At 47.6% G+C, this 113,774-nt stretch overlaps 1 protein-coding gene and 1 pseudogene across 1 annotated transcript; one reads left to right on the top strand and one right to left on the bottom strand.

The window, feature by feature from the left end:
• The first annotated feature begins 8,174 nt into the window (after positions 1-8,174).
• LOC139274648 (putative defense protein 3) lies at positions 8,175-16,445 on the top strand. The gene is made up of 5 exons (XM_070891327.1): positions 8,175-8,373; positions 10,602-10,714; positions 12,052-12,164; positions 13,688-13,746; positions 15,367-16,445. The coding sequence occupies exons 1-5, from the start codon at positions 8,175-8,177 to the stop codon at positions 15,447-15,449; spliced, it is 567 nt and encodes a 188-aa protein (XP_070747428.1). The 3' UTR covers positions 15,450-16,445.
• A 34,879-nt stretch (positions 16,446-51,324) lies between these two features.
• Positions 51,325-112,647, bottom strand: LOC139274647 (V-type proton ATPase catalytic subunit A-like; annotated as a pseudogene).
• Positions 112,648-113,774: the final 1,127 nt, after the last annotated feature.

Below are 113,774 nucleotides of genomic sequence, written 5' to 3'. Positions count from 1 at the left end.
GGAAAATTGCTGCGACGTGCAAAACCTATAGAGCTGTCTCGATATGTACCATGACCTCTCGCTGTTCACCCTCTCCCCCCAGAATGCCCTGCTTCCGCTCTGTGGCATCCTTGACCCTGGCACCAGGGAGGCACCATACCATCCTGGAGTCACGTCAACAGCCGCAGAAATGCCTCTCTATTCCCCTAACTATTGAATCCCCTACCACTATAGATCTGTTATTCTTTGTCCCTCCCCCCTGTGCAGCTGAGCCACTCATGGTGCCTTGGATTGGCTCTGGCTGCACTCCCCAGAGGCACCATCGCCCTCACCGGTGCTCAGAACAGAATATCGGTTGGAAAGCGAGATGGACTCAGGGCGGTGGGGGGGGGGGGGGAACTCCTGTACTCCCTGCCTAGTGTTCTTCCTCCATCTGGTGTTCACCCACTTCTCCCCTACTGCATGTGGGGTGACCACCTCCTGAAACATGCTATCCACGTAGCTCTTAGCCTCGCAGATGCCACCAGCCGCTGCTCAAGCTCCGAAATGCGGAGCTCGAGTAGTTGAAGCTGGAGACACCTCCTGCACACATAGTTGTCTCGGTTGCGCGAAGCATCCAGGACTTTCCACATGCCGCAGGACATGCACTCCACAGGAATGACCTGCCCTGCCATCCCTCTATTTAGATTTATCTGTTATAAAAGAGAGATATATATCAATCAACCAGCCAATCACTTACCTCCCCGGATGAGGGCTGTGGGCTGCTCGCCAGAAGTGAACTCCTTGCCGACCTCCGGGCTTCCTGCTTCTCAGACTCCTGAACTCACTCTCTCGGACTCCGGAACCCACTCTCTCGGAGTCCAGAACTCACTCTCTCGGACTGCAGAACTCTCGGACTCCTGAACTCCCGAATTTACGAGGAGGAGTGTGAAATATTAGATGAGATAAACATCGTAAGAGAGGAAGTATTAAGGGGCATGGCAGCTTTGAATGTGGATAAATCACCAGGCCCGGATGAAATGTATCCCAGGCTGTTAAGAGAAGCAAAAGAGGAAATAGCAGAGAGTCTGACCATCATTTTCCAATCCTCTCTGGTGACAGGTGTGGTGCCAGAGGAACGGAGGACTGCTAATGTTGCACCTTTGTTTAAAAATGGAGAAAGGGGTAGACCGAGTAATTACAGGCCAGTCAGCCTAACCTCAGTAGTGGGAAAATTATTGGAAAATTCCTGAAGTATAGGATGAATCTTCATTTGGAAAGACGTAGATTAATCAAGGACAGTCAGCATGGATTTGTTAAGGGAAGTTCGTGTCTGACTAACTTAATAGAATTTTTCGAGGAGCTAACCAGGAGGGTCGATGAGGGCAGTGTATATGATGTAGTGCATATGGATTTTAGCAAGCCTTTGATAAGGTCCCACATGGCAGATTGGTCATGAAAGTAAAAGCCCATGGGATCCAGGGCAAAGTAGCAAGTTGGATCCAAAATTGGCTCAGAGGCAGGAAGCAAAGGATAATGGTTGATGTGTGTTTTTGTGACATGAAGGCTGTATCCAGTGGGGTTCCGCAGGGCTCAGTGCTGTGTTCCTTGCTTTTTGTGGTATATATCAATGGCTTTAACTTGAATGTTGGGGGTATGATTATGAAGTTTGCAGATGACACTATAATAGGCTGTGTGGTTGATAATGAAGAAGAAAGCTGCGGACTGCAGGAAGAGCTGCAGAACACCAAAGGGCAAAAAACGTTAGTGGGAGTTGTGTGCAGACCTCCAAACAGTAGTAGTGATGTTGGGGAGGGCATCAAACAGGAAATTAGGGGTGCATGCAATAAAGGTGTAGCAGTTATCATGGGTGACTTTAATATGCATATAGATTGGGCTAACCAAACTGGAAGCAATATAGTGTAGGAGGATTTCCTGGAGTGCATAAGGGATGGTTTTCTAGACCAATATGTCGAGGAACCAACTAGGGGGGAGGCCATCTTAGACTGGGTGTTGTGTAATGAGAGAGGATTCATTAGCAATCTCATTTTGCGAGGCCCCTTGGGGAAGAGTGACCATAATATGGTGGAATTCTACATTAGGATGGAGAATTAAACAGTTAATTCAGAGACCATGGTCCAGAACTTAAAGAAGGTTAACTTTGAAGGTATGAGGCGTGAATTGGCTCGGATAGATTGGCGAATGATACTTAAGGGGTTGACAGTGGATGGGCAATGGCAGACATTTAGAGACTGCATGGATGAACTACAACAATTGTACATCCCTGTCTGGTGTAAAAATAAAAAAGGGAAGGTGGCTCAACCGTGGCTATCAAGGGAAATCAGGGATAGTATTAAAGCCAAGGAAGTGGCATACAAATTGGCCAGAAATAGCAACGAACCCGGGGATTGGGAGAAATTTAGAACTCCGCAGAGGAGAACAAAGGGCTTGATTAGGGTAGGGAAAATAGAATATGAGAGGAAGCTTGCAGGGAACATTAAAACGGACTGCAAAAGCTTCTATAGATATGTAAAAAGAAAAAGCTTTGTAAAGACAAACGTAGGTCCCCTGCAGTCAGAATCAGGGGAAGTCATAACGGGGAACAAAGAAATGGCAGACCAATTGAAGAAGTACTTTGGTTCGGTATTCACTAAGGAGGACACAAACAACCTTCCGGATATAAAAGGGGTCAGAGGGTCCAGTAAGAAGGAAGAACTGAGGGAAATCCTTATTAGTCGGGAAATTATGTTAGGGAAATTGATGGGATTGAAGGCCGATAAATCCCTGATGGTCTGCATCCCAGAGTACTTAAGGAGGTGGTCTTGGAAATAGCGGATGCATTGACAGTCATTTTCCAACACCCCATAGACCCTGGATCAGTTCCTATGGAGTGGAGGGTAGCCAATGTAACCCCACTTTTTAAAAAAGGAGGGAAGAGAGAAAACAGGGAATTATAGATCGGTCAGCCTGACATCGGTAGTTGGTAAAATGATGGAATCAATTATTAAGGATGTCATAGTAGCGCATTTGGAAAGAGGTGACATGATAGGTCCAAGTCAGCAAGGATTTGTGAAAGGGAAATCATGCTTGACAAATCTTCTGGAATTTTTTGAGGATGTTTCCAGTAGAGTGGACAAGGGAGAACCAGTTGATGTGGTGTAATTGGACTTTCAGAAGGCTTTCGACAAGGTCCCACACAAGAGATTAATGTGCAAAGTTAAAGCACATGGGATTGGGGGTAGTGTGCTGATGTGGATTGAGAACTGGTTGGCAGACAGGAAGCAAAGAGTAGGATTAATTGGGTACTTTTCAGAATGGCAGGCAGTGACTAGTGGGGTACCGCAAGGTTCTGTGCTGGGGCCCCAGCTTTTACATTGTACATTAATGATTTAACAAGGGGATTAAATGTAGTATCTCCAAATTTGCGGATGACACTAAGTTGGGTGGCAGTGTGAGCTGCGAGGAGGATGCTATGAGGCTGCAGAGTGATTTGGATAGGTTAGGTGAGTGGGCAAATGCATGGCAGATGAAGTATAATGTGGATAAATGTGAGGTTATCCACTTTGGTGGTAAAAACAGAGAGACAGACTACTTTCTGAATGGTGACAGATTAGGAAAAGGGGAGGTGCAACGAGACCTGGGTGTCATGGTACATCAGTCATTGAAGGTTGGCATGCAGGTACAGCAGGCGGTTAAGAAAGCAAATGGCATGTTGGCCTTCATAGCGAGGGGATTTGAGTACAGGGGCAGGGAGGTGTTACTACAGTTGTACAGGGCCTTGGTGAGTCCACACCTGGAGTATTGTGTACAGTTTTGGTCTCCTAACCTGAGGAAGGACATTCTTGCTATTGATGGAGTGTAACAAAGGTTCACCAGACTGATTCCCGGGATGGCGGGACTGATATATCAAGAAAGACTGGATCAACTAGGCTTGTATTCACTGGAGTTCAGAAGAATGAGAGGGGATCTCATAGAAACATTTAAAATTCTGACGAGTTTAGACAGGTTAGATGCAGGAAGAATGTTCCCAATGTTGGGGAAGTCCAGAACCAGGGGTCACAGTCTAAGAATAAGGGGTAAGCCATTTAGGACCGAGATGAGGAGAAACTTCTTCACCCAGAGAGTGGTGAACCTGTGGAATTCTCTACCACAGAAAGTTGTTGAAGCCAATTCACTAAATATATTCAAAAAGGAGTTAGATGTAGTCCTTACTACTAGGGAGATCAAGGGGTATGGCGAGAAAGCAGGAATGGGGTATTGAAGTTGCATGTTCAGCCTTGAAGTCATTGAATGGCAGTGCAGGCTCGAAGGGCCGAATGGCCTACTCCTGCACCTATTTTCTATGTTTCTATGTTTCTACTGGTCAGGTGGGCAGAACAATGGCAAATGGAAATCAATCTGGATAAGTATGAGGTAATGCATTTGGAGAGGTCTAACAAGGCAAGGGAATACACATTAAATGGTACGATACTGAAAACTGTAGAGGAACAAAGGGACCTTGGAGTGCAGGTCCACAGATCCTTGAAGGTAGCAGATCAGGTAGATAAGGTGGTTAAGAAGACATATGGAACACTTGCCTTTATTAGTTGAGGCATGGAATACATGAGCAAGGAGGTTATGCCTGAACTGTATAAAACACTGGTTAGGCCGCAGCTGGAGTATTGTGTGCAGTTCTGGTCACCACATTACAGGAAAGATGTGATTGCACTGGAAAGGGTGCAGAGGAGATTTACAAGAATGTTGCCTGGGCTGGAGAATTTTGGCTTTGAGGAAATATTGTAGATACTGGGTCTGTTTTCATTGGAATAGAGGAGGCTGAGAGGAGACCTGATTGAGGTGTATGCAATTATGAGGGGCCTGGATATAGTGGATAGGAAGGACCAGTTTATCTTGGCAGAGGGGGTCAACAACCAGAGATCATTAGATTTAAAGTAATTTTGGGGGAGGTATAGAGGAGATATGAGGGGAAATTTCGCCACCCAGAGGGTGGTGGGTCTGGAACTCACTACCTGAAAGGGTGGTAGAGGTAAAAAGCCTCACCACATTTAATAAATACTTGGATGTGCACTTAAAGTGCCGTAACCTCCAGGGCTACGGACCAAGAGCTGGAAAGTGGGATTAGGCGCGGACATGATGGGCCAAAATGGCCTCCATCCGTGCTGTAAACTTCTATGATTCTATGATAAATGAAGTAAACCAAGAAGTATAAACCCGGAAGTATAAATTAGATTTAAGTCATGTACAGTAAGTGAAATAAAGATCGAGAAAGAAGGGATTAACAGAGAGATAGATAAGAGACCAACAGGAAAAGTTAAAAAAAAATATTTTAATATTTTTAAAATCTCGAACATTAATTAAATTCTGAAGGAATGCGATTCCACACTTGTAAAATTAAATGTTCAGTGCCAGAGAGGTTATTTGGCAGTATTTAAGACTTATCACACTGTTAAGCTTTACTTACACCTGAATACAACAGCCCTAACTATTCTGCCATATTTAGTCAGTGTCCAGTGAGTAAGTACAGCAACTTCATGGTCGGGTGGAGCGAGGTCTGGTTGAGCAGCGAGGTCGAGCGAGGCCCGGAGGAGTGAGGTCGAGCCCGGCACCGAGATCAGGAGGAGCGGGGACCGGGAGAGGTGAAGCGAGGTCAGGACCCAGCAGTGAGGTCAGGGCCCAGGAGAGAGGACAAGCCCAGCAGCAGGTCGGGACATAGGGACCCAGGAGTGAGATCAGAGCCCAGGAGTGAGGTCGGGATCCAGCTGCGAGGTCGATGCCTAGGAATTGCGCAGCATAGACCAGCAGCAGGGTCGGGGCCCAGGGAAGGTGTAGCGAGGTCAGGAGGCCTACACTGCGTTCTCTGAAACCAAGGGAGAGAGGACCTGTGGGAAGGAGGGAGGGGGACAGTAGGAATATGTGTGTGTGTTTGTGTGCTAGGACTATGCACCAGAGCTTGGTCTCCAATCGTCTTGGATCCCTTTGCCATTGGCCCAAGACCTTGCTCTATCAAGCCCATGTGGTAGCTGGTGGGCAACCGCCACCCCACTTTAAAAGAATTTACGCACAGGCATCTTCCAACCGTTAAAATGAAGTTTGGGACCTGAAATGTCAGGACCCTCATGGAATGCCTAAGAAGAACAGCAACTTCATGCCCTTACATTGATTTCATTGTTGAGTTGATTGGCAAGGTACCGCTATAGCGCAGGCTGCGGTGGAGGAGGGTAACACAGACCGCAACATCCTGATTTCCGTGTGTCCATGTATGTACTCAATGTTTGCTATTGAGGGAGTGCAGCGAAGGTTCACCAGACTGATTCCCGGGATTGCTGGTCTGACATATGAGGAGAGACTGGATCGACTGGGCCTTTATTCACTGGAGTTTCGAAGGATGAGAGGGGATCTCATAGAAACATATAAAATTCTGACTGGACTGGACAGGTTAGATGCAGGAAAAATGTTCCCAATTTTGGGGAAGTCCAGAACCAGGGGACACAGTCTAAGGATAAGGGATAAGCAATTTAGGACTGAGATGAGGAGAAACTTCTTCACTCAGAGAGTTGTTAACCTGTGGAATTCCCTACCACAGAGAGTTGTTGATGCCAGTTCGTTGGATATATTCAAGAGGGAGTTAGATATGGCCCGTATGGCTAAAGGGATCAAGGAGTATGGAGAGAAAGCAGGAAAGGGGTACTGAGGTGAAAGATCAGCCATAATCTTATTGAATGGTGGTGCAGGCTCGAAGGGCCGAATGGCCTACTCCTGCACCTATTTTCTATGTTTCTATATCTACTCCAGAATTTGATGTCCGATTTACTCCATAACCATGAGCGCTGTTAGCCTCACCGTTATTCTCAATGCAAAGTCCGGGCCAATAGAAACATAGAAAAATAGAAAATAGGTGCAGGAGTAGGCCATTCGGCCCTTCGAGCCTGCAGCATCATTCAATAAAATCATGGCTGATCATTGACCTCAGTACCCCTTTCCTGCTTTCTTTCCATCCCCCTTGATCCCTTTAGCCATAAGGGCCATATCTAACTCCCTCTTGAATATGTCCAATGAACTGGCATCAACAACTCTCTGCGGTAGGGATAATGAGGGGGCTCGGGATGCAGAGAGAATATTTCCACTCATCGGGGAACTAAAACTAGGGAGCATAGTCTCAGAATAAGGGGCCGCCCATTTAAAACTGAGATGAGGAGGAATTTCTTCTCTCAGAGGGTTGTAAATCTGTGGAATTGTAGGCTGGGTCATTGAATATATTTAAGGCGGAGATAGACAGATTTTTGAGTGATAAAGGAATAAAGGTTTATGGGAGCGGGCAAGGAAGTGGAGCTGAGTCCATGATCAGATCAACCACGATCTTATTAAATGACGGAGCAGGCTCGAGGAATCAAATGGCCTACTCCTGCTCCTATTTCTTATGTTCTTATTTAATGTGGGAAACGCCACAGCCAAGTTAGGCACAGCAAGCTCCCACAAACAGCAACGTGAGAATGACTAGATAGCCCGTTTTTTTAGTGATGTTGATTGAGGGATAAAGATTGACCAGGACACCAGTAAGAACTTCCCTATTCTGCTTCGAAATAGTGCCATGGGATCTTTTACGGCCACCTGAAGGAGTAGATGGGGCCTCTGTTTAACGTCTCATCCGAAAATGGCACCTCCAATAATGCGGCACTCCCTCAGTACTGCACCTCTGACAGTGCAAGGCTCCCTCAGTATTGCCCCTCCGACAGTGCGAGGCTCCCTCAATACTGTCCCTCCGACAGTGCAGAGCTCCCTCAGTACTGCCACTCCTTCAGTGCAGCGCTCCCTCAGAACTGACCCTTCGACAGTGCAGCACTCCCTAGTACTGACCCTCCAACAGTGCAGCGTTCCCTCAGTACTGCCCCTCTGACAGTGCAGCGCTCCCTCAGTATTGTCCCTCTGACAATGCAGCTCCCTCAGCACTACACTGGAGTGTCAGCGAGATTTTGGTGCGCAGGTCCATGGAGTGGGACTTGAACCGACAACCTCTGATGCCGAGGCGAGTTTTCAAGTGGTCAGTAATGGGAGAAGAAGCACCTTAAGATGTCCTGAGGAGCTGCTCGGTCAGAGCAAGCTGCATCTCAAAGAGCTAAAGCCGCACGTGTGGTTTGGGAGGAGCGGCGGGGGCGGAGCAGGACTGAGCCGCTATAAGAGGGGCGGAGCCCGGGGAGCTCGGCACTCAGTACCAGGACATGGAGAGCTCGCCACCTCAGATCCGCCTCGCCCTGCTCGGGCTGCTGGCGCTCTGCTCGCCCGTTTCACCCCTTCCCACCGGGGCGCCGATCAGTGCCTGCACAACCATGCACCCCAATCACCAGAACATTACCCATCAGGAGAGCATGGCCCCCTACACCATCGGATTCAGCAAGACCAGCAGCCCGGCGCTGGAAGGTCGGACTGGGTAATGGGCACTGGATAATGGGTAATGAGCACTGGATAATGGGCACCGGACAATGGGCACTGGGCACTGGGTAATGGGTGCTGGGTAATGGGTAATGAGCACTGGATAATGGGCACCGGACAATGGGCACTGGGTAATGGGCACTGGGTAATGGACAATGGGTAATGGGCACTGGGTAAATGCTTCTCTGACCTTGCCCCACCCCACCCCACCATACCTTGGTGACCTTTGCTCCTCAGACATTGGCCTAGACCTTGTTCCCCATTCTCTCTTTCACCATTGGCTTCTTTCAGTCATCATACCTCATGCTCTGGATCTTCCTTCCTAAATCCCCAAGCCTGCCTCTCCCTTCTTTCCTTCCCAAGTCTTGATGGTTTTCTTCACCTCTTCTTGCAGTGCTGCTCCCCCAATTTGATGTACCCACCCTTCTCTTTCCTTCTGTCCATTTAAAAAAAAATTAACGTCTTCATATGATGCATCCTGAGATACCTTTCTGATGCGAGAGATACTATATTACATAGAATGAACAGCACAGAAACAGGCCATTTGGCCCAACTGGTCCATGTCGGTGTTTACACTTCCGCACAAGCCCCCTCCCACTCCTTGTCATCTCGCCCTATCAGCATATCGTATTCCTTTCTCCCTCATGTGTTTATCGAGCTTTCCGTTAACTGCATATATGCTATTCGCCTCAACCTTCCCAAGTAGTAGGGAGTTTCACATCCAACCAATCTGGATAAAGAGGTTTCTCTTGAATTCCTTATTGGATTTATTAGTGACTATCTTTTATTTTTGCCCCCTAGTTTTGGTGTTTCCCACAACTGGAAACATCTTTTCTACACCTACCCTATCAAAAACCCTTCATAATTTTTAAAGACCTCTGCCGGGTCACCCCTCAGCCTTCTCTTTTCTAGAGGAAGGATGCCGCAGCCTGTTCAGTCTTTCCCGATACATACATCCTCTCTGTTCTGGTATATAGGGAACGGTAACATCGTGGTTATGGTATTAGACTGATAATCCAGAAGCCTGGGCTAATGATCGAGACACACGAGTTCAAATCCCGCCACGGCAGCTGGGGAATTTTAAATTCAATTAATAAATTAATCTGGAATAAAAAGCTAGTATCAGTAATGGTGATTATATAACTACCAGATTGCCATATAAAAACCCATAGGGGGCGCAAAGTTGCAGGATTTACGGTGCACTCTAATGAGTAACGATGATCCGTTTCAACGGCCCTCCCTTTCTGTTAAAGTGGAGGGCTGCTGCGACCTCTGCAGGCCCTTTGATGACGTCTACAGAGTCACCAGAGCTATGATCGCGGTCCAGACCATGTGACTTTGATGGGGCTGAAGAAAAAAAAAATGCTGGCACGCGGCAACCTCACGGGGCGCTGTGCAACTTCCGCTTTGGGGCGCAAAAGGGTCGCCATGCACGGCGATGACGTCATCGTCGGCTGTTCGGGGCGCTACTAGCTTGGCATGGTGCTACTGTGTTTGTGCCTCTGTTAACCCCCACTCAATTTCGCGGGAGCCGGTAGCATCCCTCCACCACGCGCAAATAGTTTTGTGCCCCATTAGCGCCACTCCGGAGGCGCAAACGGGAGGCTCAGAGCAGGGCAATTTCCGCCCCATAATGCCCTTTTCTAGGGAAGGAAATCTGCCCTTATAAGAAATAGGAGCAGCAGTAGACCATTCGGCCCCTCGAGCCTGCTCTACCATTTAATAAGATCAAATCAAATCTGATCATGGACTTAGCCCTGTCTGCTCCCCATAATCCGGTCTGTCCTCTATGTTTCAATATGGTTGCCTCTTAACTGCCCTTTGAAATGGCAAGCCGCTCAGTTAAGGGCAATTAGGGATGGGCAATAAATGCAGGCCTTGCAGGTGATGCCCACATCCCATGAATAAATAAAAATAAAATCATGCTTGTAAAATCTCTGTGCACCTTTTCCAGTGCCTCTACACCCATTTTGTAATTATGAAGACCAGAACTGTACTCCCAAGTATATGAACGCAGGAAGTTGATCTTTGGGTGTTTGGTCTGTCCAATTCCTCGGTGCCCATTAATCTTTTTCATGTGTAACAACTTCTTGTTAAATTCTGTTTTCTCATGTGAATAGTTTCCAGCAAAACAATTAATTGCTTACAGATTTGATGGGATGCTGTTAGTAAAAAAAAATGCACTTGTACCAAGAAAATCTCCCCTTCCTTTACAGTGAAAATAGCGGGTGGAATATACAAAGGCATCCTATTGCAAGCACGGGAACCCGGTGCTGCTATTGTAATCGGCACGTGGTCAACATCATCACCGGATACGAAAACTTTAGCGGTACGAATAATTTGTGTATCAATACTACAATTGTAATTAATCTTATAATGGTCCTACTGTTTTCATGATTCGGTCAAAAAGGATTTTTTGCTTTTGCTGTAGATTTTGGAATATTGGTGCTTCCATATTTTCCCTCTGAGTAGAGCATGACAGGCCGAGACGTAACAGCCTGACAGGCCAAGACGTGAATGCTCCTTCTATGGCCATGACCATCTTTATACCAGCCGATTTTGTGGTGAGGGTGGGGGGGTGGAGGGATGGTCAGTCCTATGTGGAGGGAAGGGTTTATGGATTCTGACAATTCACACACAGGGAGGGAGGGGTGGACAGACGGAAGATGAAACACCCACTGGATGTTGACCCAGAATTCGGAGCCTGAGCTCTGGAGAGATATTCAAACTCCTCCCTGAGTTTCATGAGGTTACTGCTTTTGGGCATTAACTGCCCATTATACTCGCAGCAGAAGATGAAGTCTAGTAATTAACAGCATGAGTATCCTTTTAACGACATGATAATTGTTAATGATGGCCAATCAACCTCTCTGACCCAGAAAGGGTCCAATTAAAAGTTTGGAGTCCCATTCCTTCAGGTTGTGAATTGTTGGGAGATTTAAAAAAAATGTAATTTTATCTTTTTTTTTCTTTCTTTTCCTCTCTCTTGCCATCTTAATCCAATCTTTCTTTCCCTCTCTATTTCTCTTTCAATACCCGATTTGACTCTAATTCACTCCATTTCTTTCTCCGTCCTTCCTGTTTCTTTCTCAATCCTTTAATCTCATTGGTTAAGGAGATAAACTCTTGGATTTATTGAGGGGGATTTGCGGGTCCTTGTACACAAATCACGGAAAGCTAATATGCAAGTACAGCAAGCAATTAGGAAGCCAAATGGCATGTTAGCCTTTATTGAAAAGAGGTTTAAGTATAAACATAAGGACGTCTTGCTGCAACTATATAAGACTTTGGTGAGACCACACCAGAAGAACTGTGTATGGTTTTGGTCTCTTTACCTAAGGAAGAATATAATTGCCTTCAAGAGGGTGCAGTGAAGGTTCACCAGATTGAGTCCTGGGATGAGAGGGCTGTTTTATGAGCAGAGATTGAATAGAATGGGCATATATTCTGTGGGGTTTAGAAAAATGAGAGGTGACCTCATTGAAACATATACAGTTCTTACAGGACAGATGCAGGGAGGCTGTTTCCCCTGGCTGGTGAGACTGGAACTAGAGGTCAAAAATGTTTTGAGCTGAAGGTTGAAGGCATGCTTCGAGATGCCTCACTCTAGCAAATTCTGACCCATTGTACTTCTAAGCATTAACTTCTTGCATTACCTCACTGCAGTGTTTCAACAGGGAGAATAGTGCGATTACTCATTCGAACATCAATGACAAAAACGGCAACGTCACTTACACCTGGACCCCACCGGCGAACTGCGTCAGTAAAATGACATTTGTGTATGTATTTTGCTGCTGGTTGACCTTGAATTATCAAAACCCAGAAATGACATGAGGTGTTCAAATGACTGGGGACAGGTGGGTAACCATTTGAAAGTGAATCTTTTCCCCCAGAGAAAAGACACAAAAACTGTCAGTTTACACAATAACTCCGGGACTTCTACCCTGTGGAAAATTGAAAGCCCCAAACTCTGCTTTGGATTAGCAGGCAGCTCCAGCTTGCACCCAAACTGGATGCTACCCAACTTGCGCCCACTCCCAGGTTTGAATGAATCCAACACTGTGGACTTGTGCATTACGAAGTGTCACTTGGGTAAGGTTCTGTGCCTGTAGAATGGCACACGGCAAGAGTTTAATGTCTTGAGAGAAGAAACATTCAGGGGGGGGTGGGGAAGAAATATTCAGAGACCATTGATAGAGGTTTTTAAAAAAAATTATGAAGCAGTTTGATAGGGTAGATGGAGAGAAAGTGTTTCCACTTATGGGAGAGTCCAAAACTAGGGGCCATAAATAGAAGAGTCACTAATATATCCAGTAAGGAATTCAGGGCAGATTTCTTTACCCAGACAGTGGTGAGAATACCACAACGGGTGCTAGAAGCGAATAGCATAGATACATTTAATGGGAAGCTAGATAAACTGGTGACGGAGAAGGGAATAGAAGGATATGGTGATCGGGGTGTGGAGCATAAACACCGGCACGGACCTATTGGGCCAATGGTCTGTTTCTGTGTTGTACATTCTATGTAATGAGGGTGAGAATAGAACAGAACAGGAGGGTGCGAGTGACGGGTTCCTACAATTACCATCTTTGGACTGAGGTCAGTACTCCATCCACATCGAAGCCACCGGGCAAAAAAATGGGATGGAGTTAAACTCAATTCTCAAGTCTTAGCTTGAGTAATATTTTAACTGGTTGCTGATTGCTTAATAGTGCCGGGGAGAGAGGGAGTTGTAAGCAGAAATTACTATCTACCAGGAGCATCTCCAGCCTTGCAGTAACTTTGTTACCAAAGATAAATTCAGGCAGTACTAAAACATCTTGCCGAAAACTGCTCCCCATGCAAAGTCTCTGGTAAAAAATCTACCAACTGTTGCATTGTAAACAGTCCAGCCTGGATTTATATACAATAGACTGGATGATGGGCTTTTCTCAGAGAGTAGCGAGCCTCTGGAATGCGTTGCTAGCTGGTGCAGTGGGTACTAACTCTCTGCCTTCAAGAGGGAGCCTCACTGGTCCTGGACTGGGGTATCAGAGATTGCATCAGAGACGGTAAGTGGATTAACAGATAACACTTTGTGATCTCGTGGACTGGTTTCAGTGGTCTGAGGGGGTTGGAGAGGAATGGCCCTTGGTTTTGTGCCTCTATCAGGAGGTTACATGCTGCGGGGACGAAGTATCTAGTCATGATGCTGTGGCCATGATGAGATGTTGGCCGACCAGTTGATCTTTTCCTGCCCCTCAATTTTGTATACTTGGCAAATGTTTGTGATATTTATGCCAGTGATTGCTTTCTATTACAGAGCGACTATTGCCGAGAGCAAAGCTGTTTATTGGGTAAATGTACACTCCAAAGAAATCTGTGAGTAATAATTATTAATTCATATCCTTCGACAGAACTGAGCAAAATTAATTCTGTCAGCTCTGAGTGAAGAGATTTGTATTGGGATTTTGATAGCAGTAAAATCATCTTCCCTAATCTGTACCTACTGGGTGTGGAAGGAAATGGGAAAAGATGAATGGAATAAGGTGACCATCTGAATCTTTCCCACTGCACTGGACCATCTGTTCCCATTGAGTAGTTGAGAGGATTGCACAAGTGTTACTGAAGACTAAAATAATACAGGTGGATCCTGACTTTGGGCAATGGTCTGTGAGCCAATCGTATTCCACAAAACTACCTCCAGCTTTCAGACACCTCTTCAATGCTTGATCCAGTAACACATAAACCTTTCGTGGGTAACTTTAACCCAACTTGCCCAGCGGCGATCTGGCTGGATTGGATTGTCCCCCTTCCCCTCCCACTTTACTCACCGCACAATTTTACTTTCCATTGGAAGTCCGTAGATAGTAAAAATTTGTGCCTTATGTAAATCGGGATGGGGGGGCTTAGGAGAAGGGGAACCCCTCAGTTTCCTGCCGACTTGGGTTGCAATTACAGAAAATGCTGGAAATACTCAGCAGGCCAGGCAGCATCTGTGGTGCGAGAAACAAGAGTTAACGTTCTGATGAAAGGTCATCGATCTGAAACATAAACCCTGTTTCTCTCTCCACAGATGCTTCCTGACCTACTGAGTATTTCCAGCATTTTCTGTTTCTACATCGGACCCACCCCCACCCGGTTCTTTACAGCCGCAAAGAGACTTTTAACCCTGTGTGAACACTCTTTTGCATTTAAAATACATCGTCCCTTTCAAATCCTTGCTGTAGAAAAAATAGTCAAAGAAATCTTGAATTGCCACAGAATGTTCTGGTTGTGCTCAGACCCTCATTTGCACTGTACGGACAGAAATTATAGAATGTGTGAGCACAACTCCCTGATGATGCACGCCCGGCAGATGAGGCATTTCTTCTATTTTTTTGATTGGCGAGATAATTCGTATTTCTTTCCCATTCCTATTGGTAACTTTTTAGTAGATTTTTGGAAAGCAAACTTCCTTTGTTGCTGTACAGTATCGGCCATGGCCCAGTGGGAGCACTCTCCCTGAGTCCGAAAGTCATGGGTTCAAGTCCCACTCGAGTCTTGAGCACAATCCGAGCTGACACTCCCAGTGCAGTGCTGAGAGAGTGCTGCGCTGCTGAGGTGCCCTCTTTCAGATGAAACATAAAACCGAGGCCCCATCTGCTCTCTCAGGTGGAAGTAAAAGATCCCATGGCACCACTGGAAGAGCAGGGAGTTCTCAAAATGTCTACCTCAACCAACATCAGAAACAGATTATCTAGTCATTATCACATTGCTGTTTGTGGGAACTTACTGTGCGCAAATTGGCTGCTGCATTTCCTACATAACAATGACTACACTTCAAAAAGTACTTCATTGGCTGTGAAGCATTTTGGGATGTCCTGAGTTTGTGAAAGGTGCTGTAGAAATGCAAGTTTATTCTTTCTAGTATTGATGGTTATTGCACAGCCTCAAATTTTATAGGGAAAATCGATTGCTATTGTAAGTTTTAAACTAATATCTTTTTGTTTTATTTCATAGCTATAACTTGTGATGCTGTGAAGTGCATGTCTGGATTTGCTGTGCTTGCCGCGTTCATGGTTTGGTCTCTTACTGTATTCTGAGCAGTAACACAATATTCTGGGTTTTTGAAGGTGTTAAAATGGATTCTATTCTGCAAACGAGCACATAATTAAATGCCAAATAATCAAACCAGTCCAAAGGCAGCACCTTTCTGCCCACTTCTGCCGAGAGTTTAAGATGAAGGAACTATCGGCTCAATGATTTTTAAATTGCGGGTATAATGGATGAGGAGCAGGACTTAAAGCCTCAGTAACTTGCAGACAGATGAGGGAATGTAAATGGAATATGCAGGGGAATGTTGTACCGCAAGAATTTAGCAAACAAAATTAAATGTTATCACTTTCGGTAGACTGTTGATTTTTTTCATACCACCTTGTTGCTGTTAATTGTGTGTTTTCTTTAAAAAGGGAAAAGGAGATCTTTATTGAATGTGACTATCCGCTTTAGGTCGGGAAGAAAATATACTCTGGGGCTGCTTAGGAAACATCCACGGTTAAATTCTTGAATTAAATGGAGCTTGAATTATAGATATCCCAGCGCCTGTCTAAATCAGTGAAGGCAGACAACTCTTAACTATCAATAGATCATCTTGTATTCTTCCCCCCTACCTCCCTTTATTACTGACATCCAATATTAGGTCTGTGCAACTTGTATTACTGCTTTTTAGCCTATCGGGCTTACTGTGGTTTGAAACACTTGCACTGATCAGGTGGGATGCATCCCAGGACCAGTGTGTATTTTAAATAAAATTAGTTAGTCTATTCACTGGGAGGTGCAAATTGGGAGGGAAAAATAAATGTGAGCAACTTAATTACAGCAGCTTCCAAGGGAAATAAAATGGGGTTGGTGGGGAGAAGAGAGAGAAAGATGGGAGAACCCAAAGTGAAGAGACCAATAGTAAGAAAATTATTGGTGGAGAAAAAATCCATGCAGTTATCAATGAAGAATGTTGGGTTCTTTTACAGATGGTTCTTGGAACCTTTGACTGTATTTAAGTCTACTTGAATTGGAACGGGATATGTTTTATGTTATTGTTGTTGTCACTACTTTGGAATAAAGATTTTTCACAAGTTTTTACCTGTAGTTTTTTTAAAGCCTTAAAGAAAGCACCCAATCACAATGCAGACTATTGATGAATCCAGGTTTGGGGAATGAGCAATTAAAGTTACTTAACTTTGTGTACGGTTTATGAAGTAACAAACTTATGATAAACTTTAAAAATGCTGTTAAGTACTCATTTTCTTTAAATCTCTGTGGGTACACTGCTGTAGTTAGTGTGTACATTATGATAAAATGGGAAATGACAGCTCTGAAATATCTGGAGTTAAAATGGAAGCTGTCTTTTCTCAACCCAATTTCAAAATGGAGAACCTACCTTCAAACCCTTTACAGGACCAGGCCGATTGATCTGGAATAAATCACAAGTTTTGTTCCAGGTGCTCTCTCTGGGGAGAAGTGAGACCGAGGCCGGGAAGGAGAAAGTCTGTGAGAGATGGGCAAAGTGGAAAGTATAAACAGTAAATTCTACATGTCCAAAGTATTAGTTACATGCGATGGTAGATGATGTGCAAAGCAGATGCTCATTAGCAATAATCTGTCGTGAATAATGAACTGAGCTGACCGCAGCCCTTTGGACAGTTTAACTGTTATGTATTTAACCCTTTGTAACTTGCATGAAACCTGACCACCAGAGGGCCCCCCTTGTTGGAGTCCCTAGGGATCCCAGCATCCCTTGGGAGCACAGTATATAAGCAGGCCACCCACGAGGTACCTGCACTCGGGAATCTTATTAAAGGAGCTAAGGTCACATTTGCCCATTGTACACAGTACTCAGTTTCCACCTTTATTATGAGTGTACCATTAATATTGGGCGATGCTCCCTGTGCTTTTAATTCCGCCTAGAGATCTGTGGAAATCTGAAATAAATACTGGAAATACACAGCAGGTCAGGCAGCATCTGTGGAGAAAGATAGAGAGTTAACATTTCAAACTTGCAAATGTAACTGCTTTTAAGCAAGCAGAAGCAGGGAAGAACAAAAGGGAAGGTCTGTGATGGGGTGGAGGGCAGGAGTGATTAAGTAACAAAAGGGGTTGGTAATGGGACATGTAAAGAAAGATGGGTTTAGAGGAGGTGTAAATGGCAACAGCAGAAACATTACCTGTTATGTATGTGGACTTGTATTTACTCTGTACAGCCACCAGAGAGCTCATTCCCCGGAGTCCCAAGGGATCCCATAATCCTTTGGGAGCACAGGTATTTAAGAAGGCTTCACAGGTTGGAGAGGGACTCTGGAGACCTGCAATAAAAGATTAAAGTCACACTTTGCTTTGAGCTCACTGTGTTCAGTCTTGACTCTTTCTCCATATGCAACAACTGGCGACGAGATACAAATAGTGAACCCAAAGATGCAGAGAACAGTGGGCATCCTGGAGAAATTTTCGGAGGAAGATGATTGGGAAACTTTTGTGGAGCGACTCGACCAATACTTTGTGGCCAACGAGCTAGATGCAGGAGAGAGCGCTGCCAAACATAGAGCGATCCTCCTCACCGTCTGTGGGGCACCAACGTATGGCCTCATGAAGAATCTGCTCACTCCAGCGAAACCCACGGAGAAATCGTACGACGATTTGTGCACACTGGTCCGAGAGCATTTGAAACCGAAGGAAAGTGTTCTGATGTTGAGGTACCGGTTCCATACCTACAAAAGGTCTGAAGGCCAGGAAGTGGTGAGTTATGTCGCCGAGCTGAGACGCCTTGCAGGACATTGCTAATTTGAAGGACATTTGGAGCACATGCTCAGACACTTTTTCGTACTTGGCATTGGCCACGAAACTATACTTCGCAAGCTTTTGACTGTAGAGACCACAACCTTGAGTAAGGCCATAGCAATTGCCCAGGCGTTCATTGCCACCAGTGACACTACCAAACAAATCTCTCAGCACACGAGGGCTGCTACAAGTACTGTGAACAAAGTGATGTTGTTTTTGAATCGTAACGTACAGGGCAGGTCACACATACCTGCAGCTACACGTCCGCAGATGTCTCAGAGTCCACCATCAAGGGTGATGAATGCAAGGCCATTAACACCTTGTTGGCGCTGTGGGGGTGATCACGGTTTCCATTCATGCCGATTCAAAGGATACGTTTGCAAGGGCTGTGGAACAATGGGACATCTCCAACAAGTGTGCAGGCGAGTTGCTAAGCCTGTTAAACCTGCAAACCAGCACATTGCAGAGGAGGACAGATCCACGGAGGATCACTGCGAACCAGAGCCTCAGATAGAGGAGGCAGAGATACATGGGGTGCACACATTCACCACGAATTGTCCCCCGATAATGCTGAATGTTGAACTAAATGGACTTCCGGTATCAATGGAGTTGGAGAAGAGCCCGAGCCAGTCCATCATGGGCAAAAAGACTTTCGAAAGGTTGTGGTGCAACAAGGCCTCAAGGCCAGTCTTAAATCCAGTTCGCACGAGACTAAGAACTTACACTAAAGAACTGATTCCTGTAATCGGCAGTGCTACCGTAAAGGTCTCCTACGATGGAGCGGTGCATAAGCTACCACTCTGGGTGGTACCGGGCGATGGTCCCACACTGCTCGGCAGGAGCTGGCTGGGAAAGATACGCTGGAACTGGGACGATGTCTGAGTGCTATCGCCCGCTGATGACACTTCGTGTGCCCAGGTCTTAAACAAATTTCCTTCGCTGTTTGAACCAGGCATTGGGAAATTCCAAGGAGCAAAAGTACAGATCCACCTAATTCCGGGGGCGCGATCCATCCATCACAAGGCGTGAGCAGTACCGTACATGATGAGACAAAGGGTAGAGATCGACCTAGACCAGCTGCACCGAAAGGGCATCATTTCACCTGTCGAGTTCAGCGATTGGGCCAGTCCTATTGTCCCAGTCCTCAAGGGAGACGGCACCGTCAGAATCTGTGGCAATTACAAAGTAACTATCAACTGTTTCTTCCTGCAGGACCAATACCCACTTCCAAAAGCCGACGACCTCTTTGCTACGCTGGCGGGAGGAAAGACGTTCACGAAGCTGGATCTGACTTCAGCCTACATGATGCAGGAACTGGAGGAATCATTAAAGGCCCTCACCTGCATCAACACGCACAAAGATGTCATGTATCTCACACTACTGTACATATTTGTATCTTACCATGCTATACATGATTGTAACTAGAGATGACCTGTAACCACAAGCTTACCTTATCACCAGGGGTGCACTTGCAGGAGACACTGGATACCTGTCCCAGACAGGTATATAAGGACAGGTCTCAGGCAAGTGTGGCATTCGAGAGCTGTGTAATAAAGGTGTAGGTCCTGAGTGACCTTGACTTCAGTATGTGCCTCGTGTGAGTCTGTACTGCAGGGACAGAACTTTACAAAAGGTCTTTTTGTTTGTAACAGATGTTTGGAATCCGATCAGCGGCGGCGATATTCCAGAGAAAGATGGAAAGTTTACTTAAGTCGGTCCCGCACACCGTGGTCTTTCAGGACGACATCTTGGTCACAGGTCGGAACACAGTCGAGCAGCTGCACAACCTGGAGGAGGTTCTTAGTCGACTCAACCGCGTGGGGCTCAGGTTAAAACGCTCGAAGTGGCGCCTGCAGTGGAGTTCCTGAGAAAGAGAATTGCGGCGGACGGCATCAGGCCCACCAACGTGAAGACGGAGGCCACAGAACGTGACGGAGCAGCGGTCGTTTCTGGGACTCTTGAACTACTTTGGTAACCTCTTACCGGGTCTCAGCACCCTGCTAGAACCACTATATGTCTTACTACGAAAAGGGGGTAAATGGGTTTGGGGCAAAAGCTAAGAAAATGCCTTTGTAAAAGCGAGAAAATTGTTATGGTCAAACAAATTGCTTGTGTTGTATGATCCATGTAAGCGTTTGGTACTAGCATGTGATACGTCGTCATATGGCGTCGGGTGTGTATTGCAACAAGCATCCAGGAGTCTGTCTAAGGCCAAGAGAGTCTACAGCATGATTGAAAAAGAAGCGTTAGCATGTGTTTATGGGGTAAAGAAAATGCATCAATACCTGTTTGGGCTAAAATTTGAATTGGAAACTGACCATAAGCCACTTATATCCCTGTTTTCCGAGAGTAAAGGGATAAATACCAACGCATCGGCCCACATCCAGAGATGGACGCTCATGTTGTCCGCATACAACTACGCCATCCGCCACAGGCCAGGCACAGAAAACTGTGCCGATGCTCTCAGTAGGCTGCCATTGCCCACCACAAGGGTGGAAATGGCGCAGCCCGCAGATCTAGCCATGGTTATGGAAGCATTTGAGAGTGAGCAATTACCCGTCACTGCCCGGCAGATCAAAACCTGGACAATCCAAAACCCCTTATTATCTCTAGTCAAAAGCTGTGTGCTTCACGGGAGCTGGTCCAGTGTCCCAGTGGAAATGCAGGAAGAGATAAAGCCGTTACAGCGGCGCAAAGATGTAATGTCTATACAGGCAGACTGCCTTCTGTGGGGCAATCGAGTAGTGGGCCCCAAGAAGGGCAGAGACACCTTCATCAATGACCTCCACAGTACCCACCCAGGCATCATAATGATGAAAGCGATAGCCAGATCCCACATGTGGTGGCCCGGTATCGATGCGGACTTAAGAGTCCTGCATTCACAGATGTAATACATTGCCGCAGTTAAGCAATGTACCTAGGGAGGCGCCGCTAAGTTTATGGTCTTAGCCCTCCAAACTGTGGTCGAGGGTACACGTCGACTATGCAGGCCCGTTCTTGGGTAAAGTATTCCTTGTGGTTGTAGACACGTACTCCAAGTGGATTGAATGTGAGATAATATCGGCTAGCACGTCCGCTGCCACCACTGAAAGCCTGTGGGCCATTTTTGCCACACGGCTTACCTGATGTCCTGGTGAGCGACAATGGGCCATGTTTTACCAGTGCTGAGTTCAAAGAATTCATGACCCGTAACGGGATCAAACATGTCACATCTGCCCCGTTTAAACCAGCATCCAATGGTCAGGCAGAGAGAGCAGTGCAAACCATCAAGCAAGGCTTGAAGAGGGTAACTGAAGGCTCACTGCAGACTCGCCTATCCCGAGTCCTGCTTAGCTACCGCACGAGACCATACTCACTCACTGGGATTCCACCTGCTGAACTGCTCATGAGAAGAGCACTTAAGACAAGGCTCTCGTTAGTTCCCCCTGATCTACATGAACAGATAAAGAGCAGGCGGCTTCAACAAAGTGCATACCATGATAGTGCAAATGTGTCACACGAGATTGAAGTCAATGATCCTGTATTTGTATTAAATTATGGACAAGATCCCAAGTGGCTTCCTGGCACTGTCGTGGCCAAAGAGGGGAGCAGGGTGTTTCGGGTCAAACTTTCAAATGGACTCATTCACCGGAAACACTTGGACCAAATCAAACACAGACTCACGGACTACCCTGAGTCTACCTTTTTTGATTCCCCAACATACACACCAGTGGCAACCGACACCACGGTTGACCACGAAGCAGAACCCATCATCCACAGCGGCCCTGCAGGGTCCAACACACCAGGCAGCCCAGCAAGGCCAGGTGCACAGCAGCCCAGCGAGGGCCCAACAAATGATTCAACACCAGCTTTTGCACCAAGACGATCAACCAGGGCAAGAAGGGCCCCAGATCGACTCACATTGTAAATAGTTACACTATTGACTTTGGGGGGGAATGTTGTTACATATGTGCACTTGTATTAACTCTGTACAGCCACCAGAGGGCTCATTCCCCAGAGTCCCAAGGGATCCCATAATCCCTTGAAAGCACAGGTAATTTAGAAGGCTTCACAGGTTGGAGAGGCACTCTGGAGATCTGCAATAAAAGACTAAGGTCACACTTTACTGTGAGCTCACAGTGTTCAGTCTGACTCTTTCTCCATACTCAACATTACCAGCACCTGCTGTCTGGAAAAAATGGCAGCAGTAGCTTTGGTTTGAAATTGTAGAATTTGATGTTGCGTTGCGAAGGCTGTAAAGTGCCTGAGCGAAGGATGAGGTGCTGTTTCTTGAGCTTGAGGTCAGTTGTGGCTCAGTGGGTAGTACTCTCGCCTGAGTCAGAAGATTGTGGCTTGAAGTCCCACTCCAGAGTCTTGAGCGCAAAAATCTAGGATGACTTTCCAGTGCAGTACTGAGGGAGCGCTGCAATATTGGAGGTCCCGCCTTTCGGGATGAGACATAAAACTGAGGCCCATCTACTCTCTCAGGTGGACGTGAAGGATCCCATGGCAATATTTTGAAGAAGAGCAGGGGAGTTATCCCCGTATCCTGGCCAATATTTATCCCTCAATCAACATAAACATTATCTGGTCATGATCACATTGCTGTCTGTGGGAGCTTGCTTTGCACAAGTTGGCTGTCGCGTTTCCTACATTACAATGGCGACAAAACTTCAAAAACGACTTCATTGCCTGTAAAGCACTTTGAGACGTTCGATGGTTGTGAAAGGCATTATATAAAATTAGACCGGAGGAGGAGCAGACCTGGGTGAGACCAGAGCAAGAGCGGCGAAAAAAGGAGCGCCGAATACAGGCCCGAGATTGGAGGCAGCGGACCCAGGGGAGACTAGAGTGGGGGCAGAGCGAGAGCGGGAGCAACTCAACAGGCAGAATCTGAAAGCGTGACGTCAGAGTAGAAAAATTTATGTCGGCAAAAGGGAAGGAGCTGATTGTTGAGTAGCTGGTGAGTGCTTTTTGTTAAGTTTTTATTTCTGCTGGGTTAGTTCCTAGTCATTAAATAGAGACATGGCAGGGCAGCTCAGTCCCGTGGAGTGCACATCCTGTGGCATGTGGGAAGTCCTGGACCACATGTGCAGGAAGTGTTACCAGCTGCACCAACTCGAGCTCCGGGTTTCGGAACTTGAGCGGCAGCTGGAGTCACTGCGGTGCATCCGTGAGACTGAGAATTTCGTGGATAGCACGTTTCTAGAGGTGGTAACCTCACAGCTTAAAAGTGTGCAGGAAGAGAGGAAATGTGTGACCACCAGGCAGAAGAGGAGGACTAGGCAGGTAGTGCAGGCGTCCTCTGAGTCCATCTCTTTCTCCAACCAGTATTCTGTTCTGAGTACTGGTGAGGGCGATGGTGCCTCTGGGGAGTGCAGCCAGAGCCAAGATCACGGCACCACGGGTGGCTCAGCTGCACATGGAGGGAGGAAGAAGGGTGGAAGAGCAATATTGGTGGGGGATTCGATTGTCAGGGGAGCAGACAGGGTTTCCGTGGCTGCTGACGTGACTCCAGGATGGTATGTTGCCTCTCTGGTGCCAGGGTAAAAGATGTCACCGAGTGACTGCAAGACATTCTGGGGGAAGAGGGTGAACAGCCAGAGGTCATGGCCCTCATCAGTACCAATGACATAGGTAGAACGAGGGCTGAGGTCCTGCAGGCAGAGTTTAGGGAGCTAGGATAGAGATTAAAAAGCAGGACCACAAAGGTAGTAATCTTTGGTTACTGCTGGTGCCATGTGCTAGTGTGTACAGAAATAGGAGGATAAAAAAGATTGAATGCATGGCTGGCGAGATGGTGCAGGCTGAAGGGCTTTAGATTCCTGAGGCACTGGGACCATTTCTAGGGAAGGTGGGACCTGTACAAGCCGGACTGGTTGCACCTCAACAGAGCCAGGACCAGTATCCTCATGGGAGGGTTTGCTAATGCTGTTGGGGAGGGTTTAAACTAGCTTGGCAAGGGGAGAGAAGCAAAGCTTGAATTGGGCAGCAGGAAAGTAGAAAGTGAATTTGGAAGACAAAGGAAACAAGGGCTGGAAAATAGACAAGAGGGGAGTTTGGCACCACTAAATGGCTTATACTTCAATGCAAGGAGTATAGAGAATAAGGCAGATAAGCTGAGAGCACAGATTGACCCTTGGAACTATGATGTTATAGCTATTACTGAGACAGGGCTGAAAGAAGGGCAGGTATGGCAGCTCAACATTCCTAGTTACAGGGTTTTCAGACGATATAGAGAGGGGGGTAAAAAAAGAGGTAGGCATCGCAGTATCAATTAAAGTAACAATTAGATCTGTGAGAGGGGTGATCAAACGAGGCCATATGGGTTTAATTGAAAAACAAAAAAGGGGCAATCACACAACTGGGAATGTACTATAGATCCCCAAAAAGTCAGAGGGAGATAGAAGAATAAATATGTTGTCAAATTACTGCGAAGTGCAAAGCCTATCGAGTTGTCCTGATATGGACCACAATCTCTCACTGTTCACCCTCTCCCCCCAGAATGCCCTGCGTCCGCTCTGTGACATCCTTGACCCTGGCACCAGGGAGGCATCATACTATCCTGGAGTCATGTGAACAGCCGCAGAAATACCTCTCTATTCCCCTAACTATTGAATCCCCTACCACTACAGCTCTTTTATTTTTGTCCCTCCCCCTTGTGCAGCTGAGCCACCCATGGTGCCTTGCACTTGGCTCTGGCTGCACTCCCCAGAGGCAACATTGCCCTCACTGGTGCTCAGAAGAGAATATCGGTTGGAAAGTGAGATGGACTCGGGGGGAGACTCCTGCCTAATGTTCTTCCTCCATCTGGTTTTCACCCAGTTCCCCTCTACTTGCATGCTTTTAAGCTGCGGTGTGACCACCTCCTGAAACATGCTATCCACATAGCTCTTAGCCTCGTGGATGCACCGTATTGACTCTAGCCACTGCTCTAGCTCAGAAATGCGGAGCTCGAGTAGTTGAAGCTGGAGACACCTTCTGCACACATAGTTGTCTCGTATCGCGAAGCATCCAGGACTTCCCACATGCCGCAGGACATGCACTCCATAGGAATGACCTGCCCTGCCATCCCTCTAATTAGATTTATCTGTTATAAAAGAGAGATATTTATCAATCAACCAGCCAATCACTTAGCTGCCCGGATGAGGGCTGTGAGCTCCTCGCCAGAAGTGAACTCCTCACCGACCTCTGGGCCTCCTGCTCCTCGGACTCCTGAACTCACTCTCTCAGACTCTGGAACTCTTGGACTCCTGTGCTCCCGAAAACTCTGACTCCTGAACTTACTTTGTCGGACTCCAGAACTCTCGGACTCCCGAACACTCAGATTCCCTAACTCCCGAACTCTCGGACTCCTGAACTCCTGAGGAATGTGAAATATTAAACATAGTAAAAGAGGAAATATTAAGAGGCATGGCAGCTTTGAAAGTGGATAAATCTCCAGGCCTGGATGAAATGTATCCCAGGCTGTTAAGAGAAGCAAAAGAGGAAATAGCAGAGGCTCTGACCATCATTTTCCAATCCTCTCTGACTACAGATGTGGTGCCAGAGGACCGGAGGACTGCTAATTTTGTACCTTTGTTTAAAAAGGGAGAAAGGGATAGACCGAGTAATTACACGCCAGTCAGACTAACCTCAGTAGTGGGAAAATTATTGGAAAAATTCCTGAGGGGCAGGATAAATCTTCATTTGGAAAGACATGGATTAATCTAAAAACAGTCAGCATGGATTTGTCAAGGGAAAGTCGTGTCCGACTAACTTAAGAGAATTTTTCGAGGAGCTAACCAGAAGGTTCGATGAGGGCAGTGCATATGATGTAGTGTATATGGATTTTAGCAAAGCTTTTGATAAGGTCCCATATGGCAGATTGGTCATGAAAGTAAAAGCCCATGGGATCCAGGGCAAAGTAGCAAGTTGGATCCAAAATTGGCTCAGAGGCAGGAAGCAAAGGGTAATGGTTGATGGGTGTTTTTGTGACTGGAAGGCTGTATCCAGTGGCGTTCTGCAGGGCTCAGTGCTGGGTCCCTTGCTTTTTGTGGTATATATCAATGACTTAAACTTGAATGTTGGGGCTATGATTAAGAAGTTTGCAGATGACACTAAAATAGGCTGTGTGGTTGATAATGAATAAGAAAGTTGCGGACTGCAGGAAGATATCAATGTGGTCAGGTGAGCAGAACAGTGGTATTGTGTTCCAAACACAGATGAGACTGCACACAGGGAGGTTAAAGTAACAGTGACCTCAGTCTTTATTAAGGCAATCCAGAGTGAGGAACAGGCCTTAGGGGCCGGCTTATATACAGTGCTCCCAAGGGATGCTGGGATCCCTTGGGACTTCAGGGGATGCACTCTCTGGTGGCAGAACTTGGGAGTGCATGCTTTACAGATACACAACATCACTCCCCCACAAAGTCAAAGTGAAAACTATTCACAACGTGAGGCGGTCGGGAGCCTTTCTTTCCCTGGTGGACCGCCTCGGTACAAATGTCTGTTCTGGTGTGTTGGCTGTGCCCTCGCTGGGCTGGCGTGTTGTTGGCCCTGCAGGGCTGCTGGGTGAGCCTGGCCTTGCTGGGCTGTTGGGCGTGATGGGTTTGATTTCCTGGTCCGGCATGGTGTCGTTGATCCTTTGGGTGTATGTTGTGGGCTCGAAAAAGGTGGTGTCTGCTGTGGGTTGTTCAGGGCAGTCTGTGAACCGCAGCCTCATTTGGTCCAGATGCTTTCTGCAAATGTGTCCATTGTCTAGTTTGAGTACAAACACCCTACTCTCTTTTTTAACTATCACCGTGCCCGCGATCCACTTGGGACCATGTCCCTAGTTTAGCACATACACAGGGTCATTCAGATCAATTTCCCGTGACACAGTGGCGCGACCAACGTTTACATTTTGTTGCTGCCGTCTGCTCTCTACCTGATCATGCAGGTTGGGGTGAACCAGCAAGAGTCTGGTTTTAAGTGTCCTTTTCATGAGTAGCTGAGCCGGGGGCACCCCTGTGAGCGAGTGGGGTCTCGTGCAGTATCTGAGCAGTACTTTGGACAGGCGGGTTTGGAGTGAACCTTCTGTGTCTCGTTTAAGGCTCTGCCTGATTGTTTGTACTGCCCGCTCTGCCTGCCCATTGGAGGCTGGTTTAAACGGGGCCGAGGTGACATGTTTGATCCCATTGCAGGTCATGAATTCTTTAAATTCGGCACTGGTGAAACATGGCCCGTTGTCACTGACCAGTATGTCAGACAGGCCGTGGGTGGCAAACATGGCCCTCAGGCTTTCAATGGTGGCGGTGGCGGTGCTTCCCAACATTATTTCACATTCAATCCATTTTGAAAAAGCATCCACCACCACCAGGAACATTTTACCGAGAAACGGGCCCGCATAGTCGACATGGATCCTTGACCATGGTCTGGAGGGCCAGGACCACAAACTTAGTGGTGCCTCTCTGGGTGCGTTGCTCAACTGAGCACACACGCTGCATTGCCGTACACAGGACTCTAAGTCAGAGTCGATACCGGGCCATCACACGTGGGATCTGGTTATCGCTCTCATCATTACTATACCCGGGTGTGTGCTGTGGAGATCCAAGATGAACGTCTCCCTGCCCTTTTTGGGTAGCACTACGCAGTTACGCCACAACAGGCAGTCTGCCTGAATGGACAGCTCGTCCTTTTGCCGCTGGAACGGCTTGATTAGCATTTACATTTCAATGGGGATGCTGGCCCAGCTCCCATGCAGTAAACAGTTTTTTACTAACGACAGCAGAGGATCTTGGCTGGTCCAAGTCCTAATCAGGCGGGCTGTGACAGGTGATTCATCATTTTCAAACGCTTCCATGACCATCAAGAAGTCTGCGGGCTGCGCCACCATCAACAAGTTTGCAGGCTGAGCCATTTCCACCCCCGTGATGGGCAATGGTAGCCGACTGTGAGCATCCGCACAGTTCTCGGTGCCTGGCCTGTGGCGGATGGTATAGTTATATGCTGATAGCGGGAGTGCCCACCTTTGTATGCGGGCTGAGGCATTAGTATTTATCCCCTTGTTTTCAGCAAATAGAGATATGAGGGGCTTGTGATTGGTTTCCAGCTCAAATTTGAGGCCAAACAGGTACTGATGCATTTTCTTTACCCCGAACACACACGCTAATGCCTCTTTCTCAATCATGCTGTAGGCCCTCTCGGCCTTAGACAAACTCCTGGAGGCTTGGCGACAGGTTGCAACTTCCCCGCAATGTTAGCTTGTTGTAATACACACCCGACTCCGTACGACGACGCATCACATGCTAGCACAAGTCTTTTACATGGGTTATACAATACAAGCAGCTTGTGGGAACATAAAATGTTTCTGCCTTTCTCAAAAGCAATGACTTATTTTTTTCCTCATACCCAGTTCTCACCTTTATGCAATAACACATGTAGGGGCTCTAAGAGGGTGCTTAACCCCGGTAGGAAGTTACCAAAATAGTTGAGTCCCAGGAACGACCGCAGCTCGTGATGTTCTGTGGCCTGGGCGCGTTCCTGATAGCCTCTGTCTTGGCGTCTGTGGACCAAATGCCATCCGCCGCAATCTTTCTCCCCAAAAACTCCACTTCTGTTGCCATGAAGATGCTTTTCGACCTCTTCAGCCACAGCCCTACGCTATCCAGTCGCTGGAGGACCTCCTCCAGGTTTTGTAGGTGCTCGACGGAGTCCCGACCCGTGACCAATATGTCGTCCTGAAAAACCACCGTGCGTGGTACCGACTTGAGTAGGCTCTCCATGTTTCCCTGGAAGATCGCTGCAGCTGACCGAATTCCAAACGGACATCTGTTGTAGATGAACAGTCCCTTGTGCGTGTTGATGTAGGTGAGGGCCTTCGAAGACTCCTCCAGCTCCTGCGTCATGTAGGCCGAAGTCAGCTCGGGCCTGGTGAAGTCTTGCCTCCTGCCAGCGTCACAAATAGGTCGTCTCCATTAGGTAGTGGGTATTGGTCCTGTAGCGAGAAACGATTAATAGTTACTTTATAATCGTCGCAAATCCTGACCGTGCCATCACTTTTGAGTACTGGAACAATCGGGCTGGCTCACTCGCTGAATTCCACTGGGGAGATGATGCCCTCACGTTGCAGCCTGTCCAGTTCGATTTCCACTCTCTCCCTCATCATGTGAGGTACCGCTCACGACTTGTGGTGCCTGGCTCAAAAAGGGAAGGTAATTTGTTAAGCATCTGGGTACATGAGGCCTCATCGACATGTGATAGCGCTCGGATGTCATCCCAGTTCCAGTGGATTTTGCCCAGCGAGCTCCTTCCAAGCAGTGTGTGGCCATCGCCTGGGACAATCCAGAGTGGCAGTTCATGCACTGTGCCCTCATAGGTGACCTTGACCATGGCGCTGCCCAGGACAGTGATAAGCTCTTTGGTGTACGTTCTCAGTTTCGTGTGGATAGGGCTCACGGCTGGTCTGAGTGCCTTGTTGCACCACAGTCTCTCAAACATCTTTTTACTCATGATGGATTGGTTAGTGCCACTGTCCAGTTCCATGGCTACGGGGAAGCCATTCAATTTTATGTTTAATATTATAGGTGGACATTTCGTCGAAAATGTGTGCACCCCATGTACTTCAGCATCTGCCTCCTCACTCTGAGGCTCGAAATTGCTTTGATCCACCATGGACCGATCTTTCTCTGCCACGTGGTGGTTAGCAGGTTTTGCAGAGCTAGCAGCTCGTCTGCAAGCTCGTTGGAGGTGCCCCATTATTCCACAGCTCTTGCAAACATACCCTTTGAAGCGGCATGAATAGGCTGAATGGAAGCCTCTACAACGCCAACAAGGTGTGAATTGTCTTGCATTCATCCTTTGTTGCGGACTGAGAGTCATCTGGGTCACTTGATTACTGCTGGCAGTTGCAGACTCGTGATTTCTGCCCTGTACATTTCTGCTCGCAAACACAGTTCCAGTTAATTTATAAACATTGCTAGCACTTGTGTGCTGAGAAATTTGTTTGTGTTTCACTGGTGGACATAAACGCCTGTGCTATCGCAATGGCCTTACTGAGGGTCCGTGTCTCTACAGTCAAAAGTTTTCGTAGGATGGTCTCGTGGCCAATGCCCAGTACAAAAAAGTCTCTGAGCATTTGGTCCAGGTAGCCATCAAACTCACATTGTCGTGTAAGTCGCCTTAGCTCAGCGATGTAGCTTGCTACTTCCTGAACTTCAGATCGCTGGCACGTGTAGAACCGATACCTCGCCATCAGCACAATCTCCCTCGGGTTAAGATGCACCTGAACCAATATACACAGCTCCTCATACGACTTATCTGTGGGTTTCACAGGAGCCAGAAGATTCTTCATGAGGCTGACAGTCGGTGCCCCGCAGACAGAGGAGGACCACTTTCCTTTTTGCAGCGCTTCCTTCTCCGTCCAGCTCGTTGGCTACAAAGTACTGGTCTAGCCGTTCGACATAGGCTTCCCAGTCCTCACCCTCTGAGAACTTCTCCAGGATGCCCACAGTTTATAGAAACATAGAAAAAACATAGAAACATAGAAAATAGGTGCAGGAGTAGGCCATTTGGCCCTTCGAGCCTGCACCGCCATTCAATAAGTTCATGGCTGAACATGTAACTTCAGTACCCCATTCCTGCTTTCTCGCCATACCCCTTGATCTCCCTAGTAGTAAGGACTACATCTAACTCCTTTTTGAATATATTTAGTGAATTGGCCTCAACAACTTTCTGTGGTAGAGAATTCCACAGGTTCACAACCCTCTGGGAGAAGAAATTCCTTCTCAACTCCGGTTTAAATTGGCTCCCCCGTATTTTGAGGCTGTGCCCCCTAGTTCTAGTCTCCCCGACCAGTGGAAACAACCTCTCTGCCTCTATCCTGTCTATCCCCTTCATTATTTTAAATGTTTCTATAAGATCACCCCTCATCCTTCTGAACTCCAATGAGTAAAGACCCAGTCTACTCAATCTATCATCAATCTATCATATATTTCCAGAATCAGCCTAGTGAATCGTCTCTGTACCCCTTCCAAAGCTAGTATATCTTTCCTTAAGTAAGGTGACCAAAACTGCATGCAGTACTCCAGGTGCGGCCTCACCAATATCCTATACAGTTGCAGCAGGACCTCCCTGCTTTTGTGCTCCATCCCTCTCGCAATGAAGGCCAACATTCCATTCGCCTTCCTGATTACCTGCTGCACCTGCAAACTAACTTTTTGGGATTCATGCACAAGGACCCCCAGGTCCCTCTGCACTGCAGCATGTTGTAATTTCTCCCCATTCAAATAATATTCCCTTTTACTGTTTTTTTTCCCAAGGTGGATGACCTCACATTTTCCGACATTGTATTCCATCTGCCAAACCTTAGCCCATTCGCTTAACCTATCTAAATCTCTTTGCAGCCTCTCCGTGTCCTCTACACAACCCGCTTTCCCACCAATCTTTATGTCATCTGCAAATTTTGTTATACTACTCTCTGTCCCCTCTTCCAGGTCATCTATGTATATTGTAAACAGTTGTGGTCCCAGCACCGATCCCTGTAGCATACCACTAACCACCGATTTCCAACCCAAAAAGGACCCATTTATCCCGACTCTCTGCTTTCTGTTAGCCAGCCAATTCTCTATCCATGCTAATACATTTCCTCTGACTCCGCATACCTTTATCTTCTGCAGTAACCTTTTGTGTGGCACCTTATCGAATGTCTTTTGGAAATCTAAATACACCACATCCATTGGTACACCTCTATCCACCATGCTCGTTATATCCTCAAAGAATTCCAGTAAATTAGTTAAACATGATTTCCCCTTCATGAATCCATGTTGAGTCTGCTTGATTGCACTATTCCTATCGAGATGTCACGCTGTTTCTTCTTTAATGATAGCTTCAAGCATTTTCCCCACTACAGATGTTAAACTAACCGGCCTAAAGTTATCTGCCTTTTGTCTGTCCCCTTTTTTTTAAACAGAGGCGTTACATTAGCTGCTTTCCAATCCGATGGCACCTCCGCAGAGTCCAGAGAATTTCGGTAGATTATAACGAATGTATCTGCTACAACTTCCGCCATCTCTTTTAATACCCTGGGATGCATTTCATCAGGACCAGGGGACTTGTCTACCTTGAATCCCATTAGCCTGTCCAGCACTACCCTCCCTCGTGATAGTGATTGTCTCCAGGTCCTCCCTTCCCACATTCCCGTAACCAGCAATTTTTGGCATGGTTTTTATGTCTTCCACTTTGAAGACCGAAGCAAAATAATTGTTTAAGGTCTCAGCCATTTCCACATTTCCCATTATTAAATCCCCCTTCTCATCTTCTAAGGGACCAACATTTACTTTAGTCACTCTTTTCCGTTTTATATATCGGTAAAAGCTTTTACTATCTGTTTTTATGTTTTGCGCAAGTTTACATTCGTAATCTATCTTCCCCTTCTTTATTGCTTTCTTAGTCATTCTTTACTGTCGTTTAAAATTTTCCCAATCTTCTAGTTTCCCACTAACCTTGGCCACCTTATACGCATTGGTTTTTAATTTGATACTCTCCTTTATTTCCTTGGTTATCCACGGCTGGTTATCCCTTCTCTTACCGCCCTTCTTTTTCACTGGAATATATTTTTGTTGAGCACTATGAAAGAGCCCCTTAAAAGTCCTCCACTGATCCTCAATTGTGCCACCGTTTAGTCTGTGTTTCCAGTCTACTTTAGCCAACTCTGCCCTCATCCCACTGTAGTCCCCTTTGTTTAAGCATAGTATGCTCATTTGAGACACTACTTCCTCACCCTCAATCTGTATTACAAATTCAACCATACTGTGATCACTCATTCCGAGAGGATCTTTTACCAGGAGATCGTTTATTATTCCTGACTCATTACACAGAACCAGATCTAAGATAGCTTGCTCCCTTGTAGGTTCTGTAACATACTGTTCCAAGAAACAATCCCGTATGCATTTTATGAATTCCTCCTCAAGGCTACCCCGTGCGATTTGATTTGACCAATCGATATGTAGGTTAAATTCCCCCATGATTACTGCCGTTCCTTTTTCACATGCCTCCATTATTCCCTTGATTATTGTCCGCCCCACCGTGAAGTTATTATTTGGGGGCCTATAAACTACGCCCACCAGTGACTTTTTCCCCTTACTATCTCTAATCTCCATCCACAATGATTCAACATTTTGTTCATTAGAGCCAATATCGTCTCTCACAACTGCCCTGATATCATCCTTTATTAACAGAGCTACCCCACCTCCTTTCCCTTCTTGTCTATCTTTCCAAATTGTCAGATACCCCTGTATGTTTAAGTCCCAGTCTTGGCCACCCTGCAAACACGTTTCTGTAATGGCCACCAAATCATACCCATTTGTAATGATTTGTGCCGTCAACTCATTTACTTTATTTCGAATGCTACGTGCGTTTAGGTAGAGTGTTTTAATACTAGTTTTTAAACCATGATTTTTAGTTTTGAACCCTCCAGCAGCCCCTTTATACTCATACATATTGTCCCTTCCTATCACCTTGTGGTTTACACTTAACCCAGTGCTACTCTGCTCTGTTGCCTCCTGCCTTTTGCCTTCTTTCTTGGGGTTCTGTTCATCTGAGCTCTCACCCACTCTAACTAGCTCAGAGCCCTCTCCTGGGTTTCCACCCCCCTGCCAAGCTAGTTTAAAGCCCTCCCAACTGTACTATCAAAACCACCCGCAAGAACATTAGTCCCGTCTCTGTTGAGGTGTAACCTGTCCGACTTGTACAGGTCCCATCTTCCCTAGAAGCGGTCCCAATTGTTCAGGAAACTAAAGCCTCCCTCCTACACCAACGGGAGAGTGGAGAGCACCAGTTCCAACTGTCACAGGATGGGAGAGTGGAGAGCACCAGTTCCAAGTGTCACAGGACGGGAGAGTGGAGAGCACCAGTTCCAACTGTCGCAGGAGAGAGAGTGGAAAGCACCAGCTCCAACTGTCACAGGAGAGAGAATGGAGAGCACCAGCTCCAACTGTCACAGGAGAGAGAGTGGAGAGCACCAGCTCCAACTGTCACAGGACAGAGAGTGGAGAGCTCCAGTTCAAACTGTCACAGGAGAGAGAGAGTGGAGAGCACCAGCTCCAACTGTCGCAGGACAGAGAGTGGAGAGCACCAGCTCCAACTGTCGCAGGAGAGAGAGTGGAGAGCACCAGTTCCAACTGTCACAGGAGAGAGAGTAGAGACCACCAGCTCCAACTGTCACAGGAGAGAGAGTGGAGAGCACCAGCTCCAACTGTCACAGGAGAGAGAGTGGAGAGCACCAGCTCCAACTGTCACAGGACGAGAGAGTGGAGAGCACCAGCTCCAACTGTCACAGGACGAGAGAGTGGAGAGCACTGAGAAGGAATTTCTTCTCCCAGAGGGTTGTGAATCTGTGGAATTCTCTGCCCAAGTTTGCTGCATCTTTGCGTTGGATTTGAATACTCGTCGCCAGTTATTGTGTTCCTAACACAGATGAGACTGCACACCGGGAGGTTAAAGTAACAGTGACCTCAGTCTTTATTAAGACACTCCAGAGTGAGGAACAGGCCTTAGGGGCTGGCTTATATACAGTGCTCCCTTGGGACTTCAGGGGATGCACTCCCTGGTGGCGGAACATAGAAGTGCATGCTCTACAGATAGACAACAAGTGGCAAATGGAATTCAATCTGGATAAGTGTGAGGTAATGCATTTGGGGAAGTCTAATAAGGGAAGGGAATACACATTAAATGGTACGACACTGAAAAGTGTAGAGGAACAAAGGGACCTTGAAATGCAGGTCCACAGAGCCCTGAGGGTAGCAGATCAGGTAGATAAGGTGGTTATGAAGATATGTGGAATACTTGCCTTTATTAGGCATGGAATAGATAAGCAAGGAGGTTATGCTTGAACTGTATAAAACACTGGTTAGGCTGCAGCTGGAGTACTGTGTGCAGTTCTGGTCACCACATTGCAGGAAAGACGTGATTGCACTGGAAAGGGTGCAGAGGAGATTTACAAGAATGTTGCCTGGGCTGGAGAATTTTGGCTATGAGGAAATATTGTAGATACTGGGTCTGTTTTCATTGGAACAGAGGAGGCTTAGAGGAGACGTGATTGAGGTATATACAATTATGAGGGGCCTGGATATAGTGGATAGGAAGGACCAGTTTCCCTTGGCAGAGGGGGTCAACAACAAGAGAGCAATAGATTTAAAGTAATTGGGGGGAGGTATAGAGGAGATATGAGGAGAAATTTCATCACGCAGTGGGTGATGGGGCTCGCGAACTCACTGTCTGAAACGGTGGTAGAGGTAAAAAGCTTCACCACATTTAATAAATACTTGGATGTGCACTTAAAGTGCCGTAACCTACAGGACTACGGACCAAGAGCTGGAAAGTGGGATTAGGCGTGGACACGAAGGGCCAAAATGGCCTCCATCCGTGCTGTAAACTTCTATGATTCTATTATTCTATGATAAATGAAGTAAACCAAGAAGTATAAACCAGGAAGTATAAATTAAATTTAAGTCATGTACAGTAAGTGAAATAAAGATTGAGAAAGAAGGGATTAACAGAGAGACAGATAAAAGAGACCAATAGGAAAAGTTAAAAAAAAATATTTTAATATTTTTAAAATCTCCAACATTAATTAAATTCTGAAGGAATGAGATTCCACACTTGTAAAATTAAATGTTCAGTGCCAGAGAGGTTGTTTGGCAATAATTAAGATTTATCACTCCGTTAAACTTCACTTACACCTGAATGTATCAGCTCTAACTTTTTCTGCCATATTTAGTCAGTGTCCAGTGAGTAAATATAGCAACTTCATGGTCGGGTGGAGCGAGGTCTGGTTGAGCGGCGAGGTCGAGCGAGGTCCGGAGGAGCGAGATTGAGCCCAGCAGCGAGATCTGGAGGATCGGGGCCCGGGAGAGGTGAAGCGAGGTCAGGACCCAGCAGTGAGGTCAGGGCCCAGGAGAGAGGACAAGCCCAGCAGCAACGTCGGGACCCAGGGACCCAGGAGTGAGATCGGGGCCCAGGAGCGAGGTCGGGACCCAGCAGTGAGGTCAGGGCCCAGGAGAGAGGACAAGCCCAGCAGCAATGTCGGGACCCAGGAACGAGATCGGGGCCCAGGAGCGAGGTTGGGACCCAGTAGTGAGGTCGTTGCGTAGCATGGACCAGCAGCGGGGTCGGGGCCCAGGGAAGGTGTAGCGAGGTCGGGAGGCCTACAATTTGTTCTCTGAAACACAGGGAGAGAGCACCTGTGGGAAGGAGGGAGGAGGACAGTAGGAATATGTGTGTGCGTTTGTGTGCTAGGACCATGCAGCAGAGCCTGGTCTCCAATCGAATTGGATCCCCTTGCCATTGGCCCAAGACCTTGCTCTGTCAAGCCCATGTGGTAGCTGGTGCGCAACCGCCACCCCACGTTAAAAGAATTTACGCACAGGCATCTTCCAACCGTTAAAATGAAGTTTGGGAGCTGGAACGTCAGGACCCTCATGGAATGCCTAAGAAGAACAGCAACTTCATGCCCTTACATTGATTTCATTGTTGAGTTGACAAGCAAGGTACCGCTATAGCGCAGGCTGTGGAGGAGGAGGGTAACACAGACCGCAACATCCCGATTTCCGTGTTTCCATGTGCGTACTCCAGAATTTGCTGTCTGATTTACTCCATAACTGTGAGCGCTGTTAGCCTCACCGTTATTCTCACCGCAAAGTCTGGACCAATAGGTTGCTATTGCTTTTAAAAGTTATGGGTAAAACCAACAAACAAGTGTCATATTTGCCACACTATGAATGGACCTAGGTTTTTCTCAGCATGAAGAGCAGCAGGTCACATTTGTTTTCAGCAATGCTTAGGCAAGAAAAGCATCGATCTCAGTGATAGAGAAGGTGGGAAGTGAAATTCATTAGTTGTGCTCAAAGTATTTAAACTTGCTGTACTGAGGATAGAGGTGTAGCTGAATCAGAGAAGAAAATTGTTTAAAAATAACAGTCTCAGTACTGTGTGAAGGAAATGGAGTTTGTGGCAGGTTCCGAGAACGATGGCTTCAGTCTTAATGTTCAGCTGAAAGAAGTTGTGACTCAATCACGACAATGTCGGACGGGTGCTCAGATTGAAAAAGAGATCTGTTGTGACATCAGGACACAAAAGGCAGGTCTCCATTACAAGAAATTACAGGAATGCCTAACCCTTGGATTAATCACATCAGGACAGTTCATTTCAATGCCTCATACTGTTGAACTTGGTAACTCAAACATATCTGGCACTCACTGTTTAAACAGAAGAATTCAAATGGAAAATTGATCAATTATTTTTACTCACAGGCACCTAATGTCCTTTAACTGCCCATGGTACAGGTTAGGTAAAGATCAATTAACTTGCAGATGACGCAGGAAAACCCTTTCTTATTAGAGTTCCTTCTGTTGTGTATCTGTAAAGCATGCACTCCCATGTTCCGCCACCAGGGAGCTCATTCCCTGAAGTCCCAAGGGATCCCAGCATCCCTTGGGAACACTGTATATAAGCTGGCCTCTAAGGTCTGTTCCTCACTCTGGAGTGTCTTATTAAAGACTGAGGTCACTGTTACTTTATCCTCCCTGTGTGAAGCCTCATCTGTGTTAGGAACACAATAACTGGCGATGAGTATACGAATCCAACGCAAAGATGCAGCAAACTGTGGGCATCCTGGAGAAGTTCTCGGAGGGTGAGGACTGGGAAGCCTATGTCGAATGGCTAGACCAGTACTTTGTAGCCAACGAGCTGGACGGAGAAGGAAGCGCTGCAAAAAGGAGAGCGGTCCTCCTCACAGTCTGCGGGGCACCGACCTACAGCCTGATGAAGAATCTTCTGGCTCCGGTGAAACCCACAGATAAGTCGCATGAGGAGCTGTGTACACTGGTTTGGGAGCATCTTAACCTGAGGGAAAGCGTGCGAGGTATCGGTTCTACACGTGCCAGCGATCTGAAGGCCAGGAAGTGGCGAGCTACATCGCTGAGTTAAGGCGAATTGCAGGACAATGTGAGTTTGATGGCTACCTAGAGCAAATGCTCAGAGACATTTTTGTACTGGGCATTGGCCAAGAGACCATTCTACGAAAACTTTTGACTGTAGAGACACAGACCCTCAGTAAGGCCATTGCGATAGCACAGGTGTTTATGTCCACCAGTGATAATACCAAACAAATCTCTCAGCACACAAGTGCGAGCAATGTTCATAAATTAACTGGAACTGTGTTTGCGAGCAGAAATGTACAAGGCAGAACCCACGAGTCTGCAACTGCCAGCATGCCTCAGGTGACCCAGAGTCACTCAGAGATGACTCAGAGTCCGCAACAAAGGATGAATGCAAGGCAATTCATACATTGTTGGCATTGTAGAGGCTTCCATTCAGCCTATTCATGCCGCTTCAAAGGGTATGATTGCAAGAGCTGTAGAACAATGGGGCACCTCCAACGAGCTTGCAGACGAGCTGCTAGCTCTGCAAAACCTGCTAACCACCACGTGGCAGAGGAAGATCGGTCCATGGTGGATCAAAGCAATTTCGAGCCTGAGAGAGAGGAGGCAGATGCTGAAGTACACGGGGTGCACACATTTTCGATGAAATGTCCACCTATAATGACAAATGTAAAATTGAATGGCTTACCCATAGCCATGGAACTGGACACTGGCACTAGCCAATCCATCATGAGTAAAAAGATGTTTGAGAGACTGTGGTGCAACAAGGCACTCAGACCAGCCCTGAGCCCCATCCACACGAAGCTGAGAACGTACACCAAAGAGCTTATCACTGTCCTGGGCAGCGCCATGGTCAAAGTCACCTACGAGGGCACGGTGCACGAACTGCCACTCTGGATTGTCCCGGGCGATGGCCCCACACTGCTTGGAAGGAGCTGGCTGGGCAAAATCAGCTGGAACTGGGATGACATCCGAGCGCTATCACATGTCGATGAGGCCTCATGTACCCAGGTTCTTAACAAATTTCCTTCCCTTTTTGAGCCAGGCATTGGAAACTTTTCCGGGGCGATGGTGCAGATCCACTTGGTCCCAGAGGCACGACCCATTCACTACAAGGCGCAAGCGATACCTCACATGATGAGGGAGAGAGTGGAAATCGAACTGGACAGGCTGCAACGCGAGGGCATCATCTCCCCAGTGGAATTCAGCGAGTGGGCCAGCCCGATTGTTCCAGTACTCAAAAGTGATGGCACGGTCAGGATTTGCAGCGATTATAAAGTAACTATTAATCATTTCTCGCTACAGGACCAATACCCGCTACCTAAGGCAGATGACCTATTTGCGATGCTGGCAGGAGGCAAGACGTTCACCTAGCTCGACCTGACTTCGGCCTACTGACGCAGGAGCTGGAGGAGTCTTCGAAGGGCCTCACTTGCATCAACACGCACAAGGGACTGTTCATCTACAACAGATGCCCGTTTGGAATTCGGTGGACTGCAGCGATCTTCCAAGTAACATGGAGAGCCTACTCAAGTCGATACCACGCACGGTGGTTTTTCAGGACGATATATTGGTCATGGGTCCGGACACCGTCGAACACCTACAAAACCTGGAGGAGGTCCTCTTGCGACTGGATCGCGTAGGGCTGTGGCTGAAGAGGTCGAAATGCATCTTCATGGCAACAGAAGTGGAGTTTTTGGGGAGAAAGATTGAGGCGGACGGCATTTGGTCCACAGACGCCAAGACAGAGGCTATCAGGAATGTGCCCAGGCCACAGAACGTCACGCAGCTGCGGTCGTTCCTGGGACTCCTCAACTATTTTGGTAACTTCCTACCGGGGTTAAGCACCACTCTTAGAGCCCCCACATGTGTTATTGCATAAAGGTGAGAACTGGGTATGGGGAAAAAAACAAGTCATTGCTTTTGAGAAAGGCAGAAACATTGTTCCAACAAGCTGCTTGTATTGTATATCCCGTGTAAAAGACTTGTGCTAGCATGTGATGCGTCGTCGTACGGAGCCGGGTGTGTATTACAACAAGCTAACGTTGTGGGGAAGTTGCAACCTTGTCTAAGGCCGAGAGGGCCTACAGCATGATTGAGAAGAGGCATTAGTGTGTCTGTTCGAGGTAAAGAAAATGCATCAGTACCTGTTTGGCCTCAAATTTGAGATGGAAACCGATCACAAGCCCCTCATATCCCTGTTCGCTGAAAACAAGGGGATAAATACTAATGCCTCAGCCCGCATACAAAGGTGGGCACTCGTGCTATCAGCGTATAACTATACCATCCGCCACAGGCCAGGCACCGAGAACTGTGCGGATGCTCTCAGTTGGCTATCATTGCCCACCACGGGAGTGGAAATGGCGCAGCCTGCAAACTTGTTGATGGTGGTGCAGCCCGCAGACTTATTGATGGTCATGGAAGCGTTTGAAAATGGCGTCACAGCCCGCCAGATTAGGACTTGGACCAGCCAAGATCCTCAGCTGTCGCTAGTAAAAACTGTGTACTGCATGGGAGCTGGGCCAGCATCCCCGTTGAAATGCAAGAGCCAATCAAGCCGTTCCAGCAGAGAAAGGACGAGCTATCCATTCAGGCAGACTGCCTGTTGTGGCGTAACCATGTAGTGCTACCAAAAAAGGGCAGGGAGACGTTCATCTCAGATCTTGACAGCACACACCCGGGTATAGTAATGATGAAAGTGTTTACCAAATCCCACGTGTGGTGGCCCGGTATCGACTCTGACTTAGAATACTGTGTTCGACAATGCAGTGTATGTGCTCAGTTGAGCAACGCGCCCAGAGAGGCACCACTAAGTTTGTGATCCTGGCCCTCCAGACCATGGTCGAGGATCCATGTCGACTAATCGGGCCCGTTTCTCGGTAAAATGTTCCTGGTGGTGGTGGATGCTTTTTCAAAATGGATTGATTGTGAAATAATGTTGGGAAGCACCGCCATCGCCACCATTGAAAGCCTGAGGGCCATGTTTGCAACCCACGGCCTGCCTGACATACTGGTCAGTGACAACGAGCCAAGTTTCACCAGACCGAATTTAAAGAATTCATGACCTGCAATGGGATCAAACATGTCACCTCGGCCCCATTTAAACCAGCCTCCAATGGGCAGGCAGAGCGGGCAGTATAAACAATCAAATAGAGCCTTAATGAGTCACATAAGGCTCACTCCAAACCCGCCTGACCTGAGTACTGCTCAGCTACCGCACGAGATCCCACTCGCTTACAGTGGTGCCCCCGGCTGAGCTACTCATGAAAAGGACACTTAAAACCAGACTCTCGCTGTTTCACCCCAACCTGCATGATCACGTAGAGAGCAGGCGGCAGCAACAAAATGTAAACGTTGGTCGCGCCACTGTGTCACGGGAAATTGATCTGAATGACCCTGTGTATGTGCTAAACTATGGACATGGTCCCAAGTGGATCGCGGGAACGGTGATAGCTAAAGAAGGGAATAGGGTGTTTGTAGTCAAACGAGACAATGGACAAATTTGCAGAAAGCACCTGGACCAAACGAGGCTGCGGTTCACAGACTGCCCTGAACAACCCACAGCAGACACCACCTTTTTCGAGCCCACAACACACACCCAAAGGATCAACGACACCACGCCGTACCAGAAAATCGAATCCATCATGCCCAACAGCCCAGCAAGGCTAGGCTCACCTAGCAGTGCTGCAGGGTCAACAACATGCCAGCCCAGCGAGGGCACAGCCAACACACCAGAACAGACATTTGTACCAAGGCAGTCCACCAGGGAAAGAAAGGCTTCCGAACGCCTCACCTTGTAAATACATGGTATTTACAGGTTTACATATATAACACTAATGTTCAGCTGAAAGAAGTTGTGACTCATTCACGACAATGTTGGACGGGTGCTCAGATTGAAAAAGAGACCTGTTGTGACATCAGGACACAAAAGACAGGTCTCCATTACAAGAAATTTAAGGAATGCCCAACCCTTGGATTAATCACGTCAGTACAGTTCATTTCACTGCCTTATATTGTTGGACTTGGTAACTCAAACATATCTGGCACTCATTGTTTAAACAGAAGTATTCAAAAGGAACATAAGAACATAAGAATTAGGAACAGGAGTAGGCCATCTAGCCCCTTGAGCCTGCTCCGCCATTCAACAAGATCATGGCTGATCTGGCCGTGGACTCAGCTCCACTTACCCGCCCGCTCCCCATATCCCTTAATTCCCTTATTGGTTAAAAATCTATCTATCTGTGATTTGAATACATTCAATGAACTAGCCTCACCTGCTTCAGGCAGAGAATTCCACAGATTCACAACCCTCTGGGAGAAGAAATACCTTCTCGACTCGGTTTTAAATTGGCTCCCCCGTATTTTGAGGCTGTGCCCCCTAGTTCTAGTCTCCCCGACCAGTGGAAACAACCTCTCTGCCTCTATCTTGTCTATCCCTTTCATTATTTTAAATGTTTCTATAAGATCACCCCTCATCCTTCTAAACTCCAACGAGTAAAGACCCAGTCTACTCAATCTATCATCATAAGGTAACCCCCTCATCTCCGGAATCAGCCAAGTGAATCGTCTCTGTACCCCTTCCAAAGCTAGTATATCCTTCCTTAAGTAAGGTGACCAAAACTGCACGCAGTATTCCAGGTGCGGCCTCACCAATACCCTGTGCAGTTATAGCAGGACCTCCCTGCTTTTGTACTCCATCCCTCTCGCAATGAAGGCCAACATTCCATTCGCCTTCCCGATTACCTGCTGCACCTGCAAACTAACTTTTTGGGATTCATGCACAAGGACCCCCAGGTCCCTCTGCACCGCAGCATGTTGTAATTTCTCTCCATTCAAATAATATTCCCTTTTACTGTTTTATTTTCAAGGTGGATGACCTCACATTTTCCGACATTGTATTCCATCTGCCAAACCTTAGCCCATTCGCTTAACCTATCTAAATCTCTTTGCAGCCTCTCTGTGTCCTCTACACAACCCGCTAATCTTTGTGTCATCTGCAAATTTTGTTACACTACACTCTGTCCCCTCTTCCAGGTCATCTATATATATTGTAAACACCCTTAATGTATATTGCAACGGCCTTAATATTCGTGCAGACTCAAAAATAAATAATTGCATATTAATCATGCTAGTGAACCCTCCAGTAAGCTTTGTGTTGGAATACAGGACTTCAAAAAGATTAACCTATTCTAACGTGCACTGAAACATTAGCACTATATTAGTGCACTAACGCATCCATGCATTTATTAAAGAGCAGTGAATATTTTCCAAACGAAACTATGCTGCACTTTCCTTCCCAACTCCAGGAGCTGTGCTCTAGCCTGGCTTCCCCATCCCCTATTGCTTCACATTTACAAATACAGGTGTGCGTCGAAAATTCGGAGTTCCAGAATCCAGAATGTTCCGGAATCCGGACTCTGGACCGATCGGTGGCAGAGTCATCCGGAATCCGTAAAATGCTCCAGAATCCAGACCCGCCGACCCTGCCGACCTTGGGGCCCCGGCGACGCTCGACCTCGGGCCTTGCCTCTCCACCGCTCGCCTTGCCCGCATGCACAGTCCTTACCTCTGGGCTTCCTCGCTGGCCCGTCCAAACACCCCCTCTGCGACGGGGTTGGCCGGCCCGAACAGTTCGTAGGGGCCTCACCCGAACACCTCCTGCACGGCGGGGCCTGCCAGCCTGAACAGCTCCTGCACAGCGGGGACCTGCTAGAACAGCTCCTCGGCGGGGCCTGCCCAAACAGATCCTCTTTGGCGGGGCCTGCCCAAACAGCTCCTCCCTGGAGGGGCTCCGCCCAAACACCTCCTCCTTGGCGGGGCCCACCCAAACAGCTCCTGCACGGTGGAGCCTGCCCGAACAGCTCCTTGATGGTGGGGCCCCGCCCGAACACATCCTGCATGGTGGGGCGCGCCTGAACACCTCCTCCACGGCGGGGCCCGCCAGCCCAAACAGCTCCTCGATAATGGGGCCCCGCCCAAACATCTCCAGCACAACGGGGCCTACCGGCCCGAACAGCTCCTCGGCGGGGCCCCGCCTGAACATGTCCTCTTCAGCGGGGGCCGCCCGAACACCTCCTCTTCAGTGGGACCCGCCCGAACACCTCCTCCACGGCGGGGCCCGCCAGCCTGAACACCTCCTCCACGGCGGGGCCCGCCAGCCTGAACACCTCCTCCACGGCGGGGCCCGCCAGCCTGAACACCTCCTCCACGGCGGGGCCCGCCAGCCTGAACACCTCCTCCACGGCGGGGCCCGCCAGCCCAAACAGCTTCTCAATAGTGGGGCCCCGTCCAAACATCTCCAGCACAACGGGGCCTACCGGCCCGAACAGCTCCTCGGCGGGGCCCCGCCTGAACATGTCCTCTTCAGCGGGGACTGCCTGAACACCTCCTCTTCAGTGGGACCCACTCGAACACCTCTTGCACAGCGAGGCCCGCCCGAACACCACCTCTTCGGCGGGGCTCTGCCCGAACCCCTCCTCCTTGGCGGGGCCCGCACTAACAGCTCCTCGACGGCGGGACCCACCCAAACCCCTCCTCTTCGGCGGGGCCCTGCCCAACGACCTCATTTATGGGGCCGGCGGTATGAACGGCTCCTCGGCAGGGACCCCCCCCCCCTTTCTGACGGTCCGAAATCCGGAAATATCCAAACCTGGGTTCGGGTATTTCTGGATTTGTGACGTCAGAAAGATGATCGAAAGTCTGGAAAAACCCGGAATCTGGAACGGCCTCGGTCTCGAGGGTTCCAGATTCTCGACGCTGCACCTGTATCACACAATTTCATCCAGTATATTCTCATCACCAATCACAACCAGATTATGGACCTTAACTGTACAAGAATATGGGCAGTATAATGAACAGTTACAAATATCAAATTTAAGGTAGCAGGAATATGAAATAATTTATAACGCCAAAACAATGCATTAGATACGTCCCTATGAGAACTGAACAGTTTGTAATCATTACCTGTGCACATACTTTAACCACACCTAACTGGAATAGTAATGGCATATGATTCTAACTTTCTACACTCACTCTGATAATAGCTATTTAGCAAACACTCAATCCTTCCATTAGAAAAATTAGTAATGCAGATAATCTAATCTCCTGGAAGGCAACTTTTGTACCAGTTATCTCCAAAATAAAATACCCTTTTATGGGGCTGCAAATCCTGTAACAATGCTAACAAACAGACTAGAATACTTCACTCAACTCAAACCATTGATACAACCAGCTTACCCCACAGTGCAGCACTTCAGGCACAGACCCAGTCACACCTTGCAAACCAGAATTGTCTTGTGAAAACAAAACATTAACCACATCTGGAAACATTCTGGGCCAAGGGTCAGGGGCCATGCTCTTGGGAGGTGTAACTGAAAGATTCTGAGGGCAAGAAAAATGCTTGAAAAATAAAATAGTAGAGTTATTAAAAAAATACATTCCACATGATTCGGAGCACTAACACGAACCCAGTGTTTGAATTGGTAACACTGGCAGGTATAATGTACCACGTACCACACAGAGGTTCTGCTCATTTCAAACCCCCCCCCCTAAGCCCACCTTTCTGGTTTACAAACCTTGCTTGAACCTTACAGGTAAACCTTAGTTTCATTGCATTCTTCCTTACCATGCCAATTTTCTCTTAATTTCCTTGATTCTGTTTTCTGTCCCACATCATTAACTTGTACATGACCTTCAAACTCTCGACTATCTTTCAGCAGGAAAGCAACAGAATTGGATGTTGAGCATATTTCTGATCAACTGTACTTTTTATAGACCTGAGTCCACACATTACTATCTTAACCTGGTGCAGTACTCATTCAGGTGGTTTTCTGAACCCTTCTTTGTGCACATAATTTGTTTTGGAATCAGTTTCACAATCCAATAAAAGCAGGTTTATTACAAACTCTTGTGGACTGATCCTTTTAAAATCACAGGTTGACAGGCTCTGTTGTGGACAACCAAGTGCTTGGCTCTTCGGTTTCACAAGGGTGAAGATGTTTTGTTTTCTATTGAAAAACCTCCCAAAGATACAATTTAAGAAAATGCTGAGTTTAACTTAGAAAGCAATTGATCTGAATTTCACACACAAATCAAAGCTGAGACTCTGAAAGCTCAACACATACTGTAAATGAACCTAAGAAATCGGAGCAGGAGTAGGCCATTTGGCCCCTCGAGTCTGCTCCACCATTTAATAAGATCATGGCTGATCTGATCTTGGGCTGAGCTCCACTTCCCTACATGTTCCCCAAATCCCTTCACTCCCTTATCGATTAAAAATCTGTCTATCTCCACCTTAAATATAATCAATGACCCAGCCTCCACAGCTCTCTGGGGCAGAGAATTCCACAGATTTATAAACTTCTGAGAGAAGAAATTCCTCCTCATCTCAGTTCTAAATGGGCAACCCCTTATTCTTAAACTATGCTCTCTAGTTCTAGATTCACCCACGAGTGGAAACATTCTCTCAAACATCCTCTCTGCATCTACCTTGTTGAGCATCCTCAGTATGTTACATGTTTCAATAAGATCACCTCGCATTCTTCTAAACTCCAGTGAGTATACGCCCAACCTGCTCAACCTTTCTTCATAAGTCAACCCCTTCATCTCAGGAATCAACCTAGTGAACCTTCTCTGAACTGCCTCCAATGCAAGTATATCCCTCCTTAAATAAGGACACCAAAACTGTGCACAGTACTGCAGGTGTGGCCTCACCAATACCCTATACATTTGTAGCAGAACTTCCCTGCTTTTATACTCCATCCCCCTTGCAATAAAGGACAACATTCCATTTGCCTTCCTGATCACTTGCTGTATCTGCATACTAACTTTTTGTGTTTCATGCACAGGGACCCCCAGGTCCCTCTGTAGTGCAGCATTTGTAATCTATTTCCATTTAAATAATAATCTACTTTTTTATTTTTCCTGCCAAAGTGGATAACCTCACCTTTTCCTCCATCTGGCAAATGTTTGCCCACTCACTTAGCCTGTCTATATCCCTTTGCAGATTCTTTGGGCCCGAAATTCACCGTCCCCGAAGGGTTGGCTACCGCGGAGTTTGGGCGGTCGATCGAAAAAATCAATGGGTACTTTTCCCTCCTCGAGCCATATTCAGCTCGGAGAGGATTTGAGCGGTGTTCACTTCCGCGGGAAACGGCACTGTGAAGCCGCTGTAAAGGTGTGTTTCCAGTGGAGAGGGAAGCAGTGTGCAGGCCGCTGAAAAGCCACCAGGACCGCAAAATTCACCGAGGAAAAAGTAGGACTTTTCCCGGCAGTGCCCTCACGATGTTTTTGATGCGGTGCTTGAACGCGACACCGCTGGGACCTTTTGGTAGTTAAATAGTTTTAGTACTTATTAGTGTTTTTATTTCATTTTCCAGCATCCGCAGTATTTATCTTTTGATATAGTTTTATTAAGTATTAGTGTTTTTATTTCATTTTCCAGCATCCGCAGTATTTATCTTTTCATATAGTTTTATTCAATATTCGTGTTTTTATTTCATTTTCCATGGTCTGCAGTATTTAGCTTTTAATATAGTTTTATTAATTGTTTTGGCTCCATTAAACTTGCTGAGTGCTGCTCAGAGGTTTGCACACAGCCCTGTACTTTTGTACAACTTTCAGGTCTGCCTCTTTAGTGGAGTCCTGTGGGCTGCAGAGACCTGCTTGGCAGGGTTCACCCTGAGGATGGGAGGAGTGTTGGAAGAGCGACACCTGGTCAGAAGTAGGGCGGCACGCAGGAGAAGGTGTCGACATCAGCACCGTGCAGACAGGCAACGAATAAGAGAGGCAGCAGCCATGATTTGTTCATTCTGCGCCAGACCAGTGTGTCCGCCATCTTCACCAGTCCGAATCAGGATTGCGGTTGGCTGCTTGGGCACAAGGGATATCCCCTGTCCACTTGGCTGCTCACTCCTCTGTGGAACCCCAGGACAGCGCCAGACCATGCATACAATGATGCTCATTGTGCCACCAGATGCATCATCGAGCAGTGCATAGGCATCCTTAAGCAGAGGTTCCGGTATCTGGACCGCTTTGGTGGCACCTTACAGTACTCTCCTCAACGGGTCTCCATCATCATCGTGGTGGTCTGCTGCATGCTGCACAATCTGGCCAGCAGGAGGGGACAGCCGCTGAGGTCGAGCCAGCAGTACCTCCTGAGGAGGAGGAGGAGGTGCAGGAAGAGGAGGAGGATCCCTGTTGCACCAGAGCTAGGAGGCGTTGACCCATCGCCACCCTGGAAGGACCAAGTGCAGACTGGCCAGCACACTACTGGGAGGGTGCGTCCTCATATATATGGAGGTGCCTGACACCTCCCCTGCAATCTCCCTCCATGCATTATGTACTGCCTATCTGCCAGGTCTCCCCACGTCAGGAAACAGTACACTACTTCTGTCCGCCACACCGTCCATCAGTGTCTCCAGCTCCATATCAGTTAACCTGTTGGCTCTCCTTGCACCTCTTACACCAGCCATCCTTCCAAACTCCTTCCAATCTCCTCCCCCCCTCAGGGCCTTGCTGCAAACCCTGGCCTTCATCCCTTCATCCAAGTCATTAATATAGATTGTAAATAGTTGAGACCCCAGCACTAATCCCTGTGGCACCCCACTAGTTACCATTTGCCAACCAGAAAATGACTCATTTTTACCGACTCTCTGATTGAGTCGAGAGCCAAGACGTAAAGCTCTATCAAGAGCTTAGTGCAAAATTCCACTGTAGCTCAAGGTGGAGAAGGATGCAAAGCTTACATAACTACGTCCCAGAACCTAGCCTCCAGCTGTTGTATTTAATTTGCAGGACAAGGTATCTTTGGTTCTGTTGCAAGGGTTGAAATTGGTGTTGCCCCGGTCTGGCTCAGTTTCTTTGAACATGAATGAAAAATCTAAAAGCTAAATTCTGTCAAGCTACATTTTTTATGCATTTCATCAATGTCCATCACCACCAGTTGCTAGTGATGCTGTTAGGATTGCAGCTGGTATTCCTGCTCTCTATTACTCCATTTCTCCTTCTCCGTGGTAGCATTGTTCTGGCAAAAAAAGGTCACACGAAGTATCTTCACATACCAAGAATCGTTGTAAAGTTGATCTTGTACTTCATGCCAAAACAGGATTACTTCTAAATGTTTTGGATTCAACCAATGAGAATCCAAGGTAAGACTAGAGATTTCAATTGCAATAGTGCAGATAATCGTCGTGGTCTGCTGCATGCTGCACAACCTGCCCATCATGAGGGTATAGCCACTGGAGGTCGAGCCAGCAGTACTACCTGAGGAGGAGGAGGTGGTGCAGGAAGAGGAGGAGGATCTCCCTGTTGTCAGCCACTGGGAAAGTCATCGCTAGAATCCTCCTCAACAATCTTTTTCCTGTGGCTGAGAAGCTCCTCCTGGAGTCAGTGAGGATTCCGTCCACTACGGGGTACAACGGACATGATCTTTATGGCGCGACAACTGTAAGAGATATGCAGGGAACAGCACCAACCCTTGTACAGGCCTTCTTTGACCTTACAAAGGCCTTTGACACTGTTAATTGCAAGGGACTATGGAGCATCTTCCTCTGTTTCGGCTGCCCCCAAAAGTTTGTCACCATCCTCCGTCTGCTCCACGACGACATGCAAGCCATGATCCTGACCAATGAATCCACCACAGACTCAATCAATGTCCGGACCGGGGTCAAACAGGGCTGCATCATTGTGCCAATCATCGCCTCGATCTTCCTCGCTGCAATGTTCCACCTCACACTCAACAAGCTCCCCGCTGGAGTGGAACTAAACTATAGAACCAGTGGGAACCTGTTCAACCTTCGTCACCTCCAGGCCAGATCCAAGAGCGTCCCATCCTCTGTCGTCGAACTTCAGTACGCAGACGACGCTTGTGTCTGCGCGCATTCAGAGGCTGAACTCCAAGTCATCGTCAACATCTTCACTGAGGAGTACGAAAGCATGGACCTTATACTAAACATCCGTAAGACAAAGGTTCTCCACCAACCTGACCCCGCCACACAGCACTGCCCCCCCACCCCCCCCCAGTCATCAAGATCCACGGTGCGGCCCTGGACAATGTGGACTACTTCCCATACCTCAGGAGCCTATTATCAGCAAGGGCAGACATCGATGACAAGGTTCAACACCACCTCCAGTGCGCCAGCGCAGCCTTCAGCCACCTGAGGAAGAGAGTGTTCAAAGATCAGGCCCTCAAATCTGGCACCAAACTTACGGTCTACAGGGCTGTAGTGATACCCGTCCTCCTGTATGGCTCAAAGATGTGGACCACAGACAGTAGACACCTCAAATCGCTGGAGAAATACCACCAACGATGTCTCCGCAAGATCCTGCAAATCCCTGGGAGGACAGATGCACCAACGTCAGTGTTTTCGATCAGGCCAACATCTCCAGCATCGAAGCATTGACCACACTCAACCAGCTCTGTTGGGTGGGCCATACTGTTCGTATGCCTGACAAAAGATTCCAAAAGCAAGCGCTCTACTCGGAACTCCTACACGACAAGCGAACCCCAGGTGGGCAGAGGAAACGTTTCAAGGACACCCTCAAAGCCTCCTTGATTAAGTGCAACATCCCCACCGACACCTGGGAGTCCCTGACCAAAAACTGCCCAAAGTGGAGGAAGAGCATCCGGGAGGGCGCTGAGCACCTCGGGTCTCGTTGCCGAGAGCATGCAGAAAACAAGCGCAGGCAGTGGAAGGAGCGTGCAGCAAACCAGACTCCCCATCCACCCTGTCTGTCCCACCTGTGACAGAGACTGTAATTCCCGTATTGGACTATTCAGTCACCTGAGAACTCACTTTTAGAGTGAAAGCAAGTCTTCCTCGCTTTCGAGGGACTGCCTATGATGAGTGCAGATAAACTATTTTGAATATATACAGAGTCCTATGTATACACGGACACTGTCCAGCGCAAAAATGCCATTGACTTGCATTTAAAAAAGAATGCAAGGTGGTCACATTTGGTTCTGCAATAGTTTAAAAGTGAACTTGGCCTGTGAGTTACAGGAAACCAAGAGTGTACAATCATCATCATCATAGGCAGAGACACAATACTAACACTTGTTTTCACTACTGGTAAGCAGGGCCTACACATACAAACACATCCAGAATAAACTAGGTTCATCAAACTCCATTTGAACTGTACATCAAATACATCAAAGCATTTAAAGATGTTCAATGTAGAAAAGGAATGCAAGGAAACAAAAAAAAACAACACAGGTATAAATGCTGGGCAAACCAGGTTTTGTTTCAAGTATTCTCAGAGACAACTAGTTTTAGTCTTCTAGACTATGGAATGCAGTTTGCATGTCTTCAAAAAGTTGCACGAAGTCAGCTTTGAGTTTTGCCTCTCCATCCTTTACTGGGTCCTGGAAGAAAAGCACACACATATCAATATATGCCTTCCAGACCAAAAGACATATTTGCATTGCAAGTGGCATGCCATTGCAACAAGCGAGGTCACGTTTAATATCGCATTCACTGTTCAATCATTTGTGAATAGCTTTAGGAGGCCCCGAGATTGTGAGTGGCGCTACGTAACTGCAAATTCTGTCTTCAAAAGGGACACAGTGTCAGCTGTGGCTCAGTGCGTGGCACTCTCACCTGAGTCAGAAGGTTGTGGGTTCAAATCCCTGGAGTGGGATTTGAGCACAAAAAATCTAGGCTGACACTCCAATGCAAAGCTTAGGGAGCACTGCACTGTCGGAGGTGGCGTCTTTCGGATGAGACGTTACACTGAAGTCCCGCCTGCTCTCTCAATTTGTACTAGGTCTCCCTTCTGCGCACATGTCTCCTGATGCATGCACAAAAGCGAGAGTTAGGACAAATATCACTGACTCTGCCACCCACCGCAATTCCCACTAACCCTTTTCTGCACATGCATCCTTCTCTCCATTCCAAACCCCCACCCCATTCATTCCCAAACCGCTGACCTCCGAGCGGGCCGCAAGCCCCAAGCCACCCACAGCGCCACAAGCCTCGAGTGGGCCACGGGCCCCGAGCCACCCGCAGTGCTGTGAGCCTCGAGTGGGCCCCGAGCCACCCGCAACGCCGCAAACCACTGAGCCGGGAGAGAGAGAAGCAGGTTGGCGGGGAGAGAGAGATGCGGGGCAGCCAGGAGCAGTTCATTTCTCAGGGGAAAGGGAGAGACACGGAGTGGGGGGGGGGGGGGGGAGGGGGGGAGGGGAGAGAGAGAGCCTGGGGCAGAGCGGGGCGGGGGAGTGGTGGAGAAACATAGGTCTGAGTGGGGATTGTAGGGGGGAGGGGATGGATTACATTCTTCCAACCCCCTGGTGCGCGCAAGCTTGGTGCATGTGTTACAAGGGACATCATTGGGGTGGATGAAATCCAGAAGTCACAACCCTGTTACTATTCACTTCATACCCAATAAACCTGTTAACAAGCCACACACATGGCAGGGGAGATAAGCACTTGCTCTTGGGTAAGGGTCTTCAGCTGGGGGGGGAATGTACTTACGCTGGGGTAAGGGACTTCGGCTGTGGGAGGCAGCACATGTACTGGGGTAAGGGTCTTCATCTGGCGGAGGCAGGACTTGCGCTGGTGTAAAAGGACTTCAGTTGGGGGAAGGATGCACTTGTGCTGGGGTAAGGGACTTCGGCTGGAACTTGGTGGCTTTGAGGGAGATCTAGCCTCCGTGGCTTCTGAAGTCAAAATGAATCGAATTGCAAATTGGAAAATCAGTCAGAACTTGGACTGGGTGGTTCCACAGTTACGCATTCCAGAGGAACTTCAGGGTGTGGCTTATCCTCTAAGGGGACCAATCAGCAATAGCTCATATGAAAATGGAGAGCCAGAGAAACGGCTGCATTTTAGTTAGTACAAATAGACGCAGCCATAAAAGATCTATTTTGAAGAAGAGCAGGGGAGTTCTCCCTGGTGTCAAACCAGTTCAAACTGTCACAGGAGCATCCAGTCGTGCCCCGGTAGCTGCCCCCAAGGGAAGTGGTGTGTGGGAAATTGCACTCCGCTTCCATTGAGGAGTGGTAAGGCCAATTCTGCAGCGGGAGCAGGACTTCCATGCTTGGGGCTAAAATTCCCTGCCCTAGAAGGTTACCGCCCCCAAGAGATCTTTTATTTGATCATTAACACACAGATTAAGTAAAAACCAAATTTAACCTGTCCTGGAGCCTTCAAGTGCCTAGTGGCCAAACTGACAATCACTTGAGCAAGAGGAGAATGCGAGAAGAGGCTCAATCGATAGATTCCCTGGGAAATTCTAACCCAAGGCGGAATCATTTTCTTCCACAGTTGTGCACTCTGCTGCTCAATGATTTAAAAAATATTTGTACATGTTAATTGACTGTTTAGCTGTTTAAAAAACATAAAAAGATGATTATTGTTAGTGTGGCATGATTGACTGTTATTTTTCAATCTCACTCGTAACATTGCATTCTCAAAAATTGTATTCCCATGATTTCTTTAGCAAGTACTAATTATATTCAAGATATATTCAAAAGGGAGTTAGATGTGGTCATTACGGCTAAAGGGATCATGGGTTATGGAGAGAAAGTAGGAATGGGGTACTGAAGTGCATGATCAGCCATGATCATATTGAATGGCGGTGCAGGCTCGAAGGGCCGAATGGCCTATTCCTGCACCTATTTTCTATGTTTCTATGTTTCTATGTGTCCTGGCCAATATTTACCTCTCAATCAACATAACAATAACAGATTATCACATTGCTGTTTGTGGGAGCTTGCTTGTGCGCACATTGGCTGCCGCATTTCCTACATTACAACAGTGACTACATTTCAAAAGTAAAGTGCTTTGAGATGTCTGGTAGTCGTGAAAGGCGCTATAGAAATCCACATCTTTCGTTCTTCAAATAATTTTCGTGTGGTTGGCATGCACTAAATGAACAAACATCCCAAAACCCTCTTGTTAAGCCTCGCACAGCATGGCATTCTGGTTGGATCTACTTCTGCTTTGATTACTGTAAGTCTGCCATACTGAGCTGTTCTCCAGAAACATTGCCACAGATAGTTCGCTACACAGAACTGAAACAGCAAAGAGCAGCTCCACTTGCCCATGAATGCAAATACTATTGCTTCATAACATGAAGGCATTCTGACCTTTCACAGACTCTGTCGAGTTTCTAATAACATCTGCCTAATAAACATTACACCCATATTGTTGCACAGTAATATGGGACCTCAGACAGCGCACATCGGTAGACTGATCACGAAGGTTAAAGCCCATGGGATCCAGGGCAAAATGGCAAGTCAGATCCAAAATTGGCTCGGAGGCAGGAAGCAAATGGTAATGGTTGATGGGTGTTTTTGTGACTGGAAGGCTGTTTCCAGTGGGGTTCCGCAGGGCTCAGTGCTGGGTCCCTTGCTTTTTGTGATATACATCAATGATCTAGACTTGAATGTTTGGGGGTATGATTAAGAAGTTTGCAGATGATACCAAAATCGGCTGTTTGGTTGATAATGAAGAAGAAAGCTGCGGACTGCAGGAAAATATCAATCAACTGGTCAGGTGGATAGAACAGTGACAAGTAGAATTTAATCCAGAGAATTGTGAAGTAATGCATTTTGGGAAAGCGAACAAGGAAAGGGAATACACATTAAATGGTAGGATACTGAGAAGTGTAAGGAACAAAGGGATCTCGGAGTGCAAATCCACAGATCCCTGAAAGTAGCAGGCCAGGTAGATAAAGTGGTTAAGAAGGCATACGGAATGCTTGTATTCTATGCCTCGGCTAATAAGGCAAGAGCAGGGGGGTTATGTTTGAACTGTATAAAACACTGGTTAGGCCACAGCTGGAGTACAGTTCTGGTCACTGCATTATAGGAAGGACGTGATTACACTGGAGAGGGTACAGAGGATGTTGCCTCGAGTGGAGAATCTAAGCTATGAGGACAGATTGGATAGGCTGGATTTGTTTTCATTGGAACAGAGGAGGCAGAGGGGAGAGCTCATTGAGCTGTATAAAATTATGAGGGGCCTAGATATATGATACAAAGGATGAAACTGAGTACTGTGAACAATGAGCAAGTGTGACCTTAGCTCCTTTAGTAAGACTCCAGAGTGCAGGTACCTCGTGGGTGGCCTGCTTATATACAGTGCTCCCAAGGGATGCTGGGATCCCTTGGGACTCCAACAGATAGGCCCTCTGGTGGTGGTGTGATACAGGTTGCAAAGGGTTAAATACATAACATCACTCCCTCATAAAGTTAATAGTACTATTATTTACAAGGTGAGACGATCTGGGGCTTTTCGCTCCCTTGTCCATCGTCTCGGTACAAATGCGGGTGTGGGTGAGTTGGTCAGTTCTTCACTGGGCTGCTGGGCAGCCGACCTTGCCGGGCTGCTGGGGATGGTGAGTTCGGCTTCGTGGTCAACTATGATGTCAGTTTCCACTTGTGTGTGTGTTGGAGGGTCAAAGTTGGTGGTGTATTCTTTGAGTTGCTCGTAGCTGTTGGTGAACCGCAATTTGATTTGGTCCAAATGTTTTCTGCACGTTAGTCCACTGGCCAATTTGACCTGATGTACCTTACTCCCCTCTTTGGCTATGACCGTGCCAGCGAGCCATTTGGGACCATGTCCAGAATTGAGTAGAAACACAGGATCATTGACCTCAATATCGCGTGACAAATTTGCGCGGTCATGGTACATACTTTGTTGATGCCGCCTGCTCTCCACGTGAACATGGAGATCAGGGTGGACATGAGAGAGCCTTGTTTTGAGTGCCCTTTTCATGAGCAGCTCAGCTGGGGGAACCCTGGTGAGCGAGTGGTGTCTGGTTCGGTAGCTGAGCAGCACTCGGGACAGTTGAGTCTGCAGGGAGCCTTCCGACACAAGTTTCAAGTTTTGCTTGATGGTCTGAACTGCCCATTCTGCCTGGTCATTGGATGAGGGCTTGAACAGGGCAGATGTGACGTGCTTGATCCCATTGCGGGTCATGAATTTCTTGAATTCAGCATTGGTGATACACAGCCCATTGTCGCTGACTACGACATCAGGCAGGCTGTGCGTGGCAAACATGGCTCATAGGCTTTCGATGGTGGCCGTGGACGTGCTTACAGACATTATTGCACATTCAATCCATTTTGAATAAGCATCCACAACAACCAAGAGCATTTTGCCTAGAAATGGGCCCGCATAGTCCAGGTGGATCCTCGACCAGGGTTTGGAGAGCCACGGCCACAAACTTAGCGGTTCCTCTCTGGGTGCATTGCTCAGCTGAGAGCAAGTGTTGCACTGGCGCACGCATGACTCTAAATCTGAGTCGATGCTGGACCACCAGACATGGGATCTGGCTATGGCTTTCATCATTACAATGCCTGGGTGGGTGCTACGTAGGTCACGAATGAACGTTTCTCTGCCTTTCTTGGGCAAGACCACACGATTACCCCACCACAGACAGTCCGCCTGCAAGGATATTTCATCTTTGCACCTGTGGAACGGCTTAATCGCCTCCTGCGTCTCCGCAGGGACACTGGACCAGCTCCCATGGAGGACACAGTTTTTTTACCAAGAACAGTAAAGGATCCTGGCTGGTCCAGGCCCTGATCTGACAGGCTGTAACGGGTGACTTTTCGTTTTCGAATGCATCCATTACCATGAGCAAGTCCGCAGGTTGTGCCATTTCCACCCCGGTGGTAGCCGACTGAAAGCATCAGCGCAGTTCTCTGTGCCCGGTCTGTGGCGGATTACATAGTTGTATGCCGAATGCGTGAGCGCCCACCTTTGGAGGCGGGCAGAGGCATTGGTGTTAATCCCTTTGCTCTCAGAGAATAGCAATATGAGTGGCTTGTGGTCAGTTTCAAGCACAAACTTGAGGCCAAACAAGTACTGATGCATTTTTTTCACCCAGTAAACGCATGCCAGAGCCTCTTTTTCAATCATGCTGTAGGCCCTTTCGGCCTTGGATAAGCTCCTGGACGCATAAGCGACTGGTTGCAAAATCCCCGATTCATTAGCCTGCAAGACATCCGACCCCGTACGATGACAAGCTAGCACTAATCATTTACAAGGGTTATACAGCACAAGCACTTTGTTTGAACACAACAGATTTCTGGCTTTCTCAAAGGCAGCCTCTTGTGAATTCCCCCATACCCAGTGGTGCTTAACACGGGTAGGAGATTACCAAAATAGTTAAGGAGTCCCAGGAACGACCGCAGCTCCGTTACGTTACGTTCTGTGGTCTCGGCGCATTCTTGATGGCCTCCGTCTTGGCGTCGGCGGGGCTTGTTGTTGCCAGGTTAAGTTTATCTAAGGGTTAAGTCAATGGCAGGACAGCTCGGGCACGTGTTATGCTCCTCCCGTACTATGTGGGAAGTCAGGGACACTTCTGGTGTCCCTGATGACTATATGTGCAGGAAGTGCATCCGCCTGTAGCTCCTGATGGACCACGTTGCGAAACTGGAGCTGCAGGTGGATTTACTCTGGAGTATCCACGATGCTGAGAATGGCGTGAATAGCACGTTTAATGAGTTGGTCTTACCGCAGGAGAAGGGTACACAGCCAGATAGGGGATGGAAGACCAACAGGAAGAGCAGTGCAAGGAAGATAGTGCAGAGGTCCCCTGCGGTCATCCCCCTGCAAAACAGATACATCACTTTAGGTACTGTTAAGGGGGATGACTCATCAGGGGAGAGCAGCAGCAGCTAAGTCCATGGCACCATGGGTGGCTCTGCTGCACAGTAGGGCAGGAAAAAGAGTGGGAGAGCTATAGTGATAGGGGATTCAATTGTAAGGGGAATAGATAGGTGTTTCTGCAGCCGCAACCGAGACTCCAGGATGGTATGTTGCCTCCCTGGTACAAGGGTCTCGGAGCGGGTGCAGGACATTCTGAAAAGGGAGGGTGAACAGCCAGTTGTCGTGGTACATATAGGTACCAACGATATAGGTAAAAAATGGGATGAGCTCCTATGAGACGAATTTAGGGAGCTAGAAGTCAAATTAAAAAGCAGGACCTCAAAGGTAGTAATCTCAGGATTGCTACCAGTGCCACATGCTAGTCAGAGTAAGAATCGCAGGATAGCTCAGATGAATACGTGGCTTGAGCAGTGGTGCAGAAGGGAGGGATTCAAATTCTTGGGACATTGTTCTGGGGGAGGTGGGACCAGTACAAACCGGACGGTCTGCACCTGGGCAGGACCGGAACCAATGCCCCAGTGGAAGTGTTTGAGAGTGCTGTTTGGGAGGAGTTAAACTAATATGGCAGGGGGATGGGAATCTATGCAGGGAGACAGAGGGAAATAAAATGGAGACAGAAGCAAAAGCTAGAAAGGAGAATAGTAAGTGGAGGGCAGAGAAACCCAAGGCAAAAACCAAAAAGGGCCACATTACAGCAAAATTCTAAAGAGTCAAAGTGTGTTAAAAAGACAAGCCTGAAGGCTCTGTGCCTCAATGCGAGGTGTATTCGGAATAAGGTGGATGAATTAACTGCGCAGATAGAAGTTAATGGATACGATGTGATTGGCATCACGGAGACATGGCTCCAGGGTGACCAAGGCTGGGAACTCAACATACAAGGGTATTCAGCATTTAGGAAAGACAGACAGAAAGGAAAAGGAGGCGGGGTGGCGTTGCTGGTTAAAGAGGAAATCAATGCAATTGTAAGGAAGGACATTAGCTTGGATGATGTGGAATCGGTATGGGTGGAGCTGCGGAATAGCAAAGGGCAGAAAACGCTAGTGGGAGTTGTGTACAGGCCACCAAACAGTAGTCGTGAGGTTGGGGACAGCATCAAACAAGAAATAAGGGATGTGTGCAATAAAGGGCGACTTTAATCTACATATTGATTGGGCTAACCTAACTGGTAACAATGCGGTGGAGGAGGATTTCCTGGAGTGTATTAGGGATGGTTTTCTAGACCTATATATCGAGGAACCAACCAGAGAGCTGGCCTTCCTAGACTGGGTGATGTGTAATGAGAAGGGACAAATTAGCAATCTTGTTGTGCGAGGCTCCTTGGGGAAGAGTGGCCATAATATGGTAGAATTCTTTATTAAGATGGAGAGTGACACAGTTAATTCAGAAACTAGGGCCCTGAACTTAAGGAAAGGTAACTTTGATGGTATGAGGCGCGAATTGGCTAGATTAGACTGGCAAATGATACTTAAAGGATTGACGGTGGATAGGCAATGGCAAACCTTTAAAGAGCATATGGAAGAACTTCAGCAATTGTACATCCCTGTCTGGAGTAAAAATAAAACTGGGAAGGTGGCTCAACCGTGGCTAACAAATGAAATTAAGGATAGTATTAATTCCAAGGAAGACACATACAAATTAGCTAGAAAGAACAGCAAACCGGAGGACTGGGAGAATTTTAGAATTCAGCAGAGGAGGACAAAAGGTTTAATTAAGAGGGGGAAAATAGAGTATGAGAGGAAGCTTGCCAGAAACATAAAAATTGACTGCAAAAGCTTCTATAGATATGTGAAGAGAAAAAGATTAGTGAAGACAAACGTAGGTCCCTTGCAGTCAGATTCTGGTGAATTTATAATGGGGAAGAAAGAAATAGCAGACCAATTGAACACGTACTTTGGTTCTGTCTTCACAAAGGAAGACACAAATAACCTTCCGGATGTACTAGGGGACTGAGGGTCTAGTGAGAAGGAGGAACTGAAGGATCTCCTTATTAAGCGGGAAATTATGTTAGGGAAATTGATGGGATTGAAGGCTGATAAATCCTCAGGGCCTGATAGTCTACATCCCAGAGTACTTAAGGAAGTGGTCCTAGAAATAGTGGATGCATTGGTGATAATTTTCCAACAGTCTATCGACTCTGGATCAGTTCCTATGGACTGGAGGGTTGCTAATGGAACACCACTTTTTAAAAAAGGAGGGAGAGAAAACACGGGTAATTATAGACCGGTTAGCCTGACATCAGTAGTGGGGAAAATGTTGGAATCAATCATTAAGGATGAAACAGCAGCGCATTTGGAGAGCGGTGATAGGATTGGTTCAAGTCAGCATAGATTTATGAAAGGGAAATCATGCTTGACAAATCTGGAATTTTTTGAGGATGTAACTAGTAGAGTGGACAAGGGAGAACCAGTGGATGTGGTGTATTTGGACTTTCAAAAGGCTTTTGACAAGGTCCCACACAGGAGATTGGTGTGAAAAATCAAAGCGCATGGTATTGGGGGTAATGTACTGACGTGGATAGAGAACTGGTTGGCAGACAGGAAGCAGAGAGTCGGGATTAGCGGGTCCTTTTCAGAATGGCAGGCAGTGACTAGTGGAGTGCCGCAGGGCTCATTACTGGGACCCCAGCTCTTTACAATATATATTAATGATTTAGCTAATGGAATTGAGTGTAATATCTCCAAGTTTGCAGATGACACTAAACTTGGTGGCGGTGTGAGCTGTGAGGAGGACACTAAGAGGCTGCAGGGTGACTTGGACAGGTTAGGCGAGTGGGCAAATACATGGCAGATGCAGTATAATGTGGATAAATGTGAGGTTATCCATTTTGGGGGCAAAAACACGCAGGCAGAATATTATCTGAATGGCGCCAAATTAGGAAAAGGGGGGATGCAGCGAGACCTGGGTATCATGGTTCATCAGTTATTGAAAGTTGGCATGCAGGTACAGCAGGCGGTGAAAAAGGCAAATGGTATGTTGGCCTTCATAGCAAGGGGATTTGAGTATAGGAGCAGGGAAGTCTTGCTGCAGTTGTACAGGGCCTTGGTGAGGCCCCACCTGGAATAGTGTGTTCAGTTTTGGTCTCCTAATCTGAGGAAGGACGTTCTTGCTATTGAGGGAGTGCAGCGGAAGTTCACCAGACTGATTCCAGGGATGGCTGGACTGACATACGAGGAGAGACAGGATCAACTGGGCTTTTATATACTCGAGTTTAGAAGGATGAGAGGGGATTTCATAGAAACATATAGGATTCTGACAGGACTGGACAGGCTAGATGCGGGAAGAATGTTCCCGATGTTGGGGAAGTCCAGAACCAGGGCACACAGACTTAGGATAAGAGGCAGGCCGTTTAGGACTGAGATGAGGAGAAACTTCTTCACTCAGAGAGTTGTTAACCTGTGGAATTCCCTGCCGCAGAGAGTTGTTGAGGCCAGTTCATTGGATATATTCAAGAGGGAGTTAGATATGGCCCTTACGGCTAAAGGGATCAAGGGATATGGAGAGAAAGCAGGAAAGGGGTACTGAGGTGAATGATCAGCCATGATCTTATTGAATGGTGGTGCAGGCTCGAAGGGCCAAATGGCCTACTCCTGCACCTATTTTCTATGTTTCTATGTCTGATGCCGTCTGCTCAGATTCTTCTTTCCAAAAACTCGACCTCCGGCGCCAGAAAAACACACTTCGAGCATTTCAACATGAGTCCCACACGATCCAACTGACTAAGAACCTCTTCCCGATTCTTCAAGTGCTCAATGGTGTCCCGACCTGTAACCAGTATGTCGTCCTGGAAAACCATGGTGCGAGGAACCGACTTTAGCAGGCTCTCCATGTTCCATTGGAAAATTGCCGCGGCCGACCGAATCCCGAACGGGCATCTGATATAAATGAACAGACCTTTGTGCGTGTTGATACAGATGAGGCCTTTCGAAGATTCCTCCAGCTCCTACATCACGTAGGCCGAGGTCAGGTCCAACTTGGTGAACGTCTTCCCTCCAGTCAAGGTCGCAAATAAATCGTCAGCCTTGGGTAGCGGGTACTGGTCCTGTTACGAAAAACGGTTCATTGTTACTTTATAGTCCCCACAAATTCTGACCATGCCTTCACCTTTAAGTACCGGGACAATTGGACTGGTCCACTTGTTGAATTCCACCGGCGTGATGATGCCTTCTCGCTGCAGCCTGTCCAGCTCAATTTCCACTTTCGCATGCATCATATACGGTACCGCCCGTTGTGGATGGGTCGCGTACCAGGAGCCAAATTGATCTGCACTTTCGCCCCCGAAAAGCTTCCAATGCCTGGCTCAAACAACGATGGCAATCTGCACAAAACCTGGGCACATGAGGTGTCGTCGATGGACGAAAGCGCTCTGATGTCGTCCCAGTTCCAGCAGATTTTTCCCAGTCAACTTCTGCCAAACAGTGTGGGGCCATCCCCTGGCACGATCCACAGCGGGAGTTCGTGCACTGCTCCATCATAGGAGATTTTGACTTCTGCACTGCCAATTACAGGATCAGTTCCTTGGTGTAAGTTCTTGGTTTGGTGTCAATGGGGCTAAGCTTGGGCTTGTGTGCCTTGTTGCACCGCAGCCTGTCGAAGGCCTTTTTGCTCATTATGGACTGACTCACCCCTGTGTCCAGTTCCATGGATACTGGAATTCCATTCAGTTCAACTTTAAACATTATTGGTGGACATTTCGTGGTGAACGTGTGTACCCCGTACACTTCTGCCTCCTCGGTACGAGTCTCCAATTCAGCCTGATCCTCAGTGGATCGATCTTCCTCTGCAACGTGGTGGTTTGCAGCGTTTGCAGCTTGCCTACACATTCGCTGGAGGTGTCCCATTGTTCTGCAGCCGTTGCACGCATATTGCTTGAAGCGGCATTGATGGGCCCGATGATCACCTCCACAATGCCAACAGGGTGTTAACTGCCTCGCATTAACGATTGATGACGGACTCTGAGTCAACTGAGGTCGTGCAGCAGCCGGCGTGTACGTTCTGCCATGTATATTCCTGCTCGAAAACAACATTACTTTGTACACAGTACTGGCCAAAACCTCTTTATGCTGCAAAATTTGTTTGGTGTTGTCGCTGGTGGACATAAATGCCTGGGCTATCATTATGGCTTTGCTCAAGATTCGGAGTTTCAACAGTCAACAGTTTGCGAAGGATTACCTCATGGCCAATGCTAAGCACAAAAAAGTCACTGAGCATTTGTCCTAGGAATCTCTCAAATTCACAATGTCCTGCGAGGCGCCTTAGTTCGGCGACATAGCTCGCCACTTCCTGGCCCTCCGACCGTTGACACGTGTAGAACTGATACCTTGCCATCAAAACACTTTCCTTAGGATTTAGGTGCTCCCGGACCAGCGTACACAATTCTTCATTGGAATTAGTTGTTGGTTTTACCGGAGCTAGAAGATTCTTCATGAGGCCATAGGTTGTTGCCCCACAGACAGTAAGGAGGATCGTCCTTCGTTTGGCAGCATTCTCGTCCCCTTCCAGCTCGTTGGCCACGAAGTATTGGTCAAGTCTCTCCACAAAGGCCTCCCAATCTTTCCCTTCAGAGAACTTCTCCAGGATACCAACGGTTCTTCGCATTTTCGCGCTGTTGTTCGTTATCTTGTTGCCAATTGATACAAAGGATGAAACTGAGTACTGTGAACAATGAGCAAGTGTGACCTTAGCTTCTTTAATAAAACTCCAGAGTGCAGGTACCTTGTGGGTGGCCAGCTTATATACAGTGCTCCCAAGGGATGCTGGGATCCCTTGGGACTCCAACAGACAGGCCCTCTGATGGTGGTGTGATACAGGTTGCAAAGGGTTAAATACATAACAATATAGTGGACAGAAAGGGCCTATTTCCCTTAGCAGAGGGGTCAACAACCAGGGGGCATAAATTTAAAGTAATTGGTCGAAGATTTAGAGGGGATTTGAGGGGAAATGTCTTCACGCAGAGGGTTGGGGGGGGTCTGGAACTCACTGCCTGAAAGGGTGGTAGAGGCAGAAACCCTCACCACATTTAAAAAGTACTTGGATGTGCACCTGAAGTACCATAACCTGCAGGGTTACAGACCTAGAGCTGGAAAATGGGATTAAGCTGGCTAGCCTCTTTTTGGCCAGCATGGACACGATGGGCCGAAATGGCCTCCTTCCGTGCTGTAAACTGCTATGATTCTATGATTGATTAATGGCCTTTATGTGGCTGAGGTTTAGTCCAGGCTGATTCCACTCTAAATGCATGTAATGAAGTATAGAAACCAAGGGGTCAACACTGGCGTTGATTCTCTGACCCGTGCTCCTTGCTGGGAACGTGGATATACCTTCACAAGAGTATACATGGTGAGGTTGGTGTCTAATATGCTTTTCTATATTGAAATGGATTCTACTTTTTCTGGTACGTTCAGGTTATGGTACTTCAGGTGCACATCCAAGTACTTTTTAAATGTGGTGAGGGTTTCTGCCTCTACCACCCTTTCAGGCAGTGAGTTCTAGACCCCCACAACCCTTATACAATTTGAATTACGGATGGCTCCAGGATCACCTTGGAAAACCACATCCATTGAGCCCACTGAAGAATCAAACTATTATTAAAAATGAAGGGACCCACTGGATAGAGCCCCAATTTACACATCTCTCAGGCGTGGGGTTCGACTCCAGCCCAGATTGATGGAATAAAAGTCTTCTCCATCCGTAAGTTGCAATGACCCTAGTAAACAGTTAGGCATTCTCAGGCCAGTTTCGATCAAGGATGGGCTCAAAGCAAAGTTCCAAATTAGCTTAAATTTTCAGAGGCTGGTGAACAGCTGGTGTGGAAATGTCAGTGGTCTATAAAGGTATAATGAGTCCTTGGGGGCGTGGGAGGGGAAGAAAGGCAGGAAATGAGCCATAATGTTAGGAAAACTATAGGGAGCTTTACTCCATGGTAGGCTGTACGATACATAACTTGAGTGCTTGATGCCGCTACTCAAGCCTGAAATGGGAGCGTATTCTCCTTTCCACTGCAAACAATCCCACCATAACAAGAAAAATCCACGCCCGCCCACACCAAAAATAACTCCTTTCAATCTGTTCCAAAGGTCGTCAATGGCTAATGCTTAAAAATATTTAACCCTTCCTTCTTGAATTTTATTGCTTGAGGATAAAAAAAAAGACTTTGACAATGGGACTAAATTTCCCAACAGAAACCACTTGGAGCCAAGGAGCTGTTTGCGCTGTGTTGCATCACGTTCCCTCAGACTGGCATCAGCCATGACCCATAACCAAAATGGAGAGATCAGAATAGTCACAACGTGGTTAAACAACAGGCCTAGGTCACTGTTCCCTATCCTTTCCATCACTTTGTATTGAGCAGCTCAGTCATTAGCAGTGCGATAAACAGACGTACAAGCACCTAGGATGCTTTGGTAGAATCCATGCTTATTCTAACCAGTTACCTTGAATTTCATGGAGCTAAGCCTATATAAAATCTCACCCATGTGCTCACAGATAATCGACTATGTGATCTTGTTATCACTTTGAGCAGTCGACCCAACTCCATGACGAGCTATACCATAGAAGCCAATCATATTTGACAGCATACCAACAGTTTTGTAGAACAGACAAAAACTTTGGGAAAAAAATCAGAACAGTTTTGTCAGAATACAATGGGCAACACAATATTGACGGCTATTTCAAAATTATGATTTTGTACTACGCTTTGGCAATTCTGTGAAATCTAGCTCAGTCAAATCCACAAGTATCACTCGAGAGTAACTCCAAACTTCTCTCCACCACGAGTCACCTCCACCGATATTCTTCCACCATACCTTCCATCCTCACCTCACGCAGTAGAGTGCACTTTATTGTCCAAAATCAAGGCTTCAGCTAGCTCCCTTCTACTGTCTTCCAGCCACACACCTGCCCTCCATCACCTGAGCACTTTCCCCCACACAATACTGCTAACACCCCCTCTACCCCAGTCCTCAAAATCACATCATGAAATACACAACTCGTTTCCTCAATCCCCTCCCATCCAAGCTCCTGTCCACCCAACCTTCATTCCTCAGCCCCTTGCTCACTGACTAACCTGTCCCTTACTTCCTTCAAAACTATAGTCATCATCCCTCTTACAAAATCAATCCTCAACCATTCCATTCTCAAACTTCATTTGGGAGAAATTTCCATATCCAGCACTTTCAACTCAAGCAACTTGAAAGATCAGAACGTGCGACAATGTACGACAGTGAGGATTACAAGAGCTTGTTAGCTCTAGGATTTCAAAGAGGAACATAAATTCTTCCCAATAAGAACATCAACTCATTTCCTCTCTCACAGAAGCCTGACACTGTCGGCTGTAGACTCATTCACCAACACAAACATCACCACTTCAGATAACCTATATATTCCCCAGAGCTGCCCCATTCACTAACACAAACATCATATATATTCAAAAGGGAGTTAGATGTGGCCCTTACGGCTAAAGGGATCAAAGGGTATGGAGAGAAAGCAGGAATGGGGTACTGAAGTTGCATGATCAACCATGATCATATTGAATGGTGGTGCAGATTCGAAGGGCCGAATGGCCTACTCCTGCACCTACTTTCCATGTTTCTATCACCACTTCTGACAGCCTGGATACCAATCTGAAAAAGAAAAGCCAGCACTGGACAGATGCGAAGTACTCACTCAAAGTGTCTCTCCTTTAATGCGCTGAAGCACATGGCAACTCCAGGCTCCTTAAATGATCAAACTTTCAGTGCTCCCCTCCCAAATATACCAAGCCAATACCCAGAACATCTGCCTCTGCCAATAAGGCGAAGTAACAGACAACCTGAACGCGTTCATATTACCAACATCCACCTCTGACAAGGTCTCTCTCCAAAAGGGACCCATTGGGGTACAATCATTGCTCCAAGATCTTTGTGAGGCTACAGCAAGATAAACCATGGGATTTTCTGGCTGTATATTAAACCACCAAGTGCCTTCAACAGCACGGCGAGTCAGGAACTACCACAAATTCACATCTCACCACCACTCATCTTTATAGATACACACATATGCTGTAAATTATTAACTGTTAAAAATACTAACAGTGTAGCAATTTAAACACAGTAGATATTCTCATTTCAAACTAGGCATTACAGAGTATGTGCATATGTTTATTGGGAGAGGAAAAACATGGGAGAACATTTACCGGTCGTAGGGAGTGTATCCATTCTGCTGCAAGAAATCATCCTTTATCAACTTTGCCACCTCCAAAGTTATTTTATTGGTCTCCGTCAGAGATGCCTGCACAAAGATTTAGACACTTAAAATGAGCAACCAAACCCAGAGGGAAATCTGTCATCATGCCTTTCATCAGCAGACCCAAATTTAAATTTCAAATAGAACATATCTTGGAGTAAAGCCGGAGAGAAATTACACACAAAAAAATTACCCACGTAAAAACACAAGTGTCCAGTCACTTGAAAATAGACACAAATGAAACATAATTGTTTAAAATATAAAATTTGACATTTGCATTGCACATGACACTCCTGAAACCCCGCAGAGTCCAAAGTTGATAGTTTCATTCCATGAAATGGACACACAGAAATGAAGCAGCCTCACCAGTCAGTCAGCACAACTGTTCCAACCACATCGAAACAGTTGGCAGGGGAGACAAGAAAAATTCAGATTGTCGCCTGGAACAGTTATTTCAATAGGATAAAAAAATTTAAATTAAAAAAATGCAATTTTAAATTCAAATTTAGCCCAAATTTGTTTTGGATTTAAATCCTTGAATCAAATCACTAATCCAACCCTTCTCCAAGTGTCTGTTACCACAGATGGGAAGATCCCATAAATGGAAATATTTAAACAGGGCTACTGATGGAAGCAACGTCTAACTGCTTGTGTACGACTGGAATCAGTCAATCATCTCGCTGCCTGTCCCCTTTAGGGCAAGAATGCCTAAACCCACATCATTGAGAGCCCCATGAACGTGTGCCTTGGATAAAGTTCAATCCACGTTCCTGTTAGTTGTCAATGTCTCAAGTTACTGTCAGTAATAGACCTTGGTGTTTTGACTTGGAACTCATCCACCAATGAGGCCCTTTCCAAACCTCCAGGTCCATGAAATTCAAACTGGACAAACCAGTAAGTGCAAGTAGGACTTCACTGCCTGGGTTTCAAGGGCTGCAGGTGCCCATAAGGATGCGGGTAGGATGCATCTGTTTCAAGAGTCTACTGCACTCCCACTCTGATAAGAACAAGACTGTGTGGAGAAAACAGCCTCACCTCCTGCCATGCAGAGTGTGTTGCTGATAGCAGACTGGTTTGCGCACCGGTGTTACTGGCAGCTGTCTGATATGTTGAGTAACATCTAGGGTACCCTAAAATCAGCTACTGTAGTAAGCAATTGACTTTAAACCAGTTTAAATCAATGCAATGGAATGCTGACTTTACAAGGCCATTCTATGCCATTCAGTAGAAAAAGTTCCAAATCACGTCACAGCAATTAATTACTTTTGAAGTGTAGTCACTGCTGTAGAGAAATGGTAAACAAGCTGCACACAGTAAGATCACACAGACAGCATTCAGATGAATGACAAGTCATTTTTTTTTAAAGCAGTGTTGGTTGAGGGAAAAAATATTGGGCAGGACACCAGAGAACTCCCCTGCTCTTTTTTGAAATAGTGCCATGGGATCTTTTGTGTCAAACTGAGAGGGCAGACGAGTCCTCGGTTTAACATTTCATCCGAAAGACGGCACTCCCTCAGTACGACCCCTCCACCAGTACAGTGCTCCCTCAGTACTGACCCTCCGACAGTGCGGCGCTCCCTCAGTAATCAGCAGTGCTACCATAAAGGTCTCCAACGATGGAGCGGTGCACAAGTTACCACTCTGGGTGGTACCAGGCGATGGCCCCACGCTGTTCGGCAGGAGCTGGCTGGGAAAGATACGCTGGAACTGGGACGACGTCCGAGCGCTTTCGTCTGTCAACGACACCTCATGTGCCCAAGTCCTAAACCTGGTCCCATCGCTGTTCGAACCAGGCATCGGAAAGTTCCAAGGAGCAAAACTGCAGATCCATTTGATTCCGGGGACGCAACCCATCCATCACAAGATGAGACCGGTACCTTACATGATGAGAAGTTGGAGATCGAGCTGGACAGGCTGCAACGAGAGGGCATCATTTCGCCGATCAAATTCAATGAGTGGGCCAATTCGATTGCTCCAGTCCTCAAGGGAGACGGCACCGTCAGAATCTGTGGTGATTACAAAGTAACTATCAATCGTTTCTCACTGCAGGATCAATACCCGAAGGCAGACGACCTATTTGCAACACTGGGAGGGAAAACGTTCACGAAGCTGGACTTGACCTCGGCCTACATGACGCAGGAGCTGGAGGAATTATCGAAAGGCCTCACCTGCAACATGCACAAAGGTCTCTTCATTTATAACAGATGCTCGTTTGGGATTCGATCGGCCGCGGCAATATTCCAGAGGAACATGGAAAGATGGCAGAAGTTGGTCCCGTGCACCATAGTCTTCCAGGACATCTTGGTTACAGGTTGGGACACCGTCGAGCACTTACAGATGCAAAACAGATACACCGTTTTGGGTACTGTTGGGGGGGATGATTCATCAGGGGAAGGCAGCAGCAGCCAAGTTCATGGCACTGTGGATGGCTCTGCTGCATAGGAGGACAGGAAAAAGAGTGGGAGAGTGATAGTAATAGGAGATTGAATTGTAAGGGGAATAGATAGGCGTTCCTGCGGCCACAACCGACACTCCAGGATGGTATGTTGCCTCCCTGGTGCAAGGGTCAAGGATGTCTCGGAGCGGGTGCAGGACATTCTGAAAATGGAGGGTGAACAGCCAGTTGTTGTGGTGCATATCAGTACCGATGATATAGGTAAAAAAACGGATGAGGTCCTACAAGACGACTTTAGGGAGCTGGGAGCTAAATTAAAAAGTAGGAGCTCAAAAGTAGTAATCTCAGGATTGCTACCAGTGTCACGTGCTAGTCAGAGTAGGAATCACAGGATAGCTCAGATGAATACGTGGCTTCAGGAGTGGTGCAGAAGGGAGGGATTCAAATTCCTGGAGCATTGGAACCAGTTCTGGGGGAGGTGGGATCAGTACAAAGCGGGTGGTCTGCACCTGGGCAGGACCGGAACCAATGTCCTAGGGGGAGTGTTTGCTAGTGCTGTTTGGGAGGAGTTAAACTAATATGGCAGAGGGATGGGAACCTATGCAGGGAGACAGAGGGAAATAAAATGGAGTCAGAAGCAATAGATAGAAAGGAGAATAGAAAAAGTGGAGGGCAGAGAAACCCAAGGCAAAAAACAAAAAGGGCCACATTACAGCAAAATACTAAAGGGGCAAAGTGTGTTAAAAAGACAAGCCTGAAGGCTCTGTGCCTCAATGCGAGGAGTATTCGGAATAAGGTGGATGAGTTAACTGTGCAGATAGCAGTTAACAGATACGATGTGATTGGCATCACGGAGACATGGCTCCAGGGTGACCAAGGCTGGAAACTCAACATCCAAGGGTATTCAGCATTTAGGAAGGATAGACAGAAAGGAAGAGACGACAGGGTGGCGTTGCTGGTTAACGAGGACATCAATGCAATTGTAAGGAAGGACATTAGCCTGGATGATGTGGAATCGGTATGGGTGGAGCTGCGGAATTCCAAAGGGCAGAAAACGCTAGTGGGAGTTGTGTACAGACCACCAAATAGTAGTAGTGAGGTTGGAGACAGCATCAAACAAGAAATAAGGGATGTGTGCAATAAAGGTACAGCAGTAATCATGAGCGACTTTAATTTACATATTGATTGGGCTAACCGAACTGGTAGCAATGCGATGGAGGAGGATTTCCTGGAGTGTATTAGGGATGGTTTTATGGACCAATATATCGAGGAACCAACCAGGGAGCTGGCCATCCTAGACTGGGTGATGTGTAATGAGAAGGGACTAATTAGCAATCTTGTTGTGCGAGGCCCCTTGGGGAAGAGTGACCATAATATGGTAGAATTCTTCATTAAGGTGGAGAGTGACACAGTTAATTCAGAAACTAGGGTCCTGAACTTAAGGAAAGCTAACTTCGACGGTATGCGGCGTGAATTGGCTAGAATAGACTGGCAAAGGATACTTACAGGGTTGACGGTGGATAAGCAATGGCAAACATTTAAAGATCACATGGATGAACTTCAGCAATTGTACATCCCTGTCTGGAGTAAAAATAAAACTGGGGAGGTGGCTCAACCATGGCTAACAAGGGAAATTAAGGATAGTGTTAAAGCCAAGGAAGAGGCATATAAATTGGCTAGAAAAACCAACAAACCTGAGGACCGGGAGAAATTTAGAATTCAACAGAGGAGGACTAAGGGTTTAATTAGGAAAGGGAAAATAGAGTATGAGAGAAAGCTTGCAGGGAACATAAAAACTGACTGCAAAAGCTTTTATAAATATGTGAAGAGAAAAAGATTAGTAAAGACAAACGTAGGTCCCTTGCAGTCGGATTCAGGTGAATTTATAATGGGGAACAAAGAAATGGCAGACCAATTGAACCAATACTTCGGTTCTGTCTTCACAAAGGAAGATACAAATAACCTTCCGAATGTACTAGGGGACAGTAGGTCTAGTGAGAAGGAGGAACTGAAGGATCTCCTTATTAGGCGGGAAATTGTGTTAGAGAAATTGATGGGATTGAAGGCCGATAAATCCCCGGGGCCTGATAGTCTGCATCCCAGAGTACTTAAGGAAGTGGCCCTAGAAATAGTGGATGCATTTTCCAACAGTCTATCGACTCTGGATCAGTTCCTATGGACTGGAGGGTAGCTAATGTAACACCATTTTTTTAAAAAGGAGGGAGAGAGAAAACGGGGAATTATAGACCGGTTAGCCTGACATCAGTAGTGGGGAAAATGTTGGAATCAATCATTAAGGATGAAATAGCACGCATTTGGAAAGCAGTGACAGAATCGGACCAAGTCAGCATGGATTTATGAAAGGGAAATCATGCTCGACAAATCTTCTGGAATTTTTTGAGGATGTAACTAACAGAGTGGACAAGGGAGAACCAGTGGATGTGGTGTATTTGGACTTTCAAAAGGCTTTTGACAAGGTCCCGCATAAGAGATTGGTGTGCAAATTCAAAACGCATGGTATTGGGGGTAATGTACTGGCGTGGATAGAGAACTGGTTGGCAGACAGGAAGCAGAGAGTCGGGATAAACGAGTCCTTTTCAGAATGGCAGGCAGTGGCTAGTGGAGTGCCGCAGGGCTCAGTGCTGGGACCCCAGTTCTTTACAATATACATTAACGATTTAGATGAAGGAATAGAGTGTAATATCTCCAAGTTTGCAGATAACACTAAACTGGGTGGCGGTGTGAGCTGTGAAGAGGACGCCAAGAGGCTACAGGGTGACTTGGACAGGTTAGGTGAGTGGGCAAATGCATGGCAGATGCAGTATAATGTAGATACATGTGAGCTTATCCATTTTGGGGGCAAAAACACGAAGGCAGAATATTATCTGAATGGTGGCAGATTAGGAAAAGGGGAGGTGCAACGAGACCTGGGTGTCATGGTTCATCAGTCACTGAAAGTGGGCACGCAGTTACAGCAGGCGGTAAAGAAGGCAAATGGTATGTTGGCCTTCATAGCTAGGAGATTTGAGTATATGAGCAGGGAGGTCTTAATGCAGTTGTACAGGGCCTTAGTGAGGCCTCACCTGGAATATTATGTTCAGTTTTGCTCTCCTGAGGAGGGTCGTTCTTGCTATTGAGGGAGTGCAGCAAAGGTTCACCAGACTGATTCCAGGGATGGCTGGGCTGTCATATGAGGAAAGACTGGATCAACTGGGCCTTTATTCACTGGAGTTTAGAAGGATGAGAGGGGATCTCATAGAAACATATAAGATTCTGATGGGACTGGACAAGTTCGATGCGGGAAGAATGTTCCTGATGTTGGGGAAGTCCAGACCAGGGGACATAGTCTTAGGATAAGGGGTAGGCCATTTAGGACTGAGATGAGGAGAAACTTCTTCACTCAGAGAGTTGTTAACCTGTGGAATTCCCTACCACAGAGAGTTGTTGATGCCAGTTCGTTGAATATATTCAAGAGGGAGTTAGATATGGCCCTTACGGTTAAGTGGATCAAGGGGTATGGAGAGAAGGCGGGAAAGGGGTACTGAAGGAATGATCAGCTATGATCTTATTGAATGGCGGTGCAGGCTCGAAGGGCCGAATGGCCTACTCCTCCACCTATTTTCTATGTTTCTATGTTTGCAGAACCTGGAGGAGATTCTTAGTCGGCTTAATCATGTGGGGCTCAGGCTAAAACGCTCGAAGTGTGTTTTTCTGCCGCCTGAAGTGGAGTTCCTGAGGAGAAGAATCGCGGCGGACGGCATCAGGCCCACTGAGTCGAAGACGGAGGCAATCGAGAACGCACCGAGACCACAAAATGTGATGGAGCTGCGGTCGTTTCTCGGGCTCCTCGGCTATTTTGATAACTTCTTACCAGGTCTTAGCACATTGTTAGAACCCCTGCACTCTTTACTTTGTAAAGGACATGAATGGGTATGGGGTAAAAGCCAAGAAAATGCCTTTGAGAAAGCTAGGAAGCTGTTAAGTTCAAACAAATTTCTTGTGTTGTACGATCCACATAAGCGTTTGGTACTAGATGCGATGCGTCGTCGTATGGGGTTTGGTGTGTATTGCAACAAGCTAATGAATTTGGGAAATTGCAACCGGTTGCTTATGCATCCAGAAGTCTGTCGAAGGCCGAGAGGGTCTACAGTATGATCGAAAAAGAAGCGTTAGCGTGTGTTTACGGGGTAAAGAAAATGCATCATTATCTGTTTGGGCTCACATTTGAATTGGAAACCAACCATAAGCCGCTTATATCCCTCATTTCTGAAAGCAAGGGGATAAATACGAATACATCGGCCCGCATCCAGAGATGGGCGCTCACGTTGTCCGCATACAACTACGCCATCCGCCACAGGCCAGGCACAGAAAACTGTGCCGATGCTCTCAGCAGGCTTCCATTGCCCACCACAGGGGTGGAGATGGCACAGCCCGCAGATTTAGTTATTCGAGAAGCATTCGAGAGTGAGCAATCACCTGTTACCGTCCGACCGATTAGAACCTGGACGAGCCAGGACCCCTTACTGTCCTTAGTAAAAAACTGTGTGCTCCACGGGAGTTGGTCTAGTGTCCCGTTAGAGATGCAGGAAGAAATAAAGCCGTACCAGCAGCGCATAGATGAAATATCTATACAGGCAGATTGCCTCCTATAGGGTAATCGGGTAATGGTACCAAAAAAGGGCAGGGACTCTTTCATTAGTGATCTCCACAGCACCCACACAGGCATTGTAATAATGAAAGCGATAGCCAGATCTCACTGTGGTGGCCCGGTATCGATGCAGACTTAGAGTCCTGCGTGCACAAATGTAATACATGTTCACAGTTAAGCAATGCACCCAGGGAGGCGCCACTAAGTTTATGGTCCTGGCCCTCCAAAGGGTGGTCCAGGGTCCATGTCGACTATGCAGGCCCATTCTTGGCAAAAATGCTCATAGTGGTTGTAGATGCATACTCCAAATGGATTGAATGTGTGATAATGTCGGCTAGCACGTCCGCTGCCACTATTGAAAGCCTACGGGCTATGTTTGCCACGCACAGCCTGCCTGATGTCCTTGTAAGTGACAATGCTCCGTGTTTTACCAATGCCGAGTTCAAGCAGTTCATGACCAGCAATGGGATCAAACATGTTACATCTGCCCCGTTTAAACCAGCGTCCAACAGTCAGGCAAAACGAGCAGTTCAAACAATCAAGCAGAGCTGAAAAGAGTAACTGAAGGCTCACTGCAGACTCGTTAATCCCGAGGCCTGCTCAGTTACCGCACAAGACACCACTCGCTCACTTGGGTCCCTCCCGCTGAACTGCTCATGAAAAGGGCACATGACAAGGCTCTCGTTAGTCCACCCTGATCTACATGAACAGGTAGAGAGCAGGCGGCTTCAACAGAATACATATCATGATTGCGCAAATGTGTCACGCGAAATTGAGATAAATGATCCAGTATTTGTGTTGAACCATGGACAAGGTCCCAAGTGACTTCCTGGCACTGTTTTGGCCAAAGAGGGGAGTAGGGTGTTGTGGTCAAACTCTCAAATGGACTCACTTTCAGGAAACACTTGGACCAAACCAAACTCAGATTTATGGACTATCCAGAACAACCCACAATAGACTCCACCTTTTTCGACTCTCCAACACACACATAAGTGGCAACCGACCCAGCGGTTGACCACGAAGCAGAACCCATCACCCGCAGCAGCCGAGCAGGACTCATCACCCCCAGCGGCCAAGCAAGGCCAGCTGCGCAGCAGTCCAGCGAGGGCCCAACATACGACTCACTAAAACCAGCATTTGCACCGAGACGATCAACCAGGGAAAGGAAGACCCCAGATCGACTCACATTGTAAATAGTTACACTATTGATTTGGGGGGGCGGGGGCGTTTTGTTATGTATGTAAACCTGTAAATACCATGTCTAACCACAAGAGGGCTTATCCCCTGGAGTCCCAAGGGATCCCACAATCCCTTGGGAGCACCTGTATATAAGGAGGCCTCACAGGCTGGAGAGGCACTCTGAGATCTGTAATAAAGGACTACGGTCACACCTTACTTTGAGCTTGCAGTATCTAGTCTGACTCTTTATTCAAGACATAACAATATGGAAAGGCTGACTGTTGAAACAAAATGGAAGCCCACAGGCTTCCAGCATGGTCTGTTTGTGTATTGTCTTAATTGGAAAGCCATTAACTTAACCTAATCAAGAGATGGCTGGGCCAGTCCAGACAGCCACATGTGTGAGGAGAGCCAAGAAGGAACTGGCCTGTAACCAAGATCCAATCCTGGGGCTTTCTGAGGAACAATGAACTTAAGGAATATAAAAACGCAAGCCAGGAACTGGTCTCTCTTCTTCTCTCCTGGACACATGGCAAAACCTCCCGCTCAAAGGCCAGCAGAAACAGCAGGCCGTGTGTTCATCGAACCAGCCCGAGGGAAGTAAAGTATATTGTTTTTTATTATAACATTGTATCTCTGTTGTAACTAAGGTAGATCCATAGGGTAATGATGACTGTTGATAGATGTGCATGTGTGTGTGTTTTTAATAAACTGTTCCAAATTGTTTTAAAAGAATCGTCTCGCTGTCAGTTTAATGGCAGAGATTTAAAAATCTTACAAATTGGTGGAGAATGCGGGCATCTGACGGTACAGCTTTTTGATGATTCTTTTGAACAATTGAAAATTTCAGGAGCTGTGATTCTAACCTATGTTGCGAAGTATAATATAAACGATTAAACGGATCGGGAGAAATTGCGTCTTAAGGAGCAGTCATCTCGATAGTTGGAACTGTTTAAATGGGGACCCACCAGTAGTTAAATTCAAAAGACACAGGATGAAGGGATCAGTCATGAACAGAAAGCCAACAATTAAAAAGAAATGTTAAGCTAATTTATCAGGAGAAGTTGTTCAAAAAGTTCCCGATACAAGACTTAGAAGAGTTACAGGCACAGGCACGGTACCTCCACAAGGGTCAACCTGCGTCCTTCGGGGAGATGGTGAAACTTATCGAGGAGAGAGTAAATAAGGGAGAGCTAAAGCCAAAACGGGCAAACAGTCTCGTGGCATTCAGCGCATTTTATTGTGCCCAGAGAGATGAGGAATTAATGGGGCAGAACGCCAAAGTGATACAAGATTTGAAAGAATTGCAAGTAAAAGAGATTCAACTAAAAGAGAGAGAGATTGAAGGTATAAAACAACAAAAGGAAGAAGGCCTCCAACTTGTGAAGCAGCTAAAAGAGGGAGAAATACAGCATTTAAGACAAGAAATTAGTCAATTAAACCACAGAATTAGGCAATTAGAAAGAGGGGCCGAACAGGCAGCTTCATTGTTGCAACAACAAAGCCTCTCAAATTTAAATGCCACAGCAGCCGTTGTTGAAGCAAATGGAAAAAAAAAGTTTAAAAAATATAAATTAGAAAACTTGAGGCTCCAGCAAGAGATAGAAGATGCTTGGGCAGAATTAAGGGACGTAATTAAGAAGCCACATAGGGAGGCAGATCACTCCCAGGGCCAACTAGAAATAGCGAGACTAAAAAGTAAGTTAGGGGAGCAGCAGGCCCAGGTATCCGCAGTAACACGGGCAGCCATAACAGAGACAACAGAAGGTGACAAGAGGGAGACAGATTGGGAAGAGGAAGGAAGTCAGTATAATCCCCAGGAGGGTGGTGTAGGATGGGATACCTTGGAGACACAAGAACCAATCATAGCCGTAGTAACCACTGCTTTACAACGTAATACGCACGGTCGCATCACCATTAACCATACCGACTCACGGCCCATTTCTGGTGCTGACGCCACGGCGTGTAGCCACGAGTTGGGGCCCATTAATGATGGGGACGACCCACTGGAAGTTAATAGGAAGTGGGCAAATTTCAGGAGGGGTCACCCAGAGTTGGAAGAGAGAGACTTAACACGAGTCCTCCTCTTGGCCTGTTCCACTTCCCTAAGAGATAATCTGCCAGACGCAGTCCTCCAGCCCGGCGCAGCGACCGATGCACTCATGACTGAGATCCTAAACCACTTAGGAATCCAACTTAAAGGCTCTGCTTAATCAAACCAAGCAGCACCCTGAAGAGACCCCTAGAGCCTTTAGTAATCGTCTGAATGATATTTATCAACATACGCAGAGTCAGGCACCCGCAAATGCTACAGTAGGAAAGAATCAGGAACAATTTAAATCGATGTTCCTGACCCAACTCCACCCTTTAGTTAAAACCACCCTGGGCATAGCCATGAGGCCCACCAATCAATGGATAGATATAGAGACCAGCGCTCAAATAGCCTGGGAGATGGTAAAAGACCAGTTAAAGGTGAAGTCACCACCCACTGCAAATAAACCAGTGTCAATAGTGGAGGGATCGCGAAACTACCCCTTTAAGGGACAGTGGTTTAATTGTAAGAAGGTAGACCACCTAGCAAAAGACTGCAGCAGACCCAGACCAGCACCGAACCATGATGCAATGCATAGATGCCTCCCGAGGGACTAATCCAAGCCCTCTGGGACAGATCAACGATTGGATCAATTGATAACCCTCATACAAAGCCAAATTGCCACGGGGAGGATGCAAAATCATTTACCGGTGCACGCAATCGCCGATGCACACGCATTAGAGAGACCCATTCAAGGACCGACCCTATGACTAGTTCGGCCCCCAAAGATTGGTTGGAAGTGGGGTTCTGACGTGATGGTAGTGGGAGACCAGTAGTCCTTGTTGTCTTAAAAGGGGGCAGGCAGCAGATTATGCTTATCGATACTGGCTCAGCTGTTACCATCATCCACACCCCATACCCTGAACGCTATGCAGTGGCGGGGAAGGGTTATATGACCCTTAAAGGGTTTAACGCTGATACAACCACTGCATATACAGGGAAGGCCACTGAACTTCAATTGGGAGGCGTCACCTGTAAAGTCCTTGCTCCGATGCTGATGACCACCCCCAACGGAAGGGGAATTTTAGGGATTGATGTGTTGGATCAGTATGGCGCGGTGATAGATTATAAACAGGACTGTGTTTGGATTGGATTGAGAGATAAGGCAGGAGTGATAGAAATTTCAGATGCTCGCTCGGTTTTTGCAATTAAAAAGCCATCTGAGTATGATCCTCCGGGGAGCAAAAATAAAGCTGTGGCAAAACTAATTCAGGAACACCTAGCGGTGTTTGCCACGACTGTGGAAAAATGGCAGGCTTGGAATCTATTGAGGGACTCCCCCACTCATTCACTAAACAGTACCGCATCCCAAAGGAGAGTCACCCTTACATCCGAGGCACCATAAAATCCCTCGTCGAGCAGGGTATTGTTAGAAGGCACTTTCACGACCAATTCACCTACATGGCTGGTTAAAAAGCCTGATAGCAACTGGCGACTATTGATTACACTAACCTGCTCACTGGTAGTAAGAGAAACTCCCACCATATTATCTCAAATTCCTGCTTGTTCCAAGTACTTTTCAACCCTTGACATCGCCAATGGATTCTGGAGTATCCCTGTTAAAGGGGAAGACCGGTACAAATTTGCATTCACATTTGGGGACCAGAGCTACACCTGGATATGCTTGCCTCAGGGTTCCACAATGCCCCCACGATATTCCACAAAAGAATGGCTGCAATTTTAAAAGACTTTTCCCGCCCTACCTGTTTGCTGCAGTACGTAGATGGCCTACTGCTGGCAACCAACAGCATGGAGGAGCATCTGTCCCTGTTGCATGAACTTTTGACATTGTTGGCTCAGGCGGGACTAAAGGTGAATCCCCATAAGGCTCAATTAGTAAAAGAATGGGTCACCTTTCTAAGAGTGTCCATTTCTCCAGAGGGATCATCCCCCGACTCTCACAAGGTGGAGATAATACAGCGACTGCCATTACCCACTTCCAAAACAGCCCTACGATCATTCTTGGGTTTGGTGGGGTACCAAAGGAACTTTATTCCAGACTTTGCAGAGTGTGCAAAGCCCCTGTATGATTTAATAAAACTGCAGGGTAATGACATACCCACGTCCAGTCCATGGCTAAATTAAAAACTGCAGTGATACAGGCCGCATGTCTGATCCCTCCTGATCCCACGCAGCCCTTCCATTTGGAGGTCAGGGCCACAGAGCAAAGCCTCACTGCAATTCTGTGCCAAATACGAGCTGATCGACTACAGCCCATTGTATATGCGTCTCGAATCCTGCAGGGGGCAGAAAAGATGTATACCGCATGCGAGCGCCAGCTACTGGCCGTCTTCTGGTCGGTACATCACTTTACCTTTATTACTGGCTTACAGGCTACAATCCTGCACACCAGACACACACCTGGTTGGTACGCTGATGAAACCTGGAGATTCGCTAGTTTCCTCACAGCACCTCAGCAAATAGACATTGGAATTTATAGAAAGAGACATTGATCCCATTTCCAAATCTACCACATTGCTGCCACAATTTCTGATCTATGAGAGGGACCCGCATGAATGTCCGTTACTCCTGATTAACTCTGAGACCCATCCTGTGCAGAAAGAGCCCATACAGGGTGCCCCAGATGTCTATATCGATGGATCCTCATATCACATTGAGGGATCCCCTCACACACCGGGTATGCTGTGGTATTGCCAGAAAGAACCATCCAGTGAAGATGCAACAGTCTTCACAATAAGCAGAAATCGTCGCACTTCTAACTGCTGTGAAGGAAACCTCAGATAGACCCGTGAATATTTGGTCCGATAGTGCCTATGCTATAAACACCATGCTCTCCCTGCCCATATACCACAAAAATGACTATTGTATGATAGACAGTAAGGCCCTGGTCCATGGGCCCTGATTACACCTGCTCTGGTCATACCTTAAACAGCGATCCCAGCCCTGCTTCATAGGAAAGGTAGCAGCCCATAGAAAAGGGGGTCCACATAGTGAGGGAAATTCCAGAGCAGACAGAGCAGCCAAGGACACTGCGATTGATGAGGAGATAGAGGATATAGTATGTGAGCCCTGCAATGCTGTTAGCAAGGTTTCCCCAGCAGATCACCTAGATTTAAAATCCCTGCAGCAGCAATGCTGTTGTAAGCGCCTGGCACAAGGAAGGCAGACCCCTTCCTCAACCAACAGTCTAGGCTCCCAATACCATACTAGCCACTGCCCCTGACTCAGATGAGCAGTTGCTGATGTTCAAAAGAAAACCAAACGCCTGCCCGGTGGTGTGTGTGCCACCAGAGGTGGGTTAGGAACTGCTCTCCATCTTTCACTCCCACCCCACAGCAGGGCACTATTCGGCCCTGGTAACCTTCTATAAGGTAGCATCCACAGCTTGGTGACCTTCCATGAAGGAAACAATCAACCAATACGTGGCACAATGCCTACCGTGCCTGCAACACAATCCTCCTGCATGCACTAACCGAGCCTTGCTTCAAAGCGCACACCCACTTCAAGGGCCATGGACTCACCTCCAGATAGACTTCATTGGGCCACTTCCACAGGCGCAAGATAATTTTCAGCATGCCCTAGTGGTGGTGGATCAATTCATTAAATGGATCGAAGCATTCCCCTGCCGCTCCAACACTGCAATCACAGCAGCCAAAACACTATTGAATCATGTGTTTTGTAGGTGAGGAGTACCGGTACAAGTGGACAACGATCAAGGTTCACACTTTACTGGTAAAAGTTTTACCCAGCTGCAGGAAATGTTGGGGATAAAAACACAAATTACATGTTGCTCACCATCCCCAGTCGTCCAGAAGGGTCGAAAGGGGGAACAGGACCCTCAAGTTAATGTTAAAAAAAATTGTGCGTGGACCACCCCACTCTATGGGCTAACATGCTGCCAATGTGCTTAATGGCAATGAGGTCCACACCTCATAGAACAACAGGGGTCTCCCCATATCAGGCCTTGAGAACATCAGGCCAGCTAACACTAACAGGGATGAGCCCCCTGACAATGAAAACATGTAGTTCCAAGTGGTTGGAACAAGTGGTAGATCACACTGACCAGATCAAGCAATTTGTGGGCACCAAATTGGGGAAGTCAAAAAAACAAATTAAAAAGTACTTTGACCAGAAAGTACGTCCCTTTGAATACGAGGTGGGAGACTCAGTAATGATTCCAAATTATGGGAAAAAGAAGCTGCCTTTGGGCCCAGGTGGTGGGGACCGCATACGATTATAGACCAATTGAATCCTGCGGTTTATTTGATTCAGTTACCGGGGAAAAAAGGTGTTAAGTACAAGAAGTGGTTTCACATTAATCAGTTAAAAACTGCCAAAGAGTAAACACTGCACTGATCTTGTTTCCCACAGACCATGTTATGGATCCTCACGATTGTCAGGACGATACTGGTCACGACCGAAGCCGAGGGAAGATGGAGAAGCAGGAGCTGCAACATGACTCACGAACATCATCAATCATCAATCCACTTTTCTCTCTCTCTCTCTCTCAGTTTAAAACCCTCTCAATGGTTATTATATGTGAGCCCGGAGGAGATAAACCATATGAGGAGTCAATAAGGATATTTCCCCCTCAAGGTGGGGAGTTTGTAAGAATAAAAGTGTTTATTAATGATAACATTGATTCTGTGTAAGTATAAATGTTAAAAGTGTAGATTATATGGAAAGGCTGAGTGTTGAAACAAAATTGAAGCCCACAGGCTTCCCGCATGGTGCTTGTATATTGTCTTAATTGAAAAGCCATTAACTTAATCTAATCAAGAGCTGAGCCAGTCCAGACAGCCACATGTATGAGGAGAGCCAAGAAGGAACTGCCCTGGAACCAAGATCCAATCCTGGGGCTTTCTGAGGAACAATGAACTTAAGGAATATAAAAACGCAAGCCAGGAACTGGTCTCTCTTCTTCTCTCCTGGACACGTGGCAAAACCTCCCACTCAAAGACCAGCAGAAACAGCAGGCCGTGTGTTCATCCAACCAGCCAGAGGGAAGTAAAGTATATTGTTTTTTATTATAACATTGTATCTCTGTTGTAACTAAGGTAGATCCGTAGGGTAACGACGACTGTTGATAGATGTGCATGTGTGTGGGTTTATAATAAACTGTTCCGAATTGTTTTAAAAGAATTGTCTCGCTGTCAATTTAATGCCAGAGATTTAGAAATCTTACAGTAGAGAGGTTTATGGAGAGAGTTGCAGTCTGTTGGTCCTTTCAAATCAACAGCAAACTCAGTTTAAAAAAGATTGATTAACACTGAACCAGACAGTTATGCTTCTGGGGTCTAGATTTTGCCTGTCTAGTGGGGTCAGCTGTAATTTGAACGGAGTTGTACAGCGTGAGGCTTCCCAATTCCACACTGGGGCTCACAAATTTTAGCAGTCAATTGTTATTGATGTCGCATCAATTATAGCCTACTCATTTATTCAACAAGCTGAACCATTTCCGCCAGGTCCTCCTCTTCCTGCAGGATCTCTTTAGCTTTGGTCCTCAGCGGCACGAACAGGGTGAAGTGCTTCTCATAGGGCCCGCCCAGATCGCGTGTGCTCTTACTGTAGCTGATCAGCCAGTTGACTGAAGGGAAGGGTTTCTTATCCAAGCCCCAAAATACATTGAGAGAGAGAAAAAAAACAATCAGCTTTCAAAATGTCTCTGTTCCTTTACGGAAAAGCTCGTTGACCGTCATTGGCTCGCGAGAGGGAGTGAAGGGGGTGGGGGCGTGTGGGGGTCGAAGGGGGTTGGGACAAAGTAATTGTAAAGCAGGACTTCAGTAATGTTTGAGTTTGGTATTCTCTCTAAATAATCCCAGCCCAAATTGCAGATACCACCATGATTCAGAGAATTCAAACCCCTCTTGATGCGTTGTCATCATCATAGGCAGTCCCTCGGAATCGGGGAAGACTTGCTTCCACTCTAAAAATGAGTGCTTAGGTGGCTGAACAGTTCAATATGAGAACCACAGTCCGTCACAGGTGGGACAGATAGTCGTTGAGGGAAAAGGTGGGTGGGGGACTGGTTTGCCGCACGCTCTTTCCACTGCCTGCGCTTGATTTCTGCATGCTCTCGGCGATGAGACTCGAGGTGCTCAGCGTCCTCCTGATGCACTTCCTCCATTTAGGGTGGCCTTTGGCCAGGGACTCCCAAGTGTCAGTGGGGATGTTGCACTTTACCAGGGAGGCTTTGAGGATGTCCTTGTAACGTTTCCTCTGCCCACCTTTGGCTTGTTTGCTGTGAAGGAGTGGAGCGCTTGCTTTGGGAATCTCATGTTTGGCATGCAAACAATGTGGCCTGCCCAGCGGAGCTGATCAAGTGTGGTCAGTGCTTCAATGCTGGGGTTGTTGGTCTGGTCGAGGATGCTAATGTTGGTGCGCCTGTCCTCCCAGGGGATTTGCAGGATCTTGCGGAGACATCATTGTTGGTATTTCTCCAGCGGCTTGAGGTGTCCACTATACATGGTCCATGTCTCTAAGCCATACAGGAAGGCGGGTAGACCATGAGCTTGGTGGCAAATTTGAGGGCCTGGTCTTCAAACACTCTTTTCCTCAGGCGGCCAAAGGCTGCACTGGCGCACTGGAGGCAGTGTTGAATCTCATTGTCAATGTCTGCTCTTGTTGATAAGAGGCTCCCCGAGGTATGGAAAATGGTCCACGTTGTCCAGGGCCGTGCCATGGATCTTGATGACTGGGGGACAGTGCTGTGAGGCGGGGACAGGTTGGTGGAGGACCTTTGTCTTACAGATGCTTAGTGCAAGGCCTATGCTTTCATACCCCTCAGTAAATACGTTGACTATGACTTGGAGTTCGGCCTCTGTATGTGCGCAGACGCAGGCGTCGTCCGTGTACTGTAACTCGACGACAGAGGTTGGGGTGGTCTTGGACCTGGCCTGGAGGCGACAACGTTTGAACAGGTTCCCACTGGTTCTGTAGTTTAGTTCCACTCCAGCGGGGAACTTGTTGACTGTGAGGTGGAGCATGGCAGCGAGGGAGATTGAGAAGAGGGTTGGAGTGATAACGCAGCCCTGTTTGACCCCGGTCCGGACCTGGAGTGGGTCTGTAATGGATCCATCAGTAAGGATCATGGGACATGATCTTTACAGCGTGACAACTGCAGGAAAAATGCAGGGAACAGCACCAGTGTAAGGGTCGAAAATCCAGTGCTACATAAAAAAAAAGGGCACCCGGTAACAAGGAAACAGAGCATGGGATCATCCTCTAATCGAACTTTGGCCAAGGCAAGCCACAGGAAGAAAGGCAGGCTGGGAAGGATGTCTGTGGCCAGACACTTTGTGAATTCGAGGGCCACAGGCAGGCTGAGAAGCCAGCCAATCCTGAGAAAGTGCATCCTGGGCTGGCCAATCAGTGAATCGAGCCGGGCCAGAAGCAGGGAAATCGTCGACCAATGGGGAATACCCAGCCTATTTTGTAAAGAATAGCTTACCTGGATCTAATCAAGGAGATGGGCCTATTACCAGCCTATTACCCATGTACATAAAGACAATAGGAAAGCCTCACACCTCAGTACATCCCGACCTTGACACAATAGCCAGCCAGACGATTAGGCACCGAGGTGCACAAGAAACAATGCTTTACATTTAACACCTCATCCCCACTCGACTTAAACAATGAGACATTGATTCAATTTGGGCGTAAAAGGGGCCGGAACTGACCCAGATATAAAGGCAAGAGCAAGAAGGACACACAGGAAAAGAAGGAGACGCACGCAAGAAGGACACACACTCGGAAGGAGATACACTCAGACAGAGAACTGACGACACCTCGAAGGAAGAGAGAGGGACTCAGCCTCGCAGCAGATAAAACCTCCGAGGACGATTGGAGAAGCCCGATTTAAGGTGGGACCCACTATACCTGTCAAAAGGGAAACTGTGAGTATCACCCTGGAGTCTTTTCCCAACTGTCAGCTTAGGCTAGTTAGGTGTAAAGGATGGGGTGGGTGATAGAGTGGGTGTAAGGATTTTAAACTTGTGTAAAACTTTCGATGTGTCCGTTCCTCCCATAGACCTTTTCTTAGTTCAAGGTGGTTCAACAAGCCAGTGCGTCGACCTTGTATTTCACTTGGTCCACACTTTGGGGGCTCGTACCAAATATACATGTGTGTATTAGCCTTTTGTGTTTTAGCAATGTAACCTTGTTTAAACGCTCACCTGGGTTTTAATAAAGTAGGACTTACCTGAATTTTCCAGGAGCATTTCTTGTCTTTTGCATCACTGAGTGTTTTATTGTGGGAAGCTCACTATCCACCTAAATTCTGAGGTCAGAACCAGATAGGGGTACAAGACGCCTCAAAAATGTCAAGGTTGCGATTGGATATAAGCGGCCGCAGAAATATTGGTGGTATCAAACATATCACTAAGCTGTAATTGGATATAAGCAGCCTCGGTCATATTGGTGGGATCAAACATATCACTAAGCTGTAATTGGATATAAGCAGCCTCGGTCATATTGGTGGTATCAAACATATCACTAAGCTGTAATTGGGTATAAGCAGGAAAAAGAAAATCCACTGGTGATAGCAACTCAAATCATCATAGTCTGAAGATTGCGCCCGGTCACCAGCAACCGTAGAAGGAAAAACCCCTACACCAGCCCTTATACATAGCCTTCTTTGAGCTTACAAAGGCCTTTGACACTGTCAACCATGAGGGTCTATGGAGCGTCCTCCTTCGTTTCGGATGCCCCCAAAAATTGATGCGCTGTACTGGGGCAAAGGATAATTATATATTGTTTTGGAGTGGGTGAACCTCAGAGACAACTCAGGCAAATGCACTTGGATAGTACACCTACCCCCTCACCACATTAATGGGACTTAATAAAAATCCAAATAATTGCAAGAATTTAGAAACTTCCAACTACCTCCCATCCCTCTCATGTAAGAAACTTCCAACTACCTCCCATGTATTGTGTACTTTGGGTCGCATTCAATTACAGTGAGTCTGCTTGAACATTTGATTTAGTTGATAAAAAAAATCAATTATACTCCAATTTGTTGACTGTTGCCAACAGGAGTGGTGCACTCAAAAGGCCTGGAAGAGGAGAAGAGGTTTTCAATTTGTTTCAGTACCTGTAAAATACCAAGAGTAGCTGATGTCATAGGAATTCTCTCATTCTCTCTACTCATTGGAATTCAGAAGAATGAGAGGTGATCTTATCGAAACATGTAAGAGTATGAAGGGGCTTATCAAGGTCGATGCAGAGAGGATGTTCCACTGATGGGGGAGACTAGAACTAGAGGACATGATCTTAGAATAAGAGGTCGCCCATTTAAAACAGAGATGAAGAGAAACTTCTTCTCTCAGGGGATTGTAAATCGCTGCCTCAGAGAGCTGCAGTAGCTGGGACATTGAATAAATTTAAGACAGAAATAGACAGTTTCTTAAATGATAACGGGATAAGCGATTATGGGGAGCGGGCGGGGAAATGGAGCTGAGTCCATGATCGGATTCTTATTGAATGGTGGAGCAGGCTCGAGGGGCCATATGGCCTACTCCTGCTCCTATTTCTTATGTTCTTATGATCAGAGAAATCACCAGCAGGAGGAGATACACTGAAATAGAAGACAAAATGAGTTTGGGGGTAAAGAAAGCAGCTAATGATTTTAGCAGTCAGTTGTTCTTTATGTAACATTGTGGGCCGCCCCAACCTGTGTGAGAACACCACTGCAGGTCGGGGCTATAAATAGAGCTGGAGCACCGGGCCCTGGAGCATCATGGGCCCCCCCAACCTGTGTGAGAACACCACTGCAGGTCGGGGCTATAAATAGAGCTGGAGTGCTAGGCCCTGGAACATCATCGGCCGCCCCGACCTGTGTGAGACCACCGCAGGTCGGGTCTATAAACAGAGCTGGAGCGCTGGGCCCTGGAATATCGTGGGCCGCCCCAACCTGTGTGAGAAAACCACCGCAGGTCGGGGCTATAAACAGAGCTGGAGCGCTGGGCCCTGGAATATCGTGGGGCCCCCCCCAACCTGTGTGAGACCACCGCAGGTCGGGGCTATAAAAAGAGCTAGAGCGCCGGGCTCTGGAACATCGTGGGCGAAGGTGCGGCGAATGAGGTTACGGGGCCCAGAAGAGTCAAGGGCCCAGGGGCTGCACGGGCCTGCCCACACTGCGATATGTGTGCGCACTAGGTCCATGCAGCAGAGCAAGTCTCCAGTTGTCCTGGTTCAACCCTTGACACTGGATAAAGGCCTAGCTCTGTCGAGCCCATACGGTGGCTAATGTGCAACGGTCACCACACGTTAAAAAAATCCACGCACAGGCATCTTCCATCCCCTCAATTGGAATTCAGGACTGGAACATCGGGTCCTTCATTGAAACATCTGTGAACTATTGTGGAAGCAAGTCATCCTCGTTCGAGGGACCGCCTATGGTGATGAGGTAGCATCAATTATAGTCGTACTGAAGGAAGCATTTGAAATAAAAACTAAAGAGCAGGTAGAGAGTGAGCGAGAATATGAGTAAAAGAGAACGAGCGAGAGAGTGAGAGAATGAGAGCGAGAAAGAGAACATGAACGAGAGAACAAGAGCAAGTGAAAGAGAACGAGAGAAAGAGAATGAGAGAAAGAGAACGTGTCATATATGTAGACCATGTATATTAACTGTATAGTCACATAAGGTGTGCCACCAGAGGGCACTGCAGTGGGAGACCTGAGGGTCACCTGCATTGGTGTGCAGGGCCCAGTATAAAAGGCTGCCCACTGGGCTTGTGCCTCACTCTGGAGTTACAATGAATGGGACTAAGGTAACAACAGCTCAAGTACAATACTAGACCTTGTGGAGTCATTCATAAGAGTATTAAAGACATAACAACTGGCGACGAGATTACGAACTTTCAAGCAAAAATGACTAACGTTGGTGCATTAGAAAAGTTCTCAGAGGGTGGAGCGGCTCGACCAATATTTCATAGCAATTGACCTGGTAGGTGATGATCTGGCCACGCTGGCACATAAGCGCAGAGCTATCCTGTTGACCAGTTGTGGGCCCGCGGTCTACGGCCTAGTCAGGGACTTGCTTGCACCAGAGAAAACAACGACCAAGTCATACAAGGAGCTGAAAGTGCTAATTCCGGACCAACTCAAACCGAAGGCCAGGCATCGATTTTATACACACTGCCGCCCCGAGGGCCAGGAAATTGTGAAGTACGCTGCCGACCTCAGGAGGCTGGCAGGACTGTGTGAATTCGGCGCATCCCTCGCCGATGTGTTGCGGGATGTCTTCGTAATTGGCATCGGTCATGAGGCCCTTCTTCACAGGCTACTGTCTGCCAAAACCACCGTCACTCTGCAGAAGGCCATCAGCATCAGCCAGGCGTTCATGACCTCAAGTTGCAGCTCCAAGCAGATGATGAATCACTCTCAGGACTCAAACCCGCCAAGTACTGTAAATAGAATGGCGCCTTTCACAGGCAGAATTGTTAAACGTGAATCTGCCCTGGGAGAGCGTACAGGCACCACCCCCCTCCCCCCAAGTCCTTTAACTCAGAGTCCGCCAAGGGGTGCAAACGTAAGTCGAGCAGCACCATGCTGGCATTGCGGAGGTAATCACAGGGCTCATCAGTATCAGTTCAAAGACTATGGGCCCAAGTTTCGAGCCGCGCCTAGAATGGCGCAGTCCCGACCTGGACGCCCGTTTTTCGCGCCACAAAGTGCGCCTAAAAAAACCCTCCGTATTCTCCACCTCCCTGCAGGTCCTCTGGCCCTCGGCGCAGCACAGCAGGAGCTGTGGGGGGCGGAGCCAGGTCCCTGCGCTGAAAACAGTGCCGGGACCTCTGCACATGTGCGCTGCAGTGGGTGCGCAAGTGCAGTAGCTCCAGGCGCCCAAAACTGTGTGGGAGGGGCCCGAAGCACGCAGCCCCTAGCCCTGGCCGAATGGCCTCACTGGGGCTGCGTGAATAAGGCTCCTCCCATGGCCAGCTCCTGCTTCCTCCCGACCCGACTCGACTCCCGCTTCCCGCCTCCGGACCGGACCCGACACCCGCTCCCCACCCACCCCCCCGGACCGGACCCGACACCCGCTCCCCACCCACCCCCCCGGACCGGACCCGACACCCGCTCCCCACCCACCCCTCCGGACCGGACCGGACCCGACACCCGCTCCCCCCCCCCCACCACCCCCGGACCGGACCCGACACCCGCTCCCCCCCCCCCCACCACCCCCGGACCGGACCCGACACCCGCTCCCCACCCACCCCTCCGGACCGGACCCGACACCCGCTCCCGCTCCCCCCCCCACCACCCCCGGACCGGACCCGACACCCGCTCCCGCTCCCCCCCCCACCACCCCCGGACCGGACCCGACACCCGCTCCACGGCCCCCCGCAACCGGACCCGACACCCGCTCCCCCCGCCCCCGGACTGGACCCGACACCCGCTCCCCCACCCCCCCCGACTGGACCCGACACCCGCTCCCCCCCCCGCTCCCCGCTGACTGGACCCGACACCCGCTCCCCCCCCCCCTGCCCCCGGACTGGACCCGACACCCGCTTCCCCCCCCCCCGCTCCCAGACCGGACCCGACAGCCGCTCCCCGGCCCCCCCCCGACTGGACCCGACAGCCGCTCCCCCGCCCCCGGACCGGACCCGACACCCGCTCCCCCATCCCCCCCGACCGGACCGACACCCGCCCCCCCCCCCCGGACCGGACCCGACACCCACTCCCCCACCCCTCCGCCCCCGGACCGGACCCGACACCCGCTCCCCCCCCCCCCCCGCCCCCGGACTGGACCCGACACCCGCTCCCCCCCCCCGCTCCCAGACTGGACCCGACAGCCGCTCCCCGGCCCCCCCCCCGACTGGACCCGACAGCCGCTCCCCCGCCCCCGGACCGAACCCGACACCTGCTCCCCGGCCCCCCCCGACCGGACCCGACACCCGCTCCCCCCCCCCGCTCCCAGACTGGACCCGACAGCCGCTCCCCGGCCCCCCCCCCGACCGGACCCGACACCCGCTCCCCCCACCCCCCGCCCCCGGACCAGACCCGACAACTGCTCCCCGGCACCCCCCGACAGGACCCGACACCCGCTCGCCCGTCCCCGGACCGGACCCGACACCCGCTCCCCCCTCCCCCGGACCGGACCCGACACCCGCTCCCCCACCCCCCCCGACCGGACCCGACACCCGCTCCCCCCCCCCCGCCTCCGGACCGGACACCCGCTTCCCCCCCCGCCTCCGGACTGGATCCGACCTGACCTCCCTCTCCCTCCCTCCCTCCCCCCGACCCGAACCAAACTGACCTCCCTCCCACCATCCCCCCGACCCGACCCGCCACCTACCTGTAAATCTGGTGCTGGGGACAGGCCCTGCCCGAAGTCTCGAGCCCGGCCCGTTCAGCCTCCTTCCCCCTTCTCCTTCCCCCCCCCCCCCACCTCCCCCAATCTCCTTTCCCCCCAATCTCCTTCCCCCCCAATCTCCTTCCCCCCATCTCCTTTCCCCCCCTCCCCCCTTCTTCCCCATCCCTCCCCCAATCTCCTTCCCCCCCAATCTCCTTCCCCCCCAATCTCCTTCCCCCCCAATCTCCTTTCCTCCCATCTCCTTTCCCCCCTCCCCCCTTCTCCCCCATCCCTCCCCCCTTCTCCCCCATCCCTCCCCCCTTCTCCCCCATCCCTCCCCCCTTCTCCCCCATCCCTCCCCCTTCTCCCCCATCCCTCCCCCTTCTCCCCCATCCCTCCCCCTTCTCCCCCATCCCTCCCCCTTCTCCCCCATCCCTCCCCCTTCTCCCCCATCCCTCCCCCTTCTCCCCCATCCCTCCCCCTTCTCCCCCATCCCTCCCCCTTCTCCCCCATCCCTCCCCCTTCTCCCCCATCCCTCCCTCTGCTCCCCCCTCTCTCCCTCTACCCCCTCCTCCCCCTCTACCCCCTACCCCCCTCCTCCCTGTCAGAAACACAGACACTGACAGACAGAGAATGAGACACACAGACAGACAGAGAGATAGAGACACTGACAGAGACATACTGAGGGGGGCATCCCAGCACGCTGTTGGAGGGCTCCCGGTGCTGCAGTCGGTAAGTAGAAAATGTTTTATTTATTGATTTAAAAAAAAATTATTTCTTATTAATTTTTTTTGATTGATTTATTGGTTGATTTATTGATGTATTTATCATTTATTATTGATGATGGCTCTTTATTTGTAAAACTGAAGTGTTTAATGTTTGTAAACTTCCCTTTAAACACCCTCTCCCACCATTCCCTACTCCTGATTTGTAACCTATGCCTGATTTTCTAAAGTGTAGACAAGGTTTTTTCGAGCGTACAAAAATCTTCACTTACTCCATTCTAAGTTGGTTTGGAGTAAGTTTTCACTCACGAAACTTTGAAATCAGGCGTAAGTGGCTGGACATGCCCCCTTTTTAAAAAAAAATTCTGTTCCAAAGTGAAACTGTTCTAACTGACTAGAACTGGAGCAAACTAAATGTGGAGAATTCCGATTTCTAAGATACTCCGTTCTACACCAGTTGCTCCTAAAAATCAGGAGCAAATCATGTGGAAACTTGGGGCCTATATGTGCAAAGGCTGCAGCACAAAGGGCCACCTCCAGCAAATGTGCAAAAGAGCTGTGACTCACCACGTGGAAGAGGAGTCAGCAGATGGCTGTGAATCCAGCGCGGATTACGAGGAGATGGCTAGAGAGGCAGCTCAGTCCCAGAATGAAATGTATGGAGTATATACCTGCACCACAGATTGCCCTCCAATGATAATGGAAGTTGATAATAAATGGCGTTCCAGTCTTCATGAAAGTGGACACGGAGGTGAGTCAGTCAGTAATGGGCCAGTAAGCCTTAGAGAGACTATGGAACGATCAAGCTGAACGACCCAAGCTGGTCCCGGTTCAGGCAAAGCTGTGCACCTACACCAAGGAACTGATATCAGTTGTTGTTAGTGCGGATGTAAGTGTATCCCATGATGGCGCGGTGCACAATTTACCATTGTGGATTGTTTCAGATGATGGACTAACGCTACTTGGAAGAAGATGGATGGGAAAGATTCATTGGAACTGGGTAGACTTCACCCCTCCAGCGATCGACATCCCCCATGCTCAGAGGCAGAGCAAGCCCCCATCTTCGGTTGGACCAAGTACCAGAGAGCAGATCCACGCAGCCCCCGAGGGACAGACCGCTCATCACGACTGCAAAGTGATGATCTGGCTGAGTCGACCCGAATGCACCTTCCCGGTTTCAGTGGCAGTACTCCTGGGGAGGAAGATTGGATCAGAGGATGCCTTCCCAGCTTCAGTGGCAGAATCCCTGGGAAAGAAGATCGCGTCAGTCGACATCATGGACAGGGAAAAGATGGCGTCCAAACCACGAGATGCAGCGCTAATAGAGCAATGACACGTGATTCCACGCAAGGAAGACGATTGGGGTAAAAGTAATAAGGCCATTTTAAAGGAGGCCAGCAACCCGCCATTTTTGAATGAACTGCTTAAAATTGGTAACCAATGTAAAAGTCCAGCTGTAACGCGTAAAATGTTGTTGAGCGATGTCGGGTGCAAATTGCAATCAGCCAATGTAGCGGGCGAACACCTAACGGTTGTATACAGGTCCAACGGGCTACCCAGTGCTGTAGCCTGTGTCCCCGGGACCAGAACGATGTATCATAAAGTGTCCCCACAGCTGACAGAAGTAGACAAGCCGCACAGTAAAGGATCCCCGGAGAGCAGAGGCACCGGTAGCGATACTCTGCCTCAGATTGGTTTAACATTGCAGGCACCCGATGGCATGAACCGCCACGGGCCAGAAACAGTAAACTGCGCCTATGCTCGCAGTCGGCTACTGTCGGCCACCACCCGGGTGGAAAAGGCGCAGCCCACAAACCCACTCGCCACCACGGCAATGCCCAAGAGCGAAGGGTCACCCGCAATGGCTCCTCCGAATGGGACCTGGACCAGCCAGGATCCCAAACTAGAGAGTGCTCACAACGGTGCCCTCAAGGAAAGCGAGTCAGCAATCCCCTGCGAACTGCTAGACAAGACGATGCAGCCCCACCGTCGCTTAGACGAAACGCTCACTCGCTCAGACCGCTTCCCAGGGAGCAGCAGCGACACTGTGCAAACGAAAAGGACAGGGAGGTCACAGACACGTCAGCTGTCTTTGGGCCTGCCCGACACTAGGAGTAACGGCAAGAGCCCTGAGCTCCGGCAACTCGAGCAAAATGAGCTCACCTCGCCCACAGACCCACTAGCATGGGGCGCTGAGCCGCCACCAGACGACCCGGATCTCATCCGGCCGTGCTGGAACTAGACTATCCTTGTGTACCTGTACTGATATACCTGCGCTGATCATGTAAATGTACCACAAAAAGAAACGCAACTGTAATCCATCCAACAAATGTACCAAGATGTAAATGTAAAACCCATGTGATGAACTTGAATGCAACTTGCATGTAACGGGCCATTAGCATGATCTGTGTGTGTGTGTGGGGCGGTGGGGGGGGGGGGCGGAGAATGGAGTAGTCACGGACTCGCACAGAAATCACTGGAACCTCCACTGGCAACAAATCTCACTATCAACCCACCCGCGTTGGAAGCTAGACCCTCCAATGGTCAACCAGGAAGAGCAAATCCCAGGTCACCGTCAATGTATGAGTCAATTTGCATTAAAGACTTGGGGGCGGAAGTGATATCATGTATGTAGACCATGTATACTGACTGTATAGTCACATAAGGTGTGCCACCAGAGGGCACTGCGGTGGGAGACCCGAGGGTCACCTGCATAGGTGTGCAGGGCCCAGAATAAAAGGCTGCCCACCATGCTTGTGCCTCACTCTGGAGTTACAATAAATGGGACTAAGGTCACAACAGCTCAAGTACAATACTAGACCTCGTGGAGTCATTCATAAGTGTATTAAAGACATAACAGAATGAGAGAAAGAGAACGAAAGCGAGAGAAAGAGAACGAGAGCAAGAGAACGAGAGCGAGAGGGAGAAAGACAATGAGAGCGAGAGAAAGAACGCGAGGGGGAGAAAGTAAACGTGAGGGGGAGCGAGAGAACGTGATCAAGTAAATGAGAGTGAGAGAGAGCGCGAGAGAACGCGAGCGAGAGAACAAGAACGCAAGAGAAAGAGAACGCGAGTGAGACAAAGAGGAGCGAGAGAACATGAGCGGGAGAACGAGAGCGAGAGAACGTGAGCAAGTGATCGAGAGCGAGAGCACAGGAGAAAGAGAACGCGAGTGAGAGAAAGAGGAGTGAGAGAACGCGAGTGAGAGAATGCGAGTGAGAGAAAGAGAGAGAGAGAAAGAGAGAAGAGCGAGAGAAAGAGAGAATGAGAGCGAGAGAGCGAATGAGAGAAAAAGAACGCGAGTGAGAGAAAGAGAAAGAGAGCGAGAGGAAGGGAACGAGAGGAAGGGAACGAGGAGACAAAGCAAGGGAGAAAAAACATGAGAAAATGAGAAAGCAAAAGATGTACACATATTTATACAATTATTGAATGTTCTGAAATAATGTAAAAAAATTATTTTAGCACAAAAATATGTTAAACAATTAGGTTTATTAGATTAGAAAACAGCTCACAATCAGCAAGCTTTAGAAGATCTGGAGTGGTATGCTGGAATAAAGTCTCTCTCACTCTAATTATCACCTACCTTTCAGTATGACACGGTCTATAGATTGGACACCAATACAGTATCTAATACTGTGTCGTAAATTTGAAGCAGTGCCACATGCCATTGTCATGTATGTAAACACAATGTAACACCACTGTATTACTGTATACTCTCAACCTAGATGCACACCTTGACCACAAGGGCTGAACTTGTGGGAGACACTCCTTACCTGATGACACAGGTATAAAAAGGGAGGTCCCTCGCAGGGTCATTGTCTTTGGAGTCCTGTGAATAAAGAGTTAAGGTCACTGAGTGACCTTGTCCCCAGAATGTGCCTCATGTGGTTTTAGAGTAAGGACTTTACATTGGCGACGAGAAACGGGAATTCACGGCCCACGAGAATGGCCACCGGTAGCACAGAGGAACGGCACTGTGTTGGGGAAGACTGGGACGATTATGTCGAGAGGCTTCAGCAAAGCTTCGTTACGAAAGAATGGCTAGGGGATGCAGCGGCCGACAAGCAGCTGACCAGCTGCGGACCAAAGACTTACGCGCTCATGAAGGACTTACTAGCAGCCGAAAAGCCGGCAGACAAAACCTTTGAAGAACTTAGCAAATTGATCGGGGAGCAACTCAAACCAGCGAGTAGCATACATATGGCCCGACACAGATTCTACACCCACCGACGTCGTGAAGAACAGAGCATACCGGACTTCGTAGCGGACCTCCGGCGTTTGGCCAGCCTCTAAGTTCACAGACGCCTGCAGGGGGGAGATGTTAAGGGACTTCTTTATCGAGTGCATCGGTCATGCGGGAATTTTCATCAAATTAATTGAGATCAAGGATTTGACTTTGGAAGTGGCGGCGTTGATGGCTCAAACTTTCATGGCGGGGGAGGAAGAGACGAAAATAATCTACGCGCGCAATTCTGCCTCTAATGGATCAGGGAGTCAACATCATCAATGCTACTCAGAGCCCCGCAGGTAGGCAGGGGCAGTCCGACACGCCCCAGGCAGCAATGGGCCCCAGAGTAGGACTTCAACAGAGGCAATGGCAGGCTGAATGGACATTCACGCCATCACAGTGGACAATGCGGCCCGGGTTGGGGCCATTGACATCCACTAATAGGGTACTTAAGAGCAGTCAAAGGGACAGTCAGCGCGGAATGCCTGGCCATAGTCCCTTTGTTCCCAACAATGGAAACTTTAACTCATGCTGGAGGTGTGGGGGAAAACACTCAGCTCGATCTTGCAGATTTCAACAGTTTGTCTGCAGGAACTGCAATCTCAGTGGCCACTTCACTCGAATGTGCAGGAAGTCTGCTACCAGACTAATATATGAGGCGGATGGACCAGAAGCGGGTCCTTTGGGGCATGAGAGGGATCGCATAGAAACATATAACATTCTGACGGGATTGGACAGGTTAGATGCAGGAACAATTTTCCCGATGTTGGGTGTAATGTCTGTAAGCTTGTAATGTTTGTAGCTCCAAACTGTGGGTGTGGACGTATTGGGTACTGCAATTGCAGAGTTAATCATTAAACAGAACTAGACACTTTCCGGAGTCTTCCGAGACAGCAGCCTGCCATTTAGGAAGCTGTGTGTGTGTGTGCTCTGTGAATATATCACAGTTGGCGACTGAGATGGGATTTTTCGGATGATTTAAAGCTTAATTTTTGATGGTGAAGGATTCAGCCAGCCGTCAGAGAGACTTTGGAAGTTTCTGTCTTTGGAAAAAAGCTACAAAATCAGAGGTAAAATACAGCACACGGTGTGAACAGCGAGAGATTAAAATGGCAGAGGTATTTGGACATTTGGGGGAATATAGACACGACCGGGAATGTTTTAAAGCGTATGTGGATCGGCTAGAAATGTATTTCATTGCAAATAACATAATCGAAGTTCCAGACAATGCAGTCCAGAACCGGGCTGTGTTGGAACGTAAGAAAGCGATCTTCTTATCGTTGGCGGGTCCGGCATTATACGAAACCCTTGTAAATCTGCTTGTGCCTGACGAGCCAAAGGACACAACGCTTAAAGAGATTTTAACGAAGCTGGAGCAGCACTATAACCCCAAACCATTAGAAATTGCCGATAGCTATCGTTTCGGGATTCGGCAGACAGCGAGGTCGATGGGCATGGCCGAACAATATTCCCGAAATTAAATAATGATTACGGTCGTCAGTCAACCGAGATAAATCACCTGCAGGTTCAAAGTAAAAGACGGGAATGGCCGAAAGTCTCAGAAACTGGAAATTCTAACAGAGCGACGAAGTCGTGCTATAGGTGCCTGGGACAACACATTGCTCAAAGTTGTCCATATGTGAAATGTTTCTTCTGCAGGAAGACTGGGAATCTTGTGAAGGCATGCCGACTGAAGGGTAAACCAGCTTTTAAAGCTATGAGTCCAGCGTTCAAAGCTATGAGTAGAAATCCCAAGAGACTACATAGCATGGAAGAACAACAGGACGAGGAGATGTTAGAGTTACACGTCATCAGGAGCACGAGGTTAACGGACAGTGATTCGGGAAGCATCAAAATCCACACAGATGTTGCTGGATTCAAGATACCAATGGAAATAGACACGGGTGCATCCGTGACTGTAGTACCGGAGTCACTGTACCGCGACAATTTGCGTGATTGTCAACTGGAGAAATACAAGATAGAGCTGCGAGGCTACTCGGGAGAGAAAATTCCTGTGATAGGTCATATCACCGTACCGGTGAAATATAAAGATCAATTTCAGAACTTGCCTCTAATAGTAGTGAAAGGAGACAAGTCTGCCTTACTAGGAAGAAATTGGTTGAGCTCACTGAAGCTGGATTAGAGTAAGATTTTCTGTGTGGAAGCGAGATTTTCATCAACGGATGAGGTTATCAAGAAGTATCCGAAGGTGTTCTGCGAAACGGGCAGTCCGATCCAAGGCTTCAAGGCGAGTGTCAGGGTACAGAAGGACGCTAGATCGGTTTACTACAAGCCACGTTCCATACCATATGCACTCAAGGAGAAAGTTGAGCAAGAACTCAAAAGACTAGAGACTGAGAACATTATTTGTAAGATAGATCGATGTAATTGGGCTACACCCATTGTTGTTGTACCTAAGTCCGATGGTAAGGTAAGATTGTGTGGTGATTATAAAGTAACCGTAAACCAGGTTCTAGAGGGTAATGTCCCCATTACATTGCCTAATATAGAAGATTTGTTCACAACACTGACAGGTGGTCAGATCTTCTCAAAACTGGATCTTACAAATACCTACTTACAACTGGAGCTAGATGAGGAGTCCAAGTCATGTTTAACTATAAATACTCATCTAGGCCTATATCAATCTAATAGGCTACTGTTTGGAGTGTCTTCCCCCCTGCCATATTCCAAGGGGTGATGAACCAGATTTTGCAGGGTACTGAAGGGGTAGTATGTTATTTGGATGACATACTAATTTCAGCACCAAATAGGCAAATTCATAATAACATTTTGAATGAAGTCCTCAAATGGCTAGAGAAGCACAGAGTACGATTGTCTGCTCGTAAGTGTGAGTTATTTAAAAACTCAGTGGAGTACTTAGGGTACAGAGTAGACAAAGATGGTTTACATCCAACCATGGAAAAATTGGATGCAATTAGAAATGCACCCACTCTCAGGAATGTCACTGAACTTCGTTCATTCTTGGGTCTTTTGAACTATTATGGGAAGTTCCTACCAAATTTGGTTACAGTATTACAGCCACTGAATGAACTTTTGAAAAAACAGGCCCATTGGAAGTGGTCAAAAGAATGCGATACAGCATTCAAGGAATGTAAAAGCAAATTGGTAGAGAGCACCATGTTAGTTCACTATGACATATCTAAGGAGATTAAGCTAGCATGTGATACCTCTCCGTATGGAGTTGGGGCAGTAATCTCTCATGTATTAAGTAGTGGGGAGGAGAGACCAATTGCTTTTGCTTCACGCACTCTCAGCGTCAGTGAGAGTAATTATGCACAAATTGAAAGGGAAGCTTTGGCATGAATTTTTGGGGTCAAGAAGTTTCACAAATACTTGTAATGGTCGTAAGTTTACCATCGTTATGTCGACCAATATGTCGAGGAACCAACTAGAGGGGAGGCCATCTTAGACTGGGTGTTGTGTAATGAGAGAGGATTAATTAACAATCTCATTGTGCGAGGCCCCTTGGGGAAGAGTGACCATAATATGGTGGAATTCTGCATTAGGATGGAGAATGAAACAATTAATTCAGAGACCATGGTCCAGAACTTAAAGAAGGGTAACTTTGAAGGTATGAGGCGTGAATTGGCTAAGATAGATTGGCGAATGATACTTAAGGGGTTGACTGTGGATGGGCAATGGCAGACATTTAGAGACCGCATGGATGAATTACAACAATTGTACATTCCTGTCTGGCGTAAAAATAAAAAAGGGAAGGTGGCTCAACCGTGGCTATCTAGGGAAATCAGGGATAGTATTAAAGCCAAGGAAGTGGCATACAAATTGGCCAGAAATAGCAGCGAACCTGGGGACTGGGAGAAATTTAGAACTCAGCAGAGGAGGACAAAGGGTTTGATTAGGGCAGGGAAAATGGAGTACGAGAAGAAGCTTGCAGGGAACATTAAGGCGGATTGCAAAAGTTTCTATAGGTATGTAAAGAGAAAAAGGTTAGTAAAGACAAACGTAGGTCCTCTGCAGTCAGAATCAGGGGAAGTCATAACGGGGAACAAAGAAATGGCAGACCAATTGAACAAGTACTTTGGTTCAGTATTCACTAAGGAGGACACAAACAACCTTCCGGATATAAAAGGGGTCAGAGGGTCTAGTAAGGAGGAGGAACTGAGGGAAATCTTTATTAGTCGGGAAATTGTGTTGGGGAAATTAATGGGATTGAAGGCCGATAAATCTCCAGGGCCTAATGGACTGCATCCCAGAGTACTTAAGGAGGTGGCCTTGGAAATAGCAGATGCATTGACAGTCATTTTCCAACATTCCATTGACTCTGGATCAGTTCCTATCGAGTGGAGGGTAGCCAATGTAACCCCACTTTTTAAAAAAGGAGGGAGAGAGAAAGCAGGGAATTATAGACCGGTCAGCCTGACCTCAGTAGTGGGTAAAATGATGGAATCAATTATTAAGGATGTCATAGCAGCGCAGTTGGAAAATGGTGACATGATAGGTCCAAGTCAGCATGGATTTGTGAAAGGGAGATCATGCTTGACAAATCTTCTGGAATTTTTTGAGGATGTTTCCAGTAAAATGGACAAAGGAGATCCAGTTGATGTGGTATATTTGGACTTTCAGAAGGCTTTCGACAAGGTCCCACACAGGAGATTAATGTGCAAAGTTAAAGCACATGGGATTGGGGGTAGTGTGCTGACGTGGATTGAGAACTGGTTGGCAGACAGGAAGCAAAGAGTAGGAGTAAATGGGTACTTTTCAGAATGGCAGGCAGTGACTAGTGGGGTACCGCAAGGTTCTGTGCTGGGGCCCCAGCTGTTTACATTGTACATTAATGATTTAGACGAGGGGATTAAATGTAGTATCTCCAAATTTGCGGATGACACTAAGTTGGGTGGCAGTGTGAGCTGCGAGGAGGATGCTATGAGGCTGCAGAGTGACTTGGATAGGTTAGGTGAGTGGGCAAATGCGTGGCAGATGAAGTATAATGTGGATAAATGTGAGGTTATCCACTTCGGTGGTAAAAACAGAGAGACAGACTATTATCTGAATGGTGACAGATTAGGAAGGGGGAAGGTGCAGCGAGACCTGGGTGTCATGGTACATCAGTCATTGAAGGTTGGCATGCAGGTACAGCAGGCGGTTAAGAAAGCAAATGGCATGTTGGCCTTCATAGCGAGGGGATTTGAGTACAGGGGCAGGGAGGTGTTGCTACAGTTGTTTCGGGCCTTGGTGAGGCCACACCTGGAGTATCGTGTACAGTTTTGGTCTCCTAACTTGAGGAAGGACGTTCTTGCTATTGAGGGAGTGCAGCGAAGATTCACCAGACTGATTCCCGGGATGGTGGGACTGACCTATCAAGAAAGACTGGATCAACTGGACTTGTATTCACTGGAGTTCAGAAGAGTGAGAGGGGACCTCATAGAAACGTTTAAAATTCTGACGGGTTTGGACAGGTTGGATGCAGGAAGAATGTTCCCAATGTTGGGGAAGTCCAGAACCAGGGGTCACAGTCTAAGGATAAGGGGTAAGCCATTTAGGACCGAGATGAGGAGAAACTTCTTCACCCAGAGAGTGGTGAACCTGTGGAATTCTCTACCACAGAAAGTAGTTGAGGCCAATTCACTAAATATATTCAAAAGGGAGTTAGATGAAGTCCTTACTACTCGGGGGATCAAGGGGTATGGCGAGAAAGCAGGAAGGGGGTACTGAAGTTTCATGTTCAGCCATGAACTCATTGAATGGCGGTGCAGGCTAGAAGGGCTGAATGGCCTGCTCCTGCACCTATTTTCTATGTTTCTATGTTTCTATAAGCCCCTAACAGCAATCCTCCATCCAAAGTCCCCAGTTCCAACATTAGCTGCAGCCTGAATGCAGAGATGGGCTTTGATTTTGTCAGCATATAGATATGATATTGAATACAGACGATCAGCTGATCACAGTAATGCTGATGCAATGTCTAGATTGCCTTCCCCATCACAAGTTACACCCGATAGGGAAGAAGTGTTTTATTTTTCATACATTGATGAACTGCCAGTCACAGCTGAAGAGGTTGGTAGAGCAACCAAACGTGACCCAGTGATGTCGAAGGTGCATGAGTATATTGCAAATGGATGGCCAAACCAGGTAACAGACAAAGATATTAATCCATTCTTCATTCGAAGGAATGAATTATCAGTCGATAAAGATTGTATCATGTGGGGTGCAAGAGTGGTTATACCAAATAAATTCAGGTCCAAATTATTAGGAGACCTCCATGACCAGCACCTGTTTATCACCTATTTATGGTGGCCAGGTCTTGATAAAGATATAGTGTACATCGTGAGGCAGTGTACGACATGTCAATCGATAAGCAAGCAACCACCACCAGTACCATTACAGCCAGTGAAATGGCCTCCCAGGGTGTGGCAAAGGCTACATATTGATTTTGCTGAGTTAGAAGGACAACAATTGTTCATTGTGATTGATAGCCATTCGAAGTGGGTTGAGGTGTTTCCAATGTGAAAAATAACAAGTAAAACATTGGACATTTTGCGAAAATTCGTTTCTGCATTTGGCCTCCCTGAAGAAATTGTTTTGGATAATGGACCACAATTTCGTTCAGAAGAATTTGCACAATTCACGAGCAAAAATGGTGTGAAACATACCAAGGTTCCACCATACCATCCTGCTTCGAATGGTGCAGCAGAGCGCACTGTACAAATTGTAAAACGTGCCCTCATAAAACAAATGTTAGATCCAAATCCAAGGAAACGACAGTCGTCATTGGATCACAAATTGGCTAATTTTTTGATTACATATCGAAATACTCCTCATCCAACTACTGGTAGAACACCAGCAGAGTTGTTTCTCGAACGACAGCCACGAACCAGATTCTCGTTGTTAAAGCCAAATTTGGCACAGTCCGTAGAAGAGACACAATTAAGACAGAAAGAGAATCATGATAAAGGTAGAGTAAAAGAGAGAAGTGTGAAATTAAACCAGAAGGTGAGAGTGAAGAACCATCACCATAAATGGTTAAAGTGGTTACCAGGAAGAGTGGTGAAGATATGTGGTCCTCGCACATATTTGATAAAGATGTTTGATAACGGACAGGTTAGGTTTGTTCACATTGATCATATTTTACCTACAGACATGGAAGGAGTTGAAGGTGGGAATGATTCAATTATTTCTGACTCATCGTTTTGATATACCAGTAGCAAATCCTAAATTCAATGTACTGGAAACAAATCCAGGAGAGAATCAGAATGAAAGTCTGAGTCTGAGTCAGGAAAACAAAGAGCCTGAAGTTAGAGTGAGTTCAAATGAAAATCAAGGAAATTCCATGGAGGAAAACGTTCCTCAGGATGAGCCTCGAATGAGGTTAGATTCGACACCATGTTCTGTTCAAGAGCGAAGGTATCCTCTTCAAAACAGAAAACAAGTGGTGAAGTTAAATTTGTAAATATGGAAGAAAAATAAGTATATATCCTGTGTTATGTATAAACATGAAAGTTATGTATGATGGTTGTTATGATGGCTTCTTCATTAAGGAGGGAGAAGTGTAATGTCTGTAAGCTTGTAATAGTTGTAGCTCCACACTGTGGGTGTGGACATATTGTGTACTGCAATTGCAGAGTTAATCATTAAACAGAACTGGGCACTTTCTGGAGTTCCTGCCATTTAGGAAGCTGTGTGTGCTTGTGCTCTGTGAATATATCACATTGGGGAAGTCCAGAACCAGGGGTCACAATCTAAAGATAAGGGGTAAGCCATTTAAGACCAAGATGAGGAGAAACTTCTTCACTCAGAGAGTTATGAGCATGTGGAATTCTCTACCACAGAAAGTTGTTGAGGCCAGTTCGTTAGATATATTCAAAAGGAAGTTAGGTGTGGCCCTTACGGCTAAAGGGATCAAGGGGTATGGAGAGAAAGCAGGAATGGGGTACTGAAGTGCATGATCAGCCATGATCATATTGAATGGTGGTGCAGGCTCGAAGGGTCGAATGTCCTACTCCTGCAGCTATTTTCTATGTTTCTAAATCCCCATGCACACGTGGCTGATGCTTCAAGTTCCTGATTAAATACTTATGCTCCGACAATGCTGACACTACCTTTACACTCAGGGTTTCCCAGGCATTTGACCTGACCTGCACACTCATAAAATGAGGCCAAACAGGTGCCCAGGTAAGCAGGATAACCGCTGTCTAGAAAGACAGATAAAGTTAGTTCCAATCGTTGTCCCAACAATGAGTCGCATTAAGTATTTGGATAATCTCAGTCTACTGAAAATACACATCCAAGTAAAATTAGCTCCAAGTGCTTTTTGTGGAAAATGGAATACGAGAGCTACAAGTTTTGGATCTGCCTTAGATATCCTCTCAGATAAGAGATACCGATCACTCCAGTAAGCAGTTCAAATGTCTTGTCTTCAGAAGTGTGCCCAAACTGCCCAATAACTAATCGTAGGGTAGCGTAATCCAGGGTGTAACAATCACAAAGGGTCTTGTGTCTTTCACACGAAGGCTTCTCCAATCTTTACAGTTGGCACCTTATATACATCTTACTATGGTAGTATAGTATTAACAGTTCGCAACCAAGCCTTGTCTCATCTCAGGTCAATGCGGTTTGCCTTCGGAGAGATTGGAGAGTTCCGGCCCAGAATGCGAGGACGTTTCATTGTTACATACTCCGTACCTGCTATCACACTGGTCGATATAGTGCAAATCAACCACTATAAACAGAGGGCATTTAGATCAGTTACAGGAGTGACTGATGGCAATGAACCCAAGAAGGTAGGGCTTGAATTTGTCATGATCACTGTAACTCTTGTTTTTAAAATGCAGAATATTTTGACTTAATTCAGTAGCAATGCTGTGCACAGAAAACCTACCAGCGGGCATTTCTGCCAGACATCCGGCGATTTCTCTCAAGGCCTCGGCCCAGTGGGAAGTGGAGTCTGCTATCATGCTGATGTGGTAACCCATATCCCAGAAGTACTCAGAAAGGATAATGTCTTAAAAAAAGGAGCGATATGGGAGGAAACAGTTAAAGTTGAGCCATTTTCTGCTATAACCATTTAGAAGCCTGCATCGTTTCATTAAGTTATGATAATCGAGTGCACAATGAGCAGATCACCAGCTATGCATTTCCGCAGGGGTCAAGCAAAGTGGTGGAAAGACAAGAACTGGGTATGTCACCAGCCCAATGCTTTAGATGATGTCACCCAAGTGCAGTATGTGGGTGAGGATATGGAGGGGTCCATGGATGGATCTTTGGCTACTCTGAGGTGACTGTGCAGGTGTGAAAAGAAAAGCCTTTGGCTACGATTAGAGGCCAAGAATGGAGCCAAGCAAAGACCGTCCCAAGAAGCTGGAGCACAATATATTTTGGAGCACAGAGGTTGCAGGAGGATCATGTGATGAACTGTCGGAGGCTGCAGAGCGGTCAAGGACGAGGAGGAGGGGCAATGCGCGACAGAGGAAGTTGTTTATTACTTTGGTTAGGGCCATTTTAGTGATGCGAGAAGGGTGGAAACCCGATTGAAGGAATCCAAACATGGAGCTATGGGAGAAATTGGTACGGATGTGGGAAAGCGACAGCACATGAACATCATGGAAAAGGCAAGTGATGTTGGAGATAGTACAGTAAATAGCAACAACAAAAGCATCGAGGGTTGATTTTTAAAGGAAGGGGTGATCACAGAGGTTTTGAAAAATAGGGAAAAAGAGTGCCTAAGGAGTGGAAACCATTTAAAATAAAATGACGGTCAAGAAGGGAAGTTGGGTGATCAGGAGTTTACTTTACAAGCGTGTCTTTAACAGCAATCAAATGTAAGCATTAAGTTATCCATCGGAGAACTGGGGAGGTATCTTTCTACCATCTGCTTGCCACCCTGACAAGTGAGTGCAAGATTATCTTTGGGCAAGAGCTACAACCCAACATGATATATACTCAATAATGCTCCTCTATCAGTAAAAGTCAACACAACCAATTCACATTTCTGTTCCGAGGCAAGCAAATTAAAATGTAAAACAAATTATATTAGACCGGTGTAGATGGAGGCTTCCCCGGCAGCAACAGGCATGTTGGAGATATTCGCCACCAAATACGTTCTCTACATAATGCTTTCTACTTTCCCATCAACCTCCATCGTCAGCTACAAGGGGAAAGAGAAATAAGGCACATTAGCACCGGGATAGATCTAAACAATAAGTGTAAAGAGAGAAGAGGGATTCAGCCCGATCGTTCCACATCTGCAGACTTTAGGCAATGCTGATATGGAGCTGTACTATCGCTTTTTGGTTAAATAGCGAATCAGTAAAGCCTGTACCTTATCACTAATTTAGCTCCCGTCATATTTCCCCAACAGGAAAGGGTGGAATAATGCGAGCTAAATGGAACACAGTAGAGCAAAACTCAATAATCCATATGTCACAACTTTGACGGGAGATTACAAAAGCTGAGAGACCAAACACAGACAGGCATCTTCCGAGTTAGTCACTTCTTGTCACATTAGGTGAAGGATTTAAAACAGACTCTCGTGTATCCTTTTTCAACCTCTGCGCTAGAGTGATTGGGAAAAGCAGATGGGGAGAGGCATTCCTGGGGGATTGGTCTCTCTCAGTGGATCAAAGGCTACTTTCATCTACTCTAACTTTTGCTCAACTTGCTGAGGAGTTTACAAAAAAAAAGACATGACTTGCATTTATATAGCGCCTTTCACAACCACAGGACCTCCCAAAGCACATTACAGCCAATGAAGTACCTTTGAAGTGTAGTCACTCTTGTAATGTAGGAAATGCAGCACCAATTTGCACGCAGCAAGCTCCCACAAAAAGCAATGTGCTAATGACCAGATAATCCATTTTTACTGATGTTGATTGAGGGATAAATATTAGCCAATACACCAGGGATAACTACCCTGCTCTTCTTCAAAATAGTGTCATGGGATTTCTTGTGTCCACCTAAGAGGGCAGATGGGGCCTCGGTTTAACGTTTCATCTGAAAGATGGCACCTCCGGCAGTGCAGCACTGCACTGGAGTGTCAGCCTAGATTTTGTTGTGCTCAAGTCTCTGGAGTGTAGTAGTAATGCTGAATTCTCACAATATTCCATCACATTTTCTTAAAAAGTATTTACAAACATAGCTTGCAATCCTTTGCTACCAATTTTGAAATGTTTTTTTTAAAAAAAGGACAACTTTAAACTAACCTCTTGGAAATCTCTCAGTACTTCAGACATCTCATTGCTCGCTCCCCACATCCAATGTAGATGATCACATCACTATTGGAGTACTTTGAGAGCGACTGTGAAATCACGGTCTTTCCACAACCAAAGGCACCTGGGATGGCCATGGTTCCACCTTGCATGCACCTTAAACACAAGAAAAGGACAAAGAAAAGCAGGTGAATCCACTATGAACCAACTCTACAGTCAATGTAGGCAGAAATAGCATTCCAACCACCAAATACTTATTGGTCTGAAGGTCAAGTACAAGCATTCAGGACTTTTAGACGTCAGTATATGAAAGTTGATGAGACAGTGTAACGTGTTGTTTAGGGTCCCTTAGCTCTTCCAAGAAACTCTCTCCACACACTGCTGCTGCATTAGACCACCACCAGGCTATAATTCAGAGGGTGGGGGAGGAAGAGGGAGAAACTTTAAAAACAAAGATTACCCCTTAAAATGGCTTGTAATACGATACATGGCTCCCATGTGACCACCACTATTCCCATATGGGATCCTCATTTTAACTGCCTGCAAGGCCTGATGGGACAGTGCCCGTCATGAGTGAAGGTCATTCTACAAGAGGAGAAAGGAGCGGAGGGGGCGAGGAGGGGAGAGAGAGAGAGAGAGAGAGAGAGAGAGAAAGATAGAATGAGTGTGGAAGTGGGTAGCCTAATTTCAAACATCAGTCGAATAGTTATTCTACGCCAGTCGTCGCCTGCACCGATTCCTTATATCAGGGCGCACAGCATTTCCTATGAGTGCTACAATCCATCTGGCTCTGGGCTAGACAATCAGGAAATTTCAAAGACTTCAAGACCTGACCTTCGGTGGCCAGTACAAAAACAGAGACTGTTTTTGCCACCCTCTAGTGGAATTGCAGCCTCTGTGGCCTGGGAGCTATCTTGGCATCAATTATACAAGAGACAAACTCTTTAAAAAGGAGCTCTTTAAAAAAGGAGCCAGGAGCAGTTTGTTTCTCATACAAGCCTGATCTCAGCATCATGTGATGCCTGGCAGCAATTTACAAAATCACTGCATTTTATGCCATCTGTCTGAAGTCCGGGATTGGACTTTCCAACATTTCAAACCAAGTGCATTTGATTGAAGATAAACTCACGGGAAGAGTGCGCCCAACACACGCTGTCCAGTCAGCAGAGGGTGACTGGCCAGGAGCTTCTCAGTGACTGGCCTCACCTGACCAACAGGCCAAATCTGAACCATGGTGAACTGCTCCTTGATGCCTTCAAATTCAAGCTCCACAACCACATCCTTTTGGGGGAAAGAGGGAAAAAAAATAATAATCTAGAGTCACAATCGATCACTGCCACTTCCAAAAAGGGCTGCTGCCATGCAAAAATATGGAACTTTAAAATGTTTTATTCACTTACCAAGACAACCTTGATTGATTGACACCCCATCCATCACTTTAGTCACCCAATCCCACCAGTGGTCGCAGTGTGTACCATCTACAAGGTGCACTGCAGCAATTCACCACGGCTTCTTCGGCAGCACCTCCCACACCCGAGACCTCTACCACCTAGAAGGACAAGGGTAACAGGTACATGGGAACACCATCACCTCCAAGCTTCCCTCCAAGTCACACACTATCCTGACTTTATAATATATCGTCCATTCCTTCATCGCTGGGTCAAAATCCAGGAACTCCCTCCCTAACAGTATAGTGGGAGCACTTTCACTACACGGACTGCAGCAGTTCATGAAGGCAGCTCACTACCATCTTATCAAGGGCAATTAGGGATGGACAATAAATGCTGCCCTGCCAGCAATGCCCACATCCTGTGAATGAATAAAAATAAAACCTGGTTCATATTTAGTGATTATTTTTTGGACTTGGCTGGGCTCAATGCTATTAAAACCCCAATATTATAGTGCAGGGGAATCCACATACAAACGATTTTATTCTCCACCCTGATCAGTGTACACAGTACTCTGCTTGAAAATTTGTCTTGAAAAAAAGTCTGACTTTCATGAAATTTACCAGATCATCATCATAGGCAGTCCCTCAGAGTCAGGGATGACTTGCTTCCACACTAGAAATGAGTTCTCAGGTCGCTGAAGAGTCCGATGCAGGACCTACAGTCTCTGTCACAGGTGGGGCAGACAGTGGTTGAAGCAACGGGTGGGTGGGGTGCCTGGGTTGCCGCGTGCTCCTTCCGCTGTTGACACTTGGCTTCAGCTTGCTCTCAGCGAAGATACTCGAGGTGTTCAGCGCCTTCTCTGATGCTTTTCCGCCACTTTGGGTGGTCTTGGGCCAGGGATTTCCAGGTGTTGGTGGGTATGTTACATTTTTTCAAGGAGGCTTTGAGGGTGTCGTTGAAGCGTTTCCTCTGCCCACCTGGGAATCCAGGTGGGCAGAGGAAACCTTGCCGTGTTGGAGCTCCGAGTAGAGCGCTTGTTTTGGGAGTCTCGTGTCAGGCATGCGGGCGATGTGGCCAATCCAGCGGAGCTGATTAAAGCACTGACCATGCTCAATGCTGGGGATATTGGCCTGAGCGAGGACATTGACGTTGGTGCGTCTATCCTGCCAATGGATTTGCAGGATCTTGAGGAGGCAGCGCTGGTGGTACCTGTTTTGGTGTGTCTGCTGTACATAGTCCATATCTCTGAGCCATATAGGAGGGCGGGTATCATCACTGCACTTAAGACCATGAGCTTGGTGCCGGGTTTGAGGTCCTGGTCTTCAAACACTCTCTTCCTCAGGCGACCCAAGGCTGCAGTGGCACACTGAAGGCGGTGTTGGACCTCGTCATTGATATCTGCCCTTGTTGACAGTAAGCTCCCAAGGGTATGGAAAATGGTCCACATTTTCCAAGGCCTCATCGTGGATTTTGATAACCAGGGGGCAGTGCTGTGTGGCGGGGGCAGGTCGATAGAGGACCTTTGTCTTTGCGGTGTCGGCAGGAGCTGACTGGAGGGGAAACAGCAGTGGAGCAGGAGCGGAGCAGGAACAGGAGCTAGCCACCGTAGGGAGCAGCGTGAGCCAGCTCGAGAGTGCAACGAAGGCAAAGCGAGCGAAAAACCGGACGTCACGGCATCCCAGGTAGCGGATTGGTTGGTGACTTTTGGTGCGAGGTGGAGCCCAGCAGCGGGGTCGGGGCCCAGAACAGGTAAGAGGACAGCGGGTGATCGGAGGACCAGAATAACTCTTGAACTAACAGTACACCTGCCGCACCACTACAGAACAATGTACACTACCTTGTGTGTACCTTACACTCATTCTTTAATTATCGCCCTCCTACTCCACAATACTACAATTTCCTTCTTACATCTTTCAACACTAATGCACAAATTTTAAACAAAGTCCCAAATTAACATTAAAATCTTGCTTTAGAAAGTCGAAGAGCAAAAGTTTCACAACCAAAGGTACGCATGAAAATTTTAAGCTGGATACCAATTCCTCAAAGATGGGAAAACACTGAGCATTGCTATAATGAGACTTTGGAATTGTTATTAAATGAGTCCAAACTGCTATAAATCATAATGACATTTGATCTACTTTAACTAGATTTTTGAAGCTGTAAAGATTACTGCTATCGATTTAGTAAAAATACATCGAGGCTGAAATTGCCCCTTCCCTTAAGGCCTGTTGCCATCAGACCACGCTGCGGAATGCAATGGCCGCTGATTTTTCGTGTAATGGCTGCCATTTTAAAAATTCCGTTCCTGCAGTATCTGGGCGGTGACCTGCTTCCTTCCCACTGCTCCGTTGCTGCCGATCCAACCCAAGTACGTCATAAGAGCGCACACTGCCGATGTTCCCCCCCCCCCCCCCCAATGGCAATATTTTGCCGAAAAAAATGTTGAATCAGCCGCGCGGTGCCAAAAGCTGCTTTTTTTGCCGGTGCAGTGAGGCTGTAGTCCTTGTAAAATGGCAGTGTGGCTCCCCATTAAAGGGGAGAACCTACTGCCACTGCCGCCATGTTTTTTTCTGTCAGGCCAACAATTATGCTCCCGGTTCGGCCGGGCTGCCTTCAGTCACCTCAGCCCTATGCTCTGGAATTTACCACCCAAGTTTCTCTGCCTCTTCACATCTCTCTCCTCCTTTAAGACTCTCCTCAGAACCCACCTTTTGGTCACAATTCCCAATATTTCTTCCTTGTTGTTTTCACCTTTGCGAAGTACATTGGGATGTTTTTTCTATGTTAAATGCAAGTAACTGTTGTACCAAAGTACAAGTGAGATGCATACATCATCCAGCTTTGTGAAACATATTTGCAACATATCATGTATGTAGACCATGTATACGAACTGTATAGTCACATAAGGTGTGCCACCAGAGGGCACTGCGGTGGGAGACCTGAGGGTCACCTGCATAGGTGTGCAGGGCCCAGTATAAAAGGCTGCCCACCGGGCTTGTGCCTCACTCTGGAGTTACAATAAATGGGACTAAGGTCACAACAGCTCAAGTACAATACTAGACTTCGTGGAGTCATTCATAAGAGTATTAATAACATAACTGGCGACGAGATTACGAACTTTCATGCAAAAATGACTAACGTTGGTGCATTAGAAAAGTTCTCAGATGGTGACGATTGAGAAGCCTTTGCGGAGCGGCTCGACCAATATTTCGTAGCAAATGACCTGGTAGGCGATGATCCGACTACGCTGGCAGATAAGCGCAGAGCTATCCTGTTGACGAGCTGTGGGTCCGCGGTCTATGGCCTTGTCACCACGCCAGAGAAAACAACGACCAAGTCATACGAGGAGTTGAAAGTGCTAATTCAGGACCAACTCAAACCGAAGAGCATCGTCAAGACCAGGCATCGATTTTATACACACCGTCGCCCCGAGGGCCAGGAAATCGCGAAGTACGCTGCCGACCTCAGGAGGCTGGCAGGACCGTGTGAATGCGGCGCATCCCTCACCAATGCGTTGCGGGACGACTTCGTAATTGGCATCGATCATGAGGCCCTTCTTCACAGGCTACTGTCTGCCGAAACCACCGTCACTCTGCAGAAGGCCATCAGCATCAGCCAGGCGTTCATGACCTCAAGCTGCAGCTCCAAGCAGATGATGACTCACTCTCAGGACTCAAACCCGCCATGTACTGTACATAGAATGGCGCCTTTCACAGGCAGAACTGTTGAATGTGAATCTGCCCAGGGCAGATTGTACAGCCACCCCCCCCCCCCCCCCACCCCGAGTCCTCCCCGAGTCCTTTAACTTAGAGTCCGCCGAGGGGTGCAAACGTAAGTTGAGTAGCACCATGCTGGCGTTGCGGAGGTAATCACAGGGCTCATCAGTGTCGGTTCAGAGACTATGTGTGCAAAGGCTGCAGCACAAAGGGCCACCTCCAGCAAATGTGCAAAAGAGCTGTGACTCACCACATGGAAGAGGAGTCAGCAGATGGCTGTAAATCCAGTGTGGATTACGAGGAGATGGCTAGAGAGGCAGCTCAGTTCCCGGACGGAGTATATACCTGCACCACGGATTGTCCTCCAGTGATAATGGAAGTCGAGATAAATGGCGTTCCAGTCTTCATGGAAGTGGACACGGGAGGCGGGTCAGTCAGTAATGAGTTAGGAAGCCTTTGAGAGGCTATGGAACAATCAAGCTGAATGACCCAAGCTGGTTCAGGCAAAGCTGTGCACCTACACAAAGGAACTGATATCAGTTGTTGGTAGTGCGGATGTAAGTGTATCCCATGATGGTGCGGTGCACAATTTACCATTGTGGATTGTTTCAGATGATGGACCAATGCTACTTGGAAGAAGATGGATGGGGAAGATTCATTGGAACTGCGAAGACTTCAACCCTCCAGGGATCGACGTCCCCCATGCTCAGAGGCAGAGCAAGCCCCCACCTTCAGTTGGACCAGACACCGGAGAGCAGATCCACGCAGCCCCCGAGGCACAGACCGCTCATCACAACTGCGAAGTGATGATCCGGCCGAGACGACCCGAACACACCTTCCCAGTTTCAGTGGCAGGACTCCTGGGGAGGAAGATTAGATCTGAAGACGCCTTCCCAGCTTCAGCGGCAGAATCCCTGGGAAAGAAGATTGCGGCAGTCGACATCATGGACAGGGAAAAGATGGCATCCAAACCACGAGGTGCAGCGCTAATGGAGCAACGACACATGGTTCCACACAAGGAAGACGATTCAGGTAAAAGTAGTAAGGCCATTTTAAAGGAGGCCAGCAACCCGCCATTTTTGAATGAACTGCTTGAAATTGGTAACCAATGTAAAAGTCCAGCTGTAATGAGCAAAATGTTGTTGAGCGATGTCGGGTGCAAATTGCAATCAGCCAATGTAGCGGGCGAACACCTAATGGTCGTATACAGGTCCAGCGGGCTACCCAGTGCTGTAGCCTGCGTCCCCGGGACCACAACGATGTATCACACAATGTCCCCACAGTTGACAGAAGTAGACAAGCTGCAGAGTAAACGATCCCCGGAGACCAGAGGCACCGGTAGCGATATCCTACCCCAGATCGGTCTAACATTGCAGGCACCCGATGGCATGAACCGCCACGGGCCAGAAACAGTAAACTGCGCCTATGCTCGCAGTCGGCTACCGTCACCCACCATTCGGGTGGAAAAGGCGCAGCCCACAAACCCACTCGCCACCACGGCAATGCCCAAGAGCAAAGGATCACCCGCAACGGCTCCTCCTAACGGTACCTGGACCAGCCAGGATCCCAAACTAGAGAGTGCTCACAACTGTGCTCTCAAGAAAAGCGAGCCTGGTTCCATGCTTCTCTATCTAATCATAGCCAGAGAATTACCTGCAACGGCTTCTCTTCCCGCCTCCGCATCGTTACTTCTGATGTCCCTCAAGGGTCTATCCTCCTCCTATTTCTCATCTACATGCTGTCCCACAGCAACATCATCCGAAAACACAGCGTCAGCTTCCACATATACGCTGACAGCACCCAGCTCTACCTCACCACCACTTCTCGACTCCTCCACTGTCCCTAAATTGCCAGACTGTTTGTCCGTCATCCAGTACTAAACGAGCAGAAATTTCCACCAAATATTGGGAAGATCAAAGCCATTGTCTTCGATCCCCGCCACAAACTCCGTTCCCTAGCCACCAATGCCATCCCTCTCTCTAGCATCCATCTGAGGCTGAACCAGACTGTTCGCTGCCTTGGTGTTATATTTGACCTGCAAATGATCTTCCAACCACATATCTCCATCAT

Source organism: Pristiophorus japonicus, chromosome 10 (assembly GCF_044704955.1).
Source record: "Pristiophorus japonicus isolate sPriJap1 chromosome 10, sPriJap1.hap1, whole genome shotgun sequence".
NCBI classification, from domain to species: domain Eukaryota; kingdom Metazoa; phylum Chordata; class Chondrichthyes; family Pristiophoridae; genus Pristiophorus; species Pristiophorus japonicus.
This window is presented reverse-complemented; position numbering and strand designations above follow the sequence as displayed.

Excerpts from the sequence above, each read along its gene's own strand:
- LOC139274648 (XM_070891327.1), top strand. The coding sequence starts at position 8,175 with ATGGAGAGCTCGCCACCTCAGATCCGCCTCGCCCTGCTCGGGCTGCTG. Across the intron at positions 10,715-12,051 it reads CGGATACGAAAACTTTAGCG|TGTTTCAACAGGGAGAATAG; the intron begins GTACGAATAATT and ends ACCTCACTGCAG. Across the intron at positions 13,747-15,366 it reads TGTACACTCCAAAGAAATCT|CTATAACTTGTGATGCTGTG; the intron begins GTGAGTAATAAT and ends TTTATTTCATAG.